This window comes from Coregonus clupeaformis, chromosome 26 (genome assembly GCF_020615455.1).
Source record: "Coregonus clupeaformis isolate EN_2021a chromosome 26, ASM2061545v1, whole genome shotgun sequence".
Classification (NCBI taxonomy): domain Eukaryota; kingdom Metazoa; phylum Chordata; class Actinopteri; order Salmoniformes; family Salmonidae; genus Coregonus; species Coregonus clupeaformis.
Window position 1 is genome coordinate 39,296,943 of NC_059217.1, and position 144,179 is coordinate 39,441,121.

The 144,179-nt window shown below is 43.8% G+C and overlaps 2 protein-coding genes across 4 annotated transcripts; one reads left to right on the forward strand and one right to left on the reverse strand.

Annotated features, from left to right (window-relative positions):
• The first annotated feature begins 8,079 nt into the window (after window positions 1-8,079).
• On the forward strand, window positions 8,080-30,340 carry deaf1 (DEAF1 transcription factor). 3 transcript variants are annotated; one of them, XM_041849525.2, is made up of 14 exons: window positions 8,080-8,482; window positions 9,487-9,584; window positions 11,873-12,002; window positions 12,684-12,830; window positions 13,249-13,388; window positions 13,528-13,593; window positions 13,847-13,891; window positions 15,614-15,743; window positions 17,165-17,302; window positions 26,398-26,672; window positions 26,871-26,969; window positions 27,688-27,777; window positions 28,133-28,240; window positions 29,863-30,340. In XM_041849525.2, exons 1-13 carry the CDS (start codon window positions 8,275-8,277, stop codon window positions 28,235-28,237), a joined length of 1,671 nt encoding a protein of 556 aa, XP_041705459.1. In that variant the 5' UTR covers window positions 8,080-8,274; the 3' UTR covers window positions 28,238-28,240; window positions 29,863-30,340. The 3 variants fall into 3 exon arrangements, with proteins under 3 accessions (XP_041705459.1, XP_041705458.1, XP_041705460.1); XM_041849524.2 differs by having other exon boundaries at window positions 28,133-30,340; XM_041849526.2 differs by having other exon boundaries at window positions 17,165-17,293; window positions 28,133-30,340.
• Window positions 30,341-42,316: 11,976 nt separating this feature from the next.
• Window positions 42,317-88,210, reverse strand: drd4a (dopamine receptor D4a). The gene is made up of 4 exons (XM_041848611.1): window positions 87,305-88,210; window positions 83,892-84,004; window positions 78,189-78,871; window positions 42,317-43,239 (listed from the first exon to the last, which is right to left on the reverse strand). Exons 1-4 carry the CDS (start codon window positions 87,575-87,577, stop codon window positions 43,028-43,030), a joined length of 1,281 nt encoding a protein of 426 aa, XP_041704545.1. The 5' UTR covers window positions 87,578-88,210; the 3' UTR covers window positions 42,317-43,027.
• Between the last annotated feature and the right edge of the window lie 55,969 nt (window positions 88,211-144,179).

Consider the following 144,179-nt stretch of genomic DNA (forward strand, 5'->3'; position numbering starts at 1 on the left):
ATGGGGGGTGGGGGAAGAAGGATTACTTGATACTATTCCAGGTATTCCTTAAAGAGGTAGGGTTTCAAGTGTCTCCGGAAGGTGGTCAGTGACTCCGCTGTCGTGGGGGAGCTTGTTCCACCATTGGGGTGCCAGAGCAGCGAATAGCTTTGACTGGGCTGAGCGGGAACTGTGCTTCCGTAGAGGTAGGGGAGCTAGCAGGCCAGAGGTGGATTATATTATATTAAACTGTTCATAGTGATGTAGAATACACAACCACATGAGCCAGGTGTGCCATATATAAAGATGTTAAATTATTCACAGAATTGTTAAAAATGTGCCCAAAAGGCTGTCTGAATGGCTGATTTCAGAAGATATTATGGTCACTAGTTGCAATATTTCATCTTCAAATATGTAAAATGGATATGTACATGTGAATAGTCATGGATATGAGCTGATTAAAATGATATACAGTACCAGTCAAAAGTTTGGACACATCTACTCATTCCAGGGTTTTTCTTTATTTTTACTATTTTCTACATTCTAGAATAATAGTGAAGACATCAAAACTATGAAATAACACATATGGAATCATGTAGTAACCAAAAAAGTGTTAAACAAATCAAAATATATTTGAGATTTGAGATTCTTCGAAGTAGCCACCCTTTGCCTTGATGACAGCGTTGCACACTCTTGGCATTTTCTCAACCAGCTTCATGAGGTAGTCACCTGGAATGCATTTAAATGAACAGGAGTGCCTTGTTAAAAGTTAATTTGTGGAATTTACTACATGATTCCATATGTGTTATTTCATAGTTTTGATGTCTTCACTATTATTCTACAATGTAGAAAATAGTAAAAATTAAGAAAAACCCTTGAATGAGTAGGTGTGTCCAAACTTTTGACTGGTAGTATACATTGTTATCCTTTTAACTGCCTGTTTTCATAAAGCAGAGGACTAGACACTTGCCCATATGTTTCCACCTGATGGTGAGAGCAAAAAATCATTACACGTAGTTAATCTAAATGAAGATGCATTCTTACTATGGGGCCATAGTATATTGGTCTGTTATTAGAATACAGAAGTTAATGTAATTGGCCTGATCAAGCCCAACATTGGATTTTACTACACTAACCACCAGTGGCGACGCGTCATTCATAATATATATATACAGTGGGGAGAACAAGTATTTGATACACTGCCGATTTTGCAGGTTTTCCTACTTACAAAGCATGTAGAGGTCTGTAATTTTTTATCATAGGTACACTTCAACTGTGAGAGATGGAATCTAAAACAAAAATCTAGAAAATCACATTGAATGATTTTTAAGTAATTAATTTGCATTTTATTGCATGACATAAGTATTTGATACATCAGAAAAGCAGAACTTAATATGTGGTACAGAATCCTTTGTTTGCAATTACAGAGATCATACGTTTCCTGTAGGTCTTGACCAGGTTTGCACACACTGCAGCAGGGATTTTGGCCCACTCCTCCATACAGACCTTCTCCAGATCCTTCAGGTTTCGGGGCTGTCGCTGGGCAATACGGACTTTCAGCTCCCTCCAAAGATTTTCTATTGGGTTCAGGTCTGAGACTGGCTAGGCCACTCCAGGACCTTGAGATGCTTCTTACGGAGCCACTCCTTAGTTGCCCTGGCTGTGTGTTTCGGGTCGTTGTCATGCTGGAAGACCCAGCCACGACCCATCTTCAATGCTCTTACTGAGGGAAGGAGGTTGTTGGCCAAGATCTCGCGATACATGGCCCCATCCATCCTCCCCTCAATACGGTGCAGTCGTCCTGCCCCCCTTTGCAGAAAAGCATCCCCAAAGAATGATGTTTCCACCTCCATGCTTCACGGTTGGGATGGTGTTCTTGGGGTTGTACTCATCCTTCTTCTTCCTCCAAACAGGGCGAGTGGAGTTTAGACCAAAAAGCTCTATTTTTGTCTCATCAGACCACATGACCTTCTCCCATTCCTCCTCTGGATCATCCAGATGGTCATTGGCAAACTTCAGATGGGCCTGGACATGCGCTGGCTTGAGCAGGGGGACCTTGCGTGCGCTGCAAGATTTTAATCCATGACGGCGTAATGTGTTACTAATGGTTTTCTTTGAGACTGTGGTCCCAGCTCTCTTCAGGTCATTGACCAGGTCCTGCCGTGTAGTTCTGGGCTGATCCCTCACCTTCCTCATGATCTTTGATGCCCCACGAGGTGAGATCTTGCATGGCGCCCCAGACCGAGGGTGATTGACCGTCCTCTTGAACTTCTTCCATTTTCTAATAATTGCGCCAACAGTTGTTGCCTTCTCACCAAGCTGCTTGCCTATTGTCCTGTAGCCCATCCCAGCCTTGTGCAGGTCTACAATTTTATCCCTGATGTCCTTACACAGCTCTCTGGTCTTGGCCATTGTGGAGAGGTTGGAGTCTGTTTGATTGAGTGTGTGGACAGGTGTCTTTTATTCAGGTAACGAGTTCAAACAGGTGCAGTTAATACAGGTAATGAGTGGAGAACAGGAGGGCTTCTTAAAGGAAAACTAACAGGTCTGTGAGAGCCGGAATTCTTACTGGTTGGTAGGTGATCAAATACTTATGTCATGCAATAAAATGCAAATTAATTACTTAAAATCATACAATGTGATTTTCTGGATTTTTGTTTTAGATTCCATCTCTCACAGTTGAAGTGTACCTATGATAAAAATTACAGACCTCTACATGCTTTGTAAGTAGGAAAACCTGCAAAATCGGCAGTGTATCAAATACTTGTTCTCCCCACTGTATATATATATTTTTTTGGCCTGTTTTGCATGTTATTTTGGCATTAATACGTGTCACATATCAGTTTGCAAACAATGTAATAAATAAAAAAAATCATTGAGTTAATAAAGCCGCATACAAACATGGTCTCTTTTTTGCTTTCTTGAGTCAGGCAGCTCCAAAATGCAGGTGTTTTAGCCTAGCTCAGTGCTTTCTGTGGTGGTGGGGCAGCCAGCGGAAAATATGGAGCGTAGGGGTTGGTAATGTTCTCTAGTTGCGCCATGATTGGCTCAGTGTTCTGTCACTCATGGGGACACTACGTCACCACAAAATCGATGGGTAGAGCAAAAAAATTCAAGCCCCTTGGGTGCTGCCATAGATTTACATTAGCAGTGCCCATCCAAGAAGGCTCAAGTTCATTGACCACAGATAAAATTACGTCAAATCACGTTATATCTACCGTAGCTTTCATTGGACTGATCATGTCAACATCATACTTTCAAAATATTTGCTAGCAAGCTAGACAAGCAGTTATCATCATGCATCAAGTCGGCAATCTACTGGCAAATCCTTTTCAATCCTTGTCATATGAAGATAAATTATTGATAAAATGCTCATCGGCCATTGGACATAAACATTACACAACAAGTTGGAAATCACTTCAACAATGAGTGCCAATGGCCAATCAGCGCCGTCCGGGTTAGGGGAGGATTTGGCCAGCATGTCCTTGTCTCATCGTGCTCTAGCTACTCCTTGTGGCTGGCCGGGTGCCTGCAAGCTGACTTCGGTCGTCAGTTCGACAGTGTTTCCTCCGACACAATGGTGCGGCTCTCAACTTTCGCCGAGTCTGTAGGGGAGTTGCAGCGATGAGACAAGATCGTAACTACCAATTGGATATCATGAAAAAGGGGGTAACGCCATGAGCCAGAAAAGTTTAAATACATTGGCCATGCTGTCAATCCAGCATGACTTCTGCCGTGTTCAAAACAACTGGAAACTCAGAACTGGGAAATCTCAGACTTCAGTGAGGTCAAGACAACTGGGAACTCAGATAAAACCAGCTCCAACTGGGAAAATATGGAAAATAATTTTGAACGGTCATCCAACTAGGAATTGCAAGTTGGGATTTCGGGCCTCTTTCCTGTTCAAGTGAGCACAACACAACAAGATGAGTCCAGAAATGTCTTGTATGCTGCTGCATAAATTATGTAATATGCCAGGGAGATATGTATACTGTAGCCAAAAAAGTAATACTAAGTGTATGTTGTGTAGTAAGCTGTTAGTAGCCCATGTGCCTCACCTTAATAATTTGGTCCCTTTCCCCCCTCATAACTTAGACCACTGTTCTGACTTGATGGTGCACATGTATCCTATAGCCTGTTTTAGAGCAATGTAATCATTGAATATTGTAAGAGCTTTCATTGTCTGCTTTTATGCCCCCTTTATTTATCCTACGGTTCTGACTTGGTGTACAGGTGAATACTGTAAGAATGGCCCATGTTCTGAATTCTGTCACTGTACATTTCAAAGGTGCTGTACAAATAGTTATATTGACTACTTCCGTCCTAGCTCGCTCATTAATGTCCCAATCAGATTGCCTCTTATCCACTCATCATTCCATTATGCACATCTCAATTGTCAGTAGAAACCACATTTGTTTAAGCAAGTCAGCCATATCAGCTATGTTTTTTTAAAAGGCGGTAAAGGAGGCTGAATGAGCTGTTTCGCTGCCAGACAAGGCTCCGCTGATAGCCAGGTGTAGCGGTGGTAAGGATTCACTCCATGGTGCTGAAAAGAAAGCTCTGCTGTTGGGACAGCTTTATGTAGGCCCTAACAGTTTTTGGGCACCGTTTGTCACCGTCATAGTGCAATTAATGTATTGTTTAGTGTTGTGTTGTGTAGTGGCTTTGCTGGCATGCATCTAATTTTATTTTATTTTATTTTGCCCCGCCAAGATTGACATGCTAAAATCGCCACTGCTAACCACGTTTCCATCCAACCATTTCATGCTGATAAATTACCTGACGCATGAAAAAAGTCCCTACCATGCTGATGGAAACATGAAAAGCCGGTACAGTTTTATAAATGCCGACAGACAATTTGTTGGTGGGATCTTTTTCTCTCGGTGAAATGAATTATGCGAAAAATGGCGGTGGAAACGCCTTCTTGCGCAAATATTGATATAACCATGATATCGAAGTAAACTTGGAGTCACATGATAATATGTTGCGTGTTCCTCCCTCTACCGACTAGGGAAAGCATGCAGTTTATAAGGCTACAGATTAAGTAATGACGAACGTCACAGGGTGATGAATGTTGTGCAAGGTGCAAGCTTGATGCTCCTTTCCAATAAATATCGATGGACTTATTCTGGTGACATGACGATTGATGCTTGGCTGCCGTTTGACAAATACAAATAATATCAGTCTTATCCATAATAGCCTCATAATGTAGGTAGTTTACTCATACTCTATCTGGGAGCTGTTGGCTAGAGCGCATGTGCCAAGACCAGAGTGGGCACATTTGCTATATAATGCAACAGTTTTTGTGACAAAACCATCAGTAGAGTTGAAAATGAGATGGAACCCCATTTAACTTTTATTTTTAATTCGGTACAGGGGAATTTAATGGTAACATTTATTTTTATGTGCACCTTTTATCCGCAAAAAGTCAGTTTGATGGAAATATCTCTGGTGGGAAAATGCGCGTATTGTTTTATGCTGATTTTTGAATATTCGCATGAAAATCTGTTGCAAATTGGATGGAAACCTAGCCACTGTAATGGAATGTACGGTGCAGCTGTAGCCTAAAGTACTCATAATGAAAACAGCTACTAGGATAACGTATATAATTTTAATCAGCTCACATCCATGACTATTCACATGTACTGTACATATCCATGTAACATGGTTGAATATTAAATATTGCAATTATTGATCATAACATCTTAAAAAATCAGCGATTCAGACAGCTTTTTGGGAACATTCTTACTACATTTCTATGAATAATTTGACATAATATATATTTAAGCAATAAGGAACGAGGGGGTGTGGTATATGGCAAATATATACCATGGCTAAGGGCTGTTCATAGGTTATTATGCATGACGCAACGTGGAGTGCCTGGATACAGCCCTTAGCCATGGTATATTGGCCATATACCACAAACCCCTGAGGTGCCTTATTCTATTATAAACTGGTTACAAACGGAATTAGAGCAGAAAAATAAATGTTATGTCATACCAGTGGTATATGTTTGATATACCATGGCTGTCAGCCAATCAGCATTCAGGGCTCGAACAAATCAGTTTATAAAAAAATAAATAATGTGGCACTCCTGGCTCATGTGGTTGTATATTCTACATCACTATGAACATTTTAAAGATATTTTCGGACATACTACAATTCTATTTTACACAGGTAAGCCCATGCGAAATTGTCCAATAAGACCTCATTGAGTTGTTTGGCAGTAATATTGGGAAAAGCCTTCTGTGGGGTTAATGCGGGAACTCTCTGATGGCCCTGTTCTCCAACTCTTTTTAATACCTAGGCCTAGCTGTGTGTGTGCAATTTGTTGCCTCTTATTGAAGTTAGAATCTCAAAACATAGCTGTCCCATTACATGGAAATCTTAGGCTAAGCTTCCAACATTCAATGGCACATATGGGCGACTTTCAAACGATTTGAAAGGTAATTTCATTGCCTTTCAGAACGACTTGTCCAACAAAGTTTCAAATGTGGCATGGTTTCCTTTTTAAAGCCATTTATAGGCCTACAGGTAATTCTGATATGTAACAGAGGTACTGCTGATCAGAAAAATTGAAAATGTGTCAAATGGATAGCTGTGAATCTAAGCTTTCCAATATGATTAAAGGGTGTATGTGTACACTGAACAAAAATATAAACACAACATGTAAAGTGTTGGTCCCATTTTTCATGAGCTGAAATAAAAGATCCCAGAAATGTTCCATACGCACAAAAAGCTTATTTCTCTCAAAGTTTGTGCACACATTTGTTTACATCCCTGTTAGTGAGCATTTTTCCTTTGCCAAGATAATCAATCCACCTGACAGTTGCGGCATATCAAGAAGCTGATTAAACAGCATGATCATTACACAGGTGCACCTTGTGCTGGGGACAATAAAAGGCCACTCTAAAAAGTGCAGTTTTGTCACACAACACAATGCCACAGATGTCTCACGTTTTGAGGGAGCGTGCAATTGGGAGCGTGCAATTGGAATGTTGACTGCAGGATTGTCCACCAGAGCTGTTGCAAGAGAATTTAATGTTAATTTCTCTACCATAAGCCGCCTCCAAGTCGTTTTAGAGAATTTGGCAGTACGCCCAAACGGCCTCGCATCCTCAGACCACGTGTATGGCATCATGTGGGCACTCGAACACAATTGCACTTTATCGATTTGAATGCATAGAGATACCGTGACGAGATCCTGAGGCCCATTGTCGTGCCATTCATCCGCCGCCATCCCCTCATGTTTAGGCATGATAATGCACAGCCCCATGCCACAAGGATCTGTACACAATTCCTGGATGCTGAAAATGTCCCAGTTCTTCCATAGCCAGCAAACTCACCAGATATGTTACCCTTTGAGCATGTTTGGGATGCTCTGGATCAACGTGTACGACAGCGTGTTCCAGTTCCCGCCAATATCCAGCAACTTCGCACAGACATTGAAGAGGAGTGGGACAACATTCCAGAAACCACAATCAACAGCCTGATCAACTCTATGAGAAGGAGATGTGTCACACCAGATACTGACTGGTTTTCTGATCCACGCCCCTAACTTAAAAAAAAAAAGGTTTCTGTGACCAACAGAGGCATATCTGTATTCCCAGTCATGTGAAATCCATAGATTAAGGCCTCATTTATTTATTTCAATTGACTGATTTCCTTATATAAACTGTAACTCAGTCAAATCTTTGAAATTGTTGCATGTTGCGTTTATATTTTTGTTCAATATGAATGAATGGGATGGAGGGATGAAAGAGTGATAACACAGAAAGCTACTATTGATGCACTGCTATCACACATTTTCCAACTCTAAGGAAGTCATAGACCTTGAAAAAAATCCCTATGAGACATCGTTTTTTGCCCTAGCACTACACAGCTGATTCAAATAACCTAAGCTTGCACACAGGGGGGGCCCCAGGACCGAGTTTGGGAAACCCTGCCCTAGCTCATAGACTTAATCTACTGTTGGTCTAATGATGAAATCGTGTGTATATTGCCACCTAGTGGTGTAAAAATGAAACGAAGCTTGAGCGTCGATTCGTGTGACGTCGTTTTCTTTCGGTAATTTCCGCTGCATCTCCTTCCTGTGAGACTTGATCGAAAAGCGTAGAGAACGAACGTAGGACGCCATTTCTCACCGTTTTAAAAATAATTAAATCCACGTCACAAATTCATTGTTTTTATTCCAGTGCATGAGCGGTTTATGCACAGCACAATATAATCGGGTGGGTGCCATATTCTCCGATTATTTCTCGGTCAAATTCGGCGTAAATCGTTAGACATAGGAAAATGGACGAGACGGACTCGGCAACGAAGGGACTTGCGTTGGACGAGGAGTCCATAGACGCTGCCGGTGAGCCAGTGGAGGAGGGGGTGGATTCGGATACTGAGTCGGAGGCCGAAGTCACCACGATGACAGTAATGGGAGAACCGGGCAACATCGAGATTGGAGCCGAGTCCTTGCCGAACTCTGACGATGCCGAGACAGCTTTTGCAGGCAAGTTTGAGGATGCAGCAAGCTAACGTTATTGTTACTCATCAAGCTAGCTAGCTGCCAACTACACCTGTTTTAACTCGTTAGCTAGCTAGCTAGTACCAAATATTATGTTAACTAGCTAACTTCCTTTCATCTGTGCTAGTACTGTTAGTTTCAATACTAGACGCAGAGGCAAACACAAACAGGTTAGCTAGCTAGCTAAATCAAATCAAATCAACCAGTCTAACCTGATTCGGCTGCATTAGCTACCGTTACCCATTTTGAAATGCATGAACTAGCTAACTTATACATTTGATTATCATCATGGCCCCTTACATGTACCTCCAAACATGTTATTTCCCGGAGATATTTGTATTTAACGTTAGGTAAAATACAGGTAATATTGCAAGACGTCCATGTTGCCAGTTTCATACATAATATTTGGGTGCAGTCACTGTTTTTGTTTCCATGTCTATCAACTATCAGCATACCACCCTGCATCCCACTGCTGGTTTACCTCTGAAGCTAAGCAGGGTTGGTCCTGGTCGCTCTGGATGGGAGACCAGATACTGCTGGAAGTGGTGTTGGAGGGCCAGTAGGAGGCACTCTTTTCTCTGGTCCCTAAAAAAATATCCCAATGCCGCAGGGCAGTGACATTGCCCTGTGTAGGGTGCAGTCTTTTGGATGGGATGTTAAACGGGTGGCCTGACTCTCTGTGGTCACTAATCGTTAGAGTAGGGGTGTTAACCCTGGTGTCCTGGCTAAATTCCCAATCTGGCCCTCATACATACATAATGGACACCTAATAATCTCCAGTTTCCAATTGGCTCATTCGTCTCCCCGTAACTATTCCCCATGTCGTTGCTGTAGATGAGAATGTGTTCTCAGTCAACTTACCGGGTTAAATAAAATAAATAAATAAAAACTAATGTGATTCACATAGCGAGACCTACTACAAAAAGAGACAAGCCAGTGATGTATCTAAAGTGCATTTGACTATTTCAACCTGTGATGTCTCACAACAGAAGTCACAACAGTCACTGTGGGGGATGTCCAAGCAGCCGAGGACAATGTGTTCACCGCCACCATGGCCACCTCAGCCTCCATACCAGAGCATGTTCTTGTAAGTTCTCACATGATGGTCATTTTGGATCTGAATATCTTGTGGTCTAGGCCTACTAGTGGAATTGTATTGTTCCCGTGTAGCTCAATTGGAAGAGCATGGCACTTGCAACGGCAGGGTTGTGGGTTCGATTCCCACGGGGGACCAGTATGAAAATGTGTTCACTCACTACTGTAAGTCGCTCTGGATAAGAGCATTTGCTAAATGACTAAAATGTAAATGTATTGGATATCGACGGCTGCCACACTAGAGCCCAGCATGAGTATTTAACAGTTCCATTCCAGTAATTTGTCCTTACCACTCACTAGGCGTATATCGTCTAGACTCTCCGACCACTCACTAGGCGTATGTCGTCTAGGGGGCTATTTGTACTAGAAATTAAGCAATAAGGCACGAGGGGGTGTGGTATATGGCCAATATACCACGGCTAAGGGATGTTCTTAAGCACGACGCAATGCAGAGTGCCTGGATACAGCCCTTAGCTGTGGTATATTGGTCATATACCACAAACCCCAGAGGTGCCTTACCGCCCCAACAAATCCACAGATGATGCAATCTCTATTGCACTCCACACTGCCCTTTCCCACCTGGACAAGAGGAACACCTACGTGAGAATGCTGTTCATTGACTACAGCTCAGCGTTCAACACCATAGTGCCCTCAAAGCTCATCACTAAGCTAAGGATCCTGGGACTTAACACCTCCCTCTGCAACTGGAACCTGGACTTCCTGACGGGCCGCCCCCAGGTGGTAAGGGTAGGTAAAACACATCTGCCACGCTGATCCTCAACACGGGGGCCCCTCAGGGGTGCGTGCTCACTCCCCTCCTGTACTCCCTGTTCACCCATGACTGCATGGCCAGGCACGACTCCAACACTATCATTACGTTTGCTGATGACACAACATTGGTAGGCCTGATCACCGACAACGATGAGACAGCCTACAGGGAGGAGGTCCGTGCCAGGATAACAACCTCTCCCGCAACGTGATCAAGACAAAGGAGATGATTGTGGACTACAGGAAAAAAAAGAGGACTGAGCACGCCCCCATTCTCATCGACGGGGCTGTAGTGGAACAGGTTGAGAGCTTCAAGTTCCTTGGTGTCCACATCACCAACAAACTATCATGGTCCAAACACACCAAGACAGTCGTGAAGAGGGCATGACAAAGCCTATTCTCCCTCAGGAGACTGAAAAGATTTGGCATGGGTCCTCAGATCCTCAAAAAGTTCTACAGCTGTACCATCGAGAGCATCCTGACTGGTTGCATCACCGCCTGGTATGGCAACTGCTCGGCCTCCGACCGCAAGGCACTACAGAGGGTAGTGCATACGGCCCAGTACATCACTGGGACCAAGCTTCCTGCCATCCAGGACCTCTATATCAGTGTCAGAGGAAGGCCCTCAAAATTGTCAAAGACTCCAGCCACCCTAGTCATAGACTGTTCTCTCTGCTACCGCACGGCAAGCGGTACCGGAGTGCCAAGTCTAGGTCCAAAAGGCTTCTCAACAGCTTCTACCCCCAAGCCATAAGACTCCTGAACAGCTAATCATGGCTACCTGGACTATTTGCACAGCCCCCCCCACCCCCTCTTTTACGCTGCTGCTACGCTGTTTATTATTTATGCATAGTCACTTTAACTCTACCCACATGTACATATTACCTCAATTACCTCGACTAGCCGGTTCCCCCGCACATTGACTCTGCACCGGTACCCCCCTGTATATAGCCTCCCTACTGTTATTTTATTTTACTGCTGCTCTTTAGTTATTAGCTTTAATTTTTTTACTTAACACTTTTTTTTGTTTTTGTTTTTGTAAAAAAAAATGCATTGTTGGTTAAGGACTTGTAAGTAAGCATTTCACTGTAATGTCTACACCTGTTGTATTTGGCGCATGTGGCAAATAAAATCTGATTTGATTTGCTATTATAAACTGGTTACATTTACATTTACATCATTTAGCAGACGCTCTTATCCAGAGCGACTTACAAATTGGTGCATTCAACTTATGATAGCCAGTTTTTTTTTCTTTGTTAATGGGGGGTGGGGGAGGGGTAGTACAATTTGAGTAGTAAAAATAAATGTTTTGTCATACCCGTGGTATATGGTCTGATATACCACGGCTGTCAGCCAATCAGCATTCAGGGCTCTAACCACCCAGTTTATAATTTCCAACAACTAATCTGAAAAGAAACAGACCATGGAAAACCAGACCCATATGTCACATCACCTACCCAGCAGCACAGACTGCAATGTAATGTTTCTCTCTGATCCTCCATCACATGACAGACTGGCAGGACCACCCTACAGATTGGCGACGGTCTCAATCCCCAGAAGGCCACTCTGATAGTGGTTCACACTGATGGGAGCATAGTGGACGCAACAGGACTGAAGAACGCTGCAGCCGCCATGACCTCTGGTATGCACCAGGGAATCTCAATGCACCTGTATTTTGTACAATACTTTTCATAGAAAGTATTGTATAAAATTCGTACCATCACCTAGCATTACGGTGCTAGGAAAGTTGTTGTAATGGACTTGTAGCAAATAGATAGCTGCATCTGCTTTGACCTGTATGATTTTATTCCAGAGATGCCTAGCCAAGACCAAGACAGGATCATTGCTAAATTAAATTATGTCTAAAGCTGTATATGGCCTCTGAAATATTGCCTGGCCACGCAGATTCCTTGCTCTGGCCAAATGCTATGACACGCCCAAGTACGTTACTTTCTTCTCCCCAATGAGTCTGGATCTGAGTACCTCCCCGACCCTTCACTGAATGCCAACACATTTGGGGCCATCTGATTGGTCCAGAAACCAATGGGTTGAGCCAGAGCCAGAAAGCACGTTGGTAAAGTGGCGGTTTGAAAATGTCATTGGCTTTGATACTCTGATTGGTTAGAGACGATCCAATCGCTGTTGACTTTGTTTTGTACAACGCCCCTCGTCACTACAAACGACTTCAATGATGGCAGTCTCAGACTAAAGTATGTAGTGAACGACAGAGCAGCGGAAGAATTTAGTGAGTCGTCAGGCTATCTGAAATACATTTCAGGTGTCTCTGTAACTTCAGTGTTGTGTGTTGTCCTGTCGTCCCCAGGCCCCCAGACTCCCTCCACCCCAATGAACCCAGGGCAGGAGAAAGATGGCTCCAAGTACAACTGGGACCCGTCTGTGTACAACAACGAGCTGCCAGTGCGCTGCAGGAACACCAGCGGCATGCTGTACAAGAACAGACTGGGCTCAGGTAGGTCTAGGTGTGGCCACAAGGTGGAGCTCTTGGTTTGAAGATGAGGACAGTTTAGGATCCATCACTTTCCTCAGCCCTGGCTGGAAACCGCAGCCACCCTGATGACCTGTAATTGAAGTATCAAGACTGGAAGGAGAAATAAGTGTGTAAACTTGTTGAGGAGTGGCGGTATAGGGAATAGGGGTGGTTCTCTGGAGTTGATTGTTTTTAACAAATCCAGCTGCTAAAAGTTGTCTGAAAGAAGCCATATTTTCCAGATGACAGATTTTCTTCCCTCAACTTGAGAATACATGGGTTATGGTGAATGAAGGGGCTAGGATAGTCTTAATAATTAACTTCACATGTCCATCTCCATGTAAATAATTGCGACCGTGTTGTCTTGTCTCTGCTGCCTGTCCAATTGACTGACAATCAGGCGGAAAGGGACGCTGCATCAAGCACAGCAGCCACTGGTACACGCCCACTGAGTTTGAGGGCATGTCTGGCCGGGCGAGCAGCAAGGACTGGAAGAGAAGCATCCGCTATGCAGGCCGTCCCCTGCAGTGCCTAATCCAGGTGAGCGAGCCAGTCACTCAGCCGTGACAGGATCTGATGGCACTGTGCCACCTGCGGTCTGTCTCTCCGCTGTGTGGAAGACAGTTAAGGGTATATATACCTAATTGTTTAGTAACCAGCCATGTGATTGGTTCCTCAGGAGCGCATCCTCAACCCCCACGCCGCGTCCTGTACTTGTGCGGCCTGCTGTGACGACCTCTCGTCGGTGAGTTAATTGACTTTACAGAGACAAAGATGTTGGTGAATGAATGTCTTGTGAACGTACCGGTAACTCAAGGGATAGGAAGCCACAAGGGTATGGGTGTAACATACAGAACTGCTCGATACAGGCCCTCAGTTTGCAGTGTGCGGTTTGCATGACATGTAGATATTGGTCATCACTTCTAAAGGCCTGGTTGTGAAATTCTCATTTTACGTTTTGTCCAATCACATTCTCTTTGTCTTACATTTTCCCCTAGTGTACCAAGGATAGTCCATCTTACGCAGGGGAGAACATTAATATGGTATGTACCATTTATTTATGACATGCATTGCCAGCCATAATGTAAACAACAATGAGCCAATCTTGTGCCTCTGTTAAGTGTTTGATAGTTTGATGGTTCTTCCTCTGATCCTCACTATAGCGGGTCCCTGGGCTGGCAGACATAAATAATAGACTCCAGGGGTTTATTGTTTGTAAGATAAGGGGGGAAATTGTTTCCTACAGCCCAACATATATTTTGTTTCACAGCTGCTTTTGCCATCTGCATCAAAGGCAATCTTTTCTGAGCTTGTTGATCACATGAAACAGAACATTCAGCTGCCTCTAAGTGTTTCTGTTATAGAACTGTTAACAGTTTTTTGTTTTTTTACGGAAACTAATCAAGCTGACCAACAGTTCATGAAGGTGTGGGGAAAAACTGATCACATATTATTTCCTCCTCGATTATTGCTTACCAATCATTATACCAAAGATACTGGTAACTAACCCAAGATTTATCATCGGCGTTGTTTCCAATGGGAGCAAATGAAGCAGTGGGCAGAACAAGCAAGGAGGTGGGCAGAGCCAAGCACGAGCTAGCGAGATCCTATTGGTGCGTTTTAGCATGTATTTGCATATTTCTGTCAGAGGACGCCCACTCTCAAGTGCGGGTGTACAATAGAGCCCCACAGTGGAGGTGTCATAATACCTGTGAAACAGGGAAATGGTTCCAATCGTTTTTCCACCATTCATTTTTCCCATAGGGGATTTTAGAAACACTTAAAATAAGGGCTGTGTTTTGTGTAGGCTTACCCTGGCGTGACGTTTTGATAACCATTTAAATCGATCTCGGACAAGGGGACTTTTATCAATATATTCGACTCTAGTTAAGCTCAGATCCGAAAATGCTAATTAGCATCAAAGTAGACATCATGTAAGACTACAAATCCCCGCAAGCTCCTGCACATCATCTCTAGCTGACACCATTTGCTAACAGGTATTGTGTCAATTTAAAACTTGCGCAAGACAGTTCACAGAATTGGCCATTTAAATAAATTTTGCCAATTTATTAATTACTAAATTTAGCTAACATTAGATGGTTAATCCAGAGATTCTTACCTTTGCCTCGATACTGCAGTTTCATCCAGATCATCATGGCATTTGTAGTTCTTTATGATAGCCACATTAGCAGCTAATTAGCATTTCATTTTTTGGGGGTGAATGCAGGTGAATATATTGATTCAAGTCACCTTGTCCTAGAGAGATTTACACAATTATCAAAATGTCATGCCAGGGTAAGCCTACACGAAACACAGCTCTTATTTTAAGTGTTTCTAAAATCCGCTATGGGATAAATTAATTGTGGAAAAACGATTGGAACCATTTCCTTGTTTGACTGCTAGATTTGATGGGTATTATGACTCATACTGTGGTACTCTATAACTCAATTCGCCCTTGCACTCCTAAACTACACAATTTCTTGAAACGTTGGCAAAGGGTGAAGTCTATAAAACGTAGTGCACTCTGTTTGTAACAGATTCTAGTTTTGGTAACAGAAAACTGCATTGAGATTGAATGTTTAATCGATGAGAACATTTGCATAATGTCAGCAAGGTTTCATCTGGCTCCATCTTCTCCTACTTTCCGCCATTGGACTTCCTGTCATCACCATACTTGGTGGTGAGTGGAGGTTCTAAATGGATGCTTCAGACTTGGGTTTCCCCTGTTGTCTGTGATTAAACTTTCCCTTTTCCTTCTGGTCCAGACTGGCCCGGTCAGGCTGTTTGTCCCTTACAAGAGACGCAAGAAGGAGAACGAGCAGCCGACCACTCCAGAGAAGAAGGACCTCCCACTCCCACCGCCCAAGAACATCACACTGGCACCGGGGGCAACATGTGAGTTACACACACAAATACAGAGCTAAATGAGTCTACTAGGACAGAGAGAGAAAGGGAGAGGGGAAATACTGCACAATTTAAACACTTGCCCCCAATCCCCCCTTCCCCAAAACACGTGTAAATATTGGACTATAAATTGTGCCATCCTGTATTATACTTATGCTAAATGTTTATTATGTTCTACTGAGCCATTTACTTTATATTCGTATTCTTATCTTTTATTATTTATATTAGTTGTTACATTTTTGCATTTCATTGGATGGTGTATACCATGTGTATCCTCTACATACGACTAATAAAACTTAACGCACACACTCTTCAGATGCCACAGACAGACACTGCAGAGCAGAGCCATCTGTCACAGTGATTCAGCAGGTGTCTGTTGGAGGTTAAAGGGTTTTCGACATCCTCCCCTTAACCTCTTGCATGACATAAATGGGTCCCATCTTTCAGAAGGAAGTCTTTTAAATATGTGTTACAGACAAGACAAAGCACAGGACAGAGGACAAAGTAAATCCTGCTCAGTCATCACCTGTGATTACCTTGTCAAAATGGCACCACAGGGTAGCTGTTGGCACCGTTTTGTATACACCCCATAGAGGTTCTCTGCCAGTCGCTTGCACAGTGGTATTCAAAGTCAGGGTGGTGGGGGAATTGAGAGTACAGATTATTTTATTGGACAATATACAAACGTTTTTGAGAAAGATAATTTGGAAGATAGATTTTTATTTAGTAAATGCATTTATTGGTTCTCTAAAGAGAGATGAAATGCAATGAATGGAATGTTATTTGTGAAAATCTAAATTTACCGATTTCAAGGCTGTCATTAGATTTGGGGTGGGGTTGCCAGAAATTCTGGTGAAAAAATGGGGTCCCCGCTGAACAAGTTGGAATACCATTGAGTGCAACATTGTCCCAGGGGAAATTAAGCTTGTCTGTGCCTCAATCCAGCTCCATCTTTTCTTATCACTTACAATGGGAATACCTCCATCCAGCTCCATCTGTTTCCTTTTGTTTATCTTCAATTGCTTTGTTGAGGCAATTTATTTTTATCCTGCTCTCTACCAAAATGGACTCCTACGTCTTTTGAATTGTTTTATTACCAATATAATAGTTCCTACATTTGTTTTAGATCTACTGCATATTGGACCATATCTTTATGACATTGCATTGTTTTTGGCTGTCAATGTTCTGAGACAGTTTTTCTTTCAGATGACTCACAGCGCTATTGACCATATAGACACAAAGTATCTTGGCTTGTAAAAAGTAGTTTCCAAGTCCCACTGCCCCTGGAGTTGGGGACAAGATAAAGCATCGATAAAGCACTCAAACGTTTTTATTCTGAAATCAGTCAATCAATCAGTCAATCAATCAATTATCAATCAATGCGTTGTCTTTGTCTTCTTCCTGCACTCCAGTCACAGTATCTCCGTCAGGCCAGATCACCACGTCAGGGACCCTGACCTTCGACCGGACGTCTCCCGGGGACTCCACAGCCCTTCTCTCTGAGGGCACGGCACAGGGCGAGGTCTTCACCAGCTCAGAAGGTACCTACAGTAGGTTACCCCTCCACCACACCACCATCACACGGAAGGTACCTACAGTAGGTTACCCCTCCACCACACCACCATCACACGGAAGGTACCTACAGTAGGTTACCCCTCCATCACACCACCATCACACGGAAGGTACCTACAGTAGGTTACCCCTCCACCACACCACCATCACACGGAAGGTACCTACAGTAGGTTACCCCTCCATCACACCACCATCACACGGAAGGTACCTACAGTAGGTTACACCTACAGTAGGTTAGCCCTCCACAATAGCTTGTTATCCATTTCTCGAAGGTCTTCAGTTGAGAGGATATATCACAGAGTCACTCTGATTAAACAAAGTGGTTTTGAAATAACAACTGGATCCAAAATGCATAGCTAGCTATTTCCACAAGCAAAGTGGACTCTATAGATGTATTTACCTGGTTTCCGGTCAGGGCTCGGCGTGCACATTTGCCCTAAGCAAGCTGGACAGTCCTTGAGTCCTCTGCTCTGTGTGTCAGACAGACAGCGAGTGGGGACAGGGGACTGAGTCATGTGACCTGTTGTTGGTAGTGAGTGGTGGAATCCCTACTAGACTGTGCTCTGGCTGCCCCAATTACCTGCTACCTGTCTGTCCCCGGCAGTCAGCAGTCTGGATCCACCCCCTATTAATCATCCTATCAGAACCCAGGGATGCCCGGGCCGTGTCTGTGTCCTGATTGGTTTGTGCGTGTGTGTGACGTGCATTCCGTTCATCTGTCTAGCTAACGAGCTCCTGGGGGACGCCTCCTCAGTAACAAGCGTCTCTGACAGGGATACCCGTCCGACCGACGCGCTCCGCTCCCCATGTGTAAAATGACCACAATTACCATTTTAACGTTTAACCATTTCACTCCCCCTTTTTTTCCTCCTCCCCCTATTGATATTCTCCTATTTATTTGCATCCCTTTGTTTCTTTCTATCTTGCATTGTTCTTTCCTCTCTTAAAGAGTTGCAGTTTGCTCTCCATGGTCTATACTGGATTCCAACCAATTCTGGCCAGAATGACTGGCGTTTGCTGCTCAGTCTCTCTACATTAAGTCCAGTACACCCATCCACCCTCCCTGTGAGCCAGACAGGTATACAGCAGACTACCCCTACTCAGCCAGCTGTAATGGTGTGAGCCGCATCCTCTGTGTGACTGCTCCCAGCGTTAAGGTTAAAGACGATCTCTGGGCTTAATTAGCCATCTGGTTGGCGGTAAGAGTAAAGCACGGACCTGACTTGCGTGGGTTGGTTGGCTAGCCAGTAATGAATTTCCCTAGCCAGTAATGAACTTCTCTAGTTATTTAGTAATGAACTCGGTGTTGGGTGGTGGTTCTTCAGGATGGCAGAGAGAGTAGGTGCTCTTGTAAAGCGACTAGCGCCAAGCCTTGTATGGTAATGCTGCTATGTCCTTGATAGCTGCCTGGCAGCCACTATGTTGCTCTATGAGGATGGTGGGAAGATGTGGTTGTGAAAGCAGCGGTCTCAAAAGATGGAGGTGGATGACATTTCTCTGTTTTGATATTATTGTATAGATTTTTGATGGCGATCCTGCTTTGCTTTGATGAGTCCATGTCCCAAGTCTCTCAAACATCCCTCCTGTGCTTTTTTCCTTCATTGGTAGGGTACTTATACAGTAGGTTAAATGTCCTAAATAGGTCATATCACTACCCACTATGCGGTACTTTCAGAATGAGATCATTGGCCAGAAGGGGAGGAGACCTGTATAGAAAGACTTTTAGAAGTACATTGGTGTAACCTTTAGCTGTTTATTACCTCTCCTCCCTCTCCTACCTGCTCACACCTCCTCCAGAAGCCTTCCTCCTTCCTGCATCGTGCAGATCCTGGTCGCCCGAGGATGACAGTTGTCAGCAGACGCTGCCTCCGACCGACGCCCCCATCCTAATTTAGAGTGCTGCTCTGACGTACTGTCATGATCCCCTCTCTCTCTCGACATACAGACTCACGCATGCACACACACACCTCCTGCTCTACACATACTCTCTCTCTCTCACTGAGATCATCAACAAGGTACATGGAGAGACCTCTCTCTCTCTCTCTCTCTCTGTTCTCATCGCTCACTCTCCCTGGCTCACCACACAATTAAGCCCCCGGCAAAGATGGATGCCTGGTTATTTTAGGAGCCGCCTAGTGAGGAGAAGGGAAGGGGAGCCCCTCACAATGGTCGCCCAGTGGAGTGGAGGGGAGGCTGAGACTGATAGTCCACCTCATGTACCAGACTGTTTCCGGGATGAGGTGTTTGTGTTTTTTACCCCAGTTATTAAACATCTAATTGCCCGGTTATTAATTTTTTTGTGAGCCCAACCCACCGTTTCTCTTGAAAGAAATCAAATCATTCAAGACAGAAATCAAGTCAGTATAACTCCCTTCAGTGGGCTGAAGGGAGTTGTAGTTTCCATTAAGCAAATATTCAACCTAGTTCAGCGCAGAAACATGGTATTTAACTACAATGACCATAATAAATTGCATCTGTTATTTGATACACTTTTACACAGATCGCGTAGACCGCGTGAGAGAGGAATTTACACAACACAATAATGAGAGAGATAGACAGTTTGTGAAAGTATGCCGTATCTAGTTTGAAAAACTAGTAAAATGATCTTGTCAGACAGCTCTGCAGCATACTTAGGCAAGCTAGCCTAGCTAAATAGGATGACTAAAGACAGTACAGTATGGGGAGTACATAGATAATGTTGGATGGTCTGGCTGGCTGACTGCTACGCCCTGAGCAGAGATGAGATTGTGACTTTAAGGAATTAAAAATAATAAAGTCATCAAACAAAAACTAAGTAGCCTAAGATACACAATGGAAATGTTATTATTTCATAGTAATTTCCTATTTTTCCATTGTCTACCCAATGTGGACCTGACAGAGAAAATTGAATATTTTGTTTTGTCAATTGAATGTTCACATTTCTTTGGCATTGCAAGTTCAATTAAGAAGCTCTAAAATCAGTTTAATGTCATTATTTCATTGTGCATTTCATGTTTTAAAAAAAATCATCAAAATCGAAAACCGTGATTATTTTGTAAGAAGCGAAACCGAACCAACCTCAAAGTGTGAGACTCAAAAGTGTATAGACCGAAGCGCACTCTGCCTGCCTGCTGTCTTGGTTTAATGTATATACCAGGGCTCTCCAACTCTGTTCCTGAAGAGCTACCCTCCTGTAGATTTTCAATCCAACCCCAGTTGTAACTAACCTGATTTCAGTTTATCAACCAGCAAATTATTAGAATCAGGTGCGCTAGATTAGGGTTGGAGCAAAAACTTACAGGACGGTAGCTTTCCAGGAACAGGGTTGGAGAGCCCTGGTATAGACCGAAGCACTCTCTGTCTGCCTGGCGTGCTGTCTTTGTTTTCAGCAGGCATCTCTTTGTTCTCTCTAGCCACCTAGTTAGGACGGCACTGTCTGTTCTAGAGTCCTGTTCTCACCCCCCGCTCACTGTCTTTTCAAGTGAACAATGAGGAACTACATTAGTTGAGGGAGTTATTTCTCTCCTCGGCTGTGGGGTGTTGCTATCTCCAGGAAGTTGGTCCTCTATTCCCACCAAGGCTTTACAGGTGGAGATCACAGGTGTCACTCCTCTCAAGAGCCCTCTCTCTATCAGTCTCTCTCACACTATCACTCTCTCACCTTCTCTTTCTCTGACACTTTCTCTCACCTTCTTCTCTGACACTTTCTCTCACCTTCACCTTCTCTCTCTGACACTTTCTCTCACCTTCTTCTCTGACACTTTCTCTCACCTTCTTCTCTGACACTTTCTCTCAACTTCTTTCTCTGACACTTTCTCTCACCTTCTTCTCTGACACTTTCTCTCACCTACTCTTACCTCTGACACTTTCTCTGACACTTTCTCTCACCTACTCTTACCTCTGACACTTTCTCTGACACTTTCTCTCACCTTCACCTTCTCTCTCTGACACTTTCTCTCACCTTCTTCTCTGACACTTTCTCTCAACTTCTTTCTCTGACACTTTCTATCACCTTCTTTCTCTGACACTTTCTCTCACCTTCACCTTCACCTTCTCTCTCTGACACTTTCTCTCACCTTCTTTCTCTGACACTTTCTCTCACCTTCTTTCTCTGACACTTTCTCTCACCTTCTCTTTCTCTGACTCTTTCGTTCTTAGTCTCGCTTTCTCTTTGCTCTCATTCTATATCTTTTTCTCTCTTCCACATATTTCTGTCTCTGTTTCCTTCACTTTCTTTCTCTTCCATATATTTCTTTCTCCTCTCAGCCCCATCTTTTTATCGCTCACTTTCCCATATTTATCTCGCTCACTCTCAAGCTCTCGCTCTCTCTCGCGCTTTCTCTCTCAGCATCCTCAGATCATTCCGTATTATGATGCCACAACACAAACAGGCCGACCATCAACACAGCCTGAGCCATTGTCTCAGTGCTCTGGAAACTGCATACAATCAGTCTGTTTGCAAATATAGCATTTTGTCTGGAGTTTGCTGTGTGAGAGTGTACATTTTACATTTACATTTTAGTCATTTAGCAGACACTCTTATCCAGAGCGACTTACAGTTAGTGAGTGCATACATTAGTTTGTTTTTGAGTATTAATTTTTTATATACCCCCCCTTGGGAATCGAACCCACAACCCTGGAGTTGCAAACACCATGCTCTACCAACTGAGCTACATCCCTGCCGGCCATTCCCTGCCCTACCCTGGATGACGCTGGACCAATTGTGCGGTCGCGGCCGGCTACGACAGAGCCTGGATTCGAACCAGGATCTCTAGTGGCACAGCTAGCACTGCGATGCAGTGCCTTAGACCACTGCGCCACTCAGTAGACCACTACTCCCTGAAGATCTCTTTTACTCATGCACACACACACACACCCACATGCACGTCCATGCACACACCAGTGGCGGTCGGTTACTTTTAAGATGAGGGAGGACAATTCTTATTTTTTTTATGTGCATGGCCTTATTTCTATTACAGCATATTGGATTACTGTCATTCATTTTCCATTCACCCAGTTCAATGTAACATCGATAGGTTCAGGCTACTACATGATACTCGAATTGTCCCTATACCCATCATGAGGTTGCTACAGCCTATAAATTAAAGTTTACAACGTAGGTGCAATCAGGTCGAGAGAAAGATTTGAGGTGACACATGAACAGACAGTGACACATTCAATACCGCCTTGCACACTCTTGCCTGCATCTAGCTGATCTAGGGTGTAATCATTAGTCCAACAGTTGCAAACAAGTTTCTATTGGACAAATTCAGGTATGTTCATCCCCGTTTCGTTCCGTTTGCTTCCGTTTTAAGAAAAGTTTTTCAATAGAATCGGCGGAATGAATACACCCCTAATCACACGCAAAGAGTTTACTTTCATAGCCACATACAAACAGCTTGTTGTATTCCTTCTTGCATCTACGCGCTCTCTTCCTCTCACCTTTTCCTGCACAACACATCAGCTTTTTGTGACCAGGTGAAAAAACCTTTCCAAGCCAAACCTTCATATCATAACTGCTACACACTGCCTAAATTTTTGTCACCATATTAGCTAAAGTAACGTCATAGTGAACATAGCTAATAAAACTAACGCATTAGTAAACCCGTAAGCAGTTTAACAGTTACACCGGCGGGCCCCGGTGGCAATAATTTAGTAAAACCAAACGCTTACCTTGACTTGGAAGAGTTCCAATGTTTGATAGTCGTAGCCAGCTAGCTAACATAGCATCCCTCTGTTTGAGCCAGGTGTTTGAATAGGCTAAACTAGCTAGCTGTATTTGCTACCTAAGTAAGTGAAAGTAAAAAAATTGTTTGACTAAATATCTCTCTCTCTTGCTCCTCATTCATTTTTGAAGAAATTAATTTGTTCAAAACTGTTCAACGATTGTCTTTCTCTCTCTTTGAGTCAACTACTCACCACATTTTATGCACTGCAGTGCTAGCTAGCTGTAGCCTATTCTTTCAGAACTAGGTTCATCCTCTGTACCTTTGATTGGGTAGACAACACGTCAGTTCATGCTGCAAGAGCTCTGATGGGCTGGAGGATGTCCTCCGGAAGTTGTCATAATTACTGTGTAAGTCTATGGAAGGGGTTGAGAACCATGAACCTCCAAGGTTTTGTATTGACATCAATGTACCCAGAGGAGGACGGAAGCTATCTGTCCTCCGTCTACACCATGGTGCTACCCTACTGAGTGCTGCTGAGGCTACCGTAGACCTTCATTGCTAAACTGTGTGTTTTACTTATTTGGTGACGTGAATATATTTAGTATAGTTTTATCTAAAAATGATAACTTTTTTTAAATGAGAGATCCTTGATGAAAACCTGCTCCAGAGCGCTCGGGACCTCAGACTGGGGCGAGGGTTCCCCTTCCAACAGGACAACGACCCTAAGCACATAACCAAGACAACGCAGGAGTGGCTTCGGGACAAGTCTCTGAATGTCCTTGAGTGGCCCAGCCAGAGCCTGGACTTGAACTCGATTTGAACATCTCTGTAGAGAACTGAAAATAACTGTGCAGTGACGCTCTCCATCCAACCTGACAGAGCTTGAGAGGATCTGCAGAGAAAAATGGGAGAAACTCCCCAAATACAGTTGTGCCAAGCTTGTAGCGTCATACTGAAGAAGACTTGAGGTTGTAATCTCAGCGAAACATGCTTCAACAAAGTACTGAGTAAAGGGTCTGAATACTTATGTAAATGTGATATTTCCGTTTTTTATTTTTAATACATTTGCAAACATTTCTAAAAACCTGTTTTTGCTTTGTCATTATGGGGTATTGTGTGTAGATTGATGAGGGGAAAATATCAATTTAATCTATTTTAAAATAACAGAGTAACTTAGCAAAATGTGGAAAAAGTCAAGGGGTCTGAATACTTTCCGAATGCACTGTATATGACTGCATGCAGTGTGCGCGTGTGTGCATTTGTGTGTGTCTTGAGCCTCATGCAGTGTGTGTGTGTGCGTGTGTTGTTAGGGCTACTGTGATGTATATGATGGTGCTCTCTCTCCTTCCATCTCCCCCTCTCTCCTTCCATCTTCCTCTCTCCAGAGTAGTTGTGGTTTTTTTGTTTAGACTGTTGTTGCTATTTGTCTGTTCTGCTGTGCTCTCTGGTACAGTTGGAGGAAGATACATCACTGGTGGGCTTTCATCTCTCCCATCGGTGTGCTGCTTGGTGGAACCCTATGATTATTATACCTTTCCCTGAGCCACAGACCAGTGGAGGCTCCTCAGAGGAGGAAGGGGAGGACCATCCTCCTCAGTGAATTTCATTTAAAAAAAATAGTAAAACATTAATAAAGCTATCCTTTTTAGATAAAACTATACTAAATATAATCACGTGTCACCAAATAATTGACTGAAACACATTATTTTGCAAAAAAGGTCTACAGTAGCCTCAACAGCACTCTGTAGGGTAGCACCATGGTGTAGCCAGAGGACAGCTAGCTTCCATCCTCCTCTGGGTACATTGACTTCAATACAAAACCTAGGAGGCTCATGGTTCTCACCCTTCCATAGACTTACACAGTAATTATGACAACTTCCGGAGGACGTCCTCCAACCTATCAGAACTCTTGCAGCATGAACTGACATGTTGTCCACCCATTCAAAGGATCAGATAATTAATATAATCTAGTACTGAAAGCATAAGCTACATCTAGTTAGCACTACAGTGCATAAAATGTGGTGAGTAGTTGACTCAAAGAGAAAGAAAGACAATAGTTCAACAGTTTTGAACAAATTAATTTAATCCAAAATGAAGGAGAAGCAAGAGAGAGAGAGAGTGTCATTTCTTTTGGTTTTACTAATCTATTGCCACCGGGGCCCGCCGGTGTAACTGCTTACTGACTGTACACTAACGTTACTGCATGATTGTAGCGGGTTTACTAACGCATTAGTTCTATTAGCTATGTTAACCTTGATGTTACTTTAGCTAATACGGTGAGAACGATGTAGGTTGTGTGTAGCGGTTTGGCTTGGAAAGGTTTTTTCGCCTGGTCACATACAGCTGATGTGTTGTGCATTGAAGTCCACAAGCGAAAGGAAGCGGTTAGAGGAGGAGAGCGCATAGACGCGAGAAGGAATACAACATGGCTGCTATGAAAGTGAACTGTGTTTACGCGTGATCAGGGGTGTTTTCATTCCGCCGATTCTGTTGAAAAACGTTTCTTAAACGGAAGCAAAGGGAACAAAACGGGGATAAACATACCTGAATGTGTCCAATAGAAACTCTCGTTTGCAACTGTTGGACTAATGATTACACCCTATATCGGCTATATGCAGGCAAGAGTGTGCAAGGCGGTATTGAATGTCACTGTCTGACCATGTGTCACTGTCTGTCACCTCAAATTCTTCTCTCGACCTGTGTGCACCTACGTTGTAAATGTTAATTCATATGCTAGGTTGTAGCAACCTCCATGATGGGTATAGGGAAAATTAGAGTATCATGTAGTAGCCTAAACCTATCGATGTTACATTGAACTGGGTGAATGGAATATGAATGACAGTCATCCAATATGCTGTAATAGAAATAAGGACATGCTCATGAAAAAAATTTGTCCTACCTTATCTTAAACAGCACTGACCACCACTGCCACAGACGTATCTCTCCTCCATGACGCTTGGACAATGTGTGGGGCAGGCAGGCTGTTATCTGGCCTAATTCTCTCCCTCGTTCCACCCACGTTTCCCTCCTTTCCACTCTTTTTTTTTGGAAGCATGAAATAAGGAGTCACATCTGGAGTTACTAGGTGTGGGTTGAGGAAGGGCAGCTATTGTTGGGGTTGACACGATTTCAGAAAGTAGTTTTTGCCCTGATTTATATTTGGCTTCCATATTAATCGGACTGGCCCAACATTCTTATCAGTTGCACATATGTTACGTACATACATTTGTTTTCTGTCAACCAATGTATTGATTGTTTTTCCATCAAACATTGTATGGATACCAATGCACTTATTGAAAGTATATTGATTCATAATTAATATTCCACATTCCTTGCCTCAAATAATTAAGAAATTATTAATGAATACTCTCATTAAACCTTTCCATTCCAAACGTACAATCTAACCCCTCCCTCTCTCCCTACAGTGTTGACAGCGATCCCGGCCCTGGCCATGGCCCCCCAGGCCAAGATGGTGTCTCCATCCTCCTCCCCCTCCCTGGGGCTGGTGAACGGAGGGCTGGAGGTGTCTGGGGTTGGGGAGGGCCAGAGGACCTGGCTTTACCTGGAGGAGACGGCCAACAGCCTGCTAAGCACGGTGCAGCAGCTCAAGGCCCTGATCGACCAGGCCAAGCAGGCCTGCCACTGCCAGGCAGGCCAGGACGCCTTCAACCAGGACAAGGTCCACGGCAGCAGGAAGGAGGTGAGGGGACTGGTGGAGACCCTGGTGGTTAGTCCAGGGTCCTGGTCATTAGGGCACAATATAGTTAAATGTTTTCACACTAGCATTTTCTTCTATTTTGTGCCTATTGAACATGACCCAGGGGAAATGCTGGGTGTCTATTGAGGTGTTGTTGTTGAATTTTAGTTTGACTTCAATTTGCGGTCTTCCCTCTTGCAGTGTACACTCACCCAGCCCTTCCAGAGTCAGATATCATTCCAGCACCCAGATGACCCAGAGGGGAAGAGAGGCTCAGAAATCACTGAGATCATCATCAAGGTACATGGAGAGACCTTTCTTTCTTTCTCTCTCTCTCTCGTTCGTTCGTTCGTTCATTCTTTCTCTCTCTCTCGTTCGTTCTTTCTTTCTCTCTTTCTTTCTCTTGGCTGCGTTCCATTCAATCCATTAAAGAGAAAAGGCCTCTTTGATCCAGGTCTCCCCTGGAGGATAAAACTGTCAGAGCTGGTTGAAATATCACACCTGCTACTTCTCACACACAAACAATATAGAGATACGGGAGAAACAAACAACCTTGAAGCCACATGACTTCTCCCACCTGAGAGCATTTGTTAGATAGAAGGGGTGGAAAGGGAAATGTAACCCTGGCATCATATCAACAAAAAAGCCAGCGGTGACATTTTGTGCCTCTTGGTTCCCCTGGAGAAGCAATTTGTTTTCACACATCACAACTGGAGCCTGTTGATGGGTTGTTGTTGTTGTTGTTGTGTTGTTTGTTGGGGTTTGGTTGTAAGGAATCACAAGTGGGCTATGGCGGTGATATGTCAGAGGGCATGTCTCAGGGGTACTTGTGTGTCTGCGTGGTAGAGAGTGTCGTGTAGTGTGGTAGCGCTGTATGGGGCTGAGTAACAACAAATCAAACCTCTTCTATCGTGCTAAGTATGACCTGCCTCATCTGATTTCCAGTTCATTTGCAAATCAATTCTTTCCCTTTTTTAGATTGTAATTCGATTCCATTCTGTGACTTTCTCTCCCACAGCAAATGTGTGTGAACTGTGGACGGGAGGCCATGAGCCAATGCACAGGATGCCACAAGGTCAACTACTGTTCTACCTTCTGTCAGAGAAAGGTAAGACTTAACCCTCTACAGACCGTGTCACTGAACTAAGTTGTCAGGGGTCGTGTCAGCTCGGCTTAATTTCGCTAAGCGTTCTGCAGGCCATAAAAGGTATCTTAGGACCCATGAACATGTCAGGTCATCAAGTCTACTGATTGGATCACAGCCCACCACCCTCCCCACTACTGGTCCCTTGTCAGTAGTGGGGGTGTATTTCAATCAAATAGCCTACTCTTAGGAACCAAAAACAGAAACAATGAGGGCAAAACATTACTTCCTGAAATTGTGTGGAGATTGAATCGTCCCCCAACCCACCCACCACTGACCGCTTGTCTCACTCCTTTAGTCTGCCTTATTCTTATTGCAGGACTGGAAGGAGCACCAGCACAACTGCTGCCAGACCGGTGGGGGTGTGGCTGTTCAGGAGGAGGTGCCCATGTCAACCATAGACATGGACAAAGTCAAGATCTAGCAGGTACAGACACCCAAAACAAACTCTGTAAAAACAGAAAAGATGTGTCCTGGAAACCAGACGATTATTGAATGACTGTACGTTTCAAGTGTAGTCCACTACCCCGGTTAACCAGGGTTTAAAAACACACTGAATGCCTGTTGCTGAAGAAAGACTATTGCTCTAACAATACATGTATTTATTGTTTATTTGTTTATGTATTACGTTGGCTCTGTCCTATGTTGAATGGAGCAGGACAGGCAGGTATACGACAGTAGGTTCTATATAAAACACACAATGACAAATCAATGACCATGTCGATTGTCCTCTTGCTTATTCCCAGTGACTGCCTGCTGTGAGAGATTAAGTGATGTAATGACCTAAATAATTCTGCAAAGTCACATTGATATGTAATGACTCTACTGAGAATGTCACACAACTTGTCATTTGACAGATTTTCAATATAACTTGCAAAAAACCTGCAAACTGAAAATGCATTTCAAACCTGTGTTTGACTGGGTGTAAATATATTTTCATTACATTGCAACACATTATCAATACAGTCAATGCATTTTCAACACATCTTTCATTTGTACATTTCCACAAGGAAATTGGCTTGAGATAGTGAATGAACTTTGCCCTGAGTCAGGAGGTCATGCAGGGCGAGAGTTGTCTGACACGTAGGCAACTGCCATCCACCCACCCACTGTCTCTGTAGGCTTCATTGTTAAGTGTGTTACTGCCATGGTTATTATTTAATGGATGGTGGACGTTAGTGAGATTATTGGAGCTTTTCTCAGTGATAGCTGTCAACTGCCACACAGCTGCACTGATGTGGATTAATCCACTGGATTACAACTGTCAGGTGACTGGGGGAGGGGAGGATGTGTGTGCTGTGCTTCATATCTTTCTGTGAAGACCAACTGGTATACACACCATCACTACTCACCGGAGAACTGGTATGAAAAACTAGGGTCAATTTGAGCAACGGCTACCCGTCCAAAAGAGGGTCCATTACATTGATAAATTGAGACTCCTGTTGAGGGATTGGAAGAGTTTTGAGACCCACAATGACCTACCCAACTTTCTGGGGGAGTCCTCCTGACTTCCTGTGGCCTCTGGAGGCAGTAATCACAACCAGGCTTTTTGGGGATGAAAGGTTAACGTTATCCAGTATATGACTTTGACAGGTACGTCCATTCCAATGTTTCAGATACAGAGGTCATTCATGTTCTCTTGTGAGGTCACATCGACACATGCTGTGGTCACCAATGAGTTCTCTCACTCTCCCCTTATGTTCCTCGTTTAGTTATATTAGAGAACTAACCAAATAGAATGACTCCTGGAAGAAAACATTTCCTTATGCAAGGGAGCACTGCACAATGACCTCAGCCTCAGCTCTCCAACACTGAGCAGACAGCCTTGTCTTGTCTGGCATTGTAATCCCTGCATCTGTCAAACTCACACGTCACTCTCCTTATCGGGCATGAAATGACTGCTACCGTGGCTGCCCAACCACCGCTGGGCTGAGCCTGAGTCGAGGGCACAGGGAGGGAGAGAGGGAGGAAATGAACAGTGGTTCTAATCTGATGCCCTGGACTGAGAGCCACTCCGTTGTATTTGTCCCATTTGGTATATTTGACAAGGACTTCAGCTGCAAGGAAGGGGACAAGGAGGAAGAGAAAGGGGGAGGAAATTGCAGATGGGCCCATATGGATGAATGACAGTGTGGCGAGAAGAATACCTTCTACCCACCTCCACCTCTACCCCCCTCCACCTCCCACCTCCATGGATGATGTGTAAGCCCTCTACAATGTTTTCCCTTCTCCTGTCCCTCCCCTCTAACCCCCTAATGCTTTTCTCAAGGTAGATGTGTTTTTTTTCGTGGAACGTTGCACACCTTAAAAGCACCCAAGCCAGGAGCATAAATCGAAATGGCTTATGAGAAACCTGACCAGAGGAAATAACCCTGAAAGACACTACTACTATTGGGTCGTTTGGCACTGTTATTTGGGTCCTTCAATGGATGGGGGTCAGATTGGGCAGACATTCCCCCCTTTTTTTTTTTATGGGGGTAGATCAGCTTAATATTGCAGATAGATTGTAACTTCCATCAATGTAATTGTCTGCATCACTTCCAATCCCCCATGTTTTTATATATATAATAATATGCCATTTAGCAGACACTTTTATCCAAAGCGACTTACAGTCATGCGTGCATACGTTTCTTGTGTATGGGTGGTCCCAGGAATCGAACCGACTACCTTGGCGTTACAAGCGCCGTGCTCTACCAGTTGAGCTACAGAGGACCACGCACGCACGCACGCACACTTACTTACTTACTTACTTACTTTAAAAAATATATATATTCCCCTTTATTACTTTCCAACCACGCCACCCTTTCCCCACTTGGAGTAAACTAGTGAACAACAACGCCTAGGCCTCTACTTCCAGCCCATACCAACTATCTACAGTTTATGGACACAGTCAATTTTACAGTAATTATATTTTGTTTGTTCTTTCTCCTGAACTACTTCTACTCTCAACCTCTCCGATCATTTTCATGATGTCCATCCGGTTTGCTTCTATATGCCATAACTTTCTAACTGTGCTCCTTCACAAAAGCTGTTATTAGTCCCATCCTTCAATTCCATTCAACACCTCCCATCTATCTTTTAACACCATCCATATAGGATTTCTATTTGCCATATATATATATTTCAACTGTACTGTGATGTCTTACAAAAGTTCTGAACCTTTCTATTCTCATTGTTTCTACAGATTGTGAATTGAAAATAAACATTTTTGCTAATAGTATTATTATGTTATTGATTGATTGACTATGACTTTTCAGATCACCCAGTAGTGCTATCTGCAGGATTAGCTCCAGGTAAATATTGCAATCCTTTAGCCATTGCTGGACCTGTGTCCAAAAACAAGCTACAAATGGACAGTACCAAAACAAATGATCTAATGATTCTGTCTCTTCGCAGCAAAATCTGCAGAGCTGGGAAGATTGTATTCCCCATATAAATAACATTATATTGGTAGCAAGAATTGTATATAATAATTTAAATTGAAAGATTCTAAGTTTTGAAACCCGGTGTCGTTTTGCGTATCAGTTCATAAACACTGCCATGGGATCGGTACGTCAAAAATCTCTTCCCAACTATTTTGCAATCTATATGGGACGGCTTTCAATCCCTTGGTCCTTAAATGAAACTGATATACCTTTTTATTTATCATAGTTTTCCTTAACCAATTATGTTCTTTAATGCAAGGCCGACAGACAAGTTCCTTACTTTCTCCTCCTTCCACTTTACTCTTCCATTTTTGCGGTAAGGCTGCAATTATTTGGTTGTAATTTTGGGTAGAGCAGACATTTCCATATGTTTTTGTTAGCTGCATGTGCGACATAACTCAGTCCTACCGATGATATCATTTACAAAGATTATAGCTTTTTTAAACATTTTGTAAAAAAAAAAAAGGTTTTTTGTCAATTAGTATATTTGAGTTTAACCACAATATTTGTTGCATTATTTGTTCTGTCGTTTCTGGAGGATTAAATTGAAATTGCAACCAACTTTCTATGGCTTGTTTTAGAAATAGTGATATCTGGGAGATTATTTCCTTTTCAAATAACTGAAAATGAGTGTTTGTAATCTGAATAAAGGGAAAAAGGCCATTCTTGAACATTGGGTGAGACAATCTTACTAATTTGCTAAAGAACCAGTTCGGATTTAAGTATAACTTTTGTATGACTGAAGCTTTTAGTGATAGGTCTAATGCTTTAATATTTAATAATTTCTGTCCTCCGAATTCATATTCATTATATAAATAGGCCTGTTTAATTTTGTCTGGCTTGCCGTTCCAAATAAAATGGAATATTTTTTTCTCATATAATTTTAAAAACTGTTCGCTAGGTGTAGGCAAGACCATAAGCAAATAGGTAAACTGGGATAATACTAAAGAATTAATCAGGGTGATTTTTCCACAAATTGACAGGCACCCACCTTTCCATGGTAGCAAGATCTTATCTATTTTTGCTAACTTTCTATTATAATTTATTGAAGTGAGATCATTTATTTCCTTTGGGATATGTATTCCGAGTATATCCACATCACCATCAGACCATTTTATTGGTAAACTACATGGCAATGTAAGAATTGTATTTTTTATTGATCCAATACTTAATATAGTACATTTGTCATAATTTGGTTGTAATGCAGAGAGGTTAGAAAATGTATCTAGATCCTCTATGAGGCTGTGGAGTGAATCTAGTTGTGGATTTAAAAGAAAACATGAATCATCAGCGTACAATGACACCTTTGTTTTTAAGCCCTGGATTTCTAATCCCCTGATATTATTGTTGGATCTGATTTTAATAGCTAACATCTCGATGGCCACAATAAATAGATATGCCGATAGTGGACAACCTTGTTTCACTCCTCTTGACAGTTTAAAACTTTCTGAGAAATAGCCATTATTTACTATGGTACACCTAGGGTAACTATACATGAGTTTGACCCATTTTATAAGAGATTCACCAAAATTGAAACGCTCCAGGCATTTATATATAAACCCCAGTCGTACTTTATCAAATGCCTTTTCGAAGTCTGCTATGAATAGCAGGCCTGGTTTCTCCGATTTTCCATAATGTTCTATTGTTTCCAATACTTGCCTTATATTATCTCCAATGTATCTTCATTGTAAAAAACCTGTCTGATTTAGAATGAATTATATCCGACAATACCTTTTTAATTCTATGCGCTTTACATTTTGCTAGAATTTTTGCATCACAACACTGAAGTGTAAGGGACCTCCAATTTTTTTAAATGGATCTTTATATTTTCCACTTGTATCCTATTTCAGTAATAATGAGATCAGACCTTCTTCTTGAGTGTCAGATAATCTACCATTTACACAGGAGTGGTTAAAACATGCTAATAGCGGTCCTCTTAGTATATCAAAAAAGGTTTGGTATACTTCGACTGGTATGCCATCCAACCCTGGAATTTTCCCAGACTTAAAGTCTTTAATTGCATCCAGAAGTTCCTCCTCTGTAATTTCACCTTCACATGAGTCTTTCTGTTTGGCTGTTAATTTTACATTATCAATAGAAAAAAATCTCTACAATTAGCTTCAGTTAGAGGAGATGGAGGCGACTGAAACGAAAACATATGCTTAAAGTACCTTGTTTCCTCCTTCAAAATATCATTTTAATCATGGGTTACTCCGTCAATTGTAACCAATTTTGGTAGCATTCCTATGTTGAAGATAAAAAAATAATTTGGGCATTTTTCCCCATATTCCATCCAGTTTGCTTTATTTTTATAATATATTACACTTGATCTTTCTTGAATAAGTTTCTCCATTTCTTTTTGTTTTTCCTCTAATTTATTCTGAGCCTCTATGTTACAGTTGTTATTGCCATCTATCTGTTCTGTTAGACTTTCTATTTCCTTTGTTAGTATAAACTCTTTTGACCTAAATTGCATGGCCTCTAAAGGCACATTTAAAGGTGTCCCATACAATAAGGGGATTTGCTGTACCTATGTTATGTCGGAAAAAGTCAGTTATAAATTCCTTTGTTCTAGTTAAAAATAAATGATCATCCAATCGGCTTTGATTAAATTTCCAATATCCTCGCCCACGTGGAAATTCAGTAAGAGTAATGTATATGCCAATTATATGATGGTCCGACCGCATTCTGTCCCCTATCAACACTTTTTTAACTTTTGGTGCCAACGAGAATGAGATAAGAAAGAAGTCAAGAAGACTAGCTTGATTGAGTCTCCGCCATGTATATCTCACTAGATCAGGATATTTAAGCCTCCATATACAGTGGGGAAAAAAAGTATTTAGTCAGCCACCAATTGTGCAAGTTCTCCCACTTAAAAAGATGAGAGAGGCCTGTAATTTTCATCATAGGTACACATCAACTATGACAGACAAATTGAGGAAAAAAAATCCGGAAAATCACATTGTAGGATTTTTAATGAATTTATTTGTAAATGATGGTGGAAAATAAGTATTTGGTCACCTACAAACAAGCAAAATATCTGGCTCTCACAGACCTGTAACTTCTTCTTTAAGAGGCTCCTCTGTCCTCCACTCGTTACCTGTATTAATGGCACCTGTTTGAACTTGTTATCAGTATAAAAGACACCTGTCCACAACCTCAAACAGTCACACTCCAAACTCCACTATGGCCAAGACCAAAGAGCTGTCAAAGGACACCAGAAACAAAATTGTAGACCTGCACCAGGCTGGGAAGACTGAATCTGCAATAGGTAAGCAGCTTGGTTTGAAGAAATCAACTGTGGGAGCAATTATTAGGAAATGGAAGACATACAAGACCACTGATAATCTCCCTCGATCTGGGGCTCCACGCAAGATCTCACCCCGTGGGGTCAAAATGAGCACAAGAACGGTGAGCAAAAATCCCAGAACCACACGGGGGACCTAGTGAATGACCTGCAGAGAGCTGGGACCAAAGTAACAAAGCCTACCATCAGTAACACACTACGCCGCCAGGGACTCAAATCCTGCAGTGCCAGACGTGTCCCCCTGCTTAAGCCAGTACATGTCCAGGCCCGTCTGAAGTTTGCTAGAGTGCATTTGGATGATCCAGAAGAGGATTGGGAGAATGTCATATGGTCAGATGAAACCAAAATATAACTTTTAGGTAAAAACTCAACTCGTCGTGTTTGGAGGACAAAGAATGCTGAGTTGCATCCAAAGAACACCATACCTACTGTGAAGCATGGGGGTGGAAACATCATGCTTTGGGGCTGTTTTTCTGTAAAGGGACCAGGACGACTGATCCGTGTAAAGGAAAGAATGAATGGGGCCATGTATCGTGAGATTTTGAGTGAAAACCTCCTTCCATCAGCAAGGGCATTGAAGATGAAACGTGGCTGGGTCTTTCAGCATGACAATGATCCCAAACACACCGCCCGGGCAACGAAGGAGTGGCTTCGTAAGAAGCATCCAGAAAAAATCCAGACAAAAATCCAGAAAATCACATTGTATGATTTTTAAGTAATTAATTTGCATTTTATTGCATGATATAAGTATTTGATACATCAGAAAAGCAGAACTTAATATTTGGTACAGAAACCTTTGTTTGCAATTACAGAGATCATAAGTTTCCTGTAGGTCTTGACCAGGTTTGCACACACTGCAGCAGGGATTTTGGCCCACTCCTCCATACAGACCTTCTCCAGATCCTTGAGGTTTTGGGGCTGTTGCTGGGCAATACGGACTTTCAGCTCCCTCCAAAGATTTTCTATTGGGTTCAGGTCTGGAGACTGGCTAGGCCACTCCAGGACCTTGAGATGCTTCTTACGGAGCCACTCCTTAGTTGCCCTGGCTGTGTGTTTCGGGTCATTGTTATGCTGGAAGACCCAGCCACGACCCATCTTCAATGCTCTTACTGAGGGAAGGAGGTTGTTGGCCATAATCTCGCGATACACGGCCCCATCCATCCTCCCCTCAATACGGTGCAGTCGTCCTGTCCCCTTTGCAGAAAAGCATCCCCAAAGAATGATGTTTCCACCTCCATGCTTCACGGTTGGGATGGTGTTCTTGGGGTTGTACTCATCCTTCTTCTTCCTCCAAACACAGCGAGTGGAGTTTAGACCAAAAAGCTATATTTTTATCTCATCAGACCACATGACCTTCTCCCATTCCTCCTCTGGATAATCCAGATGGTCATTGGCAAACTTCAGACGGGCCTGGACATGCGCTGGCTTGAGCAGGGGGACCTTGTGTGCGCTGCAGGATTTTAATTCATGACGGCGTAGTGTGTTACTAATGGTTTTCTTTGAGAATGTGGTCCCAGCTCTCTTCAGGTCATTGACCAGGTCCTGCCGTGTAGTTCTGGGCTGATCCCTCACCTTCCTCATGATCATTGATGCCCCACGAGGTGAGATCTTGCTTGGAGCCCCAGACCGAGGGTGATTGACCGTCATCTTGAACTTCTTCAATTTTCTAATAATTGTCTTTTTTCTAACAGTTGTTGCCTTCTCACCAAGCTGCTTGCCTATTGTCCTGTAGCCACTACAGGTCTGTGAGAGCCGGAATTCTTACTGGTTGGTAGGTGATCAAATACTTATGTCATGCAATAAAATGCAAATTAATTACTTAAAAATCAGACAATGTGATTTTCTGGATTTTTGTTTTAGATTCCGTCTCTCACAGTTGAAGTGTACCTATGATAAAAATGACAGACCTCTACATGCTTTGTAAGTAGGAAAACCTGCAAAATCGGCAGTGTATCAAATACTTGTTCTCCCCACTGTATATCCCAGAGCCCAACTCAAGAAAGGACCTGATTTACGAGTGCACATACAGTTACATCTGATTGAGAAAGCATGCAATAATTGAGCAGAAATTGACAACAATGTCAGATTTGATTAATCTACTTAATTTATGTAAAGTCCTAGGTGATGGAGATCAGATCCACCCTCTTCACCTGAGACACAAACACTCTGATCCCCTGTTGTAACCATTTTCCCAAGCATCTCCGTGCAGTCAGACCTTTGATTATTTTGTGCCACCTGGGCCACAATGATAAACCCCATCTCTGATTGTCCGAGTGTGACCCCCTCCCCATGGGTTACTGCAGCCAGTGTTGCCAGCACTGCCACTACCTGGGTGGGGTTACCCCACCGGAATCCCCACCGGCTAAGTAAAAGGTCGTCAAGGTTCTCATTAGCAGCTTTGAACATTTCCTTGTATATAATGCTCTCCCATCAGGGGGCTCTGGCTTTGTAGGACCAACCCTGCCAGGCAGGCTCAGAATCTTGAGGGGGCGGTGCTGCTCAAGTAGTTCTCTGACCACATTTATTTCTCTGTTTAGGCTGCATACTCACAGCAGTTCCATAAAAGAGATGGGAACTTTTCTTTGTTGTATGGGTCACTCAGGTGGGTGTCCAGGATATAGGGTTGGGGATCTTTCCATCATGATAGGACTTTTTTATTTATTTATTAGATGTATACTATATTTAACAATGTATATCCCTCATCTACACAAAATTGAAAGCTCTCCCTCACTACCCCTGCTCATAGACACCTGTCGGCTCTAGGATATGCAACCATTTCCCCTCTCACTCAATTAACACCGCACCTTTCCAAACACAAAATTGCACACCACATGGTTGACTGCGGAGGAAATGGGCCGAGCGTGCAAACGCACCCACTTCCCACACCTGCCGCAAGGGGGAAAGGACGCCAGGGAGAACACAGGACCAACCCCAACAACCGTCCGCCAAAACAACAATTGCCCGCCAAAAAAGCCATGTTCTAATTAGTTGTATATGAAGATGTATTATTCTGCTTGTTATCTTTTCTTGTTATATCGTTTTATCCTTTTTTAAATACTATACTTACTATAAATGTTATTTAATATTCCAATCCCTATCATTGCTAGTATTGGGTGTTCCATTATTCAACTCCTCTATTACAACTTTTAGAATAGCCATGGAGTAGTCTTTGTGTCTCTGAACATTTGGTTGTCAATATATAGTTTATCGACCACAAGTGCCACACGTTTCCCTTTTAATCTATTTTCCTTGAAGATTGGATACAGAACTTTGCGCCTCTCTGCAATCTCCCTCGGGAACTGATCATTCATGCCTATTTTCGTGCCAGCAAGTCTTTTTCCTAGGCTTTTAACCATAGCTTTATCCTTCTCCCGAGTGGCACAGTGGTCTAAGGCACTGCATCGCAGTGCTAGCTGTGCCACTAGAGATCCTGGTTCGAATCCAGGCTCTGTCATAGCCGGCCGCGACCGGGAGACCCATGGGGCGGCGCACAATTGGCCCAGCGTCGTCCAGGGTAGGGGAGGGAATGGCCGGCAGGGGATGTAGCTCAGTTGGTAGAGCATGGCGTTTGCAACGCCAGGGTTGTGGGTTCGATAAAATAATGTATTCGCTAACTGTAAGTCGCTCTGGATAAGAGCGTCTGCTAAATGACTAAAATGTAAAAAATGCAAATTTGGCAACGATTGGGCGATCATATTTCGTCCTCTTTATCCGAAACGGTGTACACGTTTGAGTTGGATTTTATCGACAGCCTCGAGTGGTATTTGAAGCGCTGTATGCAGGAAGTCCTTCATAATATTCTCTGTTATTTCTCCCTCCTTTTCCTGAATACCCGTAAGTACTAGATTTTCTCTCATCGATCTAGTTTGGATGTCTAGTAAGGCTTCTCTCAGAAGGTTGTTCTCCTTTTTAAGTTCCCTAACGTCCGTTTCCATCTTAGTTACTGTCACTTTACATTTTTTGGTTTCTGTTTCCATTATCGATGTTTTTTCACCCATTTCAAGACTCGCTTTCAACTCTTTTACGTCCTTACTGACCAATTCTAGTATGCCCAATTTGTCATTTATCGACTTCAACAGGTCGCTTTCCACACTTACCAGACCCAGTGATGAAAAGCATATATCATCTGTATCAGTCGACGACTCGCGTTTCCTCTTGGGGATTGGTTCTCCTCGTTTATCTTCCGCCATGTTTGGGTGTTGTTGTAATATTTGTCGATATATTTCTCTAGCCTTATGATTTGTTTTGTGTTATTATCCAGATTGAATTTTATTTACTGCGAATATATGAAATGCTAATATTTAGTCTAACTTACTGATTTCGAATATTATGTTTTTATCTTGAGGTGGTTTGTACCGCTTTCTATTCAATACAACATCTTGTCTACGTGCGCACACCCTTTAGACATTCCCCTTTTAATGGCTGGGATCAGAGCCCAGAGCCTAGTATTAGTCTTTCAAGATGAGGCTCTGGTTGGCGTTATTTGCCCATTTTCTAGCTCTGGGAGGCTCCTATGAATTCCCTGTGTCATGTAATGATTATCTTGTATGCCTCTGAACACCTATCCTTTAAAACACCTATCCTTTGGGGGGGTTACAGGTACAATATACATGTCAAGTTACACACTTACTTTTGGTCATGTAGTGTATAAACTGTGTGGACAACTGCTCGTCGAACATCTCATTCCAAAATCATGGGCATTAATATGGAGTTGGTCCCCCCTTTGCTGCTATAACAGCCTCCACTCTTCTGGGAAGGCTTTCCACTAGATGTTGGAACATTGCTGCGGGGACTTGCTTCCATTCAGCCACAAGAGCATTAGTTAGGTCGGGCATTGATGTTGGGCGATTAGGCCTGGCTCGCAGTCGGCGTTCCTATTAATCCCAAAGGTGTTCGATAGGGTTGAGGTCAGGGCTCTGTACAGGCCAGTCAAGTTCTTCCACACCGATCTTGACAAACCGTTTCTGTATGGACCTCACTTTGTGCACGGGGGCATTGTCATGCTGAAACAGGAAAAGGCCTTCCCCAAACTGTTGCCACAAAGTTGGAAGCACAGAATAATCTAGAATGTCATTGTATGCTGTAGCGTTAAGATTTCCCTTCACTGGAACTAAGGGGCCTAGCCCGAACCATGAAAAACAGCCCCAGACCATTATTCCTCTTCCACCAAACTTTACAGTTGGCACTATGCATTGGGGAAGGTAGCTTTCTCCTGGCATCTGCCAAACCCAGATTTGTCAGTCGGACTGCCAGATGGTGAAACATGATTCAGAACGAGTTTCCACTGCTCCAGAGGCCAATTGCGGTGAGCTTTACGCCACTCCAGCCGACGCTTGGCATTGCGCATGGTGATCTTAGGCTTTGTGCGGCTGCTCGGCCATGGAAACCCATTTCATCAAGCTCCAGACAAACAGTTATTGTGCTGACATTGCAAACGAGGGCAGGCAAAACATTTTTACAGATGCGCACGACTCTTGGCAGCAGTAAGAAAGCCATCTGCGCCCATTCAACATAGATTTACGGTTTTATTACTTCTAAACAAAATCACTTTTTGGGGTTTTCATACGCTTACAATTATATTTTGATTCTTGCTTGAACAGTTGCTAAAATTATATTTGGTTGTGATCTTTGCAAAATAAGTATTTTGGATGCAGCAGTTGTTAGCTAGAATGCTTAAAGCTCATTGATATAGGCTGTAGCAAAAGCTAGCCAAAGAGACATTTTACTGGTTGAAGTGTTTGAGTATAATGCAGTTGATTTGAGATGATGACAAACATTATATTAAACAGGACATTCATACGACCCTTAATCCAATTCTAATCCAAAAGTAGTGTGAAATGCACTCATAAGCAACATGTAAATATAGGCTGGCAGAACTCCCCCTTGTTCTGCCACCAACTCGTGCGGCAAATTTTGAAAACACAGAAAGGGGTCTATTACGGGATGCCATATTCTGTTCCAGTTAAATGGTTGTTTGGATCTGTGGACCATACTTTTTTAATGGCTAGCTCAGAATATGAGCTTTCCAAAAGTTGTTTACATATTATAGAGATCAGTCCTTTTGGGAGCCCAGATAATGTAGTTATAAATCCTATCATTGGATGGTTCTAGTTGGGTTTCCCAAGGGACTCCCTAAGCCAGTATAGCTGACCTAAGTAAATGTATATAAAATAAAAATAAAGGAGTTGCCTGGTTATGTGTCTTTCAGATTTTGGAATGTTATCAAACAATTACTGTCCATGATATCGGCAAGGATATGGATTCCACATTTGAGCCATGGGGGATACAAAAGGCCACCCTCCATGTCTATCGCAAGGCATTATTGTGAAATATTGGAGTATGGGCATGCCATTTTGATTCCCAGAAATACAATTTAAAGTTTGGTGCTCCTACGTCTTTCCCTCTTTGCAAGTTTGTTCATTTTATCCGGGCTCGCTTACCTTGCCATATACACTGAGTGTACAAAACATTAGGAACACCTGCTCTTCCCATGATGTAGACTGACCAGGTGAAAGCTATTATCACTTATTGATGTCACCTGTTAAATCCACTTCAATCAGTGTAGATGAAGGGGAGGAGACAAGTTAAAGAAGGACTTTTAATATTGATTTCACCTGTTAAATCCACTTCAATCAGTGTAAATGAAGGGGAGGAGACAAGTTAAAGAAGGACTTTTAAGCCTTGAGACAATTGAGACATGGTTTGTGTATGTGTGCCATTCAGAGGGTGAATTGGTTGCATCACTGCCTGGTATGGCAACTGCTCGGCCTCCGACCGCAAGGCACTACAGAGGGTAGTGCGTACAGTCCAGTACATCACTGGGGCCAAGCTTCCTGCCATCCAGGACCTCTATACCAGGCGGTGTCAGAGGAAGCCCCCACCCCCTCTTTTACGCTGCTGCCACTCTCTGTTTATTATCTATGCAGAGTCACTTTAACTCTACCTACATGTACATATTACCTCAATTACCTTGACTAACCGGTGCCCCTGCACATTGTCCTTCATAATCACATTTTACAGCAGTACTATCAAAATATATTTCCACTCTGCTTTCTCTTCTGTCCTTTTAGAAAGGCCATCTCCATTCTCCTAGTTGAGATACTTGAATATCTTCGAATAAAATGTGTGTCAGCTGTCTTGGAGAGTGAAGGAGAATGTCATAGTGTAAGGGAGACCATTCATAAAGAGGTGTGTGAAAAACAAAGTTAATGGAAGGATTGACATTAAACCTTCCAACTCACAGAGAAGTTATGTGTTCATAGACATAAAGGGTGATTACCATTTCTGGTCACTCCTCTGAATGCCCTCAATTGCAGTTTACTTTTATGTTAGCTCATAAACGCTGCAGTGCTAGTTTACCCTACCCTGATTTTGAAATAGGACTAATGTTTTTGGCCTTTGTCTCCACCTGAGGTTGTTGCTAGGCTGACCTCTGTCACCCACCTGTGGCTAATGGACCAATCATCCTGGGGGGAGAAGCGTGTGGATTTAAATTACTCTCTCAATACCTGTCACACTGCAAGCAGATGGTGTCTGAAATTGCTCCATCATATTTAATCCTCCCTCCCAAAGCTTTCTCCTTGGGTTTGAACCATGACTCTCTTTTTGTTATTTTCGTCTCTTGGATGCATGATTTGAGCTGCTAGGCAACACAGAGGAAACTCTTTGTTATTTTGCCCTTTCAGTTGACCACTTCTCAGTTTGTCAAAGCCTCAATTTCTGTATGGGCGAGAGGGATATTTTTTTAAGAGGTTTCCTTTTGTTGTGGCGATCTTTATCAGACTAAGTCAGGAGTCATCTCAGGATTTGCAGTATAGTCATGGCTGTGTGGAGAATTATATATTTTTATTTTTGTCGATGAGAGGTAGGTGTGATGCAGTGGTGGCGCTGAGTACAAAGTGTTTTAACCCTGGTCCTCAATGTTCAGAAGACAGAAGTCCTCATTTAAGTGAAAAAACATTTAATCTTAAAGATTAATTTTGATCTCGGCACGCACAACAATGTACACATTCAATTACCTCTAATAACCTCAGAAATGGATGCCCCTCTGCAATTTCTGAGTATCTTTTTCAGTTGAAGGGTTTCAATGCTATTCCTCACCACAAAGTTTTCCACATAAAACATTGAAACGGCATATGGCCAGCTGACAAACAAACATTGCTGTCACAATAAGATAAATCACAAGCGTAAATCAACAGAAAAAATGATGTACAAAAATAAAATCCCAAGGGGGAGAAAAATATGCAATGGTAAGATATACTGTACAGCAAAGCTCAGATTTGATATCGTCACATCTATACAATGGTAGCGTTCGTTGTGCTTTCTTGTCCATTCATCGTCGGCGGTGCCTTAGCCTGGCCCCAGATATGTTCGTGCTGTGTTGCCAACTCACGTTGCCATAGGAGTTGCTTGTCACAATGACCATAGGAGTTTGCGAGATGACACAAACAGATCTGGAAGCAGGCTAGCTGTGCCGTCTTGTCTACCGGTACGTACAGCAGCTGTGGAGGAATTTCTTGAAGTAGTTCCTGAACTCTGTGTTGAAGACTGTGTAGATGATTGGGTTGAGGGCGCTATTGACGTAGCCCAGCCAGGTGACGATGCTCATCAGGGCTGGGGGGATGAAGCATGTGGCACACAGGGCCCGCATGGTGTGGACCACGAAGAACGGGGTCCAGCAGAACAGGAAGACACCTGGGATGGGATAGACACACACAGAGGCAGTCAGACACATACAGTGCCTTGCAAAAGTATTCATCCCCCTTGGCGTTTTTCCTATTTTGTTGCATTACAACCTGGAACTTAAATGGAAATTGTTTTGGATTTCATGCAATGGACATACACAAAATAGTCAAAATTGGTGAAGTGAAATGAAGAAACTTTTTCAAAAAATTCTAAAAAAATTAATCATGGAAAAGTGGTGCGTGCATGTATTCAACCCCTTTGCTATGATGGCCCTAAATAAGATCTGGTGAAACCAATTACCTTCAGAAGTCACATAATTAGTTAACTAAAGTCCACCTGTGTGCAATCTAAGTGTCACATGATCTCAGTATATATACAGTTGAAGTCGGAAGTTTACATACACTTAGGTTGGAGTCATTAAAACTCGTATTTCAACCACTCCACTAATTTTTTGTTGACAAACTATAGCTTTGGCAACTTGGTTAGGACATCTACTTTGTGCATGACACAAGTAATTTTTCCAACAATTGTTTACAGACAGATTATTTCACTTATAATTCACTGTATCACAAAAGTTTACATACACTAAGTTGACTGTGCCTTTAAACAGCTTGGAAAATTCCAGAAAATGATGTCATGGCTTTAGAAGCTTCTGTTAGGCTAATTTACATCATTTGAGTCAATTGGAGGTGTACCTGTGGATGTATTTCAAGGCCTACTTTCAAATTCAGTGCCTCTTTGCTTGACATCATGGGAAAATCAAAAGAAATCAGCCAAGACCTCAGAACATTTTTTGTAGACCTCCACAAGTCTGGTTCATCCTTGGGAGCAATTTCCAAATGCCTGAAGGTACCACGTTCATCTGTACAAACAATAGTACGCAAGTATAAACACCATGGGACCACGCAGCCGTCATACCGCTCAAGAAGGAGACGCGTTCTGTCTCCTAGAGATGAACAACACAAATCAATCCCAGAACAACAGCAAAGGACCTTGTGAAGATGCTGGAGGAAACAGGTACAAAAGTATCTATATCCACAGTAAAACGAGTCCTATATCGACATAATCTGAAAGGCCGCTCAGCAAGGAAGAAGCCACTGCTCCAAAACTGCCATAAAAAAGACAGACTACGGTTTGCAACTGCACATGGTGACAAAGATCATACTTTTTGGAGAAATGTCCTCTGGTCTGATGAAACACAAATAGAACTGTTTGGCCATAATGACCATCGTTATGTTTGGAGGAAAAAGTGGGACGCTTGCAAGCCGAAGAACACCATCCCAACTGTGAGCACGGGGGTGGCAGCATAATGCTCTGGGGGTGCTTTGCTGCAGGAGGGACTGGTGCACTTCACAAAATAGATGGCATCATGAGGAAGGAAAATTATGTGGATATATTGAAGCAACATCTCAAGACATCAGTCAGGAAGTTTAAAGCTTGGTCGCAAATGGGTCTTCCAAATGGACAATAACCCCAAGCATACTTCCAAAGTTTTGGCAAAATGGCTTAAGGACAACAAAGTCAAGGTATTGGAGTGGCCATCACAAAGCCTTGACCTCAATCCTATAGAAAAATTGTGGGCAGAACTGAAAAAGCATGTGCGAGCAAGGAGGCCTACAAACCTGACTCAGTTACACCAGCTCTGTCAGGAGCTACTATTATTCTGACATTTCACATTCTTAAAATAAAGTGTTGATCCTAACTGACCTAAGACAGGGAATTGTTACTAGGATTAAATGTCAGGAATTGTGAAAAACTGAGTTTAAATGTATTTGGCTAACTTCAACTGTAGGTATTTCATTTTCAATAAATGTGCAAAAATGTCTAAAAACATGTTTTCACTTTTTCATTATGGGGTATTATGTGTGAGATACTATGTTTTTAATCAATTTTGAATTCAGGCTGTAACACAACAAAATGTGGAATAAGTCAAGGGGTATGAACATTTACATCAGCTCTGTCAGGAGGAATGGGCCAAAATTCACCCAACTTATTGTGGGAAGCTTGTGGAAGGCTACCCAAAACATTTGACCCAAGTTAAACAATTTAAAGGCAACGGTACCAAATACTAATTGAGTGTATGTAAACTTCTGACCCACTGGGAATGTGATGAAAGAAATAAAAGCTGAAATAAATAATTATCTCTACTATTATTCTGACATTTCACATTCTTAAAATAAAGTGGTGATCCTAACTGACCTAAGATAGGGACTTTTTACTAGGATTAAATGTCAGGTCAATTGTGAAAAACAGAGTTGAAATGTATTTGGCTAAGGTGTATGTAAACTTCCGACTTCAACTGTACACCTGTTCTGAAAGGCCCCAGAGTCTGCAACACCACTAAGCAAGGGTCGCACACCAAGCAAGCGGCACCATGAAGACCAAGGAGCTCTCCAAACAGGTCAGTGACAGTTGTGGAGAAGTACAGATCAGGGTTGGGTTATGAAAAAATATCTGAAAATTTGAACATCCCACGGAGCACCATTAAATCCATTACTAAATAATTGAAAGAATATGGCACCACAATAAACCTTCCAAGAGAGGGCCGGCCACCAAAACTCACAGACCAGGCAAGGAGGGCATTAATCAGAGAGGCAACAAAGAGACCAAAGATATCCCTGAAGGAGCTGCAAAGCTCCACAGCGGAGATGTCCATAGGACCACTTTAAGCCGTACACTCCACAGAGCTGGGCTTTACAGAAGAGTGGCCAGAAAAAAGCCATTGCTTAAAGAAAAAAATAAGCAAACACATTTGGTGTTCACCAAAAGGCATGTGGGAGACTCCCCAAACATATGGAAGAAGGTACTCTGGTCAGATGAGACTAAAATTGACCCCGGGCCTCCATCTATATCCCGGAATTCATAGATGCAAACCAGGCGGGCCGAGCGGACAACGTTCTGACAGGGACCATGGCCGAACAGGTGGAGCTGATCAGAGCAGACATTCAGGACTTCAAGCATTCAAGCGGCGTGGACAAGGTCATTGTTTTGTGGACAGCCAACACCAAATGTTTCTGTGTCAGGTGGGGAGGTGTGTCCCTCTACTTTGTTTGCCGTATCCAGTATCCTGGAGGGCTGTGCCTACATCAACGTTCTCCCCAGAACACGTTTGTCCCTGGGGCCATAGAGCTGGCTGTGGAGAGAAACGTGTTCATAGCAGGAGACTACTTCAAGTCTGGTCAGACAAAGATCGTGGTCCTCTGTAGCTCAGCTGGTAGAGCACAGCGCTTGTAACGCCAGGGTAGTGGGTTCGATCCCCGGGACCACCCATACACAAAAATTTATGCACGCATGACTGTAAGTCGCTTTGGCTAAAAGCATCTGCTAAATGGCATATTATTATAATATATACAGTGGGGAGAACAAGTATTTGATACACTGCAGATTTTGCAGGTTTTCCTACTTACAAAGCATGTAGAGGTCTGTAGTTTTTATCATACAGTGGGGAAAAAAAGTATTTAGTCAGCCACCAATTGTGCAAGTTCTCCCACTTAAAAAGATGAGAGAGGCCTGTAATTTTCATCATAGGTACACGTCAACTATGACAGACAAAATGAGATTTTTTTTCTCCAGAAAATCACATTGTAGGATTTGTAATGAATTTATTTGCAAATTATGGTGGAAAATAAGTATTTGGTCAATAACAAAAGTTTCTCAATACTTTGTTATATACCCTTTGTTGGCAATGACACAGGTCAAACGTTTTCTGTAAGTCTTCACAAGGTTTTCACACACTGTTGCTGGTATTTTGGCCCATTCCTCCATGCAGATCTCCTCTAGATCAGTGATGTTTTGGGGCTGTCGCTGGGCAACACAGTCTTTCAACTCCCTCCAAAGATTTTCTATGGGGTTGAGATCTGGAGACTGGCTAGGCCACTCCAGGACCTTGAAATGCTTCTTACGAAGCCACTCCTTCATTGCCCGGGCGGTGTGTTTGGGATCATTGTCATGCTGAAAGACCCAACCACGTTTCATCTTCAATGCCCTTGCTGATGAAAGGAGGTTTTCACTCAAAATCTCACGATACATGGCCCCATTCATTCTTTCCTTTACACGGATCAGTCGTCCTGGTCCCTTTGCAGAAAAACAGCCCCAATGCATGATGTTTCCACCCCCATGCTTCACAGTAGGTATGGTGTTCTTTGGATGCAACTCAGCATTCTTTGTCCTCCAAACACGACGAGTTGAGTTTTTACCAAAATGTTCTATTTTGGTTTCATCTGACCATTTGACATTCTCCCAATCCTCTTCTGGATCATCCAAATGCACTCTAGCAAACTTCCGACGGGCCTGGACATGTACTGGCTTAAGCAGGGGGACACGCCTGGCACTGCAGGATTTCAGTCCCTGGCGGCGTAGTGTGTTACTGATGGTAGGCTTTGTTACTTTGGTCCCAGCTCTCTGCAGGTCATTCACTAGGTCCCCCCGTGTGGTTCTGGGATTTTTGCTCACCGTTCTTGTGATCATTTTGACCCCACGGGGTGAGATCTTGCGTGGAGCCCCAGATCGAGGGAGATTATCAGTGGTCTTGTATGTCTTCCATTTCCTAATAATTGCTCCCACAGTTGATTTCTTCAAACCAAGCTGTTTACCTATTGCAGATTCAGTCTTCCCAGCCTGGTGCAGGTCTACCATTTTGTTTCTGGTGTCCTTTTACAGCTCTTTGGTCTTGGCCATAGTGGAGTTTGGAGTGTGACTGTTTGAGGTTGTGGACAGGTGTCTTTTATACTGATAACAAGTTCAAACAGGTGCCATTAATACAGGTAACGAGTGGAGGACAGAGGAGCCTCTTAAAGAAGAAGTTACAGGTCTGTGAGAGCCAGAAATCTTGCTTGTTTGTAGGTGACCAAATACTTATTTTCCACCATAATTTGCAAATAAATTCATTAAAAATCCTACAATGTGATTTTCTGGATTTTTTTTCCTCATTTTGTCTGTCATAGTTGACGTGTACCTATGATGAAAATTACAGGCCTCTCATCTTTTTAAGTGGGAGAACTTGCACAATTGGTAAATGACTAAATACTTTTTTTCCCCACTGTAGGTACACTTCAACTGTGAGAGACGGAATCTAAAACAAAAATCCAGAAAATCATATTGTATGATTTTTAAGTAATTAATTTGCATTTTATTGCATGACATAAGTATTTGATCACCTACCAACCAGTAAGAATTCCGGCTCTCACAGACCTGTTCGTTTTTCTTTAAGAAGCCCTCCTGTTCTCCACTCATTACCTGTATTAACTGCACCTGTTTGAACTCGTTACCTGTATAAAAGACACCAACCTCTCCACAATGGCCAAGACCAGAGAGCTGTGTAAGGACATCAGGGATAAAATTGTAGACCTGCACAAGGCTGGGATGGGCTACAGGACAATAGGCAAGCAGCTTGGTGTGAAGGTAACAACTGTTGGTGCAATTATTAGAAAATGGAAGAAGTTCAAAATGATGGTCAATCACCCTCGGTCAGGGGCTCCATGCAAGATCTCACCTCGTGGGGCATCAATAATCATGAGGAAGGTGAGGGATCAGCCCAGAACTACACGGCAGGACCTGGTCAATGACCTGAAGAGAGCTGGGACCACAGTCTCAAAGAAAACCATTAGTAACACACTACGCCGTCATGGATTAAAATCCTGCAGCGCACGCAAGGTCCCCCTGCTCAAGCCAGCGCATGTCCAGGCCCGTCTGAAGTTTGCCAATGACCATCTGGATGATCCAGAGGAGGAATGGGAGAAGGTCATGTGGTCTGATGAGACAAAAAGAGAGCTTTTTGGTCTAAACTCCACTCGCCGTGTTTGGAGGAAGAAGAAGGATGAGTACAACCCCAAGAATACCATCCCAACCGTGAAGCATGGAGGTGGAAACATCATTCTTTGGGGATGCTTTTCTGTAAAGGGGACAGGACGACTGCACCGTATTGAAGGGAGGATGGATGGGGCCATGTATCGTGAGATCTTGGCCAACAACCTCCTTCCCTCAGTAAGAGCATTGAAGATGGGTCGTGGCTGGGTCTTCCAGCATGACAACGACCCGAAACACACAGCCAGGGCAACTAAGGAGTGGCTCCGCAAGAAGCATCTCAAGGTCCTGGAGTGGCCTAGCCAGTCTCCAGACCTGAACCCAATAGAAAATCTTTGGAGGGAGCTGAAAGTCCGTATTGCCCAGCGACAGCCCCGAAACTTGAAGGATCTGGAGAAGGTCTGTATGGAGGAGTGGGCCAAAATCCCTGCTGCAGTGTGTGCAAACCTGGTCAAGACCTACAGGAAACGTATGATCTCTGTAATTGCAAACAAAGGTTTCTGTACCAAATATTAAGTTCTGCTTTTCTGATGTATCAAATACTTATGTCATGCAATAAAATGCAAATTAATTACTTAAAAATCATACAATGTGATTTTTCTGGATTTTTTTAGATTCCGTCTCTCACAGTTGAAGTGTACCTATGATAAAAATTACAGACCTCTACATGCTTTGTAAGTAGGAAAACCTGCAAAATCGGCAGTGTATCAAATACTTGTTCTCCCCACTGTACATACACACATACAGTGGGGAAAAAAAGTATTTAGTCAGCCACCAATTGTGCAAGTTCTCCCACTTAAAAAGATGAGAGAGGCCTGTAATTTTCATCATTGGTACACGTCAACTATGACAGACAAAATGAGAAAAAAATTTCCAGAAAATCACATTATAGGATTTGTAATGAATTTATTTGCAAGTTATGGTGGAAAATAAGTATTTGGTCAATAACAAAAGTTTCTCAATACTTTGTTATATACCATTTGTTGGCAATGACACACGTCAAACGTTTTCTGTAAGTCTTCACAAGGTCTTCACACACTGTTGCTGGTATTTTGGCCCATTCCTCCATGCAGATCTCCTCTAGAGCAGTGATGTTTTGGGGCTGTCGCTGGGCAACACAGACCTTCAACTCCCTCCAAAGATTTTCTATGGGGTTGAGATCTGGAGACTGGCTAGGCCACTCCAGGTCCTTGAAATGCTTCTTACGAAGCCACTCCTTCGTTGCCCGAGTGGTGTGTTTGGGATCATTGTCATGCTGAAAGACCCAGCCACGTTTCATCTTCAATGCCCTTGCTGATGGAAGGAGATTTTCACTCAAAATCTCACGATACATGGCCCCATTCATTCTTTCCTTTACGGATCAGTCGTCCTGGTCCCTTTGCAGAAAAACAGCCCCAAAGCATGATGTTTCCACCCCCATGCTTCACAGTAGGTATGGTGTTCTTTGGATGCAACTCAGCATTCTTTGTCCTCCAAACACGACGAGTTGAGTTTTTACCAAAAAGTTATATTTTGGTTTCATCTGACCATATGACATTCTCCCAATCCTCTTCTGGATCATCCAAATGCACTCTAGCAAACTTCAGACGAGCCTGGACATGTACTGGCTTAAGCAGGGGACACGTCTGACACTGCAGGATTTGAGTCCCTGGCGGCGTAGTGTTACTGATGGTAGGCTTTGTTACTTTGGTCCCAGCTCTCTGCAGGTCATTCACTACGTCCCCCGTGTGGTTCTGGGATTTTTGCTCACCGTTCTTGTGATCATTTTGACACCACGGGGTGAGATCTTGCGTGGAGCCCCAGATCGAGGGAGATTATCAGTGGTCTTGTATGTCTTCCATTTCCTAATAATTGCTCCCACAGTTGATTTCTTCAAACCAAGCTGCTTACCTATTGCAGATTCAGTCTTCCCAGCCTGGTGCAGGTCTACAATTTTGTTTCTGGTGTCCTTTGACAGCTCTTTGGTCTTGGCCATAGTGGAGTTTGGAGTGTGACTGTTTGAGGTTGTGGACAGGTGTCGTTTATACTGATAACAAGTTCAAACAGGTGCCATTAATACAGGTAACGAGTGGAGGACAGAGTAGCCTCTTAAAGAAGAAGTTACAGGTCTGTGAGAGCCAAAAATCTTGCTTGTTTGTAGGTGACCAAATACTTATTTTCCACCATAATTTGCAAATAAATTAATTAAAAATCCTACAATGTGATTTTCTGGAAAAAAAATTCTCAATTTGTCTGTCATAGTTGACGTGTACCTATGATGAAAATTACAGGCCTCTCTCATCTTTTTAAGTGGGAGAACTTGCACAATTGGTGGCTGACTAAATACTTTTTTACCCCACTGTACAGTGGGGAAAAAAAGTATTTAGTCAGCCACCAATTGTGCAAGTTCTCCCACTTAAAAAGATGAGAGAGGCCTGTAATTTTCATCATAGGTACACGTCAACTATGACAGACAAACTGAGGAAAAAATATCCAGAAAATCACATTGTAGGATTTTTAATGAATTTATTTGCAAATTATGGTGGAAAATAAGTATTTGGTCACCTACAAACAAGCAAGATTTCTGGCTCTCATAGACCTGTAACTTCTTCTTTAAGAGGCTCCTCTGTCCTCCACTCGTTACCTGTATTAATGGCACCTGTTTGAACTTGTAATCAGTATAAAAGACACCTGTCCACAACCTCAAACAGTCACACTCCAAACTCCACCATGGCCAAGACCAAAGAGCTGTCAAAGGACACCAGAAACAAAATTGTAGACCTGCACCAGGCTGGGAAGACTGAATCTGCAATAGGTAAGCAGCTTGGTTTGAAGAAATCAACTGTGGGAGCAATTATTAGGAAATGGAAGACATACAAGACCACTGATAATCTCCCTCGATCTGGGGCTCCACGCAAGATCTCACCCCGTGGGGTCAAAATGATCACAAGAACGGTGAGCAAAAATCCCAGAACCACACGGGGGGACCTAGTGAATGACCTGCAGAGAGCTGGGACCAAAGTAACAAAGCCTACCATCAGTAACACACTACGCCGCCAGGGACTCAAATCCTGCAGTGCCAGACGTGTCCCCTGCTTAAGCCAGTACATGTCCAGGCCCGTCTGAAGTTTGCTAGAGTGCATTTGGATGATCCAGAAGAGGACTGGGAGAATGTCATATGGTCAGATGAAACCAAAATAGAACTTTTTTGGTAAAAACTCAACTCGTCGTGTTTGGAGGACAAAGAATGCTGAGTTGCATCCAAAGAACACCATACCTACTGTGAAGCATGGGGGTGGAAACATCATGCTTTGGGGCTGTTTTTCTGCAAAGGGACCAGGACGACTGATCCGTGTAAAGGAAAGAATGAATGGGGCCATGTATCGTGAGATTTTGAGTGAAAACCTCCTTCCATCAGCAAGGGCATTGAAGATGAAACGTGGCTGGGTCTTTCAGCATGACAATGATCCCAAACACACCGCCCGGGCAACGAATGAGTGGCTTCGTAAGAAGCATTTCAAGGTCCTGGAGTGGCCTAGCCAGTCTCCAGATCTCAACCCCATAGAAAATCTTTGGAGGGAGTTGAAAGTCTGTGTTGCCCAGCGACAGCCCCAAAACATCACTGCTCTAGAGGAGATCTGCATGGAGGAATGGGCCAAAATACCAGCAACAGTGTGTGAAAACCTTGTGAAGACTTACAGAAAACGTTTGACCTGTTTCATTGCCAACAAAGGGTATATAACAAAGTATTGAGAAACTTTTGTTATTGACCAAATACTTATTTTCCACCATAATTTGCAAATAAATTTATTAAAAGTCCTACAATGTGATTTTCTGGATTTTTTTCTAATTTTGTCTGTCATAGTTGACGTGTACCTATGATGAAAATTACAGGCCTCTCTCATCTTTTTAAGTGGGAGAACTTGCACAATTGGTGGCTGACTAAATACTTTTTCCCCCCACTGGACATATATATATATATATATATATATATATATATATACACATACATACATACACATACATATCCTTTAAAAAAATATATATATATTCCCCTTTATTACTTCTCAAACCCGCCACCCTTTCCCCACTTGGAGTAAACTAACATGCACAGGCAGAGTGGCACGAATGTGCACACTCACAGACACAGAGGGAGGGAGGTTTAGATTTCGTAAACTGCACGGAGAGCAGTAAAGTTAAACCTCTAAGACTTCTCTCATTTATGAAAGTATTATACAGTTGAAGTCGGAAGCTCACGTACTCCTTAGCCCAAATACATTTAAACTCTGTTTTTCACAATTCCTGACATTTAATCCTAGGTCAGTTAGGATCACCACTTTATTTTAAGAATGTGAAATGTCAGAATAATAGTAGAGAGAATGATTTATTTCAGCTTTTCTTTCATCACATTCCCAGTGGTCAGAAGTTTACTTACACTCAATTAGTATTTGGTAGAATTGCCTTTAAATAGTTTAACTTGGGTCAAATGTTTAGGGTAGCCTTCCACAAGCTTCCCACAATAAGTTGGGTGAATTTTGGCCCATTCCTCCTGACAGAGCTGGTGTAACTGAGTCAGGTTTGTAGGACTCCTTGCTCGCGCACACTTTTTCAGTTCTGCCCACAAATGTTCTATAGGGTTGAGGTCAGAGGTTTGTGATGGCCACTCCAATACCTTTACTGTGTTGTCCTTAAGCCATTTTGCCACAACTTTGGAAGTATGCTTGGGGTCATTGTCTATTTGGAAGACCCATTTGTGACCAAGCTTTAACTTCCTGACTGATGTCTTGAGATGTTGCTTTAATATATCCACATAATTTTCCTTCCTCATGATGCCATCTATTTTGTGAAATGCACCAGTCCCTCCTGCAGCAAATCACCCCCAGAGCATGATGCTGCCACCCCCATGCTTCGCGGTTGGGATGCTGTTCTTCAGCTTGCAAGCATCCCCCTTTTTCCTCCAAACATAACGATGGTCATTATGGCCAAACAGTTCTATTTCTGTTTCATCAGACCAGAGGACATTTCTCCAAATAGTACGATCTTTGTCCCCATGTGCAGTTGCAAACCGTAGTCTGGCTTTTTTATGGCGGTTTTGGAGCGGTGGCTTCTTTCTTGCTGAGCGGCCTTTCAGGTTATGTCAATATAGGACTCATTTTACTGTGGATATAGATACTTTTGTACCTGTTTTCCACCAGCATCTTTACAAGGTCCTTTGCTGTTGTGCTGGGACTGATTTGCACTTTTCGCACCAAAGTACATTCATCTCCAGGAAGCAGAACGCGTCTCCTTCCTGAGCGGTATGACAGCTGCGTGGTCCCATGGTGTTTATACTTGCGTACTATTGTTTGTACAGATGAGCATGGTACCTTCAGGCGTTTGGAAAATTGCTCCCAAGGATGAACCAGACTTGTGGAGGTCTACAATTTTTTCTGATGTCTTGGCTGATTTCTTTTGATTTCCCTATGATGTCAAGCAAAGAGGCACTGAGTTTGAAAGTAGGCCTTGAAATACATCCACAGGGACACCTCCAATTGACTCAAATTATGTCAATTAGCCAATCAGAAGCTTCTAAAGCCATTACATTATTTTCTGGAATTTTCCAAGCTGTTTAAAGGCACAGTCAACTTCTGTCAACTTCTGACCCACTGGAATTGTGATACAGTGAATTATAAGTTAAATAAATTGTCTGTAAACAATTGTTGGACAAATTACTTGTCATGCACAAAGTAGATGTCCTAACCGACTTGCCAAAACTATAGTTTGTTAACAAGAAATTTGTGGAGTGGTTAAAAAACGAGTTTTAATGACTCCAACTTACAGTGAGGGAAACAAGTATTTGATCCCCTGCTGATTTTGTACGTTTGCCCACTGACAAAGAAATGATCAGTCTATAATTTTAATGGTAGGTTTATTTGAACAGTGAGAGACAGAATAACAACAAAAAAATCCAGAAAAACGCATGTCAAAAATGTTATAAATTGATTTGCATTTTAATGAGGGAAATAAGTATTTGACCCCTCTGCAAAACATGACTTAGTACTTGGTGGCAAAACCCTATTGTTTTCTTGGTGACTATGGTTCCAGCTGCCTTGAGATCATTGACAAGATCCTCCCGTGTAGTTCTGGGCTGATTCCTCACCGTTCTCATGAGCATTGGAACTCCACGAGGTGAGATCTTGCACGGAGCCCCATGCCGAGGGAGATTTACACTTCTTTTGTGTTTCTTCCATTTGCGAATAATCGCACCAACTGTTGTCACCTTCTCACCAAGCTGCTTCATGATGGTCTTGTAGCCCATTCCAGCCTTGTGTAAGTCTACAATCTTGTCCCTGACATCCTTGGAGAGCTCTTTGGTCTTGGCCATGGTGGAGAGTTTGGAATCTGATTGATTGATTGCTTCTGTGGACAGGTGTCTTTTATACAGGTAACAAACTGAGATTAGGAGCATTCCCTTTAAGAGTGTGCTCCTAATCTCAGCTCGTTACCTGTATAAAAGACACCTGGGAGCCAGACATTTTTCTGATTGAGAGGGGGTCAAATACTTATTTCCCTCATTAAAATGCAAATCAATTTATAACATTTTTGACATGCGTTTTTCTGGATTTTTTTGTTGTTATTCTGTCTCTCACTGTTCAAATAAACCTACCATTAAAATTATAGACTGATAATTTCTTTGTCAGTGGGCAAACGTACAAAATCAGCAGGGGATCAAATACTTTTTTCCCTCACTGTAAGTGTATGTAAACTTCCGACTTCCAACTGTCAGGCTAACACAGGCTTTAAACTTTATTACTACGTCTGTGTCCCAAATGGCACCCTTTTTTTGACCAGGTGCCATAGAGTGTTGGTCAAAAGTAGTGCACTTTATAGGGAACAGGGTGCCATTTGGGACGCAGCCTACATTTAAAACTGGAATTGCTCAATATATCATGAGTCTTACTTTAAGGACATGAATGAGCGGCCAGTGGGAAAAGATCTAGCTACCAATAATGATCAAGTCAATTGCAATCAAAAGTAAAGACTGAGCCCAGAACTACTGTATGCCGCCCCCCTCTTAAATCTCCATCCAGATGAATGTATTTCAGATTGATGTAGCCTGACGAGACTCTGCTGAATAGATTCTACACATCTCATCACTGAGATCTCAATTACATATACATCATGACGTGTGATCATATCCCTATGGTGTGATATAGATGTGATAGACAGTAGATAAAAAAGTTATCTAAAAAAAATATGTTAACGTGTCATTTCCTATCAGCGTGACAGCGAGGCGTGATATGACTATGGTAATAGAAACGGAACCAATCTGTATATTAAGTAGGAAAATGCCATTTTCAATCATACACTTGCCCATACATAAACCAATTGCTCATACAGGAGCAAAGCTCATGGTGGAATACTTCAGATATAAGCAGAACTGTGCCAGATCTAATGATGTTTGTATGTAAAGACATATGGTGGCAGAAAACTGAGAGGGGTGTATATATGTGTAGGGTATATATAAGATTAACTGCGCTACAAATGCTCCTCCACCACCGTCCGAACTACACCTGTCAGCCAGCTTCCCTGCCTAGCCCCCGCTCGACTGAATAATTCAGAAATGCTGATGAGATTTCTATTAATAATCTAGAATGGAGGTTAGGATGAGTGATGGATCAGAAACAAACTGTTCCATCCTGCATGGTGAGGTCTGGTGTGTGTGCATCCCAAATGGCACCCTATTCCCTAATATAGTGCACTACTTTTGATTAGAGCCATATGGGCCCTGGTCAAATGTAGTGCACTTTATAGGGAATAGGGTGTCATTTGGGATATATCCCTGCTCTGAGCAGCAACTCTCTCTGGAAGCTGGGCTTTCCTTTCTCCAACTCATTCACTTACTGTGGAGGGAGGGCTTTGGTTGAACAACTAAATGTGAGGCAGAAATAGCATTAGATTTTTTCCATTGGTTCAGCATGCCTCAGAGAAGCTCAAGCTGTGGATAAAGTGTCCTAGTCATCTAATGTAGGTCCCTCAGGAGCATGAATAGGAAAGCCTTATCCAATGTTATGTAGAGTTCCTTCCCACCAGACATCTACCTTGGTTTGTGCTTGAACCATTTAATAATAATAGAGGTATCCATCACTCCTGCCATTCCCCTCTGGCTGGGCCAAGGAGAGACCCTTATTTTTTCACCCATCTACACAAAATACCCTATAATGACAGTGAAAATATGTTTTTAGACATTTTTGCAAATGTATTGAATATGCAATACAGAAATATCTTATTTACATAAGTATTCACACCCCTGAGTCAATACATGTTAGAATCAGCGATTGTAGCTGTGAGTCTTTCTGGGTAAGTCTCTAAGAGCTTTGCACACCTGGATTGTACAATATTTACTCATAATTTTTTTAATTCTTCAAGCTCTGTCAAGTAGGTTGTCGATCATTGCTAGACAGCCATTTTTTATGTCTTGCCATAGATTTAAGTCAAAACTGTAACTAGGCCACTCAGGAACATTCAATGTCATCTTGGTAAGCAACTCCAGTGTATTTGCCCTTGTGTTTTAGGTTATTGTCCTGCTGAAAGGTACATTTGTCTCCCAGTGTCTGTTGGAAAGTAGACTGAACCAGGTTTTTGTCTAGAATTTTGCCTGTGCTTAGCTCTATTCCGTTTATTTTAATTTTAAAAAACTCCCTAGTCCTTGCCGATGACAAGCATACTCATAACATGATGCAGCCACTACCATGCTTGAAAATATGAAGAGTGGTACTCAGTGATGTGTTGGATTTGCCCCAAACATAACGCTTTTTGTATTCATATTAAATACACAGAGAGTGAGTCCATGCAAGTTATGTGACTTATTAAGCAATTTTTTACTCCTGAACTTATTTAGGCTTGCAATAACAAAGGGGTTGAATACTTATTGAGTCAAGACATTTCAGCTTTTCATTTGTAATTCATTTTAGAGAATTTTATAAACATAATTCCACTTTGACATTATGGGGTATTGTGTATTGGCCAGTGACATAAATTCTCAATTTAAGCCATTTTAAATTCAGGCTGTAACACAACAAAAGTAGGAAAAACTCAAGGGGTGTGAATACTTTCTGAGGGCATATATATATATTATTGTCATTTAATTTTTGCTCAGAAAACTTGGGGGGCCAAATAAAACCACCTGCAGGTGAAATCCGGCCCGTGGGCCGCCAGTTGGGAAACCTGTCATAGGATGTCTTATTATAAACCCCCAGGACCAGGATTAGGAAAGCCTTATCTAATGGAATAATGTGTTTCTGAGTCCGTTCCAACCAGACAGCTCCATCACTCCTGCTGTTTGGAGTTGTTGTAGATCCATTCTCACCTCCTACTATTAAATAAAGGAATGGATGGAAGGATTGAGTGAGGCTGGTTGGAATGGTGTCTTCACTCCAAGAAGACAAGAAGAGTCCCCTATTTTCAGACACCCCCTGACTTTGAGGCATGTATTAGTCTTTTCCCCAGATAACTATTTATTTGCATTGTAGGCTACTACTGCAGTGTAGGTTACTACTTCTGTTTTTATCCTGATTCAGATATGATCAACCGTTATTTAAAATCTATTTCATTGAATTTCGTTGACCCTTGAACACAGGGTTTGAAATACTCCCCTCTCCTTCCCCTCTTCCCTTCATCTATCTCCCCCTTTCCCCCTTTTTCTCTCTCTGTCCTTGTAGACTCATTTAGCTCTGTATTTGTGTGTGTGCGCGCTGCTCCTTTAGTGTGTGACTTTGCAGTGTGGATGATTGTGGCCTGGGTCTTGGAAGGATCATCCAGAACAATTTCCTGCCATGGCCTCTGCCTGTACCCTCCAATAGGTAGACAACCAGAATGTGTGTGTGTGTGTGCGTGCGTGCGTGCATCTAATGTGAAAGACTATAGGATTGTCTCTCTGGCTTAAAGCAGTCACACAACTTCTCAAGGGCGAGAACTGCATTAAAGAATGTGTGAAATACTAGAAGCGCCCTTGCTCCGGACAATTGTCATTCAAATTTGGTAAAACATTACCATGTCTTTTTGTAGCGCATAATCTTATTTGTTTTCTGAGCTTTAGCATTGAATGTTAACACATCCATTAACTCGAGGAAACAAATATCTACAGTGCCTTCGGAAAATATTCATATCCCTTGACTTATTCCACATTTTGTTGTGTTACAGCCTGAATTCAAAATTGATTAAAACATAGTGTCTCACACATCTACACACAATACCCCATAATGAAAAAGTGAAAACATGTTTTTAGACATTTTTGCACATTTATTGAAAATGAAATGCCTACAGTTGAAGTTAGCCAAATACATTTAAACTCAGTTTTTTACAATTCCTGACATTTAATCCTAGTAACAATTCCCTGTCTTAGGTCAGTTAGGATCAACACTTTATTTTAAGAATGTGAAATGTCAGAATAATAGTAGCTCCTGACAGAGCTGGTGTAACTGAGTCAGGTTTGTAGGCCTCCTTGCTCGCACATGCTTTTTCAGTTCTGCCCACAATTTTTCTATAGGATTGAGGTCAGGGCTTTGTGATGGCCACTCCAATACCTTAACTTTGTTGTCCTTAAGCCATTTTGCCACAACTTTGGAAGTATGCTTGGGGTCATTGTCCATTTGGAAGACCCATTTGCGACCAAGCTTTAACTTCCTGACTGATGTCTTGAGATGTTGCTTCAATATATCCACCTAATTTTCCTTCCTCATGATGCCATCTATTTTGTGAAATGCACCAGTCCCTCCTGCAGCAAATCACCCCCAGAGCATGATGCTGCCACCCCCGTGCTTCGCAGTTGGGATGGTGTTCTTCGGCTTGCAAGTCACCTCCCTTTTCCTCCAAACATAACGATGGTCATTATGGCCAAACAGTTCTATTTTTGTTTCATCAGACCAGAGGACATTTCTCTAAAAAGTACAATCTTTGTCCCCATGTGCAGCTGCAAACCGTAGTCTGGCTTTTTAATGGCGGTTTTGGAGCAGTGGCTTCTTCCTTGCTTAGCGGCCTTTCAGGTTATGTCGATATAGGACTCGTTTTACTGTGGATATAGATACTTTTGTACCTGTTTCCTCCAGCATCTTCACAAGGTCCATTGCTGTTGTTCTGGGATTGATTTGCACTTTTCGCACCAAAGTACTTTCATCTCTAGGAGACAGAACGCGTCTCCTTCCTGAGCGGTATGACGGCTGCGTGGTCCCATGGTGTTTATACTTGCGTACTATTGTTTGTACAGATGAACGTGGTACCTTCAGGCGTCTTGGCTGATTTCTTTTGATTTTCCCATGATGTCAAGCAAAGAGGCACTGAGTTTGAAGGTAGGCCTTGAAATACATCCACAGGTACACCTCCAATTGACTCAAATTATGTCAATTAGCCTATCAGAAGCTTCTAAAGCCATGACATCATTTTCTGGAATTTTCCAAGCTGTTTAAAGGCACAGTCAACTTAGTGTATGTAAACTTCTGACCCACTGGAATTGTGATACAGTGAATTATAAGTTAAATAATCTGGCTGTAAACAATTGTTGGACAAATTACTTGTGTCATGCACAAAGTAGATGTCCTAACCGACTTGCCAAAACAATAGTTTGTTAACAGTACATTGGTGGAGTGGTTGAAAAACGAGTTTTAATGACTCCAACCAAAGTGTATGTAAACTTCCGACTTCAACTGTAAATATCAAATTGATATAAGTATTCACACCCCTGAGGCAATACTTTGTAGAAGCACCTTTGGCAGCGATGTCACGCCCTGGCTCTTAAATGTTGAGCCAGGGTGTGGAGTTTCTGTTACATTTTCTATGCTTTTGTTCTAGATCGTTTATCTATGTTGGCCAGGGTGGTTCCCAATCAGAGACAGCTGTAGCTCGTTGTCTCAGATTGGGGACATACTTAGGCAGCCTGTTTGGCACTAGTATTTTGTGGGATCTTGTTCCGTAGGGTTTTGTGTATAACCTAGGACTTCACGTATCGTTTGGTTTATTGTTTTGGTTCGTGTGTGTACTCAAATAAAGAATGTACGCTTATCACGCTGCGCCTTGGTCCGCTTCATCTGTCGACGATCGTGACAGAAGATCCCACCACCAGAGGACCAAGCAGCGTGCCCAGCAGGAGAAGTTGGCGATGTCCCAGGTGGGCGAATGGGGGTCTTGGGAGGACATATTCGCGGGCAGAGGGCCATGGGCAAAAGTAAATGCCCAGGCAGGAGAGGAGAAACGGCGCCAACCGTGCCGACGACGGACACGCGAGAGGCAACCCCAATACATTTTTTGGGGGGGGCACACGGCGTGGACGACGGGGCTGCTGGAGGCAGCTACAGGACGAATCGGCGGACTAGGAGAGGAGGCCACCAGGTTTTGGGGGCTGGAAGGGTGGTTGGCGGAGCCTAGAGGTAGAGCAGAGCCAACTCCCCGTACTCAGGCTAGGCAGCGTGAGATTGGGCAGGTTCCGTGTTATGCGGAGCCACGTACTGTGCCGCGAGTGTTCCGGCACAGTCCTGTACGTCCTGTGCTAGCACCACGCACGTGTCGTGCTAAGGTGGGCATGCAGCCAGGACGGAGTGTGCCGGCTCAACGCTCGTGGCCTCCAGTACCCCTCCTCGGTCCCGGATATCCTGCGCCAGTGCCACGTGCTGTAGTGCCAGTACGAGTGCACAGCCCTGTACGTCCTGTGCTGATGCTTCACACAGATTGTGTGGAAATAGGCATTCAGCCAGGACGGGTTGTGTCAGCTCTCCACTCCAGACCTCCAGTCCGTCTCCACAGTCCAGCCCGGCCTGTTCCTGTCCCTCGCACCAAGCCAATGGTGCGCGTCGTCAGCCCGGTCCGGCCTGTTCCTGCTCCCCGCACCAAGCCAATGGTGCGCGTCGTCAGCCCGGTCCGGCCCGTTCCTGCCCCTCGCACCAAGCCAGTGGTGCGCGTCGCCAGCCCGGTCCGGCCTGTTCCCTCTCCCGCACCAAGCCAATGGTGCGCGTCGTCAGCCGGTCCGGCCCGTTCCTGCCCCTCGCACCAAGCCAGTGGTGCGCGTCGTCAGCCCGGTCCGGCCCGTTCCTGCTCCCCACACCAAGCCAGTGGTGCGCGTCGTCAGCCCGGTCCGGCCCGTTCGTGCTCCCCGCACCAAGCCAGTGGTGCGCGTCGTCAGTCCGGCACGGTCCGTGCCTGTTCCACCAGGCACCGGTCAGCTGCTCCACACCGGAGCCAGAGCAATCCGCTCCACCGGTGTCCAGTCCAGCTCCGGCCAGCGGGGCCAGACCAGACCAGGGGCGCTACGGGGGGGTAGAGAGAGAGTGGTGGTCACGCCCGGAGCCGGATCCGCCTCCGGGGCGGAATGCCCACCCGGCCCCTACCCCGTTGTGTTGGTGTGGCGCGGTCGCAGTCCGCGCCTTTGGGGTGGGGGTACTGTCACGCCCTGGCTCGGGGGACTCTTAAATGTTGAGCCAGTGTGTGGAGTTTCTGTTACATTTTCTATGCTTTTGTTCTAGATCGTTTATATCTATGTTGGCCAGGGTGGTTCCCAATCAGAGACAGTTGTAACTCGTTGTCTCTGATTGGGGACCATACTTAGGCAGCCTGTTTGGCACTACTATTTTGTGGGATCTTGTTCCGTAGGGTTTTGTGTATAACCTAGGACTTCACGTATCGTTTGGTTTATTGTTTTGGTTCGTGTGTGTACTCAAATAAAGAATGTACGCTTATCACGCTGCGCCTTGGTCCGCTTCATCTGTCGACGATCGTGACAAGCGATTTACATCTGTGAGTCTTTCTGTGTAAGTCTGTAAGAACTTTCCACATCTGGATTGTGCAGCATTTGCCCATTTTTATTAAATTCTTCAAGCTTTGTCAAATTGGTTGTAGGTCATTGCTAGACAACCATTTTCAGGTCTTGCCATAGATTTTCAAGTAGATTTAAGTCAAAACTGTAACTCGGCCACTCAGGAACTTTCACTCTCTTCTTGGTAAGCAAGTCCAGTGTAGATATGGCCTTGTGTTTTAGGTTATTGTCCTGATGAAAGGTGAATTCATTTCTCAGTGTGGTGGAAAGCAGACTGAACCAGGTTTTCCTCTAGGATTTTGCCTGTGCTTAGCTCCATTCCGTTTCATTTTTATCCTGAAAAACTCCCCAGTCCTTAACGATTACAAGCATACCCATAACATGATGCAGCCACCACTATTGGTGTAAATACTTTCTGAAGGCACCGTATGACCTAGTTCTGTGTTTTAGTGTGGATATTTTACTGTTTTAACGCCTACAGTGTGAATGATTGTTCTAGTTCTCCCAGGAGGTTGGTGGCATCTTAATTGGGGATGACGGGTTCGTGGTAATGGCTGGAACGGAATTGTGGAATGGTATCAAACACATGGTTTCTATGTGTTTGATGCCATTCCATTTGCTCCGTTTCAGCCATTATTATGAGCCGTCCTCCCCTCAGCAGCCTCCACATTCCAACACATGGCCTACAGTTACTGTGAGGGAAAAAAGTATTTGATCCCCTGCTGATTTTGTACGTTTGCCCACTGACAAAGACATGATCAGTCTATAATTTTAATGGTAGGTTTATTTGAACAGTGAGAGACAGAATAACAACAAAATAATCCAGAAAAACGCATGTCAAAAATGTTATAAATTGATTTGCATTTTAATGAGGGAAATAAGTATTTGACCCCTCTGCAAAACATGACTTAGTACTTGATGACAAAACCCTTTTTAGTATTCACAGAGGTCAGACGTTTCTTGTAGTTGGCCACCAGGTTTGCACACATCTCAGGAGGGATTTTTTGTCCCACTCCTCTTTGCAGATCTTCTCCAAGACATTAAGGTTTCGAGGCTGACGTTTGGCAACTTGAACCTTCAGCTCCCTCCACGGATTTTCTACGGGATTAAGGTCTGGAGACTGGCTAGGCCACTCCAGGACCTTAATGTGCTTCTTCTTGAGCCACTCCTTTGTTGCCTTGGCCATGTGTTTTGGGTCATTGTCATGCTGGAATACCCATCCACGACCCATTTTCAATGCTCTGGCTGAGGGAAGGAGGTTCTCACCCAAGATTTGACGGTACATGGCCCCGTCCATCGTCCCTTTGATGCGGTGAAGTTGTCCTGTCCCTTTGGCAGAAAAACACCCCCAAAGCATAATGTTTCCACCTTCATGTTTGACGGTGGGGATGGTGTTCTTGGGGTCATAGGCAGCATTCCTCCTCCTCCAAACACGGCGAGTTGAGTTGATGCCAAAGAGCTCCATTTTGGTCTCATCTGACCACAACACTTTCACCCAGTTCTCCTCTGAATCATTCAGATGTTCATTGGCAAACTTCAGACGGGCCTCTATATGTGCTTTCTTGAGCAGGGGGACCTTACGGGCGCTGCAGGATTTCAGTCCTTCACGGCGTAGTGTGTTACCAATTGTTTTCTTGGTGACTATGGTCCCAGCTGCCTTGAGATCATTGACAAGATCCTCCCATGTAGTTCTGGGCTGATTCCTCACCGTTCTCATGATCATTGCAACTCCACGAGGTGAGAGGGAGATTTACAGTTCTTTTGTGTTTCTTCCATTTGCGAATAATCACACCAACTGTTGTCACCTTCTCACCAAGCTGCTTGGCGATGGTCTTGTAGCCCATTCCTGCCTTGTGTAGGTCTACAATCTTGTCCCTGACATCCTTGGAGAGCTCTTTGGTCTTGGCCATAGTGGAGAGTTTGTAAACGCAGCCTTTTCGTTCACAATTGGGCAAATCTTCCAAGACTCCATACAGTCCACTGTAGACGATCATTCATCTGTGTTTACTCAGCTGTGTTTCCAGGTCCATGCAGCTAGTCAGAAGGCTGAACCCTCTAAACAACAACATGCTGATGCTGTAGGGATAACTCCCTCTCTAGGTCTTAAGGCCTCAGGCAAACCTTAGATAATGATTAAATCGAGGGTTAAGGTAATTAGCCAATGTTGGCTAAAGGGTATCATAATGACTCATTAGGCCCAATAACGACCCTGTTTATCCTCTTTCCTTAACGAGATGTTTACATGTAAGAAAGACGTAACTGTTTAGCGATGAAAAATATCCAAAGCACTACACAAGACTTCAGGCCAGAGGTGAGGTTTTAGAAAGCTTTGTATAGCTAGAGTGGTACGTTAGTTCTCGTGTTGATGACTCAGACCGCTCAGTGCACAGAAGATGGACAATCAAAATATTTACGACGAATCTCTTGCAGTTGTTGTGTGGCTGTGTTGTTGAGAGAAATACCATGTGGAACTCCAGTTCAATGCTGTAAGATCTGTCAATATGTTGTTGATGAAGCCTTTTGACATGTTGTATTGCTATTTCATGCTTGAAGCCAGCGTTCAAATTGTGCTTGTATTCTTTGTATGACACATCGTTTCCTATACAAAACATTTTAAACATTAAACATTTTTAGATACATTTTGTAGGATACATGTAAAGTATTTGAAATTAGCCAAATAATGTATTTAAATAAACAATTTAATACATTTTAAATACATTCAAACATATTACGGAATGTACTTTACATTTATATACAATGAGTATACCAAACATTAGGAACACCTTCCTAATATTGAGCCTCAATTCATCGGGGCATGGACTCTACATGTTGTAGAAAGCGTTCCCCAGGGATGCTGGCCCATGTTGACTCCAATGCTTCCAACAGTTGTGTCGTTGGCTGGATGACCTTTGGGTGGTGGACCATTCTTGATACACACGGGAAACTGTTGAGCACGAAAAACCCAGCAGCGTTGCAGTTCTGGCACCTACTACCATACCCTATTCAATGGCACTTAAATCCTTTGTCTTGCCCATTCACCCTCTTTAACCATGACATGAATAAGGGATCATAGCTTTCACCTGTATAGTCTATCATGGAAAGAGCAGATGTTCCTAATGTTTTGTACATGCATCGGGAAATGTATTTCAAAATATATTCTGAAATACATTAATGTATTTTAAAACATATGTTCACGTAGTTATCGATATGTTGAAAAATATATATTTTTAATGTATTTGGAAATGTTTTGTAAAATATAATCCAACATGCATTTAATTGTATTTGTAAGAAGATAGCATAACAATCCGTCTCATGGGAGGCCAAAAAGTACTACGGGAAAGCCACACCCCCAACAAGCTACACCTCCAAGTCTTCTAATAGACTGCGCTACAATATATTTTGTCAAAATGCATTTTTATTGTACTTGACACATTCCAGAGGATACCAAAAACAATAACATGCATTTAAATGCATCTAAATTACTTCAACAATTACTAAAAACATGATACATTATTGGTCATGTAGTGACAAATCAACTTAAGGAAAGCACTGCAACCAACGTCCAATGGGCGGAACTTAACGTGTACTAGGTCAACCACAAAAATGAGTGCATTTTGCATCCCTTTGATACTGTATGTTAAGTAGTAATTATGCACCAATATTGAATTGTAGAAGCCTGTTAATATGAACTGAAGTGCCCTTTAATACAGACCACATTGAGAATTCAATAAATCTGATTTTCTATATGAATAAAGACTTGCTAAAGTGCCAATTCTGCATTTTGAGATGTCCCTCTGTGCACCCTCTGTGACTTCTAGGAAGATTTTAACCCACTAACCCTCCAAAAAATCCAAGTTTTCACCGTCATTCAGTACGTTTACATGCACACTAATAATTCGATATTAAACAGATTATGGCAGTAGGCAGATTATGCAATAGTCATGTAAACACCTTACTCTGCTTATCTTAATCGGTGTAAGGTCCAAATCGAAGTAAGCATACACCGATTAAAACACCAGATTTTCTGAGCAATCTTTCAAATTATTAACGACATCTAAACACCTTAATCGGCGTTCCAGTGGTGCATTTGATCTGCAATGTGCTAGCACCAGCCGAGCAAGCCTCCCTCTTTAGTGCGAGTGAAATGAGTTCGGAACAACTGAATGTATGCGTCGTAGAAGTAGTTTTCAAATACAAACTTTATATGTCCGAACTCAGAATAAAATATGCTTCCCAAAAATAACATGTTCGCTGTGGTAGAATGTTTATATTCATTGCCGACTTTCTGCATTTATCAGAGTGCCATCAGGTAGCCTGATTTCAGATGTGTCCATGTAAACAGGATAATTAGGGGAGTCATTCTTATTGCAAAGCATGTAAACGTTTTAATCAAATGATTATATTAATATGACCATCCACAATAATCACATTATTGTGTGCATGTAACCATACTCATTGTAAAGCCCTAGTTATTCAAATCAACTCTGTTACGTGAACTGAACTCTCGTTTTAATATGGTGAACACTGGGCAAAAAGGGTCAATATCAAGGGATATATTTATCTATATATTTCCGGATATCTGACATTTGATTAGATATAAGTAGTAGACATGCTCCAGACACGCATGTCCTTAATTTCATATACGGAACTAGGATATTCTCCGTAAATGGACAGTTTCTACATGCATCCAATCCAGACCTCAGAAATCTCCCTGCTACCGTATGAGTCCAGGGAGATATCTGGGATGTGAGTGTGCACCCACTTACATACAGTGGGGGAAAAAAGTATTTAGTCAGCCACCAATTGTGCAAGTTCTCCCACTTAAAAAGATGAGAGAGGCCTGTAATTTTCATCATAGGTACACGTCAACTATGACAGACAAAATGAGAAAAAATAATCCAGAAAATCACATTGTAGGATTTTTAATGAATTTATTTGCAAATTATGGTGGAAAATAAGTATTTGGTCACCTACAAACAAGCAAGATTTCTGGCTCTCACAGACCTGTAACTTCTTCTTTAAGAGGATCCTCTGTCCTCCACTCATTACCTGTATTAATGGCACCTGTTTGAACTTGTTATCAGTATAAAAGACACCTGTCCACAACCTCAAACAGTCACACTCCAAACTCCACTATGGCCAAGACCAAAGAGCTGTCAAAGGACACCAGAAACAAAATTGTAGACCTGCACCAGGCTGGGAAGACTGAATCTGCAATAGGTAAGCAGCTTGGTTTGAAGAAATCAACAGTGGGAGCAATTATTAGGAAATGGAAGACATACAAGACCACTGATTATCTCCCTCGATCTGGGGCTCCACGCAAGATCTCACCCCGTGGGGTCAAAATGATCACAAGAACAGTGAGCAAAAATCCCAGAACCACACGGGGGGACCTAGTGAATGACCTGCAGAGAGCTGGGACCAAAGTAACAAAGCCTACCATCAGTAACACACTACGCCCGCTAGGGACTCAAATCCTGCAGTGCCCCCTGCTTAAGCCAGTACATGTCCAGGCCCGTCTGAAGTTTGCTAGAGTGCATTTGGATGATCCAGAAGAGGATTGGGGAGAATGTCATATGGTCAGATGAAACCAAAATATAACTTTTTGGTAAAAACTCAACTCGTCGTGTTTGGAGGACAAAGAATGCTGAGTTGCATCCAAAGAACACCATACCTACTGTGAAGCATAGGGGTGGAAACATCATGCTTTGGGGCTGTTTTTCTGCAAAGGGACCAGGACGACTGATCCGTGTAAAGGGAAAGAATGAATGGGGCCATGTATCGTGAGATTTTGAGTGAAAACCTCCGTCCATCAGCAAGGGCATTGAAGATGAAACGTGGCTGGGTCTTTCAGCATGACAATGATCCCAAACACACCGCCCGGGCAACGAAGGAGTGGCTTCGTAAGAAGCATTTCAAGGTCCTGGAGTGGCCTAGCCAGTCTCCAGATCTCAACCCCATAGAAAGTCTTTTGAGGGAGTTGAAAGTCTGTGTTGCCCAGCGACAGCCCCAAAACATCACTGCTCTAGAGGAGATCTGCATGGAGGAATGGGCCAAAATACCAGCAACCGTGTGTGAAAACCTTGTGAAGACTTACAAAAAACGTTTGACCTGTGCCATTGCCAACAAAGGGTATATAACAAAGTATTGAGAAACTTTTGTTATTGACCAAATACTTATTTTCCACCATAATTTGCAAATAAATTCATTAAAAATCCTACAATGTGATTTTCAGGATTTTTTTTTCTCATTTTGTCTGTCATAGTTGACGTGTACCTATGATGAAAATTACAGGCCTCTCTCATCTTTTTAAGTGGGAGAACTTGCACAATTGGTGGCTGACTAAATACTTTTTTCCCCCACTGTATTTGTAGAACAGTGGCCACCAACCTTTTCTGAGTCAAGATCAGTAGCGGTGCGTGGGTAAAATCACCAGGGAAGCCAATCCAGGAAAAAAAAGCCATATTACAACCTATTTGTTGTGATAATTCCGTTTGCTCTATAATTAGTTAATATGCCTTGACACCGTGATATATAGGCCTAAGGCCGAGACAATAAGAAGACAGTGGCAGAATAACTTCAACCACACATTTGTTTCATTACAAAACTGGAGAGCAACATCTGTCTGGTGTAGTCCACAAAACATATTGCATGTAACAAACAGTTCCATGACCTACAGCATGGTCAAGCAAAGTAGTGTTTCCAACATTTTTAGTCTGAACTAACCTTCCACGGAGTTGCATTATTTTCCAGAGAACGCATAGCGCCACGAGTTGATTATCCCTTTTATACCATGGCTATAATTTAACACATTTGGCGCTAGAAATGTGTTCATTTGCCGCTAGAAATGTGTTCAACATCCACTGAAGCAGCTAGCAAGTTTACTAGATAGCGACAGTAGTTGCCTTGGTAACCAAACAAACAGACTTGCTAGTTTAGCAAACCAAGCCAATCAGAAATGAGTATTCCACAACGCCATGGTATTACCGTGCATATTGGCTATGCTTGAATTGCCCTACCAATGTTGTTATTCTCAGACCATTTTGAAATGATATTTAAAGAATGTAGGTATATGATCACACTGGTAATATATAATTTGTTATTACTTGTGAGGGACAGCTAAGTGAGCATAATAATTTTTTTATTGGACTGATGGCCTGCATCAGTCTGAGGGGAGGGAGCAGCGGTGAGGCTGCCTCTCACCCGACTCACCGTCCCTCTGCTCTCCCTCCCTCCACTGAGAAAAGGGGACACAGTCTTCCAACTGAACTCAAGACGCACTGCATTATTTATGCCCCATGCACCAATTCATGTTGTTACTCCTATGACCAGAGAAAGTTAAATATTCAATAACACAAGCTTATCGGAAAACGTTGCTATACTCATTCATTGCAGCTGCAGTGCTGGTTGTAGTGTGAGTGGAAGTAGGGAGAACGCACATTTTATGTGTTGAACAACAATTCAGTGTTGACAGTGCTGAATAACAACTTAAACATGAACTTACTCATAAAAACAGTCTCTCTCTAGTCATGGTTTTAAACGTTTTTAAATCTCACAGGATCAACTTTACTGTGCATTCAAGGTTTCTTTTTACAGTCTATTGCTCGAGGAAACTGTGCAGACACGGTGATTTGAGCTACAGTGAGGGAAAAAAGTATTTGATCCCCTGCTGATTTTGTACGTTTGCCCACTGACAAAGACATGATCAGTCTATAATTTTAATGGTAGGTTTATTTGAACAGTGAGAGACATAATAACATCAAAGAAATCCAGAAAAATGTAAAAAAAAATATATAAATGATTTGCATTTTAATGAGGGAAATAAGTATTTAGTATGTGACCCCTCTGCAAAACATGACTTAGTACTTGGTGGCAAAACCCTTGTTGGCAATCACAGAGGTCAGACGTTTCCTGTAGTTGGCCACCAGGTTTGCACACATCTCAGAAGGGATTTTGTTCCACTCCTCTTTGCAGATCTTCTCCAAGTCATTAAGGTTTCGAGGCTGACGTTTGGCAACTCAAACCTTCAGCTCCCTCCACAGATTTTCTATGGGATTAAGGTCTGGAGACTGGCTAGGCCACTCCAGGACCTTAATGTGCTTCTTCTTGAGCCTCTCCTTTGTTGCCTTGGCCGTGTGTTTTGGGTCATTGTCATGCTGGAATACCCATCCTCGATTCATTTTCAATGCCCTGGCTGAGGGAAGGAGGTTCTCACCCAAGATTTGACGGTACATGGCCCCGTCCATCGTCCCTTTGATGCGGTGAAGTTGTCCTGTCCCCTTAGCAGAAAAACACCCCCAAAGCATAATGTTTCCACCTTCATGTTTGACGGTGGGGATGGTGTTCTTGGGGTCATAGGCAGCATTCCTCCTCCTCCAAACATGGCGAGTTGAGTTGATGCCAAAGAGCTTGATTTTGGTCTCATCTGACCACAACACTTTCACCCCAGTTCTCCTCTAAATCATTCAGATGTTCATTGGCAAACTTCAGACGGCCCTGTGTTTTCTTGAGCAGTGGGACCTTGCGGGCACTGCAGGATTTCAGTCCTTCACGGCGTAGTGTGTTACCAATTGTTTTCTTGGTGACTATGGTCCCAGCTGCCTTGACAAGATCCTCCCGTGTAGTTTTGGACTGATTCCTCACCGTTCTCATGATCATTGCAACTCCACAAGGTGAGATCTTGCATGGAGCCCCTGGCCGAGGGAGATTGACAGTTATTTTGTGTTTCTTCCATTTGCGAATAATCGCACCAACTGTTGTCACCTTCTCACCAAGCTGCTTGGCGATGGTCTTGTAGCCCATTCCAGCCTTGTGTAGGTTCTACAATATTGTCCCTGACATCCTTGGAGAGCTCTTTGGTCTTGGCCATGGTGGAGAGTTTGGAATCTGATTGATTGATTGGTTCTGTGGACAGGTGTCTTTTATACAGGTAACAAGCTGAGATTAGGAGCATCCCTTTAAGAGTGTGCTCCTAATCTCAGCTCGTTACCTGTATAAAAGACACCTGGGAGCCAGAAATCTTTCTGATTGAGAGGGGGGTCAAATACTTATTTCCCTCATTAAAATGCAAATCAATTTATAATAGTTTTGACATGCGTTTTTCTGGATTTTGTTGTTGTTATTCTGTCTCTCACTGTTCAAATAAACCTACCATTAAAATTATAGACTGATCATTTATTTGTCAGTGGGCAAACCTACAAAATCAGCAGGGGATCAAATACTTTTTTCCCTCACTCTATCTGATTGGCCAGCGGTAGGCCTGTAGGTGGACTTGATTTGCTCTTTGGGTAGGCGGAGTTCTACCTTCAGACACATGAAATGGTTCAAAATGGGAACACTTTGCCTTCCTGGCGCTAGGGCTGCTGAATGATTTTTTTTTTTTTATGGACCGTAAGCCTTTATCGTAGTTTTTTTTAAACATAAATGTTTGGTGACTGACTAGGAATGCCTTGGAGATCGACCGGTTGGTGACCGCTGTTGTAGAATATTTTAACTTCGGAAAGGGTAGGTGTCAACGTGCTGACATATCCAAGTCTTTATACTTAGGCATGAACGAATCCATATATATATACAGTGGGGAAAAAAAGTTTTTAGTCAGCCACCAATTGTGCAAGTTCTCCCACTTAAAAAGATGAGAGAGGCCTGTAATTTTCATCATAGGTACACATCAATTATGACAGACAAAATGAGAAAAAAAAATCCAGAAAATCACATTGTAGGATTTTTAATGAATTTATTAGCAAATGATGGTGGAAAATAAGTATTTGGTCAATAAAAAAAGTTTCTCAATACTTTGTTATATACCCTTTGTTGGCAATGACACAGGTCAAACGTTTTCTGTAAGTCTTCACAAGGTTTTCACACACTGTTGCTGGTATTTTGGCGCATTCCTCCATGCAGATCTCCTCTAGAGCAGTGATGTTTTGGGGCTGTCGCTGGGCAACACGGACTTTCAACTCCCTCCAAAGATTTTCTATGGGGCTGAGATCTGGAGACTGGCTAGGCCACTCCAGGACCTTGAAATGCTTCTTACGAAGCCACTCCTTCGTTGCCCGGGCGGTGTGTTTGGGATCATTGTCATGCTGAAAGACCCAGCCACGTTTCATCTTCAATGCCCTTGCTGATGGAAGGAGGTTTTCACTCAAAATCTCACGATACATGGCCCCATTCATTCTTTCCTTTACACGGATCAGTCGTCCTGGTCCCTTTGCAGAAAAAACAGCCCCAAAGCATGATGTTTCCACCCCCCATGCTTCACAGTAGGTATGGTGTTCTTTGGATGCAACTCAGCATTCTTTGTCCTCCAAACACGACGAGTTGAGTTTTTACCAAAAAGTTCTATTTTGGTTTCATCTGACCATTTGACATTCTCCCAATCCTCTTCTGGATCATCCAAATGCACTCTAGCAAACTTCAGACGGGCCTGGACATGTACTGGCTTAAGCAGGGGGACACGTCTGGCACTGCAGGATTAGAGTCCCCGCGGCGTAGTGTGTTACTGATGGTAGGCTTTGTTACTTTGGTCCCAGCTCTCTGCAGGTCATTCACTAGGTCCCCCGTGTGGTTCTGGGATTTTTGCTCACCGTTCTTGTGATCATTTTGACCCCACGGGGTGAGATCTTGCGTGGAGCCCCAGATCGAGGGAGATTATCAGTGGTCTTGTATGTCTTCCATTTCCTAATAATTGCTCCCACAGTTGATTTCTTCAAACCAAGCTGCTTACCTATTGCAGATTCAGTCTTCCCAGCCTGGTGCAGGTCTACAATTTTGTTTCTGGTGTCCTTTGACAGCTCTTTGGTCTTGGCCATAGTGGAGTTTGGAGTGTGACTGTTTGAAGTTGTGGACAGGTGTCTTTTATACTGATAACAAGTTCAAACAGGTGCCATTAATACAGGTAACGAGTGGAGGACAGAGGAGCCTCTTAAAGAAGAAGTTACAGGTCTGTGAGAGCCAGAAATCTTGCTTGTTTGTAGGTGACCAAATACTTATTTTCCACCATAATTTGCAAATAAATTCATTAAAAATCCTACAATGTGATTTTCTGGATTTTTTTCCCTCAATTTGTCTGTCATAGTTGACGTGTACCTATGATGAAAATTACAGGCCTCTCTCATCTTTTTAAGTGGGAGAACTTGCACAATTGGTGGCTGACTAAATACTTTTTTTCCCCACTGTATATATATATATATATATATTTTTTTTTATAATATCTTTAGTCATTACCTGATCATTTATGTATCTGTATTTCTAAAAAAAAATCTGAATTTCAATAGATATCATTACATGATATGTAATATTCATCCGCTTATGTTTGATCAAATGGGCTAAATCCGACTCATGAAAGGTCCAGCGGCCAAATTATTTTACCTGTTCAGGCACCGAAAATCATCATGCTTCTTCACATGAAGGTGACATATCTGAGCATACATTTGCACCATACTGAGTAGTAGGCTATACAACGCACGGAAAAGCAAACATCATCATATTTAATGCAAGTTGCTATTTCCAAAGCACATCTCTGCAATTTCTGTTAAAAAAATACTGCAAAGAAAATCTAGAGCTCCATTCACAACAGGTTTTCTGTAAAAATGCAAACGTAAGCCAATCTTTGCTAAAAATGTATTTTATTTAACAGAAAATAAAGTTGCACACCCTCAATACCCCTGCCTGCCCTGTTTGTTATGGACAATTAACTGACATGAAGATGTATGGGGCCTGTTGAAGTATTTGTTGCCTCTGTGTTGCCTGTATTAACCAGTAATACAAAATACGCCTAAATGTTTTAAAACATTAATGTTAGCTGTCACCTTGAGGCTTGATAGGGGCTAAAAAGGGTTTTCCCTGAAGGGAAGGCAGTTTCGTTATTTGTTTGCTAGCTAGGCTACCAGTTAGCTTGTACCCCCATATCATGCCAAATTAGCTAACGTTCTTGATTCTAGTTACTAAGAAAAATAAAACATCTCAAATTAGCTACTCACTTTAGCGTTAACTTCTTTGAGGTATTTTCTGAACAGCTTCTCACTTCTTTGTTTCTCCAGTTGTCAGTTCGACTACACACCATTTACACACTAATTTGTGCCGCACAAATTAAAAAATGACAGAACTCCACAGCAGAAAATACATGATTCTTGTTGCTAGGCTACCAGTTAGAGTGCTTTAGCTTGCGGTTTGCGTGTGCCTTTATCTAGAGGGAATACAAAAAGTGTAGCTAGTGTCTGAAAGAATATGGATTTAATATTTGTCAAATTGTTGAGCATGTTCTCAAAACTCAAATAAGCATCAGAAATTGTCCTTATTTAGCATATCAAGATCCTGATATGGACCTCAGTCAAGAGCATATGCATTGTACAGTATGGGCTGAGAAAATATACTATGTAGGCCTACTGTCAGTATTTGTCTTCATATAGATAAAATAAAATGTCCACATAGGCCTATCTCAGGATATCTAATGAGTCAATATCTGGAGGGAATCCAAAAATGATTTTTGCATGAAAGAAAAATATGGATTTAATATTTGTCCAATTGAGCATGTGGTGAAAACTCAGAAATGAATCAGAAATCGTCCTTATTTTCAGCATATCAAAAAGCATATCAAGATCCGTATAAGGAACTCAGCCAAGAGAGGCAGATCTGGAATCAATATAGCTTAATATCTTGAATGTGCTGAGAAAACACAGATATACAGTCAGTATTTGTCAACATGAAGAGAGAGAATACGATGTCATATATCTCAGGATATTGAATGAGGAGCCATAGGAGTTGTCCATGTGTGATATTCGGAGTAATAGACCCTTTTCTTTCAAAAGAAACATTGAACATATAATAGTAAAATCATAGTGTAAAAGCTGGTGAGCTGGTTCAACTATTTTTGGGCATTTTCTTGTGTTTTGTTGTGAAACATTGAGTGGGTCGAGCATAACACCTCAACCCTGTTACGCATAGATAGACAGGCTAGAAATGTTTTAACAGTAAACCATTTTTGTGAGTCTTGCATTCAATTGCCCCTCCCTGTTGCACACAACAAGCTTCCATTCCCTCTGTCATGTTATTTTATTTATTTCACCTTTATTTAACCAGGTAAGCCAGTTGAGAACAAGTTCTCATTTACAACTGCGACCTGGCCAAGATAAAGCAAAGCAGTGCGATAAAAACAACAACACAGAGTTACATATGGGGTAAAAAAACATAAAGTCAAATATTTATTACAGACAGAAATACTCCTCAGTTTCATCAACTGTCCGGGTGGCTGGTCTCAGAAGATTTCGCAGGTGAAGAAGCCGGATGTGGAGGTCCTGGGCTGGCGTGGTTACACGTAGTCTGCAGTTGTGAGGCCAGATGGACGTACTGCCAAATTGACTAAAACGACGTTGGAGGCGGCGTATGGTAGAGAAATGCTCTGGTGGACATTCCTGCAGTCAGCTTGCCAATTGCACACTCCCTCAAAACTTGAGACATCTGTGGCATTGTGTTGTGTGACAAAACTGCACATTTAGAGTGGCTTTTATTGTCCCCCAGCACAAGGTGCACCTGTGTAATGATCATGCTGTTTAATCAGCTTCTTGATATGCCACACCTGTCAGGTGGATGGATTATATTGGCAAAGGAGAAGTGCTCACTGACAGGGATGTAAACAAATTTGTGCACAACATTTGAGAGAAATAAGCTTTTTGTGCATATGGAAAGATTATTTTATTCCAGCTCATAAAATGGGACCAACACTTTACATGTTGCGTTTATATTTTTGTTCAGTATAGTGATTACCAGTTGGAGGGCCGTTCAAGTGGATTTTTCCCAGATGTGGTAAGTTCCCTCTTCCCACTTGGTTACGAATGCACCATAACACCGCTAACCATCCACTGTAGAGCTGTATAATACCACTCATTGGAAGCACAAGACCCAGACCTACACTTTGAGCATTGTACGATATATGATTTTTCTTTAAATCAATAAAACATTAAATAATAATTGAAACAGCCTAGTGGCCGATCTCGATTGTTTTCAAGCTGGAGACGCACTTACTATAGTATTTTTTTAAACTCTTGAGATGGGAAAACATATTATTTATGAAGTTGAACATGTGCTCTTTATGACAGAATGTTCAAATGAGGTGAAATCAAAGTTTTTTTTACTCATCATCACTATTAAGCAATAAGGCCCGAGGGGGTGTGGTTGCGTTGTGCCTAAGAACAGCCCTTAGCTGTGGTATATTGACCATATACCACAAACCCCCGAGGTGCCTTATTGCTATTATAAACTGGTTACCAACTTAATTCGAGCAGTAAAAAGGGTTTATGGTGAGAACGTACGTGGCTCAAATGCAATGCAATTTTGTCTGCTATTTCTGGAGAAATGCAAATATGATCTGTAAGATGGTACCATGATGTTTATAAAACATTACATTTGCGAGCAGTATAATGGTGAGTGAAAATTCCCCCTTTCTCTTTATATTGGATCTTTATCCATCTCCTATGAAACATGTGTACCATGTATGTGCAGAAAACCCTCCATAGTCTAAGTTGCCTTGTCTGTATTATACGCCCACGGTGAGCAATTATTGTGCCTGGAACTGTATTTAGACATAGCCTAGTTAAAACAAGTAGTTGTTTCATTTTTAGTAGAATTTGATTAGAATTATACACTGTCTTTTTTCAGGCCTTATCAATAGCCTAGTGAATTTAATCTTGCTTATTGACTATGTTTGGCATGTCCATGTCCAGACTGCTATAGCTTATGTTTAACAATGTATTTCCATATTGAAGCAATGCAATTAGAACAATGTGGACTGAAAATGGGACAGGCTATTTAACGAATTAGGCTATAACGGACTAACATTCAAATCGGAGTTGATGACAACGCAATACATAAAAGACCACAAATACACAACTTGAAGCAACCACATCTAGCCATGGAGTACGTTCTGATTGGCCAGTAAGGGGCCAAGCCACGACACACCCACTTGTTTATTCATCAAAACCCAGCCCTTTCGCGCCACCACTAGCTACTGCGCCCATAATTCCAGTTGTGAAAATAGCAAAAATATTTCAGACACATCCCCAAACCTGTAATGCTACTGTCAGTGCTAAGATTTTACATTGCGTTAGGTTTGTTAAATAGAGCCCTACATTTTGCTTTTAAATAAAAAATGTCTATTTAGCTTTTTTAATACGCAGCGTTAATGGAAATTCAAGACAACTGCCTGACTCTGAACTTGGGTTTTGGTCTGGGGAGTGTTTTCTGTGAGTGCTGGCTTTATAACAAAGAGAGGCACCTTCTTTCTGTAGCATCGACACTGCAACAGTTACACAGTTAAATGAACAGTTGCATCAGTGCCCTGGCCAATACTGTTACCACAATAGAGGCAGCAAACCGATAAGAGAACAAAAAGAATCCCACTCACCCACAACGACAGGAAGCACTTTCATGGCCTTCCTCTCTCTGCAATTAATCTTGGCCCTCTTCTTCTTGTGAGGGTCGGGTGTGGGGTGGAGGTTGTGCTTAATGTTACAGTAGGCCACCACGGTGGGCACAGGACCGTCCTTGTACTCTGGAGTTGTTGAGGAGTTATAGGGAAAGTCTGGAGTGTCAGGTGAAGAGTTGTTATAGGGGCCGTCTGGAGACTCTAGGGGGTAAGGGTCCAGCTCCTCCAGATTAATATCCGTTAGCTGCCGCTTCATGTCTGTCAGCTCATCCCGCTTGATAACGGGGTGCAGAGGAGGAGGCAGGGAGGCCAGCGGGGGCAGGGAGGCAGCGGCCTCCTGGAACTTCCTACAGGCCTGGATGCTGCTCCTCAGCTTGGCCTTGCGCGCCTCCTCCCACCTCCTCAAGCCCCGGAACATCCCGCAGTAGAGGAGGAGCATTATGGGGCAGGGGATGAAGAAGGAGCAGACAGAGGAATACACCACATAGTTGTCATCTTCTAGTTTACACTCTGTTGGGTCTCGCTGGGGGACGTTTTGGATGCCGAACATGACGGGCGAGGCCACCGCCAAGGCCAGGATCCACGTGGCGGAGAGCAGGAAGATCTGTCTCTGGTCCACATGCTTACGGTTGTAGTTCAGTGGGATGGAGACAGCGATGAACCTGAATGAATCACATCAACCAGAGAAGAGATTGAGAGGAGCTGTATCTATACTCTGTGTAGAAGAGAGCTATTTATGAATGAAATAAATGAATTATTTACTTAGATATGTCATTCTAGTACATCACATTTGACAGAAATGCAGTAAATGTATGTTGGTGTATGCGTTGGTTTCTTTGGTAGCCTTTCATTTATTTCAGTTGTCCATTATTTCCATTTGTCTGAAAGCTAATGATGTTTGCTTAGCTACAGGCAACACGGAGGCAACAAATACTTCAACAGGCCCTATACATCTTCATGTCAGTGAGAGGCTGTGCAACAGTGAGCAAAGAGAAGGATAATCATATCAGGTCAACTAGCTAATGATCCCATGCCAATGCTGGCAGTTGATCAACATATCCTGAGGTTTCGGTTTTCTTGTTTTCTTTTTCTGTCTGCCTCATTTGTGCTTTCTGTTAAGAGTGAGTGCTTTTAGGGAGAAGGGGGGGAAAGAGATGACAGCTCATTTTTATTTATTTATTTTTATTTCACCTTTATTTAACCAGGTAGGCCAGTTGAGAACAAGTTCTCATTTACAACTGCGACCTGGCCAAGATAAAGGAAAGCAGTGCGATTAAAAACAACAACAACACAGAGTTACATATGGGATAAACAAAACATACAGTCAATAACACAATATAAAATCTATATACAGTGTGTGCAAATGTAGTAAGTTATGGAGGTAAGGCAATAAATAGGCCATAGTGCAAAATAATTACAATTTAGTATTAATACTGGAGTGATAATGTGCAGAAGATGATGTGCAAATAGAGATACTGGGGTGCAAATTAGCAAAATAAATAACAATATGGGGATGAGGTAGTTGGGTGGGCTAATTACAGATGGGCTGTGTACAGGTGCAGTGATCGGTAAGCTGCTCTGACAACTGATGCTAAAATTAGTGAGGGAGATAAGATTTTTGCAGTTCGTTCCAGTCATTAGCAGCAGAGAACTGGAAGGAATTGCGGCCAAAGGAGGTGTTGCTTTGGGGATGACCAGTGAGATATACCTGCTGGAGCGCATATTACGGGTGGGTGTTGCTATGGTGACCAATGAGCTAAGATAAGGCAGGGATTTGCCTAGCAGAGATTTATAGATGACCTGGAGCCAGTGGGTTTGGCAACGAATATGTAGTGAGGGCCAGCCAACGAGAGCGTACAGGTCACAATGGTGGGAAGTAAATGGGGCTTTGGTGACAAAACGGATGGCACTGTGATAGACTACATCCAATTTGCTGAGTAGAGTGTTGGAGGCTATTTTGTAAATTACATTCCCGAAGTCAAGGATCGGTAGGATAGTCCGTTTTACGAGGGCATGTTTGGCAGCATGAGTGAAGGAGGCTTTGTTTGCGAAATAGGAAGCCGATTCTAGATTTAACTTTGGATTGGAGATGCTTAATGTGAGTCTGGAAGGAGAGTTTACGGTCTAACCAGACACCTAGGTATTTGTAGTTGTCCACATATTCTAAGTCAGACCCGCTGAGAGTAGTGATTCTAGTCGGGCGGACGGGTGCAAGCAGCGTTCGATTGAAGAGCATGCATTTAGTTTTACTAGCGTTTAAGAGCAGTTGGAGGCTACGGAAGGAGTGTTGTATGGCATTGAAGCTCGTTTGGAGGTTTGTTAACACAGTGTCCAATGAAGGGCCAGATGTATACAAAATGGTGTCGTCTGCGAGGTGGATCTGAGAGTCACCAGCAGCAAGAGCGACATCATTGATATACACAGAGAATAGTCTGCCCGAGAATTGAACCCTGTGGCACCCCCATAGTGACTGCCAGAGGTCCAGACAACAGGCCCTCCAAATTTGACACATTGAACTCTATCTGAGAAGTAGTTGGTGAACCAGGCGAGGCAGTCATTTGAGAAACCAAGGCTATTTAGTCTGCCAATAAGAATGCGGTGATTGACAGAGTTGAAAGCCTTGGCCAGGTCGATGAAGACTGCTGCACAGTACTGTCTTTTATCGATCGCGGTTATAATATCGTTTAGGACCTTGAGCGTGTCTGAGGAGCACCCAGTACCAGCTCGGAAACCAGATTGCATAGCGGAGAAGGTACGGTGGGATTCGAAATGGTCGGTGATCTGTTTGTTAACTTGGCTTTCAAATACTTTCGAAAGGCAGGGCAGGATGGATATAGGTCTGTAAAAGTTTGGATCTAGAGTGTCACCCCCTTTGAAGCAGGGGATGACCACGGCAGCTTTCCAATCTCTGGGGATCTCAGATGATACGAAAGAGATGTTGAACAGGCTAGTAATAGGGGTTGCTACAAATTCTGCAGCTAATTTTAGAAAGAAAGGGTCCAGATTGTCTAGCCCAGCTGATTTGTAGGGGGTCCAGATTTTGCAGCTCTTTCAGAACATCAGCTATCTGAATTTGGGTGAAGGAGAAGCGGGGGGGCGGGGGGGCGGGGTGCTGGTCAAGGGCAGTCAAGTCTGGGGTGAACCAGGGGCTATATCTGTTCTTAGTTCTGCATTTTTTGAATGGGGCATGCTTATTTAAGATGGAGAGGAAAGCACTTTTAAAGAACAACCAGGCATCCTCTACTGACAGAATGAGGTCAATATCCATCCAGGATACCCGGGCCAGGTCAATTAGAAAGGCCTGCTCGCTGAAGTGTTTTAGGGAGCGTTTGACAGTGATGAGGGGTGGTCGTTTGACCACGGACCCATTACGGACGCAGGCAATGAGGCAGTGATCGCTGAGATCCTGGTTGAAGACAGCAGAGGTGTATTTAGAGGGTAAATTAGTCAGGATGATATCTATGAGGGTGCTCATGTTTACGGATTTAAGGTTGTACTTGGTAGGGTCCTTGATAATTTGTGTGAGATTGAGGGCATCTAGTTTAGATTGTAGGACGGCCGGGGTGTTAAGCATATCCCAGTTTAGGTCACCAAGCAGTACGAACTCTGAGGATAGATGGGGGGCAATCAATTCACATATGGTGTCCAGGGCACAGCTGGGGGCTGAGGGGGGTCTGTAGCAAGCGGCAACAGTGAGAGACTTATTTCTGGAAAGGTGGATTTTTAGAAGTAGAAGCTCAAACTGTTTGGGCACAGACCTGGATAGTATGAAAGAGCTCTGCAGGCTATCTCTACAGTAGATTGCAACTCCGCCCCCTTTGGCAGTTCTATCTAGACAGAAAATATTGTAGTAGGGGATGGAAATGTCAGTGTTTTTGGTGGCCTTCCTAAGCCAGGATTCAGACACTGCTAGAACATCAGGGTTGGCGGAGTGTGCTAACGCAGTGAATAACTCAAACTTAGGGAGGAGGCTTCTGATGTTAACATGCAAGAAACCAAGGCTTTTACGGTTACAGAAGTCAACAAATGATAGCGTCTGGGCAGTAGGAGTGATACTAGGGGCTACAGGGCCTGGGTTAACCTCTACATCACCAGAGGAACAGAGGAGGAGTAGAATAAGGATACGGCTGAAGGCTTTAAGAACTGGTCTTCTAGTGTGTTGGGTACAGAGAATAAAAGGTGCAGATTTCCGGGCGTTATAGAATAGATTCAGGGCATTATGTACAGACAAGGATATAAGTACATTTACATTTTACTCATTTAGCAGACGCTCTTATCCAGAGCGACATACAGATTTAGTGAGTGCATACATTTTTCATACTGGCCCCCCGTGGGAATCGAACCCACAACCCTGGCATTGCAAGCGCCATGCTCTACCAACTGAGCTACAGGAGGCCACAGCGGAGGTAAACCTAAGCGTTGGGTAACGATGAAAGAGATGGCATCACTGGAGGCACCGATTGAGCCGGTCTCTGCGTGTATGGGGGGTGGGACAAAGGAGCTATCTGAGGCAGGTTGAGCGGGACTGGGGGCTCTACAGTGAAATTGTATAATAAGAACTAACGGAAACAGGCAAGGCATATTGACATGGGAGACAGGCATAATGCAATCACAGGTGTTTTCGAGAGAGCTAAGACAACAACTGGTAATGGCGACAAAAGTTTGGGCTGAGGCTAAACAGATAAACAGGACAGATAAACAGGATGGGGTACCGTGTAAAGGAACAGTCCAGCAGGCATCAGCTGTGTAGCTGAGTGATCATAAGGTCCAGTGAACAGCAAAAGGAGAGTCCGGGAGCAGTTCGATGGCTGCTATTGCACAGGCTAGCAGGAGGCAAGGCTGTTGATTGCGTGTGCTAGCGGGCCGGGTCTAGCAGATGGATCTTCGTGATCGTCGCAACGGGAAGCCTGTTGAAACCACATCAGACGATTACTTCGGCAGACCAGTCGTGATGGATCGGCGGGGCTCCGTGTCGACACTAGGAGGTCCCGTCCGGTTGACAGAGAGGTAGATAGCCGGGAGATGGGCCTGGCTCGAGGCTAGCTTAAGGCTAACTGGTGCTTGTTTCGGGGCAGTGGTGATTAGCCAACAACAACATCCATTCGGTTGCAGCTAGCTAGTTGCGATGATCAGGTGTTAAAGGTCCAGTGATTCCGGCAGAAAATCAGATATGTTCTGGGTTGATAGCGTGTTGTGCAGACTGGCCGATAATTGTCCAGGCTAGAGCTGGCTGGTAGGTAGTGCAGGCCACGGACAATGGTGAAAACCGCTAACGGTGGCTAATAGCAAGTAGCTAGCAAGTAGCTCGTTAGCTGGCTAGCTGGCTAGTTTCAGACGGAGGTTCTTGATAAAAAGGTATAAGAAATAATAGAATCCGTTCCACATTGAGTGAGGCGGGTTGCAGGAAAGTATATTTAGTTGAGGGATGAAAAGTGAGATTGAGAAATATATACGAAAAAGACCAAAAACTAAAAAACAGACTATTTACACGAGCACACTACAGAATACACGACCACACTGCTACACCATCTTGGATACATCATTGCTGGAGGCAATCAGATTAATTGACTCATGCTTATAATGCAATGCTGTTTCTGTCATAAAGTGATACTTGACGTCAGAGCTTCGACCACCACCTGAGAAATCGGACAGAATGTTAACAGAGAGTTAAAGGCTGATCACCTGTCGATGCTGATGGCACAGAGGTTGAATATGGAGGCTGTGCACAACATCACGTCCATGGTCATCAGGCCGTCGCAGACGTGCATGTTCAGTGACCATAGACCATCCTGGAACTGAAACAGATCAGAGCAACAAAACCCACATGGTCAGACAGCAGCATCAAAGACCTTAGTCTCTTTCTCCATTCATCTTTCCCCAATTCCCCACGTTGAAAAAGGTCAGAAGGGAGGGACCCTGTACCGTCTCATTCAATACAGCTGAGAATTAAATGAATTGAGAGAGCCAAGGTCTTCTGACAACTCCTTGCCCCTCCCTCGCCTCTAATCACTTCCACAAGGTCTTCCGCCAGCCTAGTGTTCTGCACCCACCAGATTGGCTGTGTGAGAAATCTTAATTTCCTCATTAGCACTGCTGCAGCTCTTTCATACAGCCAAGTAGAGTGAAACACACCACTTTCCAGCCCGGCCCCTCTGGCTGATTGGGAAATGCAGGCGTGGTGCGCGGTGCCGATTATGGCACGTTTTGTCCTCGTCAAAGTTGAGAGGATTTTAATGGCATTCTATCACCTGAGCAATAAAAGGACAAACCTTTTAATTGGCTTTTTCTTAATGACTTCTCTCTCTGATCAAAATTACCCATATTTAGCTGCCAGGTTGGCGACGTGTTCACTGCCACAGAGTCTGTCATTTGATGTGATACATGAGTCTCTGTTTCAACACTATAGGCTAAACACTTTCCTTCTTCCTTCCTTCTCCCCGTCCGTGAAGTAGCCTAATCACTGTTCCAACTTGGTTGGATTCCATCCCTTCTGACTGAGTCATGTCAAATCAGCGATCATCCCAAGGATGGGAGGGAAGGGGGAAGAATTTTCAAAGTAATTTAACTGGGCCGCTAAATCATTTAATCAGACTGGCCAGACGGATGCTATATCAAGCTGTCTTATCCCCTCTGAAGGCGCAATAACAGTGTCCAGTGTGGCGCTTGGGACAGTGGCCCTGGGAATGGAATGTTCTGTCAGTGACAAACCATTGTTCCTCTGCTGGGTCTCTGGGCTACTAGTGGCTGTCTGGCTGAGGGGAGGAGGAGAGGGGCTAAGGGGAGATGCTAGCCAGCCTCAGTTCGCCGGCCTGCTGAGTAAATGTGTGTAAAGTGCTGCGAGTGAGGCATGTGCTGTGGCAGAATGAATGGGGATGCAGCTGTGCAATGACTCGCTGCAGGGGGTTCTGGTCTCATCAGTGGAGAGGAGCCCCACGTTTTCTGCCCGAGGGGTCAAATAGAGTTCATGCCTACAGTGTAGCTGTAGCTGCGTGGTTGAAGTTAGATTCCAATCCTCATACAGTGTATGATTTTTTAGAGACAGTGCATGTCAGTGTTATCTGATTATTTCTGAAATACTTACACTGAACAAAAATATAAATGTAACAGTTACAGTTCATATAAGGAAATCAGTCAATTGAAATAAATAAATTAGGCCCTAATCTATCGATTTCACATAACTGGGAATACAGATGCATCTGTTGGTCACAGATACCTTAAAAATAAGTAGGGGCGTGGATCAGAAAACCAGTCAGTATCTGGTGTGACCACCATTTCCCTCATGCAGCGTGACACATCTCCTTTGCATAGAGTTGATCAGGCTGTTAATTGTGACCTGTGGAATGTTGTCCCACTCCTCTTCAATGGCTGTGCGAAGTTGCTGGATATTGGCGGGAACTGGTACACAATGTCATACACGTCGATTCAGACCATCCCAAACGTGCTCAATGGGTGACATGTCTGGTGAGTATGCATGCCAGGAATTGTGTACAGATCCTTGCAACATGGGGCCGTGCCGTATCATGCTGAAACATGAGGTGATTGCAGCGGATGAGTAGCACGACAATGGGCCTCGGGATCTCTTCACAGTATCTCTGGGCATTCAAATTGCCATTGATAAAATGCAATTGTGTTCGTAGCCCATACCATAACCCCACCGCCAACTTGGGGCACTCTGTTCACAACGGTGACATCAGCAAACCGCTCGCCCACACGACGCCATACATGCTGTCTGCCATCTGCCCAGTACAGTTGGAACCGGGATTCATCTGTAAAGAGCACACTTCTCCAGCGTGCCAGTGGCCATCGAAGGTGAGCATTTTCCCACTGAAGACGGTAACGACGCCGAACTGCAGTCAGGTCAAGACCCTGGTGAGGACGACGAGCATGCAGATGAGCTTCCCTGAGACGGTTTCTGACAGTTTGTGCAGAAATTCTTCGGTTGTGCAAACCCCCTTTTATCAGCTGTCCGGGTGGCTGATCTCAGATGATCCTGCAGGTGAAGAAGACAGATGTGGAGGTCCTGGGCTGGCGTGGTTACACGTGGTCCGCGGTTGTGAGGATGGTTGGACGAACTGCCAAATTCTCTAAAACGATGTTGGAGGCAGTTTATGGTAGAGAAATTAACATTCAATTCTCTGGCAAAAGCTCTGGTGGACAGTCCTGCAGTCAGCATGCCAATTGCACACTCCTTCAAAACATGAGACATCTATGGCATTGTGCTGTGTGACAAAACTGCACATTTTAGAGTGACCTTTTATTGTCCCCAACACAAGGTGCACCTGTGTAATGGTCATGCTGTTTAATCAGCTTCTTGATATGCCACACCTCTCCGGTAGATGAATTATGTTGGCAATGGAGAAATGCTCACTAACAGGGATGTAAATAACTTTGTGCACAACATTTTAGAGAAATACGCTTTTTGTGCATATGGAACATTTCTGGGAAACTGGGACCAACGCTTTACATGTTGCGTTTATATATTTTTTCAATATAGTTACAGGACTAGATCTGGTGAAGCCATGTTGTCTAATGATAATTTAGCTGGCTCGAATACTCAATGGTGTCGAGGAACCATATGAGAAGGTTTGACAGAAAAGCTTTGACAACAACAATCTAGGTACACATGCCTTTGCAAACCATTGTATTAATGAGTTAACTGTGCTAATCCAGCATGCACATCATCCATTCTGTGCAGTGTTCACCCTTGCATCAGCTGCAACACATGTAAGTAAACCTGGCCCCACTAGACAATAGGTTGTTAGACAATAACCAACTGTGTACATATGGCATACTATTAAGTATGCATAATATCAATGTGAAATGACAATTTATATTATTGATTAATAACATGTGGTCTGTTCTGTCATAGCCTGTGGTTTGGAGTGACAGATGGCATACTACAATTTTACAATGTTACATTATGTGTTCTTATTTGAAATGGCTTCTAAGCATAATTAATTGACCCTTATGAATATCATACTTAGATATGATATTGCGTAATTATTATAATGATTAATACTATCACTATTAATAATAAGCATCATCATCAACGTATCATAAAGATAGTAAAAGATAGTTAAATATATTTTACTCACCTCCACATATATAAACAGTGGCAAAACCAAAACTGCCAACATCAAGTCAGCCACAGCCAGACTGACTATGAAGTAGTTGGTTGTAGTTTTCAAAGCTTTTTCCCTGTACACGCTAAGGCACACAAGCACATTTCCACAAATGATGACCACAATTAGCAATATTCCGAGTATCAGAGCAGGGAAGTTATAGTCAGTGTCCCGGGTTTGTGCGGTGTTAATCTCAGTACCCAAAACTAGCACGGTGTTGTTTGAGACAGTGAGGTTGCCTGGCATTTCTGCGGACAGCCGCTCTCGCACCGAAAAGGATCCACTCTCCCTCAAATCTAATAGAAAAAGAAGAAGAAGCCGCTCTGTAACGGCCGGTCAGAGCGAAAGCGGCAGTCGTGAGAGGGATTTTCATGTAGGCATCGTTTCAAACAGGTATACAGGATTTTGCCATGTTGAAGTTTTCATCCCCGAAAACTGTTGAGACGCCTAGTTGTCCTGAATCATGCGCGTTTGTCTTTTCAGCCCTGTGCGCGCTGGACAGAGCCAGAGAGCATCATTAGCCTATGCGTTCCAGCAACAAGCTTTCGCGCGCTCTCTTTATGCGGTGTTCCTGCTGACAATAACAGGTAGATATCTTCCAAATTAATCAAACTGCCAGTCGACCCTGAAGCGTTAGATTTAATCCCGTTATGCACTATTTAAAACCGAATCACTTTGGCACCGCACTATCGAAAGGCTATGCGCTCTGCTGTGTTTCTCCGCAGCCTAGTTATTTTCAGTTAAACTGATGAGGCTTATCAAGTCCGTCATTCCAAATCCAGGTGCTTAAAGCCGCTTATACCTGTACTGACTGTTTTCATGTTCTGCCCTTGAACCCAAGTCCAAGAGGCAATTTAAGAGCTCTGTGCATGCGTTTGTTTGGTTACTTGTCAGTCACAGGGCAAGTGACTATTGGAGTGGGTGTTTTTGTGCAGAGGAGTCATGCCCATAGGGAGCACAGGAGCATGTACTCCCTCAAATTTGTCCTGTAAAAAATATATATATACACTACAGGTCAAAAGTTTTAGAATACCTACTCATTCAAGGGTTTTTCTTTATATAAAAAAAACTATTTTCTACATTGTAGAATAATAGTGAAGACATCAAAACTATGAAATAACACATATGTAATCATGTAATAACCAAAAAAGTGTTAAACAAATCAGAATATATTTTATATTTGAGATTCTTTAAATAGCAACCCTTTGCCTTGATGACAGCTTTGCACACTCTTGGCATTATCTCAACCAGCTTCATGAGGTAGTCACCTGGAATGCATTTCAATTAACAGGTGTACCTTCTTAAAAGTTAATTTGTGGAATTTCTTTCCTTCTTAATGGAAAGCTTCTTAATGCATTTGAGCCAATCAGTTGTGTTGTGACAAGGTAGGGGGGCTATACAGAAGATTTGTCACGGTTTACTAAGCCAGAACCCAGAAGCAGACCAGGACAAGGTAAGTGGTGTCGAAGGTGAGTGTTTATTTAACTGATCCACGGGTGATGTTGAATAATCCAGGGAACAGAGCGGGCGGCGTGGATGAGTTGTAGAGGGTGCAGTGGTTGGTCCAATGATGGCTCGGCAGCCGCCGACCATCAGGCAGAGGTTGGGTGAAGGTTCCGGACGAGTGACTGTAGGGAGAACAAAACGGAGGTAAGCATACAACCAGCAAACAAGGTGCAAAACAACAAAACTAATGCTCTAAGCTCTAGGACTGATCCGCTGATAAACATACTGTTCATGGCTAACGATCCGGCAGGGAATGGATGTCAGGTCAGCGCTTATGAAGGTGATGATCAGGGCCAGGTGTGCAGATTGCTGATGGAATGCAGGTGTGGAAATCAGGAGAGCTCCCGCCTAGCAACGTAGCCCGGCAACCAGGCAGGGAGCGTTTCCAGAACCCTCGGGAAACTGGAGATCCCGAGCAGAAAAACTAATACACATACAGGAACCGACTCAGACTGCCGGAATCGTTACAGTACCCCCCCTCCGACGAACGCCACCGGGCGGACTCCCCGGAGCGCCAGGATGGAGGCGGTAGAAGTCCCGAATGAGGTCAGCATCTAGGATCTGTCGCCGCGGAATCCAACTCCTCTCTTCAGGACCATACCCCTCCCAGTCCACGAGATACTGGAAACCCCGGCCCCGCCGTCTGGAATCCATGATGCGCCGCACCGTGTAGGCAGGACCACCTCCGATCATCCGAGGAGGAGGAGGCGGAGGAGGCAACAGAGGACTGAGGAAAACAGGCTTGAGGCAGGAGACATGAAAGGTGGGATGGACTCTGAGCGTCCTCGGTAATTTGAGTCGAACTGCCACCGGATTGATCACCTTCTCCACCACAAACGGACCAATGAACTTCGGTAACAACTTCCTAGACTCAGTCCGTAAAGGAAGATCCCGTGTGGCCAACCAGACCCTATCTCCGATGGTATAGGTGGGAGCGGGGATCCGGCGACGATTCGCCTGGAGCTGATACCGGTCCGAAACTCTAAGGAGTGCCTTTCTGGCCCGATGCCAGGTCCGGTGGCAACGACGAATATGGGCCTGAACAGAGGGCACTGAGAGCTCCTTCTCCTGAGAAGGGAACAAGGGAGGTTGGTAGCCATACAGGCACTGGAAGGGAGACATCCCAGTGGCAGATGTAGGGAGAGTATTGTGGGCATACTCAACCCAAGGCAACTGAGAGACCCAGGAGGTGGGGTTGGAAGAGACAAGGCAGCGTAGCGTGGATTCCATCTTCTGGTTGGCTCTCTCCGCCTGACCATTAGATTGGGGGTGAAAACCAGATGTGAGACTGACTGTAGCTCCAATGGCCAAACAGAAGGACTTCCAGACAGCAGAGGTAAACTGAGGGCCACGGTCGGAAACGATATCACTGGGCAAACCGTGGACCCTGAAAACCTCCCTAACCAGGATCTCGGACGTCTCCGAGGCAGAGGGAAGCTTGGCAATTGGCACAAAGTGGGCGAACTTGCTGAATCTGTCCACGATAGTCAGAACGACCGTGTTCCCCTCAGAAGAGGGCAACCCAGTGACAAAGTCCAGGGCCAGATGCGACCATGGTCGCCGGGGAATAGGAAGGGGGTGAAGTAGTCCAGAGCTGGGCCGATTGGTACTCTTATTCTGCGCACACACTGGACAGGCAGCAACAAAACCCCGAGTATCCTCGGCCATGGCAGGCCACCAAAAACGTCTGCGAAGAAACGCCATCGTCCGAGCCACGCCAGGGTGACAAGCCATCTTGCTGGCGTGGGACCATTTGAGGACAGCAGGACGAACCGACTCAGGCACAAACAACCGACCGGGTGGACCGTTACCGGGACCGGGCTGCGTCCGAAGGGCCGCCATCACCTCCTCCTCAATCTTCCACATAACTGCTCCCACGACGCAGTTCCGGGGGAGAATTGTCTCGGTCTTGGACCCACTCTCTTCCGTCTTGGAGAACATCCGGGACAAGGCGTCCGCCTTGCCGTTCTTAGATCCAGGTCGGAACGTCAGGGAAAAATTGAATCGTCCGAAAAACAACGCCCACCTGGCCTGACGGGAGTTGAGACGTCTAGCCGATTGCACGTAAGCAAGATTCTTGTGGTCAGTCCAGACAATAAACGGTTGCTCCGCCCCCTCCAACCAGTGGCGCCACTCCTCCAAGGCAAGTTTCACCGCGAGAAGCTCCCGGTTGCCCACATCGTAGTTCCTCTCCGCAGGCGAAAGGCGACGAGAGTAGTAGGCGCAGGGATGGAGTTTACTGTCCGTGGAGCATCGCTGCGACAGGATGGTGCCAACTCCCACATCAGACGCGGCCCACTTCAACGACGAACTGACGGGCCGTGTCCGGTTGAGAGAGAATCGGTGCGTTGGTGAATCGTCTCTTCAAATCCAGAAACGCTCGATCCGCCTCCGGATTCCACTTGAAGGTCCTGATACTGGAAGTCAAGGCAGTTAACGGAGCGGCCACACGGCTGTAATCCCGGATGAATCTGCGGTAGAAATTCGCAAACCCCAAAACTCTCTGGAGCTGCAATCTCGTACCGGGCTGGGCCCATTCCAGAACCGCTCTAACCTTCTCCTGGTCCATCCTAATCTCTCCCCTGGAGATGATGTACCCGAGAAAGGATGTCGTGTGGGCGTGAAACTCGCACTTCTCGGCCTTCACGAACAGGCGATTCTCCAACAATCGCTGCAGAACCTGCCGGACATGCTGGACGTGGTCGGAAGGTTCCTTCGAGAAGATCAGAATGTCATCCAGGTAAACAAACACAAAGAGACCGATCATATCTCTCAGGACGTCGTTCACCATACTCTGGAATACCGCTGGAGCATTGGTCAGTCCAAACGGCATCACCTGATACTCGAAGTGACCCATCGGTGTATTGAAACCCGTCAACCACTCGTCCCCCTCTCTGATCCGGACCATGTGATACGCATTGCGTAGGTCTAGTTTGGTGAACACCGTAGCACCCTGTAAGGAGTCGAAGGCAGAGCTCATCAAGGGCAGGGGATACTTGTTCTTGACCGTGATGTCATTCAACCCCCGATAATCAATACACGGTCGAAGAGAGCCATCCTTCTTACCCACAAAGAAGAATCCTGCCCCCAGGGGTGATGACGAGGACGAACGAGACCAGCAGCTAGGGACTCCTTGATGTAGGTCTCCAAAGCCTCACGTTCAGGTCGGGAGATACTGTATAACCTTCCCTTGGGGTAGACAGCTCCAGGGAACAGGTTGATGGCACAATCATATGGTCGGTGGGGAGGGAGTGACAGAGCCTTCTGCTTACTGAACACTTCCCCCAAATCGTGATATGTCTCGGGAACCAGGGACAAATCTGGGGGTTTAGCCTCAATCACCTGACTGGGAACCGAATGGGGACAGGCAGTCTTGAGACAGTTAGCATGACAATCAAGGCTCCAACTCGTTACCTTGCCCGTCACCCAATCGAACGTGGGATTGTGTTCCTTCAGCCAGGGGTATCCAAGGACCAGAGGAACATGGGAAGACGGCAGAATGAAGAATGAAATCATCTCAGAATGATTCCCCGACAACAGCATCTTAACCAGTTCAGTCCTCATCGTGATACGTGCCAGACTACTGCCGTTCAGAGTGGTCGCTTCAATGGCTTCCGGCAATTGCTCCTTGGAAAGCCCCAGCTGTTCCACCAACTCGGCATCAAGAAAGCTTCCATCGGCACCTGAATCGATAAAAGCGTTAATCGCTAAGCTCTGATTCCTGTTCATAAGGGTAGCCGGAAACGGGGTCTGACAGAGGTATTGAGAGGTCGAAACTGGCTCGCTAAAAGTCCTCCCAACTTTAGCGAGCCGCGCAGTTTGACGACCGCCGGGAACAGGTGGCGAGGTAATGTCCCGAACCACCACAGTAGAGGCAACAGTTAGTCCTACGTCTGAGTTGGCGTTCCTCCTTGGTTAACCCGTGCCGCCCCTACTTGCATTGGTTCAGAATCGGGAGACAGGACCTCTCCACTAATCCTGTGTGGTGGACGATGATCGACGTATTCTGGTCCAATCACCGACCCGACTGGAACCTGAGAAGCTGATCGATTGGACGGAACCCATTGCTTCTCCCTCCTTTGCTCTCGGACTCGATTATCCACCCGAATAGACAAGGCTACCAAGCTGTCCAGGTCACTAGGCTCCAGATAGGAGATCAACTCATCCTTGAGCTGCTCCGACAGACCCTGGTAAAAGGCCGCTTGCAGAGACTCCTCATTCCACCCACTCTCCACAGCCAACGTCTTGAACTCGATCACGAAGTCGGCCACGCTGCGAGTTCCTTGGCGAAGCGAAAACAGGCGCCTAGCTGCGTCCCTCCCTCGGACGGAATGGTCGAAGAGCTTCCTCATCTCGGCCGTGAACCCCTGGTATGAAGCCATGCAGGGGTCCTGTCGTTTCCCAAACGGCTGAAGCCCACTCCAGCGCTCGACCACGCAGCAACTCAATCACAAAGGCTATCCTAGCCTTGTCTGTGGCATAAGAGTAGGGCTGTAGATCGAACACTAACCCACACTGCATAAGGAAAGAACGGCATCTTCCCAGCTCCCCCTCATATTTATCCGGCGTCGGAACCTTGGGCTCACGGAAGGACACAGCTCCAGAAGCGGCAGGCGAGATGGGTGAAACCGGTAGTGGATCCTCCACCGGAAACTTGCGCTGGTTCTGGACCTCCGTCAGACCGGTAGAAAGGTTCCGAACTGCCAACGCGATCTCCTGTAGCTCCGTGCTATGATGGCCCAACATCTTCTCCTGATGGGAAATGGCATGGCGAACAGAGTCCAGGTCCGCTGGGTTCATACTGGCCGGATCGTTCTGTCACGGTTTACTAAGCCAGAACCCAGAAGCAGACCAGGACAAGGTAAGTGGTGTCAAAAGGTGAGTGTTTATTTAACTGATCCACGGGTGATGTTGAATAATCCAGGGAACAGAGCGGGCGGCGTGGATGAGTTGTAGAGGGTGCAGTGGTTGGTCCAATGATGGCTCGGCAGCCGCCCGACCATCAGGCAGAGGTTGGGTGAAGGTTCCGGACGAGTGACTGTAGGGAGAACAAAACGGAGGTAAGCATACAACCAGCAAACAAGGTGCAAAACAACAAAACTAATGCTCTAAGCTCTAGGACTGATCCGCTGATAAACATACTGTTCATGGCTAACGATCCGGCAGGGAATGGATGTCAGGTCAGCGCTTATGAAGGTGATGATCAGGGCCAGGTGTGCAGATTGCTGATGGAATGCAGGTGTGGAAATCAGGAGAGCTCCCGCCTAGCAACGTAGCCCGGCAACCAGGCAGGGAGCGTTCCAGAACCCTCGGGAAACTGGAGATCCCGAGCAGAAAAACTAATACACATACAGGAACCGACTCAGACTGCCGGAATCGTTACAAGATTGCCCTATTTGGTAAAAGACCAAGTCCATATTATGGCAAGAACAGCTCAAATATGCAAAGAGAAATGACAGTCCATCATTACTTTAAGACATGAAGGTCAGTCAATACGGAAAATGTCAAGAACTTTGAACGTTTCTTCAAGTGCAGTCGCAAAAATCATCAAGCGCTATGATGAAACTGGCTCTCATGAGGACCGCCACAGGAATGGAAGACCCAGAGTTACCTCTGCTGCAGAGGATAAGTTCATTAGAGTTACCAGCCTCAGAAATTGCAGCCCAAATAAATGCTTCACAGAGATCAAGTAACAGACATCAACTGTTCAGAGGAGACTGTGTGAATCAGGCCTTCATGGTCGAATTGCTGCAAAGAAACCACTACTAAAGGACACCAATAAGAAGAAGAGACTTGTTTGAGCCAAGAAACACGAGTAATGGACATTAGACCGGTGTAAATTTGTCCTTTGGTCTGGAGTCCAAATTGAGATTTTTGGTTCCAACCACAGTTGAAGTCGGAAGTTTACATAAACCTTAGCCAAATACATTTAAACTCAGTTTTTCACAATTCCTGACATTTAATCCTAGTAAAAATTCCCTGTCTTAGGTCAGTTAGGATCACCACTTTATTTTAAGAATGTGAAATGTCAGAATAATAGTAGAGATAATGATTTATTTCAGCTTTTATTTATTTAATCACATTCCCAGTGGGTGAGAAGTTTACATATACTCAATTAGTATTTGGTAGCATTTCCTTTAAATTGTTTAACTTGGGTCAAATGTTTCGGGTAGCCTTCCACAAGCTTCCCACAATAAGTTGGGTGAATTTTGGCCCATTCCTCCTGACAGAGCTTGTGTAACTGAATCAGGTTTGTAGGCCTCCTTGCTCGCACACGCTTTTTCAGTTCTGCCCACACATTTTCTATAGGATTGAGGTCAGGGCTTTGTGATGGCCACTCCAATACCTTGACTTTGTTGTCCTTAAGCCATTTTGCCACAACTTTGGAAGTATGCTTGGGGTCATTGTCCATTTGGAAGACCCATTTGCGACCAAGCTTTAACTTCCTGACTGATGTCTTGAGATGTTGCTTCAATATATCCACCTAATTTTCCTTCCTCATGACGCCATCTATTTTGTGAAGTGCACCAGTCCCTCCTGCAGCAAAGCACCCCCACAGCATGATGCTGCCACCCCCATGCTTCGCGGTTGGGATGCTGTTCTTCAGCTTGCAAGCATCCCCCTTTTTCCTCCAAACATAACGATGGTCATTATGGCCAAACAGTTCTATTTCTGTTTCATCAGACCAGAGGACATTTCTCCAAAAAGTACGATCTTTGTCCCCATGTGCAGTTGCAAACCGTATTCTGGCTTTTTTATGGCGGTTTTGGAGCAGTGGCTTCTTCCTTGCTGTGCGGCCTTTCAGGTTATGTCGATATAGGACTCGTTTTACTGTGGATATACAGTGGGGAGAACAAGTATTTGATACACTGCCGATTTTGCAGGTTTTCCTACTTACAAAGCATGTAGAGGTCTGTAATTTTTATCATAGGTACACTTCAACTGTGAGAGACGGAATCTAAAACACAAATCCAGAAAATCACATTGTATGATTTTTAAGTAATTAATTTGCATTTTATTGCATGACATAAGTATTTGATCACCTACCAACCAGTAAGAATTCCGGCTCTCACAGACCTGTTAGTTTTTCTTTAAGAAGCCCTCCTCTTCTCCACTCATTACCTGTATTAACTGCACCTGTTTGAACTCGTTACCTGTATAAAAGACACCTGTCCACACACTCAATCAAACAGATTCCAACCTCTCCACAATGGCCAAGACCAGAGAGCTGTGTAAGGACATCAGGGATAACATTGTAGACCTGCACAAGGCTGGGATGGGCTACAGGACAATAGGCAAGCAGCTTGGTGAGAAGGCAACAACTGTTGGCGCAATTATTAGAAAATGGAAGAAGTTCAAGATGACGGTCAATCACCCTCGGTCTGGGGCTCCATGCAAGATCTCACCTCGTGGGGCATCAATGATCATGAGGAAGGTGAGGGATCAGCCCAGAACTACACGGCAGGACCTGGTCAATGACCTGAAGAGAACTGGGACCACAGTCTCAAAGAAAACCATTAGTAACACACTACGCCGTCATGGATTAAAATCCTGCAGCGCACGCAAGGTCCCCCTGCTCAAGCCAGCGCATGTCCAGGCCCGTCTGAAGTTTGCCAATGACCATCTGGATGATCCAGAGGAGGAATGGGAGAAGGTCATGTGGTCTGATGAGACAAAAATAGAGCTTTTTGGTCTAAACTCCACTCGCCATGTTTGGAGGAAGAAGAAGGATGAGTACAACCCCAAGAACACCATCCCAACCGTGAAGCATGGAGGTGGAAACATCATTCTTTGGGGATGCTTTTCTGCAAAGGGGACAGGACGACTGCACCGTATTGAGGGGAGGATGGATGGGGCCATGTATCGCAAGATCTTGGCCAACAACCACCTTCCCTCAGTAAGAGCATTGAAGATGGGTTGTGGCTGGGTCTTCCAGCATGATAACGACCCGAAACACACAGCCAGGGCAACTAAGGAGTGGCTCCGTAAGAAGCATCTCAAGGTCCTGGAGTGGCCTAGCCAGTCTCCAGACCTGAACCCAATAGAAAATCTTTGGAGGGAGCTGAAAGTCTCTATTGCCCAGCAACAAGGTTTCTGTACCAATTATTAAGTTCTGCTTTTCTGATGTATCAAATAATTATGTCATGCAATAAAATGCTAATTAATTACTTAAAAATCATACAATTTGATTTTCTGGATTTTTGTTTTAGATTCCGTCTCTCACAGTTGAAGTGTACCTATGATAAAAATTACAGACCTCTACATGCTTTGTAAGTAGGAAAACCTACAAAATCGGCAGTGTATCAAATACTTGTTCTCCCCACTGTAGATACTTTTGTACCTGTTTCCTCCAGCATCTTCACAAGGTCCTTTGCTGTTGTTCTGGGATTGATTTGCACTTTTCGCACCAAAGTACGTTGGTGAACGGATGATCTCCGCATGTGTATTTCCCACCGTGAAGCATGGAGGAGGAGGTGTGATGGTGTTTTGCTGGTGACACTGTCAGTGATTTATTTAGAATTCAAGGCACACTTAACCAGCATGGCTACCACAGCGATACACCATCCCATCTGGTTTGGGCTTATTGGGACTATAATTTGTTTTTCAACAGGACAATGACCCAACACACCTCCAGGCTGTGTAAGGGCTATTTTACCAAGAAGGAGAGTGATGGTGTGCTGTATCAGATGACCTGGCCTCCACAATCCCCCGACCTCAACCAAATTGAGATTTTACATAACATTTTTGTCATATAGCAGACACTCTTATCCAGAGCGACTTACAGTTAGCGAGTGCATACATTATTTTTTATAGATTTTTATTTTATTTTTATTTATTTATTCGTTATTCTTTATATATATATTTTTTTTATACTGGCCCCCCCGTGGGAATCGAACCCACAACCCTGGCGTTGCAAACGCCATGCTCTACCAACTGAGCTACATCCCTGCCGGCCCTTCCCTCCCCTCCCCTCCCCTACCCTGGACCAATTGTGCGCTGCCCCATGGGTCTTCCGGTCGCGGCCGGTTACGACAGAGCCTGGAATCGAACCAGGATCTCTAGTGGCACAGCTACCACTGCGATGCAGTGCCTTAGACCACTGCGCCACTCGGGAGATGGTTTGGGAAAAGCAGCCAACAAGTGCTCAGCATATCTGGGAACTCCTTCAAGACTGTTGGAAAAGCATTCCAGGTGAAGCTGGTTGAGAGAATGCCAAGAGTGTCCAAAGCTGTCATCAAGGCAAAGGGTGGCTATTTGAAGAATCTCAAATATAAAATATATTTTGAATTGTTTAACATTTTATTGGTTACTCAATTATTCCATATGTGTTAATTCATAGTTTTGATGTCTTCACTATTATTCTACAATGTGGAAAATAGTACAAATAAAGAAAAACCCTTCAATGAGTAGGTGTTCTAAAACTTTTGACCGGTAGTGTGTATATACTGTTGAAATCGGAAGTTACATACACTTAGGTTGGAGTCATTAAAACTCATTTTTTAACCACTCCACACATTTCTTGTTAACAAAATATAGTTTTGGCAAGTCGGTTAGGACATCTACTTTCTGCATGACACATGTCATTTTTCCAACAATTGTTTACAGACATTATTTCACTTATAATTCACTGTGTCACAATTCCAGTGGGTCAGAAGTTTACATACACTAAGTTGATGGTGCCTTTAAACAGCTTGGAAAATTCCAGAAAATGATGCCATGGCTTTAGAAGCTTCTGATAGGCTAATTGAAATCATTTGAGTCAATTGGAGGTGTACCTGTGGATGTATTTCAAGACCTACCTTCAAACTCAGCGCCTCTTTGCTTGAAATCATGGGAAAATCAAAATAAATCCTCCACAAGTCTGGTTCATCCTTGTGAGCTATTTCCAAACGCCTGAAGGTACCACGTTCATCTGTACAAACAATAGTACGCAAGTATAAACATCATGGGACCACGCAGCCGTCATACCGCTCAGGAAGGAGACGCTTTCTGTCTCCTAGAGATGAACGTACTTTGGTGGGAAAAGTGCAAATCAATCCCAGAACAACAGCAAAGGACCTTGTGAAGATGCTGGAGGAAACAGGTACAAAAGTATCTATATCCACAGTAAAACAAGTCCTATATTGACATAACCTGAAAGGCCGCACAGCAAGGAAGAAGACACTGCTCCAAAACCGCCATAAAAACGCCAGAATACGGTTTGCAACTGCACATGGGGACAAAGATCGTACTTTTTGGAGAAATGTCCTCTGGTCTGATGAAACAAAAATAGAACTGTTTGGCCATAATGACCATCGTTATGTTTGGAGGAAAAAGGGGGTACCTTGCAAGCCGAAGAACACCATCCCAACCGTGAAGCACGGGGGTGGCAGCATCATGCTGTGGGGGTGCTTTGCTGCAGGAGGGACTGGTGCACTTCACAAAATAGATGGCATCATGAGGAAGGAAAATTAGGTGGATATATTGAAGCAACATCTCAAGACACCAGTCAGGAAGTTAAAGCTTGGTCGCAAATGGGTCTTCCAAATGGACAATGACCCCAAGCATACTTCCAAAGTTGTGGCAAAATGTCTTAAGGACAACAAAGTCAAGGTATTGGAGTGGCCATCACAAAGCCCTGACCTCAATCCTATAGAAAATGTGTGGGCAGAACTGAAAAAGCGTGTGCGAGCAAGGAGGCCTACAAACCTGACTCAGTTACACAAGCTCTGTCAGGAGGAATGGGCCAAAATTCACCCAACTTATTGTGGGAAGCTTGTGGAAGGCTACCCGAAACATTTGACCCAAGTTAAACAATTTAAAGGAAATGCTACCAAATACTAATTGAGTGTATGTAAACTTCTGACCCACTGAGAATGTGATGAAATAAATAAAAGCTGAAATAAATCATTATCTCTACTATTATTCTGACATTTCACATTCTTAAAATAAAGTGGTGATCCTAACTGACCTAAGACAGGGAATTTTTACTAGGATTAAATGTCAGGAATTCTGAAAAACTGAGTTTAAATGTATTTGGCTAAGGTTTATGTAAACTTCCGACTTCAACTGTATATATATATATATATATATATATATATATATATATATATATATATACAGTGAGGGAAATAAGTATTTGATCCCCTGCTGATTTTGTACGTTTGCTCACTGACAAAGACATGATCAGTCTATAATTTTAATGGTAGGTTTATTTGAACAGTGAGAGACAGAATAACAACAAAGACATCCAGAAAAACGCATGTCAAAAATGTTATAAATTGATTTGCATTTTAATGAGGGAAATAAGTATTTGACCCCTCTGCAAAACATGACTTAGTACTTGGTGGCAAAACCCTTGTTGGCAATCACAGAGGTCAGACGTTTCTTGTAGTTGGCCACCAGGTTTGCACACATTATGTCCCACTCCTCTTTGCAGATCTTCTCCAAGTCATTAAGGTTTCGAGGCTGACGTTTGGCAACTGGAACCTTCAGCTCCCTCCACAGATTTTCTATGGGATTATGGTCTGGAGACTGGCTAGGCCACTCCAGGACCTTAATGTGCTTCTTCTTGAGCCACTCCTTTGTTGCCTTGGCCGTGTGTTTTGGGTCATTGTCATGCTGGAATACCCATCCACGACCCATTTTCAATGCCCTGTCTGAGGGAAGGAGGTTCTCAACCAAGATTTGACGGTACATGTACATCCATTGTTCCTTTGATGCGGTGAAGTTGTCCTGTCCCCTTAGCAGAAAAACACCCCCAAAGCATAATGTTTCCACCTCCATGTTTGACGGTGGGGATGGTGTTCTTGGGGCCATAGGCAGCATTCCTCCTCCTCCAAACACGGCGAGTTGAGTTGATGCCAAAGAGCTTGATTTTGGTCTCATCTGACCACAACACTTTCACCCAGTTCTCCTCTGAATCATTCAGATGTTCATTGGCCAGCTTCAGACGGGCCTGTATATGTGCTTTCTTGAGCAGGGGGACCTTGCGGGCACTGCAGGATTTCAGTCCTTCACGGCGTAGTGTGTTACCAATTGTTTTCTTGGTGACTATGGCTGCCTTGAGATCATTGACAAGATCCTCCCGTGTAGTTCTGGGCTGATTCCTCACCGTTCTCATGATCATTGCAACTCCACGAGGTGAGATCTTGCATGGAGCCCCAGGCCGAGGGAGATTGACAGTTCTTTTGTGTTTCTTCCATTTGCGAATAATCGCACCAACTGTTGTCACCTTCTCACCAAGCTGCTTGGCGATGGTCTTGTAGCCCATTCCAGCCTTGTGTAGGTCTACAATCTTGTCCCTGACATCCTTGGAGAGCTCTTTGGTCTTGGCCATGGTGGAGAGTTTGGAATCTGATTGATTGATTGCTTCTGTGGACAGGTGTATTTTATACAGGTAACAAGCTGAGATTAGGAGCACTCCTTTTAAGAGTGTGCTCCTAATCACAGCTCATTACCTGTATAAAAGACACCTGGGAGCCAGAAATCTTTCTGAGTGAGAGGGGGTCAAATACTTATTTCCCTCATTAAAATACAAATCAATTTATAACATTTTTGACATGCGTTTTTCTGGATTTTTTTATTGTTATTCTGTCTCTCACTGTTCAAATAAACATACCATTAAAATGATAGAATGATCATGTCTTTGTCAGTGGGCAAATGTACAGAATCAGCAGGGGATCAAATACTTTTTCCCCCTCACTGTATATGTATGTGTGTGTATATAGTATGTATAAGCTGGAGATAGAGGCCTGAGCGTTGTTGTTCACTAATTTATATACACACACATATATATATATACAATACACACATATATATATATATATATATATATATATATATATATATATATATATATATATATATATATATATATATATAAATATATATATATGTGTATATATATATATATGTATGTATATAAATTAGTGAACAACAACGCTTAGGCCTCTATCTCCAGCTTATACATACTATATACATTTTATGGACACAGTCAATTTTACAGTAATTCTATTTTGTTTGTTTTTGCTCCTGAACTTCCTCTACTCTCAACCTCTCCGATCATTTTCATCGGTTTGCTTCTATATGCCATATCTTTCTAACTGTGCTCTTTCACAAAAGCTCTCAACCTATAACCTATATACTTATTATGGACACAGTATGCTTTACATTAGTTATCTTATTGTTATTAGTTGTTGTTATTAGTCCCATCCTTCAGCTCCATTCAACACCTCCCATTTATATTTTAACACCATCCATATTTGATTTCTATTCGCCATATATTTTTCAGCTGTACTGTGATGTTTCACAAAAGTTCTAAACCCTTCTATTCTCATTGTTTCTACAGATTGTATATTGAAAATAAACATTTTTGCTAAAAGTATTATTATATTACTGATTAATTGACTATGACTTTTCAGATCACCCAGTAGTGCTATCTGCAGGATTAGCTCCAGGTAAATATTGCAATCGTTCAACCATTCCTGGACCTGTGACCAAAAACAAGCTACAAATGGACAGTACCAAAACAAATGATCTAATGATTCTGTCTCTTCGCAGCAAAATCTGCAGAGCTGGGAAGATTGTATCCCCCATATAAATAACATTCTATTGGTAGCAAGAATTTTGTATAACCATTAAAATTGAAAAATTCTAAGTTTTGATTCCCGCGTCGTTTTGCGTATCAGTTCATAAACAATTTGCCATGGAATCGGTACATCAAAAATCTCTTCCCAACTATTTTGCAATCTATATGGGACGGCTTTCAATCCTTTGGTCCTTAAATGAAACTGATATACTTTTTTATTTATCACAATTTTCTTTAACCATTTATGTTCTTTAATGCAGGGCCGACAGACAAGTTCCTTACTTTTTCCCCTTTCCACTTTCCTCTTCCATCTTTGCGGTAATGCTGCAATTATTTGGTTGTAATTTTGGGTTGAGCAGAAATTTCCATATTTTTTTGTTTGCTGCATGTGCGACATAACTCCACCAGTCCTACCTATTATATAATTTACGAAGATTATACCTTTCTAAAACATATTTTCAAAAACGTATGTTTTTTATCAATTTTTAACTTAGACACTTAACATAGAGCTCCCGTCAGTTTTAGAATGGTAACTAGCAATAGGCTGGTGCTAAATAAAACAAAAAGCATAATTTTTGGGACAAATCACTCGCTCAACGCTAAACCTCATTTAGATCTATTATTGAACAATGTGGCTATTGAGCAAGTTGAAGAGACTGAACTGCTGGGTGTAACCCTATATAGCAAGCTGTCATGGTCAACACATATAGACTCAATGGTTGCTAAAATGGGAAGAGGTCTGTCCATGATAGGGCGTTGCTCTGCCTTCTTGACATCTCAGTCGACCAGACAGGTCCTACAGGCCCTAGTTTTGTCGCACGTGGACTACTGCCCAGCTGTGTGGTCATGTGCGGCAAAGAAGGACATAGGTAAATTGTAGTTGGTTCAGAACAAAGCAGCACATATCACACTTAGATGTACACAGAGGGAAAGTATCAGTAACATGCATATCAGTCTCTCCTGGCTCAAAGTTGAGGAGAGATTGTCTGCATCACTATTGGTCTTTGTGCGTGGTATTGATGTGTTGAAGGTACCGAACTGTGTGTTCAAGCAGTTACCACACAGTTTGGACACTCATCGGTACAACACAAGACATGCAACCAGAGGTCTCTTCACAGTCCCCAGGTCCAGAACAGAGGCTGGGAAACGCACAGTATTAAATAGAGCCATGACTACATAGAATTCTCTGCCACCCCAGGTAACTAGCAATAAAACCAGTTTCAAAAAACAGATAAAAGAACACCTTACTGCACAAAGGGGACTGTGAAGAGACACAGCCATTTTATATATATTGTATTGTAATTTGCACTGTAGTATGTATTAGACCTTGATATTGTGTGTATGTACTGATATGTAGGCTATGTGTGATGTTTTCAATGTATATATTTCAGTCCTTGACTGATAATGTTCTGTACTATGTATTATGTAATGTTTCATGTGGACCCCAGGAAGAGTTGCTGAGGCTTTTGGATTGGCTAACAGGGATCCTAATAAATACCAATACCAAATACCAATACTTGGTGAAGGCTTCAGAACTAGAAGTTATTGAAATCAACAACCATCTCTCTGTCACTAACAAACACAGTCATGGGTGGGTATTTCTCAGATTCACCTGAAAAGCATGTTGGGAAATATGCAAATAAGGCTTTACAACCTACAATGTTAAAACAACCCCCCACCCCCAAATACTGTAACACTACATGTGTTATTCCATAACACTGAGAAAGTATAACAGCATGAACTCTAATAAAGTGTTAATTTAAGTCAGCATTTGCAACACCCATGGTGTTAGGGAACCAACACTCTAGGGGTGTTAGTTTAACACAATTTTACATTTACGCAGACGCTCTTATCCAGAGCAACATACAGTTAGTGAGTGCATACATTATTTTTTTCGTATTATTATTACTTTTTTTTCATACTGGCCCCCCATGGGAATCGAACCCACAACCCTGGCATTGCAAACGCCATGCTCTACCAACTGAGCTACATGGTGGGTCACATATAATTTCAAAGAAAGTGTTAAAATTCTGATCTCAAATTTGCTGTGTCAGTGTGAAATGTCATGCGCTGGCTGCTCTGCATTCGTGCAATTAAAACTATTTCTGACACACTTCAAAGATATTATACATAATCCATAAACTATGACCAAGAAATTGCTTATTAAAACATTGCCTATAGTTCATTTTTGTTCTCGTTTAGTGCTGGAGCCGGAGCTGTAGTTGAATTAAGCCTACATAATAATATCTGTTTTATTGGCAACTACTCCTTTCGACAACAGCAGCAATTACAAATTCCAAGGGTACGTCATGAGGTTGGAGTAAGATCTTTCAGATACAAAGGCCCAACTGACTGGAATAATTTACCTATAGAAATCAGGGCATTATAATCACACAGTGGGTTGCCATCCCGAGCGGCGCAGTGGTCTAAGGCACTGCAGCACAGTGCTAGTTGTGCCACTAGAGATCCTGGTTCGAACCAGGCTCATGTGAAGATATTTGTAAATACTCTATGTAAGTATGTATGTATTATAGATACTTAGTGGTTTTTATTAGTTGTTGACCTATTATTAGTTGTACAAAACTAATTATTATTATTATTATTATTATCATTATTTCATCGTTATTATTATTAGGCAGTAGTTGCCATATTATTGTTGTTGCTAAGTATTGTTTGTTTGTTTCGTTTTTTTTCATTTGGACACTCTTGAAAACAAGATTGTGCATCTCAAGAGATTTCATCCTGCAAAATGTAAAATAAATACATCTGTCTGGATAATAGCCAACCAATTTGCATGACCCAGTCCCAGCTGCATGTTTTCACTTGGTTAGTTAGTACAATCACAGAGACCGTCTGGTCCATGAGCCCGAAGGCCCGCTGTTCATATTGACCAAAAGCATGACACGCAATGCACTGGCATCTTAGACGTTACAGTAGGGTACCACTTACCTATTACTATTCAGGTGCCAAGCTCCTGGATTATGAGGGATTGAAGTGACAAAAATTTACAAATGAATAATATGAATATGGGATTAGATGTATTATAGCAACTGACTGTGATGTTGCTGACATGAGACAGTATATGTGATTCAGTACAGTACCCTAATCACACCCTGCTCTCTGTCTGGTGAATTAGCAAGAACAGAATACTGTTAAGGAATTCAAAGTTTGACCGAACCTAAAACATAGATCTGAAAGGGATAATGCAACCATCATATTAATATGAATACCTTATTACCTTTTTCAAGAACCTTGATTAATTAAATCGACTAGACCAAAGCCTATTAAAGCCGATTAAAATCAATAGCAAGTGCGCTGTGATATTCAATAGGTTTCAATTTCAATTTCCACAAGAGAGTTGTTTTGACATTAGTAATGACATCAATACTAGTTTCAAACTCATTAAATTCCCTTTAAATTGTATCTTTCATTATCCCTCACCCAGAGGAAATATTTGACATTGTTTTGCTCTCTTAAATCAAAACCAATTCTCTCCATGCTGAGAACTGGTGTGAAAATAATCTAAATGGTGTGAGTGCTATTAGCCTTCCTTTTTTCTTTGGTTTCACACCCAAAACACACTCTTTCAACTCTTAATGCTCAGTCATGCGCCTTGTTTATTATTTTCACTTTGCTGTCATCCAATAATCCTCAATTTCAAGATTAATCTAGATGGGCGAGTGTCTTTTAAAGTATAAAAACACATGGGTGCATCCGAAATGGGCCCACATAACTCTGGTCAAAAGTAGTGCACTTTGGATGCACCTGATGCTCATTCACATGCGAGACCTGATGATTTAATGATTATGTTGATAGACTCCTCAGGAGTTCCACCCTCTGCCCTCGTAGCCTGTGGAAACTTGTAGGTGCGCCTTACTAATGACCTCAATAATGCTGAATGTTCTTAACATTATCCACTCAGCCTTCTGTGGTGCCCATGGGGATGCATCTCACAATGTGCAATAGAGTTCAGCTCATACACTCTATCATATCATGATGTCATAATATGATATTCACACAGACACCATGGATAGATTCTTTGATAAGCAACAATATTGTAGTTAATTTATTTTTATAAAATTATATACTGTATTCATAAATATTCCATTCAAGGTTCAGAATCAGATTGAAGGCGGTTATTACTCCAGTCATATAGTAATCTTTCATTTATTAACTGATGATCTTGATGGATACTGTTTGACCACCTCACAGTTCTACAGTGTAACAACTGAGCTTACTCTTTGGTCTTTAAAAATGGTGTCACACCCTGGCTCTGGGACTCTATATGTTGAGCCAGGGTGTGTTCATTCGATGTGTTCTGTTTCTTTGTTTGGGTGTTCTAGGTTGTCTGTGTCTATGTTTGCCTGTGTGACTCCCAATCAGAGGCAACGAGTGTCAGCTGTCGGCTGGTTGTCTCTGATTGGGAGCCATATTTAAACTGTATGTTTTCCCTTGGGTGTTGTGGGTTTTTGTTCCGTGTCGGTATTGTTTACCGTGGACTTCACAAGTCGTGTTTTGTTTTGGTATACTTTAACTAATTAAAGTCATGGTTGTTTCACACGCTGCGCCTTGGTCTACTCACTCATACGACGATCGTGACAGAAAAACCCACCATACAACGACCAAGCAGCGTGTCCAGGAACACACGCAGGAGGTGACGCTGGTGAATGTCCTCCTCGGTTGGGGGCAGATTACCGAGGAGGAGGCCGTCCGGTACCGGAGGGCTATGAAGGGGGAGACCCAGGCAGGAGAGGAGCAGCGGCGTCAGCAGTGCCATCGTCGGACGGACGAGAGGCATCCCCAATAATTTTTATGGGGGGGGCACACGGCGTGGGCGACTGGGCAGCAGGAGGCTGCCACAGGGCGAAATAGGAGACGAGGAGAGAAGGCCACCGGGTTACGTGAGCCATTGGCGAGAGGAGGGAAGGAAGTTGTAGAGGCAGGGCGAGAGGTACTGAGGTGTATTGCCAGTCCGGTCCGGCCCGTTCCTGATCCCCGTTTAAGGCCAGTGGTGTGTGTTCCCAGTACGGTCCGGCCTGTTCCTGCTCCACGCACCAAGCCTACGGTGTGCGTCGCCAGCCCAGCCCGGCCTGTTCCTGCTCCACGCACCAAGCCTACGGTGTGCGTCGCCAGCCCTGCCCGGCCTGTTCCTGCTCCACGCACCAAGCCTACGGTGTGCGTCGCCAGCCCAGCCCGGCCTGTTCCTGCTCCACGCACCAAGCCTACGGTGTGCGTCGCCAGCCCTGCCCGGCCTGTTCCTGCTCCACGCACCAAGCCTACGGTGTGCGTCGACAGCCCGGCCTGTCCCTGCTCCACGCACCAAGCCTACGGTGTGCGTCGCCAGCCCAGTCCGGCCTGTCCCTGCTCCACGCACCAAGCCTACGGTGGGCGTCGCCAGCCCTGCCCGGCCTGTTCCTGCTCCACGCACCAAGCCTACGGTGTGCGTCGACAGCCCAGCCCGGCCTGTTCCTGCTCCACGCACCAAGCCTACGGTGTGCGTCGCCAGCCCTGTCCGGCCTGTCCCTGCTCCACGCACCAAGCCTACGGTGTGCGTCGTCAGCCCAGCCCGGCCTGTCCCTGCTCCACGCACCAAGCCTACGGTGTGCGTCGCCAGCCCTGTCCGGCCTGTCCCTGCTCCACGCACCAAGCCTACGGTGTGCGTCGTCAGCCCAGCCCGGCCTGTCCCTGCTCCACGCACCAAGCCTACGGGGTGCGTCGCCAGCCCGGCCCGGCCTGTCCCTGCTCCACGCACCAAGTCTACGGTGCGCGTCGCCAGCACGGTCCGGCCTGTTCCTGCCACTCGCACCAAGAATACGGTGCGCGTCGCCAGCCCGGCCCGGCTCGTTCCTGCCACTCGCACCAAGCCAGGGGTGCGAGTCGTCAGTCCGGCACAACCCGTGCCTGGGTCATCGGTGCCAGATCAGGTACCGCTTTATTGCTCCCCAACGGAGCTGAAGCTAGCCGCTCCTGCTACGTCCAGGTCAGCTCCAGCCAGCGGAGCTAGACTGGACCAGGGGCGCTATGGGGGGTTCATTGGAGGGTGGTGGTCAAGGCCGGAGGCAGAACCGCCGCCGAGGAGGTATGCCCGCCCAGCCCTCCCCTGTTTTGCTTTAGTTGAGGCGCGGTGCAGTCCGCGCCTTTAGGGAGTACTGTCACACCCTGGCTCTGGGACTCTATATGTTGAGCCAGGGTGTGTTCATTCGATGTGTTCTGTTTCTTTGTTTGGGTGTTCTAGGTTGTCTGTGTCTATGTTTGCCTGTGTGACTCCCAATCAGAGGCAACGAGTGTCAGCTGTCGGCTGGTTGTCTCTGATTGGGAGCCATATTTAAACTGTATGTTTTCCCTTGGGTGTTGTGGGTTTTTGTTCCGTGTCGGTATTGTTTACCGTGGACTTCACGAGTCGTGTTTTGTTTTGGTATACTTTAACTAATTAAAGTCATGGTTGTTTCACACGCTGCGCCTTGGTCTACTCACTCATACGACGATCGTGACAAATGGTCAACCTTGCCCTGCGGATCAGTGCTTTTAGCCTCAAATTTGATATTGATCACAATATTGATCTACATGGGATTTAGGAGTTATATTTTGCCCATGTCAGTTTCCATTTTCCTTCTGCAAAATATAAATAAGTGTCCGTATACTGAGCCAAATTTTCTGTATCAAGTGCTTTATGTTTTTGGAATTTGTATTCGACATGGCTAGTCAAAATGCACAGGTGGCAGTTCAAGCTATTTTCAACTTCATACTGTTTAGGTTTTTATCTGGCACTGCACTCATTACGTTTATATCTGCCACTGCACTCATAAACAAGCAACGTGCAGTTGGCACTGAGATTAAAATTCCTCAGGGCAGGCAGAGTCCCGCCTCATCACCCACTGTTGCCCCACACCACTGAAAGATTGGTGCCTTTCAAGCTGTTGAGGAATGGAAAGTGTCTAATGGGCTTTCAACTGCACTTCCTGATTTGACCTTGTTTTTCATCAATGCTCATTAAGAAATGATAGCGGCCATGACCGAAGGCAAATGAGAGTCGTCTTGGGGATGTGTTTTGATGTGGGTATTTCTTGGGTGTATCGTTGCCATTCAATCACAACAAACAAGTGCAGTAGGGAGTACAGCAAGGTAAGCTAAGCTAGCTTTACTATGGAGAGAATTAAGTTTTAAAATGGAGGACTTCTCCCTCCTGACTGACTCGCCATCTCAAGATGGTCAGCTAATTCAGTTCTGTGTAGGCTAAAGGCTGCGCTGACCTTGTGTTTAGCCAAGCTGACAACAGTTAGCTAGCATTAATTGGGCATAGCAGCTGGCTAGCCTATCTAGCTGACTGATAAACTATATATACAAAAGTATGTGGACACCCCTTCAAATTTGTGAATTCGGCTATTTCAGCCACACCCGTTGCTGACAGGTGTATAAAATCGAGCACACAGCCATGCAATCTCCATAGAGGAACATTGGCAGTAGAATGACCTTACTGAAGAGCTCAGTGACTTTCAACGTGGCACTGTCATAGGATGCCAACTTTCCAACAAGTCAGTTAGTCAATTTTTTGCCCTGCTAGAGCTGCCCCAGTCAACTGTAAGTGCTGTTATTGTGAAGTGGAAACAACTAGGAGCAACTAAGGGCTCAGCTGCGAAGTGGTAGGCCACACAAGCTCACAGAACAGGACCAGTGAGTGCTGAAGCGCGTAGCGTAGCGCAACACTCACTACTGAGTTCCAAACTGCAACGTCAGTTTGGAACTTGTCGGGAGCTTCATGAAATGATGGAAGAATCTGGGTTTGGTGGATGCCAGGAGAACGCTACCTGCCCCAATGCATACTGCCAACTGTAAAGTTTGGAGGTGGAGGAATAATGGACTGGGGCTGTTTTTCATGGTTTGTGCTAGGCCCCTTCGTTCCAGTGAAGGGAAATCTTAACGCTACAGCATACTATTCTGTACTTCCAACATTGTGGCAACAGTTTGGGGAAGGTCCTTTCCTGTTTCAGCATGACAATGCCCCCGTGCACAACATAAGGTGTCCACATACTTTTGGTCATGTAGTGTATTTCTCTGACAAATCAGTTATGGCAAGATAGCATGAGCCAGATGGCGCATTGAACACACAGCGGTGCGAATCACCTCAAGATAAAAACATAATATTCAATATCAGTAAGTTAGACTAAATATTACCACTTCATATACTCCTGGGTAATAACATTCAATCTGGATAATAACACAAAACAAATCATAAGGCTAGAGAATTTTATCGACAAATATTACAACAACAAGCAACACTCAAACATGACGGAGGATAAACGAGGAGAATCAACCTCCAAGAGAAACGTGACTCCTCGACGGATACAGATGATTTATGCTTTTCACCACTGGGACTGGTAAGTGTGGAAAGTGATCTGTTGAAGTCGATAAATGACAAACTAGGCATACTAGAATTAGTCAGTAAGGATGTAAAGGAGTTGAAGGCGGGCCTTGAAATGAGTGAAGAAAAAGCTGCGATAATGGAGAAAGATGGCACGTTGTGTTTGCTAATCCAAGTTTATCATTTTAAAAGGCTAATTGATCATTAGAAAACCCTTTTGAATTATGTTAGCAGAGCTGAAAACTGTTGTGCTGATTAAAGAAGCAATAAAACTGGCCTTCTTGAGACTAGTTGAGTATCCGGAGCATCAGCAATTGTGGGTCCTCTTGCTCAGTTGTGCACCGGGGCCTCCCACTCCTCTTTCTATTCTGGTTAGAGCCAGTTTGCGCTGTTCTGTGAAGAGAGTGCATTGTACGAGATCTTCAGTTTCTTGGCAATTCCTCGCATGGAATAGCCTTCATTTCTCAGAACAAGAATAGACTGACGAGTTTCAGAAGAAAGTTATTTGCTTCTGCCCATTTTGAGCCTGTAATCGAACCCACAATTGCTGATGCTCCAGATACTGAACTAGTCTCAAGAAGGCCAGTTTTATTGCAACTTTAATCAGCACAACAGTTTTCAGCTGTGCTAATATAATTGCAAAAGGGTTTTCTAATGATCAATTAGCCTTTTAAAATGATAAACTTGGATTAGCAAACACAACGTGCCATTGAAACACAGGACTGATTGTTGCTGATAATGGGCCTCTATACGCCTATGTAGATATTCCATTAAAAATCAGCCGTTTCCAGCTACATTAGCCATTTACAACATTAACAATGTCTACACTGTATTTCTAATCGTGGTCCTCTGTAGCTCAGCTGGTAGAGCACGGTGCTTGTAATGCCAAGGTAGTGGGTTTGATCCCCGGGACCACCCATACACACAAAAAAAAAATGTATGCACGCATGACTGTAAGTCGCTTTGGATAAAAGCGTCTGCAAAATGGCATATTATAATAAATTTGATGTTATTGAAATGGACCAAAAAATTGATTTTCTTTCGAAAAAAATAACATTTCTAAGTGACCCCTAACTTTTGAACGGTAGTGTGTATATATATATATATATATATATATATATATATATATATATATATATATATATATATGTATGTACACTGCTCAAAAATATTAAGGGAACACTTAAACAACACAATGTAACTCCAAGTCAATCACACTTCTGTGAAATCAAACTGTCCACTTAGGAAGCAACACTGATTGACAATACATTTCACATGCTGTTGTGCAAATGGAATAGACAACAGGTGGAAATTATAGGCAATTAGCAAGACACCCCCAATAAAGGACTGGTTTTGCAGGTGGTGACCACAGACCACATCTCAGTTCCTATGCTTCCTGGCTGATGTTTTGGTCACATTTGAATGCTGGCGGTGTTTTCACTCTAGTGGTAGCATGAGACGGAGTCTACAACCCACACAAGTGGCTCAGGTAGTGCAGCTCATCCAGGATGACACATCAATGCGAGCTGTGGCAAGAAGGTTTGCTGTGTCTGTCAGCGTAGTGTCCAGAGCATGGAGGCGCTACCAGGAGACAGGCCAGTACATCAGGAGACGTGGAGGAGGCCGTAGGAGGGCAACAACCCAGCAGCAGGACTGCTACCTCCGCCTTTGTCCAAGGAGGAGCAGGAGGAGCACTGCCAGAGCCCTGCAAAATGACCTCCAGCAGGCCACAAATGTGCATGTGTCTGCTCAAACGGTCAGAAACAGACTCCATGAGGGTGGTATGAGGGCCCGACGTCCACAGGTGGGGGTTGTGCTTACAGCCCAACACCGTGCAGGACGTTTGGCATTTGCCAGAGAACACCAAGATTGGCAAATTCGCCACTGGCGCCCTGTGCTCTTCACAGATGAAAGCAGGTTCACACTGAGCACATGTGACAGACGTGACAGAGTCTGGAGACGCTGTGGAGAACGTTCTGCTGCCTGCAACATCCTCCAGCATGACCGGTTTGGCGGTGGGTCAGTCATGGTGTGGGGTGGCATTTCTTTGGAGGGCCGCACAGTCCTCCATGTGCTCGCCAGAGGTAGCCTGACTGCCATTAGGTACAGAGATGAGATCCTCAGACCCCTTGTGAGACCATATGCTGGTGCGGTTGGCCCTGGGTTCCTCCTAATGCAAGACAATGCTAGACCTCATGTGGCTTGAGTGTGTCAGCAGTTCCTGCAAGAGGAAGGCATTGATGCTATGGACTGGCCCGCCCGTTCCCCAGACCTGAATCCAATTGAGCACATCTGGGACATCATGTCTCGCTCCATCCACCAACGCCACGTTGCACCACAGACTGTCCAGGAGTTGGCGGATGCTTTAGTCCAGGTCTGGGAGGAGATCCCTCAGGAGACCATCCGCCACCTCATCAGGAGCATGCCCAGGCATTGTAGGGAGGTCATACAGGCACGTGGAGGCCACACACACTACTGAGCCTCATTTTGACTTGTTTTAAGGACATTGGATCAGCCTGTAGTGTGGTTTTCCACTTTAATTTTGAGGGTGACTCCAAATCCAGACCTCCATAAATTTGATTTCCATTGATAATTTAGACCACACAGCCGTCATACCACTCAGGAAGGAGACGCGTTCTCTCTCCGAGAGAGGAACGTACTTTGGTGCGAAAAGTGCAAATCAATTCCAGAACAACAGCAAAGGACCCTGTGAAGATGCTGGAGGAAACAGGTACAAAAGTATCTATATCCACAGTAAAACGAGTCCTATATCGACATAACCTGAAAGGCCGCTCAGCAAGGAAGAAGCCACTGCTCCAAAACCGCCATAAAAAAACCAGACTATGGTTTGCAACTGCACATGGGGACAAAGATCGTACTTTTTGGAGAAATGTCCTCTGGTCTGATTAAACAAAAATAGAACTGTTTGGCCAAAATGACCATCGTTATGTTTGGAGGAAAAAGGGGGTACCTTGCAAGCCGAAGAACACCATCCCAACCGTGAAGCACAGGGGTGGCAGCATCATGCTGTGGGGGGGCTTTGCTGCAGGAGGGACTGGTGCACTTCACAAAATTGATGGCATCATGAGGAAGGAAAATTATGTGGATATATTGAAGCACCATCTCAAGACGTCAGTCAGGAAGTTAAAGCTTGGTCGCAAATGGGTCTTCCAAATGGACAATGACCCCAAGCATACTTCCAAAGTTGTGGCAAAATGGCTTAAGGACAACAAAGTCAAGGTATTGGAGTGGCCATCACAAAGCCCTGACCTCAATCCTATAGAACATTTGTGGGCAGAACTGAAAAAGCGTGTGCGAGCAAGGAGGCCTACAAACCTGATTCAGTTACACCAGCTCTGTCAGTAGGAATGGGCCAAATTTCACCCAACTTATTGTGGGAAGCTTATGGAAGACTACCCAAAACGTTTGACCCAAGTTAAACTATTTAAAGGCAATGCTACCAAATACTAATTGAAAAACGTTTGACCCACTGTGAATGTGATGAAATAAATAAAAGCTGAGATAAATAATTCTCTCTACTATTATTCTGACATTTCACATTCTTAAAATAAAGTGGTGATCCTAACTGACCTAAGACAGGGAATTTTTACTAGGATTAAATGTCAGGAATTGTGAAAAACTGAGTTTAAATGTATTTGGCTAAGGTGTATATAAACTTCCGACTTTAACTGTATGTATATGTATTTATATGTATAAATGTCTATGTATGTATATGTACATATATATATATATATATATATATATTTGCTGGGGGATTGGAAGTGACGCAGACAATTACATTGATGGAAGTTACAATCTATCTGAAGTATTAAAGCTGATCTACCCCCCCAAAAAATAGAAGAAAAAAGAATTAGACAAAAAAAAGACAAAAATATATAAATAAGATAGCATGAGCCAGTGTCTGAAATGTGTTTTATAAAACACTTGTTCTACAACGCATTGCGACAAAAGTAGCTTGCAACTTAGTTTCAACGTTTCATCACATCATGGAAATACAGTGTACATTTTACCATGGAAACGATATCAACTACTGCAAGTTGAATGCCCGCGGGTCTTCAGTCAGCTTAGCTGTCCTACAACACAATATTCTATAACTGGCTAGATTTGTCTCTCCTTATGTTCCCTGTTAGATCTTTCCCGGGAGACAAATCCCAGAACGAATATCCCTACAGGTGTAAGCTACATGTGGACATAGCACAAACATCGCCCAGCTTGAGTGTAGATACATCAACTAAAAGTCGATGGATGTGTTCGTGTTACAAAGAAAAAACATTTTCTGCTGTAAATATCATATTGATATGCTTATAAAGACTTATAAAGTCTGCCTACACTTTATCTAATAAATCAAAATCAGTTGTGTGTAGAGTACAACTTCAGTTGTTTAACCAGAACTAGAATGGCATTTGTATTTCTATGGTCTATTTGCCTAAATCTAATGATGTCTAACACACTGACATGCACAGCTCTCTGGGTGAGGTTCTGTCTTTAAGTCTCCAGTGGGTGATGAAGTCCCTTCCATCTATTTAATTTATTACAGGTTATTGACATGTGCAGTAGGTGGCAGGAGGGGTGAAGTGCATGCCACCCCATCCTGGATATGACAGAGTTTGCCTCATGGGTCCAGCAGGCAGAGTTCAATAACTCCCGGCAGATGAGAGATGCAGGAGGATGGCCCTCTTCTTGTAATGAGTAGCTTACAGAGTAATATGAGAAGAATTCAATTGCTCTACTTATGAAGATATTCTAAACAAAGTGTTTTGATAACTTTCAAGTGCAATAGTTCCATTTAGAATAAACCATCCTTCACATAATATTGTGGATGATGTGTTCTGCTAATACAACAATGTGCAAATATTACACTTGTCTTTCTCTTTTATTGTCATCCACAATTCCCCCCGATTCAATAATAACAAAAGATGATAACAAGTTATAGATGTGTCTTGTATAATTTTATTGCTGAGTGCAAGGTCTCTCCATTCAGAGACATCGGCATCAAGCCCGTCTGCCAGTCTGGACTCCATCACATCATTTTGCAAGTCTCCCAGGTGCTGGCTCCATACAGGCACAGTATCTGTCAACACATACACACATATTCACTGTTCTATTACAAATGGCAGTTAGAATAGGCCCTAGACTAACATTTTCCCACCAGCCCATGATTTGGTCACACCAATTTTTTTCTGCACCGTCATGAGATGGTAGGCTATTCAAGAAATACGTTGTTTCATCTAACATGTAAAACAGAAATGCATGATTCAAGATATTTTGATGTGCAACCAAATTGTGGGTTGACAATAGGTTATTGTTGTTATATTATACTGTTAAAATAGGGCTCCAGAATTGTCTGAATTTTGTTGTTCAATATAGATGAATTTGTCAAAGATTGTATGTGCACTAATGTTATAGGCTAATTTATTTTGGGGCTAATTCACCACATGAGGAATTTAAAACTCAAAATACATTTGCTAGATCGCTAACACTAAATATAATAACCACTGCTAGTAATCATGTATTAACAGTGAATTGAATGTCCTAAAAAAACGTTGCAGTTGTAGCCTGCTACTCCTATGCACTCACAATGGCTGATGCGCAATTGGGCATATCAAATATCTTGGTTGTAAAATAGTTGCTATTGAGCTCAATATTAAGAGATTACAAGAAAGCTGAGAACAACAGTAGTTGCTTCTAAGCTATGTATTTCCCGCAATTAGATTTTTTTATTTTATACAATCAGAAGCCTTTTTTCTCTCTCCCGGAGCACACATCAAGTGGCTCGCTCATCCCAGCAGCATGTCCCAGCGAAACAGCAGGCCTAGGGGCTGGGCAGATACTTTCAATACAGGAATCATGAGGATAATGTTTGACCAAATCATGGTTTTATCTGCAAAAAATTTTTGGGACATACCGTAGCTATATTGTAATCAAAGTTCTGTCATCAGTAGTCAATCTGTTATTACCTGAGAGTATACACTGAGTATACCAAACATTAGGAACACTTTCCTAATATTGAGTTGCACCCTCCCCCTTTTGCCCTCAGAACAGCCTCAATTCGTTGGGGCATGGACTCTACAAAGTGTCGAAAGCGTTCCACAGGGATGCTGGCCCATGTTGACTCCAATGCTTCCCATAGTTGTGTCCAGTTGGCTGGATGTTCTTTGGTTGGTGTACCATTCTTGATACACATGGAAAACTGTTGAGCGTGAAAAACCCAGCAGTCTTGCAGTTTTTGACACAAACTGCTGCACCTGGCACCTACTACCATACCCCGTTCAAAGGCACTTAAATCTTTTGTCTTGCCCATTCACTCTCTGAATGGCACACATACACAATCCATGTCTCAATTGTCTCAAGGCTTAAAAATCCTTCTTTAACCTGTCTCCTCCCCTTCATCTACACTGATTGAAGTGGATTTAACAAGTGACATCAATAAGGGATCATAGCTTTCACCTGGATTCACCTGGTCGGTGTATGTCGTGGAAAGAGAAGGTGTTGTTAATGTTTAGTATACTTAGTTTATATTCCATTACAGATGTCTCTTGAGGTTGGTAGTATTTTCCCCTGTCAATTTGTGGGGGCAAACGCTCTCTTGTTTGAATCAACATGATAAGTAAAGTGTCGCCAAACATCACGTGTGCCTTATTTGCATCAGTGATTTGTTGCCGACAGATTGGAGAACGGTTGCCGGGCAGAGAGGTGACTCGTGAATGACCTGGGCATTGTATTTATTTTCCAATAACAGCATTGCAACATTGCAATGAGAAAGCCTTACAATTTTGCTAATTTCATGCATGCTTTTGATTGGACAAAACAAATAACACTGAAAAGTTCTCAATCTCTTCAAAAACTCTTGTCCAGTCCACTTACTAGTCAGATTTTAGTCACAGAGATAATTTAGTCTCTTCTCGTTTTTTGTCAACTGAAATGAAAAATATTTTTCGATTAGTTCTAGTTTTTTGCTCCTTCTGCTAGGTCCTGGCATCCGTTCATGACCAGGGGATCAGTGTTATCGTGTTTCCAAGCCAAATCCGAGGTAGGCTAAAGTTAGCCAGGTAGCTAGCTAGTTAGGTAGCTGTCTGTGCATCCTCCTGGAAGCATGCGTTGTTGAACCGGAGCCAGAGGCATGGTCAATCTGTCTAGGCCTTCTCAGTCTCAAACGGTCTGATCCTTTGAACGTTGGGGGCGATAAAACAATGGAGACCCATTCAATGAAGGGAAGCGAGGTGGGTGGAGGGGCAATTTGCACCTGGAGCTTAGCAAAAGGGGGCATGAATTGTTGACACAATGGATGCATCTGAAATGGCACCCTATTCAGTGCATTGCTTTTGTCCAGGGCCCATAGGAAGAATAGGTTGCCATTTTGGCCGCAGACAATATGTGACCGCTCCATTACCCAGGACCAGGATGTGAACAATGGAGTGTAGTGGTATTCTGGCAGCGTTAGAGCATCAGACTTGTGGCCAGTGAAACATTCAGTCAAAACAAATCAGGGCTCCACTCACTCTGCTGGTCAAAGTCAGTAGAGCGCAAGCCACAAGCATTCCATCAGCGGTGGGTCATCAGAGAAAGATGATCCCGTTTACAAGAGTCCTCAGCGGTTCCAGTGCCCTCTCCATCAACCAGCCTGGTACTGCACATTCAATGATGAGAATCTCAATCTGCCTAGCTAATTACCTCTACAGCATACAGTAAATACTCCTTAGATTGTTTTTGTTGCAAAACAGGTTTTAAATGCTAATTTCACAAGAAATACAGACAAATCTTAACTTACAAATTGGCAAAACAAGGTTAACGGGGGGCTTGTAGAGGGGTACTTACACTGGTACAGTGCAATCAGTCTTAGGGCCATGGCCATTCATACCGTACTGAATACCAGTCTGACTGTTAATGTGAATATATTCAAATAAACCACCATTTTGTATTCTTTCTCTGCTACTGTAGGATTAATTTCCTCGTATTTTTCTCACTTCCCCTATCAGGTTATTACTACTGCTGCTCTACATACTGTATGGTTTGAAACTTAACGTAATATATTCAACTTATAATACAGTTATTATACTATAATAACCAGCAACATACAGTTATTAACTGTTTTAATATTTTAAAAAAACAGTAATTAATCAATCTCCACTCTACACAATTATACACACAAATAAAAATATAATCATGGCTGCCTCTCTCCTGCCAACATGATATCATAGGAAAACGTCATCCTGGCACGTTTTTGCAAAAAAGTAAAATGTCAGAGTAACTGACGTTTTTCCTCAATACATTGCATTCAATGGGAAAAGATGAGTGTCACAGGCTTGACTTTTTTTTCCTCAGTACATTGAAGTCAATGGGAAAAGATGAGTGTCACACTAGCTGATGCTTTTCTCAATACATTGCAGTCTATGGGAAGTTAACATGCAATACACCCTCTAGACTCAAGATGCTATCATTTCATCAGAGATCATATATGATCATTCAGATTGATTCACACTATGACAGATGATCAGTCTATGAACTCTGTTGGCTTGCAGAGGCACTTCTGACTATCTTACCTGTTGTTTTGTGGCCTCTCTCTCTCTCTCTACCTGTCTGTCTGTTCATGACTGTCACTATCCTGCCATGATCATGATAGCACCAAACAAAGTCTTAACACATGGAAAACACCATCATGACCCATAATGACTGTGATGAAGTTAAAGACATCTAAGCTGAAAGCACTCACATTTGCCAGCTAGTTTGCCAGGGGTGGTGTGCAGGTAGTTGCCAAGAACATTACTTACAGTCCTTTGAACTCCTTTTTTCTTTCTCTTCTTGGCTGGTGGCACATTCATTGCTAACTTTCTGACCCTATAATGAAGACTAAGACTGTGATTGTGCAAGTAATTCTGTAGCTAGCAAATATTTGTGACTTCAAAACACTCCCTATCAGTTTTTCACAAAGCCAGAACTGCCCAGCATTAGCTAGTTAGATAAAACCTGACACAGCTCAAAATGAATCTGTAAAGCTAACTGGCTAGTAGCCAGGAGAAAGTGTATAGTTGCTCACGTTCATTCTAACATATCAAAGTTTTATTCACATTGATACACTTTTTACTTAAACTTACTTTGTTGTTGCTAACAACAATTACTGTCCACAATGCGGTGATAAATGATGGTTGTGCTGCACAGTGCTTTTTCTCTTACTCACACACTGCCACACTGCTTGTTACAACTGAGAGTGGGAACGAAGCAGTAAGTGGGGGCATGGGAAGTGACTCATGTTCCAGCAGCGGAGGCCTTTTCAAATAGAAATCCCTCAACAAATCAGCCTGGGGGGGAACCATGATCAGAGCCATCAGAGCTAATTCATGAGTGGTGGGCTGCATGCATAAAACTGCCACAAGAACTCATAGGCACCAAACGTTAAGATTGATATTGCGTTAGCAAACATGATGCATTATTTCCACTCTCTCAGCAAGAGATGTACACAGTACAGATACTTTTTGGGCACCTCTGTTGCTCTACAGCTGCCCTTGAAGACTGTCATATTAATAATGTACCACGTCACTCAGGTTTGTTCACGGTCTCTGACTGTGGTAGGGACATGAGGGTCTGCTGTTTTTCAGCGTTGTGAAGTGTTACAGCAGTGTGCCTCTTTCTTGTATCAGGGTTGCAGGAGAGAGAACAAGGTCATCAGGCTCAGCCATTTCAGATATGAACTTCTACTGATTATAAATATTTACAGAGAATTTCACTTGAAGGTACAAAGGACATTTGAATCTCATTTAAATAATTGTAGGGGTTGACATTATCAGAGAGGAAGAGGCGAAGCGAGAGGCTTTACTTCGCCCAAAATCACGTTAAGCAGATCATTCATTATTACGCAAGTGAGGAGTATTTGTATGGGTGGCAATGAGAAAGTGTCTAATTTACTCAAGATAAAAATGTATTGCTATTTTGATACATGAGGCTTATTTGATCTAGTAGAAGTTTTGTAATGCTTAGGTTGTTACGAGTGTACTGATATGTGTGATGCACGTGACATCCTGGCAACGTTAAGAAAAAAGACTTTATATCGGCGGTGTCCCTGTTGAAATTCGAGACGGTCTATGCATATACTGTACATGTGGTGAAACGATCGTCGAAATGAGTGGACCAAGGCGCAGCGTGATATGAGTACATACTTTTATTTTAATTCACCACACGAACAAAAACAACAAAACGATACGTGAAGTCCTCGGTAACATACACAAACCTACACGGAATAAGATCCCACAAAACACAAGTGCACACAAGGCTGCCTAAGTATGGTTCCAAATCAGAGACAACAAGCAACAGCTGATTCTCGTTGCCTCTGATTGAGAACCACCCCGGCCAACACAGAAACACAATACCTAGAAACTGAACATAGAACACAAAACATAGACACTACACACCCTGGCTCAACATAAAAGAGTCCCTAGAGCCAGGGCGTGACATGTGGCTTGTAGCGTAGCATCTCTCTCCATTGAATACAGGCGGTTGACGTCAACACCTCTCATCAAATATTCAAAAAAGTATTCAAATAACAAGATGTATCCACTGATCCAAAGAGAGGAATAAGCAGGAGCTTGACAGCCCGCCGTTCCGCTCTGTGGACAGCGAATCCCATTGTTAGGGCGGAGACTCAAGCATCTCATCATTATATCCAGTATCTCTGACATTTTTGACAGACTTAATGGCGAGTGCACTGCTAAGCAGTACTTTAATTCCTTTAAGTGTGACTTTTTTGAGGAAGAACGATCTCAGAACTTTCAGGAAATATTTAAATAATTGTTGTTCCCTTATCTGAAGTGCACAGGAGCAGGAAGCTCCTGGAAAGCATCCAGGTTCAGCTTGTTTTTTGGATGGAAGCCACTGGGTTGTGTGATGTGATATGAGTCAGTAAACAAACCCATTGATTTCGCTATTCCTGCAATTTAGTATTGATTGAGCGAGACTGAGGGGAAATACAGTATGATGTTGTCACTTCCTTATTTTAATCAAATCAATACTTTGGGGTGAGAGATCTAAAACTGAATACTCCTATTATATTGACTACACTCTTAGAATTAGTGGTGACTCGAGGAACCCTGGAGATCCTCAAGGAGCAATTGCTAGTCAATGGTTCATATTTGCACCTTTGATTAGTTGCAGGGTGCTTGGTGGAACCTTTAATGGTTCAATGTAGCAACGAGTTCCTGGAGGAATAATGGAGTAGAGGCGTGGCTTAGTAGGGGAGTGGCTTTAGAAGAAATATTGTTTTGGCCACCTGTTAGAGTAAACGTCATTTACATGTTAAGGTTGAACACTGACAGTTTTGTAGCTTCAAAGAGGCTAACAGCGGTGTATGAGTTCCTCAAGGGCCCAAATTAACCCCTCCCATCACAAAAAGGTTCCTTGTTCCACAATTCCTTGGTCACCATAAACATAGAATAACCATGATATCTGCTACCGAATGTGATCATATAACTTCATCTTACTATATTAGAATCTTAAACAAAAGTGCTACCTGTCTTCAAGGCGACTCTACAGATGAAAGTAATGAATGCAGTATATTTCAATAATCACATCTAGCATGAGCTATAATATGTAATATGCTTCTTTCTGATTCTCTATAAGGTGTTCTTAGTGCCTTAGACGGCACTTTATAGTCTAATGTTTCAAAACAGTGGTTAAGTTAATTATTCCCTAGGGGTGAATAGAGGTGTGTGGTTGTCTTATAGAATCCAGCCCACTGACAGCTGCTGAAGAATCTCCTAGCAGAATCCATTATGATGAAGTGGAATCTTATGGCTGTGTCCCAAATGGCACCCTATTCCCTATATAGTGCACTACTTTTGATAGTGCACTATGTAGGGAATAGGCTGCCATTTGGGACGTAGCCTGTGTATGGTAATTCTATTCCCAATGGGGGATTTACCAGCCTTCTATGTACTCCTTCTCACTTCTGTCTCCAAGGAGTGTTAAAAAAATCTATAGACCACGGCCCCGCTCCTCCTCATAGCCAGACTACATTACGGTTACCCTTGGGGGAGGTTATGCATCTAATTTACAACCCAGTTTCTCATTAACTATGTACTATATGTACAAATAAGCACAATGTTCGAAAATACTAGACTATTGGTCATTTCTTACCCGATAACTTACCTCGCTTTCATTGTAAAATAGCTTGCTACGTCCAAATAAACAGTTATGTTTATTTGTGCTAATAGCACAAACTCCGAGAGCATCGAGTTAAGGGATTAAGAAGGGGCGTGGCATTGGAGTTCCATGCGCCATGAGCTTGTGCTATTAATACATAAAAACATTGTGCTTATTTGTACATAAAGTACATAGTTAATGAGAGACTGGGTTGCTAATTTACTGAGACAAAGACTCAGCTACTGCATCTCTGCACTATGATAACCGTTAGTTAAGTTGCTGTGTTGGCTCAGGGATTTAATATCAGCAGTGATGTTACAATGTGTTATTTATAGCCCACCGGCTGTGCTGGATGTCAGAGCAGATGAATTTGCAGGAACTTGTCCTCCTGGTCAAACTGTTAATGCAGACAAGCCTCATTATATTAACAAGTCTGTGGTGTCTCATTTTTATTTTAAATCAGGAGTAACATTGTAAGCTAATGTTAGATTGTTTGACAGTGACCTCAGTCATGTGTGTTGTCCCAGGGGTATTACATGTGTAGGTTTTTCCTGTGGTTGCTGGGATTGTTGACCTTGACCTGGCCTCAATATGGCAATACCATAAGATGTAATGCTGTCTATAACAGATTGTCTTTGCTATCGCCGTGGATGCATGCTGACTGGCTGAGGCGCTGAAGGTCTACAGGCCGCTGTCCATGAAGGTGAGGCCAGGTCACAGCGTACAGTACAGCACCGCCACAGCATTTTGAAGGTGTTATCAGTTCAATGCAGTCTCCCCCGGAGAACACATTATGCATTGTCAGAGTGGTGCATGTTCAATGGCCTGAGTCATTACATCTGCCATCCTGCATTGATCTGTAGAGTATTTATATTTATTATGGATGCCCATTAATCTTCCTGGGGTCCAGCAAAATTAAGGCAGTTATATACGATTAGAAAAACATTACATTACATTTCACAACTGATTTCACAACACATTAAGTGAGTGCCCTCAGGCCACTACTCTACTACCACATACAATATCTACAACACAAAATCCATGTGTACGTGTGTGTATAGTGCGTATGATATTGTGTGTGTATATGTGTGTCTGTGCCTATGTGTGTGTCTCTTCACAGTCTCCACGCTGTTCCATAAGGTGTATTTTAATCTGTTTTTTAAATCTAATTTTACTGCTTGCATGAGTTACTTGATGTGTGCTAGTAGGTTAAACAGACAGCTCGGTGCATTCAACATGTCAATACTTCTCACAAATACAAGTAGTGATGAAGACAATCTCTCCTCTATTTTGAGGCAGGAAAGACTGACATACATACAGTGAGGGAAAAACGTATTTGATCCCCTGCTGATTTTGTACGTTTGCCCACTGACAAATACATGATCAGTCTATAATTTTAATGGTAGGTTTATTTGAACAGTGAGAGACAGAATTACAACAAAATAATCCAGAAAAACGCATGTCAAAAATGTTATGAATTGATTTGCATTTTAATGAGGGAAATAAGTATTTGACCCCTCTGCAAAACATGACTTAGTACTTGGAGGCAAAACCCTTGTTGGCAATCACAGAGGTCAGACGTTTCTTGTAGTTGGCCACCAGGTTTGCACACATCTCAGGAGGGATTTTGTTCCACTCCTCTTTGCAGATCTTCTCTAAGTGATTAAGGTTTTGAGGCTGATGTTTGGCAACTCGAACCTTCAGCTCCCTCCACAGATTTTCTATGGGATTAAGGTCTGGAGACTGGCTAGGCCACTCCATGACCTTAATGTGCTTCTTCTTGAGCCACTCCTTTGTTGCCTTGGCTGTGTGTTTTTGGGTCATTGTCATGCTGGAATACCCATCCACAACCCATTTTCAATGCCCTGGCTGAGGGAAGGCGGTTCTCACCCAAGATTTGACGGTACATGGCCCAGTCCATCATCCCTTTGATGCGGTGAAGCTGTCCTGTCCCCTTAGCAGAAAAACACCCACAAAGCATAATGTTTCCACCTCCATGTTTGACGGTGGGGATGGTGTTCTTGGGGTCATAGGCAGCATTCCTCCTCCTCCAAACACGGCGAGTTGAGTTGATGCCAAAGAGCTCCATTTTGGTCTCATCTGACCACAACACTTTCACCCAGTTCTCCTCTGAATCATTCAGATGTTCATTGGCAAACTTCAGACGGGCCTGTATATGTGCTTTCTTGAGCAGGGGGACCTTGCGGGTGCTGCAGGATTTCAGTCCTTGACGGCGTAGTGTGTTACCAATTGTTTTCTTGGTGACTATGGTCCCAGCTGCCTTGAGATCATTGACAAGATCCTCCCGTGTAGTTCTGGGCTGATTCCTCACCGTTCTCATGATCATTGCAACTCCACAAGGTGAGATCTTGCATGGAGCCCCAGGCCAAGGGAGATTGACAGTTCTTTTGTGTTTCTTCCATTTGCGAATAATCTCACCAACTGTTGTCACCTTCTCACCAAGCTGCTTGGCGATGGTCTTGTAGCCCATTCCAGCCTTGTGTAGGTCTACAATCTTGTCCCTGACATCCTTGGAGAGCTCTTTGGTCTTGGCCATGGTGGAGAGTTTGGAATCTGATTGATTGATTGCTTCTGTGGACAGGTGTCTTTTATACAGGTAACAAGCTGAGATTAGGAGCACTCCCTTTAGAGTGTGCTCCTAATCTCAGCTCGTTACCTGTATAAAAGACACCTGGGAGCCAGAAATCTTTCTGATTGAGAGGGGGTCAAATACTTATTTCCCTCATTAAAATGCAAATCAATTTATAACATTTTTGACATGCGTTTTTCTGGATTTTGTTGTTGTTATTCTGTCTCTCATTGTTCAAATAAACCTACCATTAAAATTATAGACCGATCATTTCTTTGTCAGTGGGCAAACGTACAAAATCAGCAGGGGATCAAATACTTTTTTCCCTCACTGTATATCTTGATTACATAAGTATTCAACCTCCTGAGTCAATGCATGTTAGAATCACCTTCGGCAGCGATTACAGCTGTCAGTCATTCTGGGTAAATCTCTAAGAGCTTTGCACACCTGGAATGTGCAACATTTGCCCATTATTATTTTCAGAATTATTCAAACTTTGTCAAATTGGGTGTTTATCATTGCTAGTCAACCATTTTCAGGTCTTGCCATAGATTATCAAGCAGATTTAAGCCAAAACTGTAACTCGAACACTCAGGAACATTCACTGTCTTCTTGGTAAGCAACTCCAGTATAGATTTGGCCTTGTGTTTTAGGTTATTGCCCTGCACAGCTGAAAGGTGATTCAATCTCCCAGTGTCTGGTGGAAAGCAGACTGAACCAGGTTTTCCTCTAGGATTTTGCCTGTGCTTAACCCCATTCTGTTTCTTTTTTATCCTGAAACACTCACCAGTCCATAACGATTACACGCATACCCATAACATGATGCAGCCACTACTATGCTTGAAAATATGGAAAGTGGTACTCAGTAATGTGTTCAGGAAAAAAAGTTCATTGCTTTGCCAAATTCTTTGCAGTATTGCTTTAGTGCCTTGTTGTAAACAGAATGCATGTTTTGGAATATTTGTTATTCTGTACAGGCTTCCTTCTTTTCACTCTGTCAGTTAGGTTAGTATTGTGGAGTAACTACAATGTTGTTGACCCATCCTCAGTTTCCTCCTATCACAGCAATTCAACTCTTTAAAGTCACCATTGACCTCATGGTGAAATCCCTGAGCGGTTTCCTTCCTCTCCGGCAACTGAGTTAGGAAGGACGCCTGTATCTTTGTAGTGACTGGGTGTATTGATACACCATCCAAAGTGTAATTAATAACTTCAACATGCTCAAAGGGATATTCAATGTCTGCTTTTTTTTTGTACTCATCTACCACTAGGTGCCCTTCTTTGCGAGGCATTGGAAAACATCCCTGGTCTTTGTGGTTGAATCTGTGTTTGAAATTCACTGCTTGACTGAGGGACCTTACAGATAATTGTATGTGTGGGGTACAGAAATGAGGTAGTCATTAAAAACTCATGTTAAACACTATTATTGCATACAGAGTGAGTCCATGCAACTTATTATGTGACTTGTTAAGCACATTTTCACTCCTGAACTTATTTAGGCTTGCCATATCAAAGGGGTTGAATACTTATTGACTCAAGATATTTCAGCTTTTCATTTTTAATTAATTTTGTGATGTCACGAGAGGCTGTGTCCTGGAGGGACGTTACATCCCCCTGAGGTGGCTGCAAACCCAGACAGCTATGGCTCCATCTGCTGGTATGGTCGGGAACTCCACCCCTCTATGGCCAATCTTCCCACGCAGCTGAAACAAATGAGGAGCTGATGAGCTGAAGGTTTGGGAAGGGGAAGAGACACACTGAGGGAGTGTGTGGGGGTGAAGAGACACAGTCTCCAACCTGGGCTCTCTGGAGGACAAGAGTGCTGCACGTCCACTTCCATGAGGAATATAAGGATTTGGAGATACTTCCCTTTGGGAAATACTCACCTTTGGATATATGCACCTGTGGAAATACGTGAGAGACATTTGGAAGGACTTTTTGCTGGGTTGGCCACTAGCTGCAACGTGGACTACAGTAAGGCTGGGGAAAAGTTATCTGAGCGAGTGAGAATTATGATTCTGGATGTGGAAGAGACATCCCTGAACGGTTAACCCTTAAAGAGCCACAAGAGAACAGAATTTTGTTATATTTTCGTTAATTTCCCAAGACCTATAATAAAATCCTTGTTTTGTTTGAACCTTGTCTCCTTGCACTACTTGAGCAATCCCGCTGAAAGCTGTGTAGCCTCTCGTGACGTCACAGATGGTGGAGAATACGGGAACGCTCAAGCGTTAATAGTGCATGTCAGAGGAGGATACCGAAGGTTTGATCACCCAGTTTTCCAAGTTGGCCGTAGGCTCCCCGCCGACTGAAATGGAGGACATATTGAAAGCCCTTGTTGCTGGCCAGCAAGCCCAGATGCAAGTAAACGTGGCTCTCTTGGAGGAGCAAAAGAAAGCCAACCTTCTGAAGGCAGAGGAATTGCAGTTGCAGAGACAGAGGGTGGTCCAAAATACCCGCCCAATAAAGGCAAGTGACTTTATATCTAAGATGGGAGCTACCGATGACATTGAGGCATACCTGCATGCATTTGAGGCCACGGCCACTAGGGAAGCCTGGCCCAAGCAACAGTGGGTTGGTCTGTTAGCCCCCCTTTCTAACCGGGGAATCGCTGAATGCTGTCCGGGACCTGGGCCCTGACCAGGTTACTGACTATGATGCCCTGAAGTCTGAGATCCTCAGCAGATATGGACTCACAAAGTTTGGTATGGCCCAGCGCTTTCACAGTTGGACCTTCCAACCAGACCAACCTCCTCGGGCGCAGATGCATGAACTTGTCCGAATCGCAAGGAAATGGCTGGATCCGCAGAGGAATACAGCAGCGGCGGTGGTGGAGGCCGTTGTGGTGGATCGTTACCTACGCGCCCTGCCTTATGAGGCAAAAACGGTTCATCAGTCAACAGGCCTTGACCACGGCTGATCTGACCGTGGAAGCTGTGGAAAAGTACCAGGCCACAGCGGGAGATGCTGAATGCTTCCCGAAAAGACCCCAGGAGTGCGGCCCCACCACAAATGGGAAGAACCCGTCCAAAGGACCCCAAGGTCTCGAACCCAGCCACGTCAGGACTTATCCCGGCTCCAGGGGGAGCCAGAAACCAGGCGGGTCCAAGAAGAGTACACCAGGAGGGGGAAACTCGACAGTGTTACCGGTGTGGGGAGATGGGACATATCTCCTGGCAGTGTGGGAAACCAGCCGATGAACCTATGCCCACTGCGGAGTCCTCCAGCTCAGCACCCACACACCGTTTGCCTCGCTCTTGGGAGTCGTAGATGGCGGCCCAGATCGACCCCCCACCTGCCCGGTAACTGTGAATCACCGTGATGTGGAGGCCTTACTGGATTCTGGTAGCCGGGCCACCCTGGTGCGTAAGGATTTGGTGGGCCCAACGTGTCTGACCCCGGGGAAAGTCCTCCCAGTTTCCTGTGTCCATGGGGACACCAGAGAATACCCCATTACTGAACTTACAATGACCAGCACACGGGGAACCATACACACGACGGCGGGGTGGTTGATTCCCTCCCCGTCCCTGTCCTAATTGGACGAGACTGCCCAGCCTTTTACCCACTCTGGAGAGAGTCTCAGGAGAGGATAACCCGAGTACCTCGGAAACGGAGAGGCAAGACTCATCCTGGGAAGGCTCCGGTGCAATCCTCCGAATTACTCACTCCCGCCCGGGCTCGGATAGGGATGGCAGGTGCCCAGACCGACACAGAGACGGAGCTACAGAATCTGGACAAAGAACTGTCTGGTCTGAAGGGGACCGCTGAGAGGTATCGTTTGTTAAAGCAACAGTTAGACATGAAGACAGAAGAGTTAGATATCCTCCAGGCTAAACTCCAACAGAGCTCCTTCCCTAAGCAACAGAAGGAGCTGGAGAGGCTGCGCAGGACCATCGAGGAGTGTGAGGAGACCCTGCGCAGTAGTAAGGAGGTCCAGAAAAAGGCAGAGGAGAAGTACAAGGTGTTGGAGAACAAGATGAAGAATGCGGAGGCAGAGAGAGAGAAGGAACTGAAAGCTGCTCAACAGAAGCTAAACTCTGCTAAAACCAAGGCTGATGCGTTCAGTAAGAAACTCAAGGAGAGACAACAGGAGGCTGAGTCCCTGGTCCTAGAGTTGGAGGAGTTGAAGAGAGAGCAGTCTGGCAAGCACCACGGCAATGCGGACGCCCTCTCCCGGCGTGATGCCTTCTTCGCTGCCTTTACCCCGACGAGGACGTCGGTCCCGAGGAGGGGATGTGTGATGTCACGAGAGGCTGTGTCCTGGAGGGACGTTACATCCCCCTGAGGTGGCTGCAAACCCAGACAGCTATGGCTCCATCTGCTGGTATGGTCGGGAACTCCACCCCTCTATGGCCAATCTTCCCACGCAGCTGAAACAAATGAGGAGCTGATGAGCTGAAGGTTTGGGAAGGGAAGAGACACACTGAGGGAGTGTGTGGGGGTGAAGAGACACAGTCTCCAACCTGGGCTCTCTGGAGGACAAGAGTGCTGCACGTCCACTTCCATGAGGAATATAAGGATTTGGAGATACTTCCCTTTGGGAAATACTCACCTTTGGATATATGCACCTGTGGAAATACGTGAGAGACATTTGGAAGGACTTTTTGCTGGGTTGGCCACTAGCTGCAACGTGGACTACAGTAAGGCTGGGGAAAAGTTATCTGAGCGAGTGAGAATTATGATTCTGGATGTGGAAGAGACATCCCTGAACGGTTAACCCTTAAAGAGCCACAAGAGAACAGAATTTTGTTATATTTTCGTTAATTTCCCAAGACCTATAATAAAATCCTTGTTTTGTTTGAACCTTGTCTCCTTGCACTACTTGAGCAATCCCGCTGAAAGCTGTGTAGCCTCTCGTGACGTCACAATTTGTACAAGTTTCGAAAAACATAATTCCACTTTGACATTATGGGGTATATTGTGTGTAGGCCAGTGACAAAAAATAGCAATTTAATCCATGTTAAATTCAGGCTGTAACACAACAAAATGTAGAAAAAGTCAAGGGGTGTGAATACTTTCTGAAAGCACTGTATATGTAAATACATTTTCATTATTTCTGTCAGTGGTGAAATTGGTTAATTTGTCATTGCACTGTATATTCTATTTTTATCTCTTATGTAAATGTCTTGGGATGAAGTCAAATATGGCTGGATTGCTGTGTGAATAGAATGACAATGAGGCCAGACTATATCCAATCTTCTCCTTAGTATGAATACATTTGTTTATTGTAATAATAGTAGCTACTCTAGTCAAGCCAACCACACTGGTAACCGATTATTAGGACACTGGCTCAATGTTATTACCAGTATAATTATTTTTTTTGTCTTTTACATTATACATTATTTTCTTTCCCAATCAAAAGGAGCAATGTGAGCAATGCAATGATATATTTTGCATTAGTTCTCTATACATTACATTACATTTTGTAGATCTAGCATAGCGCATAATGCAAAACACAAAGATAATTTATATGGATGAATAATTACTTAGCGGAACAAATAAAAAACAATTTATTGAAATAAGACAGAGGGAGACAAAATACAACAATTATGTAGTAATCTCTTGACAGGTTTCCACTTTTCTTGGAACAGTTGACAGATACAGTTAACCAGTGGACAGCTCTAGAGCCTTTGTCGGGGTGCCAAGAACCACATTTCAAATGAGTCATGTCATTAATCAGCGCCTGCACAGCTTCCTTTGGGACTAATAACCCTGGTTGCATCTCAAATTGCACCCTATTCCCTATAGTGCACTAATTTTGACAAGGGCCCATCCCAGCAAACAGGTGACGTCATGAGGATGTTCGGTTATGTTCCCTTTAGGTCCCTTAAGGGTTTCGGTGCGATGTTATTCCACTGATGTTCTGAGAACGTTCGAAGAACATTGCGTGATGGTCCCAAGGGAACGTTCTCTGTGGGACCTCTGTCTAGTTCCCTGTACGTTCCCAGGACGTCACTGAGGACCACGTCAGGACCATATCAGGACCTTTTTAGGATGTATAGGATTATTTTATGTATCATTAAGGCAAATGTAGGGAGATGCCAAAGGTCAAATATAATAAACATGTTTTATAATCCAGATTCATGCTTAAATAAGGAATATAGCCATGTAGTATATGCTGTGTTTTAAATGAATGTATGTGCTCTTTCACAAAAGCTCTCAACAGTATGTGTTACATTAGTTATTTTTTAAGAAGGGGCCTAAGCCACGCAGCCAATAGAATTATAGAATGAGAGGCTTCATCTAGAAAAAAGCATTCATGACCTTTTGGAGTGGACATTGTGTGACAGCTGGATGTTGAAAAAGAAGGATGGTGTAGAACTAAAATAAGTTAGGAATTTGCCATAAGGGGGTGACTGTATATGCCATGTACGCATGTCTGTGCATTTGTGTGTGTATAAAAGAGATGTCTAAGCCAGAGAGAGACAGTTGTTCCATGGAACATCTCGGCATTTGTTATTAGATAATCAAGTCTAATTTTTTGATTCACAAGGTCCAGTTTCTTGAGAGATATTTTTGAGTTGATTACTTTTGAGTTAAATATTTCTACGACAGATGTTCGAAGGACTTTCATTTTACCAGTCCTTAGGACGTCGTGTGATGGTCCCTAGGGAACGTTTTCTGTGGGACCTCTGTCTAGTTCCCTGTACGTTCCCAGGACGTCACCGAGGACCACGTCAGGACCATATCAGGACCTTTTTAGGACATTCTCAGGACTTTCATTTTACTAGTCCTTAGGACATTGCGTGATGGTCCCAAGGCAACGTTCTCTGGGGGACCTTTTTATAGTTCCCGGGTTTGTCCCGGGGAAGTTTTTAGAACATTGTGTCATGGTCCCCTGAAGGTCCCCTGAACGTTCTTGGGATGCTGTGTCATGGTCCCCTGGTGGTTTTGTGTAGTTCCCGGTTTGTCCCAGGGACATTTTTAGGACGTTGTGTCATGGTCACCTGGAGGTTTTTGTCACATGATGGTCCAGGGTGTCCCAAACCATTATAAGTAAAGTAATGAAATTGTATGGTTGTTTTAAGGTAAGTGGAATGCTGTTCAGCTAAAATCTTTAATCAATGATGACAGATTTATATAACTTAGTGTTGACTTTTCAATATGACCCCACTTGGGATTTGAACTCACAAGCTCTGGGGTATGCTGATCTTTCTGCTGTGCCACAAAGTCTGTAGAAGTTCAGTATTCCCCTACACATTCATTAACTAAAATACATCTCTGCACTTAGCAAAATAGTGGCTGCTATTTTAGTTATCAGTTAATCTGACTATTCTCTCATTGATTTAATTTACTTATTTCAGCAATTTGAGTTTGGGTTTCAATATAGTTGTCTAATGTTGGTGGGGAATCTTATTCTGTTTTAATGTTACTGAATCACTATGAAAAATAGAATAGTTTTTTATTCTGTGTATTTTTAACAAAGTGTAGGAATAGGCCTATAGGTGAAATCACCCATTGGTACAGACATGGTGGCATGGCAGGAAGATCAGAATGCTATGAACAAGGAGGTTGTGAGTTCAAATCCCAGGAAATTATCATTACTGTATGAATACACAATGTAATCATGTATGTCAAATATTTAAATTCAAAGCACAGTTTGTGTGGCTGTCCCTAGCATTGCCAAAAGAGCTGTGAATGGATCAGTAGTTCACCAATCAGGGCCTTGATGGGCTTGGCAACAGTAACAAGGTGTGATGTGTAATGCAACTAGAGTGGTGTACCCTGGGTAAAATTATTTAGGGGGACAACATTTTCTTTGCGACTATCAGGTGAACTAGACAAAACCTCCAGGAGACAATGACACAACGTCCTGACGACTTTAGGCAACCATTTCGTGACGTCCCATGGGTGTCCTAACAACGACACATTATTGTTTGCAGGGATAGGGCTCTGGTCAAAAGTAGTGCACTATAAAGGGAATAGGGTGCCATTTGGGACGCAGTCCCTGTGTGATTAGTTTGGTCAGTCAGTCATAGTTTATCCCCAGTGGAACCAACAGTTATTTAATTGACCAGCCCACTACAGAGGAGGATTCCGCCTGTCACAAGCAGTTCAGGGCAATTAAGGAGATTCCTCCATTGTGTCCGTACTCCGCACAGTAAGCTGTACTGTTCTCCTTACATGGTCATCACGCATCACCTCAATGCAGACACTTTCGTATCTGGTATAGTTATTCAAAAAGTTTGTAGCCAAGGGGAAGTGGGGACCGGGGAGGAGGAATGGGGGTTCCTGGCACTTTTGGCGGTTGAACGTTTTTTCAGTGCTGGGAGGGCAGACCTCTTCTAATGTGTGCGACATCCATTTTCATATATTGCTCCAGTCAGTCCTCAATGGGCTAGATGTCTCCAGTGTTAAATACTGTAGAGAGTGAAACAGTAGACATGCCTCTCTGGTCCTGGTCATGCAGAAAGAATAGCGTATATGTGTGTATCTCTGCCTTGTTTGCAATTGTTTCAACACAGCAGGGCATCTCAATCTTTACAGTAATACTATTGTTATTCTAACTGTATGTAAATTATGATAATGGCGCCTTTTGTTCTATAATATTCATCATGCTTTATTTTCTGTCAGATATTCATTGTGTTTATTGTCTTTGTTGTCACAGGTCCTTTTGTTAATGTGTGATGTGGGGTTTGGTTAATGTCTGTTGATGATGACAATGAGTCTGTTTAGAAATACTGGCAGTTGAGTGTTGTAGTGTGTTTGATATGAATTCATTTAGAAAGAATAGAAGGAATTTAGTGGTAGCAGCCAGGGTTGGGAAGATTACATGTAATAGATTACAAAAAAACAACTGTAACTGTTATCCGTTAAATTACCAGCAAACATATTGTAATCAGATTACAGATACTTTTGGAAAAATAGATGATTACTTCTATGATTACTTTTAAATTCAGAAAGGATGTTTGAGCAAAAATAATTGACACCTTTCTGATTTCAAGTTTAAGTTTAAGTTTGTTCTGCCTGAGTGAGTCTGACCACAAATCAGAGACCACTATGATGACACACAAAATGCGTTTGATGGACCGCAGGAAAAGAGCAGGAATAGGCTTTTGTAGGCTACAGTCCAAGCTGTCTTCCAATGCTGTCGGCATTCACAGATTATCCTATTTGAATAAATTCTTGAAGGTAAGGATGACAGCAGTAGTACGTAAATAGCCTTAGAGATGAGCGATACTGATATCACTTCGTATTGATATCTAGGCTACATAGTGCATTGATGTGAATCACACTGCTGCTCTCTCATTTATTTGCGCCTTACGGATTGTGGTTGTTGTGGATGGCTGTTCACAACCCAATAATGGCTGAATTGAAGAAGTTTAAGCAACCTATCAATAATTTTTTTTACGACTAGTGGTGTATTCATTATGGAAACTATTTACCGTTTAAGAACCAAACGGAAGCAAACAGAGCAAAACGAGAATTTCTATTGGACAAATTCAGATCCCTCCCCTTTTCGTTCCGTTTGCTTCCGTTTAAGAAACGTTTTGCAATAGAATCCGAGTAATTAATATGCCCCAGTGGACAGCCAGTGAAAAATGTGCTCTTGCAACAGCTGCATAGGCCTATTGCGGATCTCAGCCTATAGAATAAAAGTTTAGTTCCTCCCTTCTAAACTCCCCCAGGGTATTGTGCCCCATACATTCAAAAGCAAGTTTAATTTAAGAAGACCATGTGTGGGGCTTTTGTTTCCTTCATGGAAAATTACCATCTAGTTTTTAACAAGCAAATAGCACTTTTCGGTACTGCTCAAAGCATGTCATTCCAAGAGCAGCATTTATTTTTCAACTCGAAGCAATGAGCCCAATCAGTCCTCTATGATACCAAAATCAAAACAACAGATTAGGCTAATTAGTCCTTCGTTTTGGGGTTATGCTCAGGCAGGCCTAAAACAATTAGGCTAATCTATATTTCCAAGTCCTATTCTTGAAGATCATATATTGTTTTTCATTAGAAATACATCGTCCTCTATCTTTTTTAATACAAAACATAGAAACGCACCATTTTCACATATGTTGATGTTGGGGTGGTGCTGGAGATGATGAATATGAAGTTAGTTAAGGGGAAAGTATCCTAAAAGTAACTGAAAGTAATCAGATTATGTTACCTAGTTTGGGTAATCCAAAAGTTATGCAACTGGTTACAATTTTGGAGAGGTAACTAGTAACTGTAACAGATTAGATTTAGAAAGTAATCTACCCAAACCTGGTAGCAGCAACAACAGAAGTCGAGGTTGACTCCCAAAATAGGTATAATTATAATAATAATAATAATCATCATCAAGTGTTCATAATGTGCAATCTTTCCCACTTAATCTGTGTACACAGCAGGCGTCTGTCAGGTGTTTCCTCCTGAGGTGTAATACAACACAGGAAGCTATGACCTTTAGAATACAAAGATGAGTGCAAAATATACATTTTTGTGGGGCCCTCAACATCGACCCTGGGGTCCTCGACTAAAAGTGGTGAAGGGTGTCCCCCAAACTATACTGAACAAAAATATAAACGCAAAATGCAACAATTTGAAAGATTTTACTGAGTTACAGTTTATATAAGGAAATCAGTCAATTGAAATCAATTCATTAGGCCCTGGAAAAGCCATGGAGGTCCTAGGATGGCGTTGTTATACGTGGTTTGCGGTTGTACTGCCAAATTCTCTAAAATGACGTTGGAGGTGACTTGCGGTAGAGAAATGAACATTCAATTGTCTGGCAACAGCTCTGGTGGACATTCCCACAGTCAGCATGCCAATTGCATACTCCCTCAAAATTTGAGACGTCTGTGGCATTGTGATGAGTGACAAAACTGCACATTTTAGAGTGGCCTTTTATTGTCCCCAGCACAAAGTGCACCTGTGTAATGGTCATGCTGTTTAATCAGCTTCTTGATATACCACACCTGTCAGGTGGATGGATTATCTTGGCAAAGGAGAAATGCACACTGACAGTAATGTAAACAAATGTGTGCACAAGATTTTAGAGAAATAAGCTTTTTGTGCATATGGAACATTTCTGGGATCTTTTATTTCAGCTCATGAAACATGGGACCAACACTTTACATGTTGCTTTTATATTTTTGTTCAGTTTATTTTACCTTGATCACAGTATTTATTAGGGGCCTCACCTCATCTTCTTAGATGGGTTGATAATGTGTGACCATGGGGCATGAGCTGATGATTTGGAATTGTTCAACAGTTGTTTGACAGCATCGGGAGAGTCAATCCCAACCATCCCCCCTTCTCTCCATCTCATCATATGTTGGAGTTATCCATAATCTCCGTCTCTCCAGAGTAGGGTGTCCGTGGACACGACTCATTGCTACCTGCTCGTTGACGTAATTTGGGGACGCGGAGACAGATGGCTGCAGTTAGGAAGGCGATAGAGAGAGACCGTGATTCGAAAACAGGGCAGATTTGGGAGTCAAGGGCACCGGCTCACCTTGGCCTCCTGCTCTTTCTCTCCTCCTACTCCTCTTCCCCGTCCTCCTCCTCCTCCTCCTCCTCCTCCCCTTCCTCCTCCTCCCCTTCCTCCTCCTCCTGCTCCTCCCCATCCCTCTCCATTCTCCTCCTCCCCATCCTCCTCCTCCTCCTCCCCTTCCTCCTCCTCCTACTCCTCCCCCTCCCCTCCTCCTCCTCCCCTTCCTCCCCCTCTTCCTCCTCCTCCTCCTCCTGCTCCTCCCCGTCCCCCCTCCTCCTCCTCCCCCTCCTCCTCCTCCTCCCCTTCCTCCCCCTGCTCCTCTTCTTGCTCCTCCGCCTTCTCCTCCCCTTCCTCCTCCTCTCTCCTCCTAGTCCTGCTCCTCGTCCTGCTCCTTCTCCTCTTCCTCCTCCTCCTCCTCCTCCATTTGGCCTGGGCTGCCACGCCTTCTATTACTGAGATTGGTTCCAGATCTGTTTGTACCCTTGCCAACTCCAAGAGAGCAGAAACAGACTGGCCCCCAGACTAACATCAGTGTAGCCATCACCTCCTTACAATGTAATTTAGTTTCTGCATATCGGTGCTAGTAGGATTTGGGAAGCGCCACGGCCTGCTGTGATGGGTCAACTTGTCACATCGATGGCACTGGTCTGGTGCCACCCTGGTAGCTAGGAACTCAAATAAAATACAATTGTATTTGTCGCATGCTTCGTTAACAACAGGTGTAGACTAACATTGAGATGCTTACTCACTGGCCCTTCCCAACAATGCAGAGAGAAAAATGGAAAAATAATATAAAAAATAACATGAGGAATAAACACACAATGCGTAACGATAACTTGGCTATATACACAGGGTACCAGAACCAAGTCGATGTGCAGGGGTATGAGGTAATTGAGGTAAATATGTACATATACTGTAGGTAGGGGTATATTGACTAGGCAACAGGATAGATAATAAACAGTAGCATCAGCATATGTGATGAGGCAAAAAGGGTCAATGCAGATAGTCTGGGTAGCTATTTGGTTAACTATTTAGCAGTCTTATGGGGGTAGAAGCTGTTCAGGGTCCTATTGGCTCCAGACTTGGTGCATCGGTACAGCCCCGTCGATGTGAATGGGGGCGTGCTCGGCCCTCCGTTTCCGCCCCATGGCCTTCTAAATGTTAACCTGTTTAAAAAGATCACACAATTGTCCGGAAGCGCTGTTGCACTCATGCATGGTTCAGTGTTGCTTGCCTCGAAGCGAGCATAGAAGGCATTTAGGTCGTCTGGTAGGCTCAAGTCACTGGGCAACTCACGGCTGGGATTCCCTTTGTAGCCCCGTGTAGCTCAGTTGGTAGAGCATGATGTTTGCAACGCCAGGGTTGTGGGTTCGATTCCCACGGGGGGCCAGTATGAAAATGTATGCACTCACTAACTGTAAGTCGCTCTGGATGAGAGCATCTGCTAAATGACTAAAATCTAAATCTAATACATGATAGTTTGCAAGCCCTGCCACATCCGATGAGCATCAGAGCTGGCATAGAAGGATTTGATCTTAGTACTGTATTGCTGTTTGATGGCTCGTCGGAGGTCGTAGCGGGATTTCGGATTAGTGTCCCGCTCCCTTAAAGCTGAAGCTATAGCCTTTAGCTCAGTGCGGATGTTGCCTGTAATCCATGGCTTCTGGCTGGGATATGTACGTACAGTTACTATGAGGGCGACGTCGTCCATGCACTTATTAATGAAGCGGGTGACTGATGTGGTAAACTCCTCAATGAATCACGGAACATATTCCAGTCTGTGCTAGAGAAACAGTCCTGTAGTTTAGCATTCGCTTCAATGGACCACTTCCGTATTGAGCGCATCACTGGTACTTCCTGTTTGAGTTTTTGCTTATAAGCAGGAATCAGGAGGATATAGTTATGGTCAGATTTGCCAAAGCGAGGGCGAGGGAGAGCCTTAGTGCTGTTAACTGGTCTGGTGCCACGCTTCTAGCTAGGAACTGTTAGTGCTGTCTGGTGCCACCCTGCTGGCTAGGAACTGTCAGTGCAGTTAGAGGTGGGACCGTTAAATACAGTGGGTCATACATCCTCTTTGGGTTCTGCATCCATCCCCTCTTCCATGTTTAGAAGATGCATCTCATTGTGAAAACAGTCAGTCGTATTTCATAGTTTACAGATTATGTTTGTAGTGGTTCCTCTATATTAAACGAAAAATCCACTCAAAAACGATAATCTGGTATTTTTTTCTTTAGTCCAAAATGTCACTTGCCACATCATCATGATGATGCGTTTGCTTCATATGATGCATTTTGCTTCATCATGATGATGTGGCAAGTGACACTTTGCTTGTTGAAAGTCCACTATCTTGAAAACTTGACTTCTGACATGCAAAACATTGTGGGACTGTATTAACAGTGGAGTAATTAAAAAAATACCAAAATATAGTTTGAGTGCAGTCTTCCTTTAGTATTTTTCAGTTTAGTTCAGTTCATTTTATTGGCCTTATTCAAGAATTTTGAGCTCTTGAGTCAAAAGACAATCTACAGTACCTCCAGAAAGTACACAATTCCCCATAATGACAAAGTGAAAACATGTTTTTAGACATTTTAGCAAATGTATTGGAAATTCAATACAAAAATATCTAATTTACATAAGTATTCACACCCCTGAGTCAATACATTGTAGAAGCACCTTTGGCAGTGATTACAGCTGTGAGTTTTTCTGGGTAAGTGTCACGTTGTATAGTGATAGAAGACAGGCGCAGGACTGCGTAATAGTTTTTTTTATTACTCTATCCAACATAAGGTACGTGTCACGGCCGTCTACGGAAGGAGTGGACCAAAGCGCAGCGTTTGTAGCGAACATGACTTTATTAAAGTTAAAGTGCACGAACGAGAAAACAATAAACAATGACGGATAGTGAAGTCCTCAGTACACAGACTGAAACATGGAACAAAAACCCACAACCCTAAGGTGAACACTGACAGGTTAAATATGGCTCCCAATCAGAGATAACGAGCCGACAGCTGACACTCGTTACCTCCGATTGGGAGTCACATGACGAGACAAGACACTACAACCAAAACCAAACACAACCAAATGAACACACCCTATACCCAACACAACCAAATGAATACACCCTGGCTCAAACTACACAGTCCCGGAGCCAGAGCGTGACAGTACCCCCCCCTAAAGGTGCGGACTGCGACCGCGCCTCAATAAGGGCTAAACAAGGGAGGGCTGGGTGGGCATACCTCCTCGGCGGTGGTTCTGGCTCCGGCCTAGATCCCCACTTCCTCTCCAACCCCCCAAAGTACCCCTGGTCCTGTCTAGCCCCGCTGGCCGGAGCCGGACTGACGACACGCGCCCCTGGCTTGCTGCGTGGAACAGGAATGGACCGGAATGGGCTGGCGACGCGCACCACAGACTTTGTGCGGAGATCAGGAACGAGCCGGACAGGGCTGACGACGCACCCCGTAGGCTTGGTGCGTGGAGCAGGGACAGGCCGGGCAGGGCTGTCGACGCACACCGTAGACTTGGTGCGTGGAGCAGGAACAGGCCGGACCGGGCTGGCGACGCACACCGTAGACTTGGTGCGTAGAGCAGGAACAGGCCGGGCAGGGCTGTCGACGCACACCGTAGGCTTGGTGCGTAGAGCAGGAACAGGCCGGACCGGGCTGGCGACGCACACCGTAGACTTGGTGTGTAGAGCAGGAACAGGCCGGGCAGGGCTGTCGACGCACACCGTAGGCTTGGTGCGTAGAGCAGGAACAGGCCGGGCAGGGCTGGCGATGCACACCGTAGGTTTAGTGCGTGGAGCAGGAACAGGCCGGGCTGGGCTGGGCTGGCGACGCACACCGTAGGTTTAGTGCGTGGAGCAGGAACAGGCCGGGCAGGGCTGTCGACGCACACCGTAGGCTTGGTGCGTGGAGCAGGAACAGGCCGGGCTGGGCTGGCGACGCACACCGTAGGTTTAGTGCGTGGAGCAGGAACCGGCCGGGCTGGGCTGGCGACGCACACCGTAGGTTTAGTGCGTGGAGCAGGAACAGGCCGGGCAGGGCTGTCGACGCACACCGTAGGCTTGGTGCGTGGAGCAGGAACCGGCCGGGCTGGGCTGGCGACGTACACCGTAGGTTTAGTGCGTGGAGCAGGAACAGGCCGGGCAGGGCTGTCGACGCACACCGTAGGCTTGGTGCGTGGAGCAGGAACAGGCCGGGCTGGGCTGGCGACGCACACCGTAGGTTTAGTGCGTGGAGCAGGAACCGGCCGGGCTGGGCTGGCGACGCACACCGTAGGTTTAGTGCGTGGAGCAGGAACAGGCCGGGCTGGACTGGCGACGCACACCGTGGGCTTGGTGCGTGGAGCAGGAACAGGCCGGGCTGGGCTGGCGACGCACACCGTAGGTTTAGTGCGTGGAGCAGGAACCGGCCGGGCTGGGCTGGCGACGCACACCGTAGGTTTAGTGCGTGGAGCAGGAACAGGCCGGGCTGGACTGGCGACGCACACCGTGGGCTTGGTGCGTGGAGTAGGAACAGGCCGGTCCGTACTGGGAACACACACCACTGGCCTTAACTGGGGATCAGGAACGGGCCGGACCGGACTGGTAACACACATCAGTCTCTCACGCCGTGCCACAACAACTTCCCTCCCTCTACTCGCCAATGGCTCCCGTAATCCGATAGCCTTCTCTCCACATCTCCCTGTGGCAGCCTCCTGCTGCCCAGTCGCCCAAGCCATGTGCCCCCCCCAAATTTTTTTTTGGGGTTGCCTCTCGCCCTTCCGACGATGGCCCTGCCGACGCCGTTGCTCCTCTCTCCGTCGCCTCTCCACTGTTTCGCTCCATGGACGGCGATCCATCCCATCCAGGATTTCCTCCCAAGTCCAGGACCCTTTTCCGTCCAAAATCTCCTCCCATGTCCAGACCCTTTGCTCCTGGACACGCTGCTTGGTCCTTTTGTGGTGGTTTTTTTTGTCACGGCCGTCTACGGAAGGAGTGGACCAAAGCGCAGCGTTTGTAGCGAACATGACTTTATTAAAGTTAAAGTGCACGAACGAGAAAACAATAAACAATGACGGATAGTGAAGTCCTCAGTACACAGACTGAAACATGGAACAAAAACCCACAACCCTAAGGTGAACACTGACAGGTTAAATATGGCTCCCAATCAGAGATAACGAGCCGACAGCTGACACTCGTTACCTCCGATTGGGAGTCACATGACGAGACAAGACACTACAACCAAAACCAAACACAACCAAATGAACACACCCTATACCCAACACAACCAAATGAATACACCCTGGCTCAAACTACACAGTCCCGGAGCCAGAGCGTGACAGTACGTCATGGAAAACGACGGGGGCGAAGCCCAAAACAAACACATATATATATATATATATATATATATATATATATATATAACACAGGGATGTAACCCAAACAAAAGAGCGAGGTGTAAACCTCTAAATAATATACGGGACGAGACCCGTAATAACAAGTGCACAATTACTCGGTATGTAAACTGTAATACAATGTACTCACGAGACCAACGGAAAATAATCGACAAGGACAATGGGGAACAGAGGGCACATATATACATTTAAGTCATTTAGCAGACGCTCTTATCCAGAGCGACTTACAGGAGGAATTAGGGTTAAGTGCCTTGCTCAAGAGCACATCGACAGATTTTTCACCTAGTTGGCTCGGGGATTAGAACCACCGACCTTTCGGTTAATGGCACAATGCTCTTACTAATCAGGGAGAATGGGAACCAGGTGTGCGTAATTAGACAAGACAGTCCGGGGTTGGTGGTAATGAACCAGGTCAGTGACGCCTAGAAGGCCGGTGACGTAGACCTCCGGAGCTGGTGAACGGAATGAGCAGCAGTACCGGGGATCTGTGACAGTAAGTCTCTAAGCGCTTTCCTCACCTGGATTGTGCAAAATTCTTCAAGCTCTGTCAAGTTGGTTGTTGATCATTGCTAGACAACCATTTTCAGGTCTTGCAATAGATTTTCAAGCAGAATTAAGCCAAAACTCGGCCACTCAGGAAAATTCACTGTCTTCTTGTTAAGCAACTCCAGTGTAGATTTGGCCTTGTGTTTTAGGTTATTGTCCTCCTGAAAGGAGAATTCATCTCCCAGTGTCTGGTGGAAAGCAGACTGAACCAGGTTTTCTAGGATTTTGCATGTGCTTAGCTTTACATTTACATTTACATTTTAGTCATTTAGCAGACGCTCTTATCCAGAGCGACTTACAGGAGCAATTAGGGTTAAGTGCCTTGCTCAAGGGCACATTTACGTCATTTAGCAGACGCTCTTATCCAGAGCGACTCACCAATTGGTGCGTTCACCCTATAGCCAGTGGGATAATCACTTTACAATTTTTTGGGGGGGGTGGGTAGAAGGATTACTTTATCCTATCCCAGGTATTCCTTAAAGAGGTGGGGTTTCAAATGTCTCCGGAAGGTGGTGAGTGACTCCGCTGTCCTGGCGTCGTGAGGGAGCTTGTTCCACCATTGGGGTGCCAGAGCAGCGAACAGTTTTGACTGGGCTGAGCGGGAACTATGCTTCCGCAGAGGAAGGGGAGCCAGCAGGCCAGAGGTGGATGAACGCAATGCCCTCGTTTGGGTGTAGGGACTGATCAGAGCCCGAAGGTACAGAGGTGCCGTTCCCCTCACTGCTCCATAGGCAAGCACCATGGTCTTGTAGCGGATGCGAGCTTCAACTGGAAGCCAGTGGAGTGTGCGAAGGAGGGGGGTGACGTGAGAGAACTTGGGAAGGTTGAACACCAGACGGGCTGCGGCATTCTGGATGAGTTGTAGGGGTTTAATGGCACAGGCAGGGAGGCCAGCCAACAGCGAGTTGCAGTAGTCCAGACGGGAGATGACAAGTGCCTGGATTAGGACCTGTGCCGCTTCCTGTGTAAGGCAGGGTCGTACTCTCCGAATGTTGTAGAGCATGAACCTGCAGGAGCGGGTCACCGCCTTGATGTTGGCGGAGAACGACAGGGTGTTGTCCAGGGTCACGCCTAGGCTCTTCGCACTCTGGGAGGAGGACACAGCGGAGTTGTCAACCGTGATGGCGAGATCATGGAACGGGCAGTCCTTCCCCGGGAGGAAGAGCAGCTCCGTCTTGCCAGGGTTCAGCTTGAGGTGGTGATCCGTCATCCATACTGATATGTCTGCCAGACATGCAGAGATGCGATTCGCCACCTGGTTATCAGAAGGGGGAAAGGAGAAGATTAGTTGTGTATCGTCAGCGTAGCAATGAT

Bases quoted from the DNA above. Each gene is read 5' to 3' on its own strand.
- deaf1 (XM_041849524.2), top strand. From the start codon at position 8,275: ATGGACGAGACGGACTCGGCAACGAAGGGACTTGCGTTGGACGAGGAG. The intron at 12,831-13,248 runs GTAGGTCTAGGT...ACTGACAATCAG, and splicing joins CAAGAACAGACTGGGCTCAG to GCGGAAAGGGACGCTGCATC. The intron at 27,778-28,132 runs GTAAGACTTAAC...TTCTTATTGCAG, and splicing joins CTACCTTCTGTCAGAGAAAG to GACTGGAAGGAGCACCAGCA.
- drd4a (XM_041848611.1), bottom strand. From the start codon at position 87,577: ATGCCAGGCAACCTCACTGTCTCAAACAACACCGTGCTAGTTTTGGGT. The intron at 84,005-87,304 runs GTGAGTAAAATA...GATCTGTTTCAG, and splicing joins CACTGTTTATATATGTGGAG to TTCCAGGATGGTCTATGGTC. The intron at 78,872-83,891 runs GTGATCAGCCTT...TGATTCATTCAG, and splicing joins TGTGCCATCAGCATCGACAG to GTTCATCGCTGTCTCCATCC.